General features: G+C 41.1%; 3 protein-coding genes across 9 annotated transcripts; 1 reads left to right on the top strand and 2 right to left on the bottom strand.

The window, feature by feature from the left end:
- Positions 1-1,111: 1,111 nt before the first annotated feature.
- MRPS18B (mitochondrial ribosomal protein S18B) lies at positions 1,112-15,233 on the bottom strand. Of its 2 annotated transcripts, none has more exons than XM_058173988.1 (7): positions 15,078-15,233; positions 9,275-9,422; positions 4,667-4,764; positions 3,512-3,580; positions 3,044-3,110; positions 2,062-2,166; positions 1,112-1,639 (listed from the first exon to the last, which is right to left on the bottom strand). In XM_058173988.1, exons 1-7 carry the CDS (start codon positions 15,195-15,197, stop codon positions 1,425-1,427), a joined length of 822 nt encoding a protein of 273 aa, XP_058029971.1. In that variant the 5' UTR covers positions 15,198-15,233; the 3' UTR covers positions 1,112-1,424. The 2 variants fall into 2 exon arrangements, with proteins under 2 accessions (XP_058029971.1, XP_058029972.1); XM_058173989.1 differs by having other exon boundaries at positions 2,062-2,121.
- Positions 15,234-16,300: 1,067 nt separating this feature from the next.
- On the top strand, positions 16,301-42,802 carry PPP1R10 (protein phosphatase 1 regulatory subunit 10). Of its 5 annotated transcripts, none has more exons than XM_058173978.1 (20): positions 16,302-16,744; positions 25,246-27,541; positions 27,711-27,828; positions 28,218-28,304; positions 28,882-29,017; positions 29,267-29,318; positions 29,442-29,519; positions 29,968-30,141; positions 30,313-30,418; positions 31,680-31,789; positions 32,434-32,534; positions 32,630-32,777; positions 33,239-33,400; positions 34,313-34,559; positions 35,593-35,668; positions 36,108-36,308; positions 36,763-36,877; positions 37,157-37,264; positions 37,419-37,994; positions 38,389-42,802. In XM_058173978.1, the coding sequence occupies exons 3-20, from the start codon at positions 27,722-27,724 to the stop codon at positions 38,496-38,498; spliced, it is 2,694 nt and encodes an 897-aa protein (XP_058029961.1). In that variant the 5' UTR covers positions 16,302-16,744; positions 25,246-27,541; positions 27,711-27,721; the 3' UTR covers positions 38,499-42,802. The 5 variants fall into 5 exon arrangements, with proteins under 5 accessions (XP_058029964.1, XP_058029961.1, XP_058029965.1 ...); XM_058173982.1 differs by having other exon boundaries at positions 16,303-16,744; positions 37,419-37,688; XM_058173979.1 differs by having other exon boundaries at positions 16,344-16,744; positions 25,246-25,943.
- A 4,251-nt stretch (positions 42,803-47,053) lies between these two features.
- On the bottom strand, positions 47,054-114,024 carry ABCF1 (ATP binding cassette subfamily F member 1). 2 transcript variants are annotated; one of them, XM_058168238.1, is made up of 28 exons: positions 113,865-114,024; positions 107,429-107,475; positions 104,425-104,505; positions 104,148-104,289; positions 103,225-103,262; positions 101,813-101,932; positions 99,544-99,606; positions 97,197-97,280; positions 92,364-92,444; positions 90,720-90,797; positions 89,150-89,254; positions 86,888-86,971; positions 85,587-85,709; positions 84,215-84,315; positions 82,826-82,911; positions 81,813-81,952; positions 79,361-79,509; positions 77,616-77,699; positions 76,414-76,538; positions 73,864-73,976; positions 70,839-71,010; positions 68,999-69,073; positions 67,830-67,900; positions 52,960-52,992; positions 51,076-51,244; positions 50,335-50,399; positions 50,108-50,180; positions 47,054-47,580 (listed from the first exon to the last, which is right to left on the bottom strand). In XM_058168238.1, the coding sequence occupies exons 1-28, from the start codon at positions 113,950-113,952 to the stop codon at positions 47,414-47,416; spliced, it is 2,757 nt and encodes a 918-aa protein (XP_058024221.1). In that variant the 5' UTR covers positions 113,953-114,024; the 3' UTR covers positions 47,054-47,413. The 2 variants fall into 2 exon arrangements, with proteins under 2 accessions (XP_058024221.1, XP_058024222.1); XM_058168239.1 differs by having other exon boundaries at positions 104,148-104,286.
- Between the last annotated feature and the right edge of the window lie 2,702 nt (positions 114,025-116,726).

Below are 116,726 nucleotides of genomic sequence, written 5' to 3'. Positions count from 1 at the left end.
TTTAACCAGATCAAATCATCACCACTAGATCGAATATATTTTACTGAGATGAAGGCCCATAAGAACATAAGCATGTCATTCAATCATTTCAGACTTTTAACAATTTGCAGAATATGTACCCTGCCTTTACTGACTTTTCAGATAGTTAGAGAAGCCTTCATATTTTTGAATATATTTCTAAATTGAACAGAGGTCCTATGACTGTTATAAATATTTATCAATCCAGTAACTTCATAATGACATCTTCATCCAAGTGATAAATTCTCCATTTGGAATCCTGAATTTGGGATATTCAGGGATTTCATTCAATCCTTGAATTAAGACTTCTGGCCCATGTAATTCAGGAGTAACCAACTATTCAAGGGAACCCACTAGTCTTCCAGCAGGTGGCCTGCAAGAGGCAATCATACTGCCATCAATGTATGACTTACGTGATTGGGTTCAACCGTTTTTTTGGAGTCAGCCAAGCTAGCAATTCATCTTGTGGCAGTGAATTTCAAAGCTGAATTTTGCTTCGAGTAAAAAATATTTTTTAGTCTGTCCTGATTCTTCCAGGACTCCATCTCATTGGGTGACTGCAGATTCTAGTATTGTCAGAAGGGCAATAGCTTCTCAACTTCAAATGTGTCTCCTCATCCAACTCCTTTCTAGACTAAAAGGGCCACATGTTCTAACCTTTCCTCATCAGGAAGCCACTCCAGCTCTTTGATCATCCTAGCTGCCTTCCTCTGAACTTTGTCTAGCTCCTCTATATCCTTTTTGAGATGAGGAGATGAGAACTGGGCACAATATTCTAGATGTGGTTATACAAATGTTACCTTTAGGCATTAAGATAATTGCATCCATTTTTCAAACACCAATTATTATTCCTAACATGCTATTGGCCTTTTTTTTACAATAGATGCACACAGTCAGCACACCTTCATTGAACCCAGCATTTTTACAAATTGCTAAAATTGCAAATACTTGTTGGATTCAAAACAATTGCCACAGAAAATTGCCTTGAAGGTTCTGTATTCTCTCTAGTTTGGAGACCCCTGTACTAAGCCATAGTATGGTGTGGTGAGTAAATCTGTTTAACTTTTGTATTAATCCATCCAACAGCAGGCAATTTTAACAAAACCATGATTTATTGTAAAATGAAACCCCATCACATTGTAGATACATACATCAAATTGCTTTTTATTGTATTTTTTGTGTTACCATTGCCCTATACTTCCCCCTCTCCATTCCATCAGGTGTTTCCAACAAAGTTCAATCACCAAAATCATCAGTAATCCCATTCAATTTACTGATAGAAGTCCTTCTGGAGGAAATAATAGACAGCAGTCCTCTTAACAGCTGAACTATATACTTTAGAGGATTTTTAAGGATCAGTTACAGGCTTCATTGGGAATGTTATAATTGCTTTTTTTGGGCTTGGTTTATGAAAGGTTGCTCTCTTCTTTCAGGTAATCCTTGTAAATCCTCCTGAAGAGTTTAATTTTTTTCTCTGGAGGCTGCTGCCAGTCATACCAGGGATACCATGATGTCTTGCTACGCAGAGCTGGGGATGGAGGAGTCTTGGAAACAGCTGGATGCTGGTTGCTCCAATCCGCATCTCGGAAAGAAATCAAGGGAATGCTAACTGGTAGAAGTCCTGACAAAGGAGGCACAAGAGAACACATATCAGAAAGAAGACCATGATTGATCTGGTTCACACCTTCTATCTAATGGAAGGTTGGGGGAGGGCCTGGCTTAGCATATCCTATGAACTGAGTGAGCTTATAAACCATGGCATAGGGTGGACAACTTATGGCTTTTGTATGGGTGAGGGAAGACAGGCAGCATTCCTATCTGCAACCTCCAAAGCATTCTAAGACCATGCCGCTGAAATTTGGCAGCAAAATGGCAAAAGGTATGGTGAAAGTAAAGAAATAGTAAAAATGGGTGTGCAAGCCTTCTGTGAGCCACTCCCATCCTCACCCCGATGCTCTGAAAGCTCCAAAATGTATCATACAAGCATTGCCACCTTCCACTGAACTCTGCCTTGTTTTCCAGCCCCAATTTAATGCTACTCACCACTGTCTTGAGCTTGATCAATGGCTTTCTCTAGCTCTTTTTGCTTCTTTCTACACACACCTGTGATGCAAGAGAAAATGTGTTTCCAAGACTTGATAAGAGTTCCTTGTGGTGAAATCAAAACAAAACATTGTGGTGAACACTGTGGTGAATAAAAACAACAACAACCCTGTACCTGAAATAGTCATCGTTTAATAACAGCTCAGTAACTTCCAGTACTGCTGATAAATTCCTGGCCTCTCAGTCTAGCCTGTTTTGTTCACACATGCTCAGATCAACATGATAAGTACATGATATGTCCCAAAGGTTACATAAGTACTGTGTGAATTCTAGACTGGTTTGCATTCAGGGATTTGACTGTGTGTGCTATCTATTCCCACAAGAAAAAAGGCAACACACGTCCTGTGGTTTTGAACTGAGATGTTGCACTAAAATGCTATCGCTCCAAAGCCGTGGCATCTTGCTTGGAGAGTAGCAAACCAACTGGGACAGTTTCTAAAATAAGGTTTGGGAAGATATGGTGGTTGCTGCAAATGAATGCAAATGTGGCCAGCAATAACATTGTGTATGGAATAGTTAGTGGGACAGCAGAAGGAACAAGAATAGTTACATAAATGAGAGGGAGAGGGAGAGAATTACGACAACTCCCCGACCTCCGGACCTTCAGACGTGAACTGAAGACTTTATTATTTCAACGCGCTGGACTAGCCTAAGAATAAAATGTTTTAGCTAAATTTTAACGGGTTTTTAACTGGTTTTGTATTGTTTTTAGTGATTTGGCTATGATAATATTTAGTTTTAATTGGGTTTTAAAGTTTATTTATTATACTGTCTTTTAATATGCCTGTGAACCGCCCTGAGTCCTACGGGAGAAGGTGCGGTATAAAAGTATGATTAATAAATAATAATAAATAAATAAGAAAGAGAATATCTGGGACACGGAATTAAATGGAGCAGGCATGAAATGCAATAGCTGTGTTACCTGTATGGGTTGCATCAAGGATGATATTCGAGTGGGGGCAGATAAACTGTTCAAGAAGCTTCACATTCTGTAAGATGAAAGGCCAATTTTACTCACCGGTTAGAAAAGGAAACATGGCTTTATACAACCAATGCAACTGTTTTTATTTATTAAATTCCTAACTTTTTTGTTACTGCCTGAATACCACTGATGGCAAGATAGACCAGAATTGTTTCTGCACTGGCATCGGTCTTTCAAACAAGTTCATCCAGTTAGCTTTTGGGTGCTGTGGCAATTGTTTTTCATTAGCTTTTCAATACTGCCCTTACAGCTCTTATGTCCAGATGCTCCAGAACTGCCTATATTTTATATTGTTTATAGCCTCTTTTTTCTGTTTCATCTATGGAGCATGTTTGCATCTCTACTCTGGGGACTTTATTACATTTATTTAAACAAAAATATAAGAAAAAAAAATCCCATAATTCTTACCCTATAATCCAAAAAAAGATGTTGATCTCTACAGATGGGACAGGGATTCCCACAGACGTGCCCTCTTCTCTGTAAGTACAGACAGAACAAAACAATTTATTGTGTAAAAAATTAGGAGACGAAAATCCTATAAATGTTCCATTCATAATTACTTAAAATAATGTGCCTAATGTTAGGCACCCTACTCTAAGAAACATTTAGACACCTGGAACAAGTTCAAGGGTCAGAAGGAAACTGGGAATTGTCCCACGAGCAGAAATTGAAGGAACTGTAAATGTTTAGCATAGAAGAGACCAAGGTAAAATGTTAAAATACTGTACTATATAATACCAGATAATCTAAGACTGATCGTCCTTGTCCCAGAATGCAATTGTTTTGTCTTATTATAAAAGAGTCCATAATTCTGCATTCTGGAACAAGTCTCACTGAAACAACAAGTAGCTGGTTTGACAATAATTGGCCTCCCCATGGATTCATCCCGATTGGTTCAAGCAGGAACCAGACGGGATAAATTGATTAGGATTCTCACACTGAAGAGGAATTTGAACTCAACTGTCGTAAGAGCTCCTACAATTTTTATAATAAGAATCTGCCCCTCCCTTCCCAAATACTCAGATTAGCCAATTCAAAGAGAAAAAGATGATACATTCCAGGAACAAACCATGTAATTCTGCATACAGTTAATAAAAATACCTACAATTGTATCCCTTAAGCCTGAAATATCCCTTCAAGTACAAATTACCGATATGCTGCCTCTTATCCAACTGTCCATACAATGTTTACTGTTTTTTACACTACTTAACAAATTAAAGAAAGCCAGTTTGGTGAACACACCAGGCTAGAAACCAGGGCACTGTGAGTTCTAGTCCTGCCTTAGGCATGAAAGCCAGCTGTCAGCCCAACCCACCTCAAAGGATTGTTGGTGTGGAGAAATTAGGAAGGAGTATGCTCACCACCTTGAGTTATTTATAGAAAAGGAAGGAAGGAGAGAAAGGAAAGAAAGGAAGGAAGGAAAGGAAGGAAGGAGAGAGAGAGAAAGAAAGAAAAGAGAAAGAGAGAGAGAAAGAAAGAAAGAAAGAATATTGCTATAAGCATTAGCAAATATTATGCTCAGTTCTTTGGATTCAGTCACTGACATAAACAGACTGTACTCACAATGCACATCTTCCGGGTTCTCTGTGGTGGAACCTGACCCTTGAAATTACGCCTGTATCCAAACCACACGGGATTGTTGCCATATTTAGTTATGTATTCTAAAGGGGAAAGGAGAAAAAAATTATGGCCTTTGCCTAACATTTTACAAATATACTCGGTATACATACAGCAATAAGTTACCAGCTCATATACACTGTCAACCCTTCGAAAGTAGGTCAGGTCAGGAAACGGCTCAAGGATTCCAGGAATGCTATTTTATAGCTGTAGCATATGATAACAGAAATCTTGAAAACCCTCTTATACCAAACAGAATCAAGGCGAGTTATTTTAACTTTCTTTCTCATGCTTCTCCTTTCTCAGGACTAACTAATCCAACTCTCAAACTGTTTAATAATAATTTTTGGTATTACCCCAGACTGTTGATATGAACTATATAGTAATTCAAGCTCATTAAAGGAATGTATCTTAATGGAAACAATAATAAAGAAATGGAGTTTTGCTCATATATAGTCAGACCTGATGTGATTATCTATATGCCTTGAAAAATTGAGAAAGGAATGGCCACAACTGAAAAGACTACGGCTTGAGTATACCAAATGAATTCATTTTATAGGTAATCCTATACATCTAGTTTCTTTGATATTAGGGAATAGGAAACATATGAGAGTAGGCCATTTTCCTGGCTATGTGACTTGCGCCCTATAGCAACGGAAGGAATTATTTTATACTAAACAAAACCACTTGTCCATTTAGAGCTCTGCTGCCTTCTGATTAGAGGTATCCCTTGCCATATTTTGAACTAGGCATAGGTCTTCCCTTTTTCCAGCCTCACCTAGAAGGAAGCCAAGGAGAAATGAATAGGCCCAGCCCAGAAAAGATGAAAGCAATATAGGAAACTGGGAAAGCAAACTAGGACACTAGGAAAATATGCTGAAACAGAACAGGTTTGTGGACCACCTCAAAATTCTTTTAAGTATTGTTCCAGAAAGGAAAAGCAAACTTGCAATGAGTAAAATTGACAGATGTGGAACTTTTGTCCCATAAAGCAAAGACTCTTCATACAAGACCATCTGTATGTCCATCTCCATCTTTCTTGAATACAGCATTCCACAGCAGCAGTTTTCAGCTTATAAACATGTAAACACGAGCAATGAAGCCGCCTGAGGATTTATTACATGACACAACCCTACATTTACCTGTTTACTCATAATTGCTGGGCTTCCTAAGCCAAAAAAAAAAACCAAAAAAAACCCCTCACATCACAGGTAGTCCATGATTTACCACTTTCGGTATAGTGACTGTTCAAAGTTAAAATGGCAGAAATTGATTTATGGCTGTTTTACCACACAACTGCTGGTCACGTGATCAAAATCCGTACACTTGGCAATGGATGTGCATTTGATGGTTGCAGTGTCCCAGGATCATGTAATCACCATTTGTGACCTTCTAACAAGCAAAGACAATGGGGAAGCCAGATTCCCTTAACAATTGGATTATTAATTTACCAGTTGCAATGATTCACTCCATAATTGTGGCAAGAAAGGTCGTAAAATACCTATACTGTAGGGCTGTGCAAAATGTTCTATAGTATGTATGAATTATTCCACGCATGCGATAATTGGCCAGTGATTCATATTCTAATGCATTCTATAAAATCACTCAGGATCCTTCCGGGTTTTGTTTTGCGTAAAACTTAAAATTAACCAAAAGGTACCAGGTTTTGTTTCTCCCACACTAAGCCTCACCCAAAAAGGTTCCAGATGACAATGGGTCATTCAGATTCAAAGTGAAACATATTTTGTATTGTGTGCACAATCTACTTTAACACATTATCTCATCCTAAAAACTAAGAAACATTCTTTAATTTTTTTATATGCCATGTTTCCCCAAAAATAAGACATCCCCTGATAACAAGTCCAATTGGGCTTTTGAGTGCATGGGCTAAAATAAGCCCTCCCCGAAAATATTTAAACACAGAGCTGAAAATCAGGTAAGACGGCAAGAGGAGCCCCATTTTGCTCCATGCGCCCCAAAATAATAAAATCTCCCCGAAAATAAGGCCAAGCGCTTATTTCGGGGTTCAAAAAATATAAGACAGGGTCTTATTTTTGGAGAAACATGGATATGGTTCCCTCCTTTTGCCTCAAGAAAATTAAGGTAGCACGAATGATCCTTTCTCTCACACATTCTTTCTCTCTGGAAGAATGAGTACTGGGGCTCCTACCTCAGGCTAAGTGAGGACTTTCGGTTTAGATGTGAACCAGTTATTTACAGTGCTGCTATTCCAGATTGAAGAGTTCTCAGAAATTACCTCTGATGAGGGCAAAGTTACAATTGCAGTGATCTTTAATTATACTGTCACTAAGTAGAAATGAACATACCGTGTTTCCCTGAAACTAAGACATGTCCCGATAATAAGCCCAATTGGGCTTTTAGGCACATGCTCTAAAAGAAGAAGCTCTCCCCCGCAAAAGAAGCCCCCCTCCAAATGCGCAGGGGGGGAAAGGGAGGGGGAACATCAGAGCTGCTGCTGCCCAAGATCAGCAGGCCAGAATCGGTGAGCCGGATGCACCGCTGCCACTTGGGAGAAGAAGAGAGAGAGGAGGCGCTGCGAGAGTGCCCATTTCTTTTTTTTGTTTGTTTACATTTATATCCCGCCCTTCTCCGAAGACTCAGGGCGGCTTACAGTGTATAAGGCAATAGTCTCATTCTATTTGTATATTTTTTACAAAGTCAACTTATTGCCCCCCCAACAATCTGGGTCCTCATTTTACCTACCTTATAAAGGATGGAAGGCTGAGTCAACCTTGGGCCGGGCTTGAACCTGCAGTAATTGCAGGCTACTGTGTTCTAATAACAGGCTTCTTAACAGCCTGAGCTATCCCAACCCAGTTTCTCACATTCTTCTCCTCCCGGGCGGTGGCAGTGCATTCCGCTCCCCAAATCTGGCTTGCCGATCTCAGCCAATGAGAGGGAGTGGCAGGTGGGGAGGGGTGGGACGGTGGAGAAGTGAAATGCATGGAGCCAGACGGTGCTCTCCTTGCTGTCTCTTTTCCCCACCCCTTGCCGGGCATGGCAGGAGCTGGAAGTCAGGTAAGACACAGCAGAGAAGCTCACACGTCTTACCTGACTTCCAGCTCCTGCCATGCCCAGTCAGCATGTAAAGGAGGAAAGTCCATCCGTCCGTGGGGAAGCGTGGCCGGCCAGAGTCCTGCTGGCATGGCCGGCCACTGAGGGGGAAGAGAGGGTCGCTCGAAACCCAGCAAAGCACCCACTCCCGCTCAGCCCTTGAGTTACTCTGTCTTGAGGCGGCTGAGGCAGGCGCCGGGGCGCCGGACGGTGAGCACAAGCAGCTTGTACTTGTCCCACAGGCCAGCTGAGACAGTCAGTGTCTTACTTGAGGAGGGCCCGCGCATGCACTAGCATTCCCAGGAAGTCGTCATTGAGGCGGCTCTCCTTATGGCTCTCATGCTCAGGGCCCTGCCGAAATTTGTTTTCCAGCTCCCCCAGCAACTTCTCCGAGTTGGACATCTCCAAATAAAGTGAGCCATCGAAATAGCCATGGCACAAGCTGATCGAACAGCTCAGCAGCCACATCAAGAGGAGCCCCATCAGCATTCTGGGGCTGGGGAGGGAAGCTGCCCGGCGCCCTAAATATCCTGAAGTGGAGGAGGGCAAAAGCAACTCTGGTTGCGCCGAGTTTCAAGTCCTCCGTTTGTGACCGCCTTTCTTGCAGGGTTTCATTGAGACCTGCTGGGAAGCCATCGCTTGGCCCTTCTCGCTCCACGCAAAGAGCTCTCCTTTGCACTCGATTTGCCCGTGAGAACTTTGGGGCTGGCAATGTTGCAGGCAAGAACCGGCCACGCCTATCCTGCTTCAGGGATAAGACCCCCGATAATAAGGCCAAGGCCATATTTCAGGGGTCAAAAGAAAATAAGACCTTGTCTTATTTTCGGGAAAACATGGTATGTAGCTATATAATAGTTTGTTTGCTCATTTTTATTTTTTATGAAGGTAGTCCTCAACTTACAACTGTAAAGGAGAGCGCCCATTAGTTGTAGTTCGTGACGGTCATAAAGCAGATCATCACGAGTGACCAAATTTTATCTTTTTTGCAGTGGTCATTAAGTGAATCACTATGGTTGTTAAATAAATCTGCAGTCTTTAAACAAATGCCCTGGCTATTAAGTGAAAAACACCAGTTTTCAGCAAATATGTTATAATCATGGTCATGTACCTCTGGGACATCGCAAAAGGCTATAAATGCCAACTGGCAAGTGTCCAAAATGTGGTCATGTACCGGGACAGGGCACAACTGAGTGACTGGTTATAAGTCAAAGACTACCTGTTATTTTACTATCATATTGTGTGAGTAGATGTCACATATTAAGAAATCTCATTGTCGATCTTTGTTGCTGTAGGCATTTTGTAAACAGAGAAACCCTTATTTCACACACTATGGTAAACCACAGTTATTCAATCATGATTCGTTAAATCATGTAACAAAACTAGCCAAATTTACACAAAAAACACCTACAAATAAATTGCATTTTTTATCAAATTCTAGACCTACAGAAACTGTTCCTTTCTACCTCTATTCATACATACCTTCACTCTCCAAGTATTTCCATGGCATTTCTCTGTAATGTGAATCTATCTCATGACCATCTGGCTTTGTGGGTTCTTCTTGGTTGTCTTCTGTGCAGTACGTACGAAAGGCCAATTGCTCGGGCAGGAGGGAAGTTGTGAGTATATGCTAGGAAACAAGGCAAGGCAAGTAGTAAATAACTGTACCAGCATGGCTAGCAGTGACATATTAGGAGAAAAACCCAAGTTTTTAAAAAAGCATTTTCAATCAGATATTCAGAAATTAAGAGCAGTATCTCAAATGGGTAGGCAACAGCTACCCTCTAGCTATTTGCTGTAAAGGGATTATTGAAAACAAACTCAAAATGCCACGTTATCTCTTCTTATTAGTTTATTGCCTTAAGTCAAAACAAATATACATACATACATACATACATGACAGACACAGACTTCAGAGGATAATTAGAACTGCAGAAAAAACAATTGCTACCAACCTGCCTTCCACTGAGGACCAATGAAAATATTTGCAGACCCCTCACATCCTGGACATAAACTGTTTCAGCTCCTACCCTCAAAACAATGCTATAGAGCACTGCACACCAGAAAAACTAGACAGAAAAACAGTTTTTTCCCGAATGCCATCACTCTGCTAAACAAATAATTCCCCCAACACTGTCAAATTATCTACTAAATCTGCACTACTATTAATCGTCTCATCGTTCCCATCACCCATTTCCTTTCATTTATGACTGTATGACTGTAACTTCGTTGCTTGTATTCTTACAAATTCCTGGTTGTTTATTTGTACCCTATGACTATCATTAAGTGTTGTACCCTATGATTCTTAATGAACATATCTTTTCTTTTATGTAGACTGAGAGAATATGCACCAAGACAAATTCCTTGTGTGTCCAATCACACTTGGTCAATAAAAAATTCTATTCTATTCTATTCTATTCTATTCTATTTATACATATATTTCTTATTCACCTTTAAGAGTGATTTACTTAGCTGTAATTGCTTTATTATCCAGTAAGTATGGAATTCTACAAGTCAGTGTGGCTTAGTAATTACAGTAACGTGCAAGAGAGCACACAACCCACCCCCACATTCACTGAAAGCCAGCCACACTGACTTATGGAAGCAGTATGGGACTAGTGACATCTGTATTAGGAATCATGAGATCCTTGATGCTCTGAACCTGGTTGTTTTCTTTCAGATGTTTCATTACCCAACTAGGTAACATCATCAGTGCTAGAAGGTAGTGGGGTTTGCTCTCTTTTTATTTTCTGGTGCCCTGCCCTGTCTTGGGGGTTCCTTGACAGAGCAAGCCATTGGTAATTAAAGAGAGAGCAAAACCCACTCCCTTCTAGTTACCTAGTTGGGTAATGAAACATTTGCAAGAAAACAACCAAGCTCAGAGAATACCAATGACCCCGCAGTTGAACTCTGAGCTACAAATAGTCTTTTATACAAATAATCACCAGATATACTGTACATACAGTAGTATGATCAGTTTCAGTCAACATTCAAAGTGACTAAGACATAGCTTGAGATCACATATACAAGGAAATTATCTCCAAACCACTCCTTTTCTGCTACCGGTAGATGAAAAAAATGTATTTTTAAAATGAGGATAGCAGCTGGGAATGGAGGCTAAGAAATAAGTGCAGTCAGTTTCTTCAACAGTCTCAGAATCAACTTGCTGGAATCCCCAGGAATCTGGAAGGGAAGCTTTTAAATAAAATGTGTGGTCAGAAATGGCGCTACCAGATTCCTCCTGATTTTTATTTTTGTTTATTATAGGCTGTCCTCCACTGTTTCAGGAAAACTGTCTCTGAAAGACAGATATAGTGTGTGCTTATGCCTTATCTTTTGTTTCTGGTTTTATTCTCTCTGTACAACTTCAATAACTATATTTCTTTTGAATTGGAAACAGATCAGCCCTCTACATTTTTTTCTACTGAATGCTTTGCATGGAATTATTTTAAGCTAAAAGGGATTTGCTCTTTTAAAAATATTTTTTTCTCTCTGAGGAAGTCTTGATTCTATTAGTCACACATCTCAACTCTATCCAGCCTTTCAGTCCTGCAAGGTAGCCCAGAGGAAACAAAATTATGAGTAATAATACTATCCTTAATGTAAAATTACTGTGATAAAATCTTGGAAATCTGAAAGGTCCTCTCCTCTCCTTTGCCTTTACTTTCCAGAGAATTAGGTAGGATCCCTTCTGAGACTCTGACCCCACCCACATTCCTCCTTTTGATTCAGACCATTTATTTATTTATTTATATTTATTTTGTCATAACAGTATATATAAGCATTAACATGAAATAACTATATAATATATAAGCATATATATATGAACATAAGTATGTAATTATATTAATTGGATATAATGAAGAGGAACAATAGGACAGGCACCGGTAGGCAGCCATGTTTGTGCTCTTATGCACGCCCCTTATAGACCTCTTAGGAATGGGGTAAGGTCAATAGTAGATAGTTTTTGATAAACCTTTTTTGACTAATAAAAACTTTTTGAATAAAAAAAAAAAAAAAAGAAAAAAGAAAAGAAAAAAAAAAAATAGTAGATAGTTTTTGGTTGAAGATTTTGGGATTTTGAGAAGAGACCACAGAGTCAGGTAATGTGTTCCAAGCATTAATAACTCTGTTACAGAAGTCATATTTTCTGCAATCAAGACTGAAGCGGTTAACATTAAGTTTAAATCTATTGTTTGCTCTTGTATTGCTGTGATCTAGGTTGATCATTTGTGATCAACCTAGATCATTTGTGATCTAAGTTGACTCCAAAGGTTATTCTCACACCCTATATCCAGACACTATAAAATGTATTCATTTTTTAAATTTGCTAGTAATGGCAGCCTTATCTTTCTCAAATACTAAGGATTAGAGAGGAGGAGGACATGCCAGCTGAGAATTCCCCTAGAAGATACAAGTGAGAATTACCAACAGCAATATTATAAAGAGACAAGAATCCCAGACCCAAAGACCAGTTGAAACAGTCCTCTAAGGATCCCAGCTTCCCAACTTGTCATTTGAAAGATCAATAGACGAAATTTATGCTTGTAACTATGGTACCAAGAGTTCTCTATTACACTGTGGAACACATGTGTATTTAAGAATCTAGTCTAGACAATTTAAAAATGCAGGCTCTGGGAACAATGCAAAACTATTGGTTATGCATAAAGAACTATCTGACAAATTGAAAGACAAAAAGGACAAATATAAAAAGTGGAAAGAGGGGCAAATAACTAAGGCAGAATATCAGCAAATAGCCCGAGCCTGTAAAGATGAAGTGAGGAAAGCTAAGGCTCACAATGAACAAAGGCTAGCGACAAAAGTAAAAAATAATAAAAAAAGCTTCTTCCAACATGTTAAAAACAAGAAAAAAGTCAAGGAAACAATTGGCCCATTGCTGGGAGAAAGTGGCAAGAAGATGACAAGCAACAGGGAGAAAGCAGATCTACTTAACTCATATTTTGCATCTGTCTTTACACAAAAGGAAAAACAATCCAACCTATCAAAAACAGCACTACAAAAACAGATTAGAAACACAAGTTAAAATAGGGAAGAAAATGGTAAGTGAACACCTGTCTACCTAGACGAGTTCAAATCACCAGGACGGATGGATTACACCCCAAGGTTCTGAAGGAACTGGCAGACGTGATCTCAGAACCACTGAACTATATCTTTCAAAGATCCTGGAGCACAGGGAGCTGCCAGAGGACTGGAAAAGAGCTGATGTAGTTCCCATCTTCAAAAAGGAAAAAACAGATCCAGGAAACTACAGACCTATCAGTCTGACCTCAATACCGGGAAGATTCTGGAAAAGATAATCAAGCAACGAATCACGAACACCTAGAAGCAAACAAAGTAATAACCAAAAGCCAACATGGGTTTGTCAAAACAGATCATGCCAGACTAATCTTATCGCATTCTTTGACAAAATGACAAAATTAGTAGACCAGAGGAATGCTGTTGATATAATTTACTTGGACTTCAGTAAAGCATTTGATAAAGTAGACCATAACCTACTACTAGATAAAGTAGAAAATGTGGGTTAGACAGCACCACCACCAGATGGATTCGTAACTGGCTGACCAACCGCACTCAACGTGTAGTCCTCAACGGAACTACATCCACATGGAGGAAGTATGCAGTGGAGTACCCCAAGGCTCTGTTTTAGGCCCAGTACTCTTCAACATCTTCATCAATGACTTGGACGAGGGATAGATGGGGAACTCATCAAATTTGCAGATGACACCAAGCTGGCAGGAATAGCCAACACTCCAGAAGATAGGCTCAAGTTACAGAAAGATCTTGACAGACTTGAACATTGGGCGCTATCTAACAAAATGAAATTCAACAGTGAAAAAGTAAGGTTCTACATTTAGGCCAAAAACAAAATGCACCAGTACCGTATATGTGGTACCTTGCTCAATAGTAGTACCTGTGAGAGGGATCTTGGAGTCCTAGTGGATAACCATCTAGATATGAGCCAGCAGTGTGCAGCAGCTGTTAAAAAGCCAACACAGTTCTGGGCTGCATAAACAGAGGATAGAATCAAGATCACGTGAAGTGCTAGTACCACTTTATAATGCCTTGGTAAGGCCACACTTGGAATATTGCATCCAGTTTTGGTCGCCACGATGTAAAAAGATGTTGAGACTCTAGAAAGAGTGCAGAGAAGAGCAACAAAGATGATTAGGGACTGGAGGATAAAACATATGAAGAACGGTTGCAGGAACTGGGTATGTCTAGTTTAACAAAAAGAAGGACTAGGGGAGACATGATAGCAGTGTTCCAATATCTCAGGGGCTGCCACAGAGAAGTGGGAGTTGGGCTGTTCTCCAGAGCACCTGAGGGTAGAACAAGAAGCAATGGGTGGAAACTGATCAAGGAAAGAAGCAACTTAGAACTAAGGAGAAATTTCCTGACAGTTAGAACAATTAATAAGTGGAACGACTTGCCTTCAGAAGTTGTGAATGCTCCAACACTGGAAATTTTTAAGAAAATGTTGGATAACCATCTGACTGAGATGGTGTAGGGTTTCCTGCCTGGGCAGGGGGTTGGACTAGAAGGCCTCCAAGGTCCCTTCCAACTCTGATGTTATGTTATGTTAATTTCCATAAATATAGCCTAGGAAAAACGCAGGGATTCTCTGGAAAAAATATATTTTTAACAAAACGACAACCCAATATGTTCTAGCATGAAGATTTGTTCTTATTGAACAGAAAACAAGCTATGAACATTACAGCTCTTTTAAAGAAAGAGGAATGACCAATTATGAGAAAAGGGAAGAAAGAAAACCGAGAGGCTTTAGAAATAGCAGAGTGCACAAGGTCTAAACGGGGGTCTCCCAAACTCTTCAGCTCACTGATCCTTCATGAAGTTTCAGATTGTTCATCAGACCTCTAAATATTTATAATCTTAAAGTAATTGGATGAATGCTACTTTAATAGCTAAATTGTTACTTGAATACTTCATTACTAGCGCACTTAACTACGAGTGACAACATCGACCCTCGGTGGTCCATATTGATCATTTTGGGGAATCCTACAACTAAGCCATTATGCAAGACATACAGTTCTATATTTACTACCTTACGAGTAAACTTTAGAGAATACTTCATAAAATTTATACTAGGCGTTAAGCATAGCTAAATCCTCAGGTAAACTAACGATAATGCAAAATAAAAAGACACCGTGGATTTTTTGTAAAACAAAAAACTAGGCTGCTTTTAAAAAAAGTTAATCTACCACATACGACTCTAACTATTAAAAAAACACAAGCGTCCTCTTACCCGTAGCCCGCAAGACCTATTAAAAGCCACGCGGGCGGCTAAAGAGGCCACATTCCCACACAGCAACATGGCTCGACTGGGGGCCGCCATCTTGCGCGGGGCACAAATACCGTTGCGCATGCGCCATTGCGCTTCATTGTTTTTCTCCCCCCCCACCCCCAGGTCACCTTGAGAAAACCTGAGGCATTTCCTCCCGCCCTGATTTCAAGGACAGGTCATTTGACTTAAGATATTATCTCGAATTCACCCCAGGAGAAGTGATCACACATGTATTGCAAACATACCTCACCATCACTTTTAAAAAAAGATTTCTATTTTTTGGCTTCGATACGTTTTCACGATTGATTGACCCCAATTGCCCTTCCCACTCCTACACAATAAAACCTCCACCGGAAGCCATCGAAGCCAACGGCGCTGGGTCTTTACTGCGCATGAGCAAAATTGTTTTAACTCTCGGGTGGAGGCTCGGCGTTCAAGCATCCAAATTACGCGCATGCCCAGTTCCGGAGCCCATCTCGCTTTCTGGTTCCCAGCTTCCAGGGCGGAGAAAACCCGTGGCCGCGCGCGTGCACGCAGCTCTTTACGACGGCAAGCCTGGCGCCCGCTTGCGCATGCGCGTTCCTGATCTCCTAACTGCGTCACGAGCTTCATCCAGGTTATTTTTTCATTCCGAGGAGACCGTTGAACTGCTTTTCAAAATTGAATTCGAACCGTGTGCGTCGATATAAATTTTATCCCGTATTTAGACCAAAGGGAGCTCCAGTGGGGCGGGGCAGGCGGCCAAGGCTTTGTTCTTTGGACGCCGCGCACGACGGTGGGAGGAGGCGTTGAGCGGAGGGAGTGCCGCCATATAAAAGCCTCGGCGCGCGCTCCCTTCGGCCATTCTGGGGTCTGTTTAAAGGTGAGTACTGTGTTTCTGGCAACGTTGTTATGGGAGCGGCTTGGGAGGGGGACAAAAGGGCATTACGGTCTGATAATTTTATTTCCTCTTCCCTCCCCCCCCAATATAGTGTTATTGACATTTGCAAATCCTATGTCTTTCCTTGAAACTTGAACCTTCAAAAAAAGCCCTAAACTCAAGTTCTCCCTAACAAAAAATAAAATAAAATAAATCCCAAGCCACTCAAAAACGAGCCGTCAAAACGTTAAATTAACATTATCCGATAAATTATTTCCTCTGGTTCTTTTAACCCGATAGAAACGTAGATTTACGAAAGGGCAAGTCGTAGCCAAGTGCTATATTTTCTCTGCTTTTAAAGTGTTAAATTTTTTTGAAATTTAATTGTAATTATGTCTTCATTTTATAGGTTTCCTTTGATCTTGAGACACCGTTGAACATCGTGAAACAAAGAAAAATTGCCCCACAGTTGAGCCTCTGAGACGACACAAAAAAGCCATCTACATTTCTGATCGTCTGTATTGGGAAGCTGTTAAAATTCTTTATGATCTGAAGGAGAACAACTGCCACTAAAAACATAAAACCAAAATTAATATTTAGCAACAACTTTCCCTGATGTTTTTTTTATCAAGCAACTTCTTATTGCAAAAAGTTGCTTTTTTCTTTTTTAAAATGAGCAAAACCAAATTCATTTTTTTTCTTTAAAAACACAGCTTAATCCAAAAAAGCTAAACCTTGAGGCGCTGTCGACGAGAAAATTAATTGGATAGTAAGTGTCGCATTTTCAACCAACTGACCAAAAAAAAATTCATCCGTGTCGAAGTGAGCTAATGGCACGAAGAAAAGACAAAAAAAAAATTGTGGGAAAGTGGGTTTTGTTTGAGGTGTTAACCCTTAAGACGCAGGCATTTTGCCACCAAAAATGTATATATAAGGAGAACGATGGTCTCTTAGAAAATCCATCATCTCCAGGACTGTCAAGGGTTAATGAGCTCCCACATAACAGATGGTGGTGACTGAACTATAAAGTGCTGCTTCTTTGTGTGGGAGACAAGAAGTGCTTGAATTAAATAAGCAATCTGTACATAAAGATTGCAGGGCAAGAGTTGAGACAAAGAAAGCAATAACTAGTAGCCAGATCAAGTCTTTTTTTTTTGATGGGTTTATGTGTCAGCACCTATATTTCTAAGGATGTCTGTTAAGGGGCTTGTGTGTTTTTTTTTTAACGAAGGTTTTCTAATGTATATGTAGGCTTGTAATATGAAAAAGCAATCTAGAAATAAAGATTGCAAAATGAGTTTGGAAAATCATTTTAAACTTGATTTTTTTAAAAAAAGACTAATAGAAAAATAGAAACCAATTGGATTCAAATGAGATCTTAACTTGCTTTTAAAATGTTTTCATCTAATTTTCTCACTCCCCTCGCTGCAGTACAGCAGTGTTTACTTTTAATCTTTCTGTCCCTGACGAGCAGCATTACGATTTTCCTTTGCAGGATGTTTCCATTTTTATTTCGTCTACCTCATCTACTGAAAAAACAGGAGGGGGCAGGAGGTACAATGGTGAATAATGAGAGGTTCTTTTGAGTCTCCGGCATTCACCAAACAAGGGATCCCCTTTTTTGAACTGTGTTAAATAGGTTCTAGTTGGTAGAACTGATATAAAATGATAGAATTTGTGCATGTGATGGGGTTGTATTGCTATATGGTTTCCTCTCAATAGATTCTGAAGGCTCTTGCTTTTATTTCCTTAATCGCCTATGCTTCTAAAATGGCGCCTTCTCTCTCCTGTACAAGAACCCACGAGGCTTTCAAGAGCTGATGTAAGCAGCTTGTAGCTAGCTCCTCCCCTTCACTTATGTTTGGAGCCCTGAGCAAGCAGTTGGGGGAGGGCAGAACTGGCTAATGGGTTTTGTCACTTTTCCAAAATGATTTAACAAACTTCCGCTACTGCTTCATCTTTGGGAAATCTCTAGGTACAGCTTGCTAGAAGTGCAAAGTATTATCATAAATCCACTGAGTTTATTTTTTTTTAAGGTTTCAACATCACATGAGAACTTTTGAGTTTTTGTGATATTTACGTGTTTGTGATATTTGTTTTGGGACAGATTTATTAAGTGCTATATTTGTGATAGACCGACAACCTTTTTTGTGTCTTCTTTTTCCCCTTCCTCTTTTTCATCTTGAGATCTCTGATATGGGTCAGGGAAGCATGTTTTCTAGTTTTGTCAGATTTAACAAGAAAGATGAAATGCTACCACTGGATCCCAAATATTTAGTGTTATTGACATTTGCTGGAATTACAAAAAAAGGGAGGGGTGTTGTATTTTCATTTTCTTTGGCCATATGTACACAAAGGAAATGGGGGGGGGTAAGTCTTGTATTAATTTGCCACATTCCACCTTCCTGTACAATGTACTAGGAAAGAAGTGCTCATTAGGAAAAAATGGGAAACCAGCTACTTGTATTACCTCACCAAAGGGAGGGGAACAGCCACAATTCCACCTGGTAAGCAAAATCTTTATGGTATTAATTACATTTCACAACCTTCATTTCTGTTCCAGACCACTTTGGTTTTTATTCATTTATTTTTGCTGCTGTTCTCTTCCATGTCAACACCGTGAAGTGACTCCTGATGCATGCAGGCTGTAATGGGTTTTTAAATGTTTTCAAATCTATTGAGGCTGCTCAAATTCCTCCCTCCCAGCTTGGTTAATTCCGTAAAAGTTTCTTAAATGGGTCTGCATGAGCATCAGATAGCATTTAAGAAATGCTGCCTTTGTGATTTTTCCTCATTTAAGTAATGAGTATTTAATACTGCGGGAAACATTTCACAAAGCTGAAATTAATGCCTCCATCTACAGTTCCGGTGGTAGCATTTCATATGGAAACATCCCTCTCCCCCTTTTTAAATCGCTGACACTGTTCTGGCTATAAAATCTGATAATTGGTGCACCTCATGACATCTCAAGGTGCTCTGCAATACAAAGTCAATGTAAGGTGGGAATAGGTAAGCGCTGCATAAGGAAGGCTTGAGCGTAAACTTGACAGAAAATAATAGTTCCCTCAAGTGTTTTTAGTAAAATTCACATGTGTATTCAAAACACTTGATTATGAAGTTCTTGTCTTAGACTAAACAGCCTACAACAGAATAAGGACAATGTAAATTAGAGCAAAATAGGGCAAAGTTTAATACTACTGTCATACATAGTCTTGAGGGCTAACATAAATATTAATGTTTGTATTGTGAAAGGGGCTATTCTGAATTTAAGATTCAATTTTTATACAATTGGTTTGAATAACAGGACAGCAGCTTGCCAGGAAATTAATTAAAAGATACATAGGGAAATACAAATTTCCCCCCCACAATCCATTATTTAGAGGATTCCCTTATATGGATAAGAAACAATGCTTTTAGAATCTTGGTTTGTTTAGGATTCTTAAATGTTAATTCTGGAAGGTCAATCTGTAGTTTCAACAGAATTGTGATGCCACAGATTTCAGCCTCAACTACTATTGTGCCTTAGCTCCTGTATCAGATACTGAGCTACATTATTATGTCAGTTAGATGAGGCAATGACATGTCATAACACTGAACAATTTAGGTAAAATTCCTTCTGTGATGTAAAAACACATGTGGAAAGCCAGCCCTGTTTGCTTGCTCTTTTTATATAAGACAAAGTTGGTCTTTTTAAACATCTACTGAAGGAAATCAGGACTGAACTAGAACTTGAGCATAAATTTGATAATAGTTCAACATGGCAATATATTCCCCTACTTACTGAGCACTAAGTAAATGGAGAGCTATCTCTTAGGAGAAAATACTCATTTTATATGGACAAGAATATAACCTTCACTCCTGAACATACTTACTGGAAATTTCACGGGCTAATTTCCATGTAAGTATAATTTGGATGGAAACTGAACCCTAAACGAATCCACTTAAGAGGGCTTCAAATGTATGTCCAATTTAATGGGGAATTCTTGGTGTTCAGCAGCATAAAGAGTATTGCCACTTTCCTCCCTAAGCTGATCCTTAAAAGGATATGCTTCTAAGTATGCCTGAAGATGTATTTTAAACATCGTTACTGATTCAAAGACTACTGTAAAAAGGCTCAAGTGGCTCATCTAGCCTCAACGCAGAATATCCTTAGACTGTTTTGATACAAGCTCAGATTTGTGGTTGGAAATGAAAGTAGCTGGTCAATCCAGAAATTCTGACTTCAAATGGAATTGATTTATTTGCTTGTATCTATAGCAAATATCTACAACTGATGGATTGACATGACATTCTTGGAGTAGGGGCTTTTAGTACGGTACAGTAATGAAATGAGTACTTGTAATAGTAAATCAACAGGAATTGTAACTAGTAATTCCCTTGGGAACACATTTTAAAGCACTTTGCTAACAAATTAATAGAATAGTAGGATATAAAAGTGTCTCTTGGATTAAAATCTTGATATTAGTCTCTGGATACAAAATGAATGATTCTCGAGTCAAATCCTGGATAATTAATTTTCAGATGAATTGGTGTACTTTGGAGAGGGAAATGCAACATACATGTTTGTTTCTAGTACCTAATACCTTGCCTCTCCTCCCCTTCAATGTCCTTCGTTTTTCTGTTTTTCATCCAGGCTTTGAGAACTTAAACGTTAACTTGTTTTTGCTCTAGCAAATCCCAGCTCTGAGATTCTTGGAAAGCTGTCTAGGATTTTTTTCATGATAACCAAAAGAGCATAATGGCGAGGACCTGACTGGCTTGCGTCTGACAACAGTTAACAACCTACCTTTCGTTACCTTTTTCATGGGAATATATTGGTGGGATATGCTGGACATCCCTCACATTACAATTCCTATCATTATGTTTTTTAGACATTAGTCATAACTATTAAAAACTATTTTGTTGGATTGTACAGTGTACAAAAATTACAGTATCTGCATTGCAAGTTGGATATAAAGTTACTGTGCAGTTGTCTGACAATTAGAGTGATGGTAACCGCTAAATATTTAGTATTTGCCCGTCTCCTATGTGAAGGTTGATCTTTGGAAAGATGAAAGTACTATTATGTTTTGTTCTATTGCGATTCCTATGTGATCAAGGTAACTTATTTAAACTTATAATGAACTGTCTACCATATTAATCCACCGGATCTGGGTATAAAATGTAGACATATGAAATACTAAGAAATAATAAGACATCAAAAATTTCAAATTAAAGTATAGCTTCTGAAACTTCCGGTTAGAGAAACATTTAAAGACTATTATCACTTGATTAGATAATTATTCAGTTGAGTTTCTGTACTGAACTATATGAACTATAACTGAACTATAAGAAATTTGTAATCTAATAAGTCTGTGAGGCTGAATTTCTTATTTTTAAAGCATTTATCAAATTGAGAATTTCATGAAATAAAGTTACCTTTAATTTTAAGCATCGTTACTGATTCAAAGACTACTGTAAAAAGGCTCAAGTGGCTCATCTAGCCTCAACGCAGAATATCAGACTGTTTTGATACAAGCTCAGATTTGTGGTTGGAAATGAAAGTAGCTGGTCAATCCAGAAATTCTGACTTCAAATGGAATTGATTTATTTGCTTATATCTATAGCAAATATCTACAACTGATGGATTGACATGACATTCTTGGAATAGGGGCTTTTAGTACGGTACAGTAATGAAATGAGTACTTGTAATAGTAAATCAACAGGAATTGTAACTAGTAATTCCCTTGGGAACACATTTTAAAGCACTTTGCTAACAAATTAATAGAATAGTAGGATATAAAAGTGTCTCTTGGATTAAAATCTTGATATTAGTCTCTGGATATAAAATGAATGATTCTCGAGTCAAATCCTGGATAATTAATTTTCAGATGAATTGGTGTACTTTGGAGAGGGAAATGCAACATACATGTTTGTTTCTAGTACCTAATACCTTGCCTCTCCTCCCCTTCAATGTCCTTCGTTTTTCTGTTTTTCATCCAGGCTTCGAGAACTTAAATGTTAATTTGTTTTTGCTCTAGCAAATCCCAGCTCTGAGATTCTTGGAAAGCTGTCTAGGATTTTTTTCATGATAACCAAAAGAGCATAATGGCGAGGACCTGACTGGCTTGCGTCTGACAACAGTTAACAACCTACCTTTCGTTACCTTTTTCATGGGAATATCTTGGTGGGATATGCTGGACATCCCCCACATTACAATTTCTATCATTATGTTTTTTAGACATTAGTCATAACTATTAAAAACTATTTTGTTGCATTGTACAGTGTACAAAAATTACAGTATCTGCATTGCAAGTTGGATATAAAGTTACTGTGCAGTTGTCTGACAATTAGAGTGATGGTAACCGCTAAATATTTAGTATTTGCCCATCTCCTTTGTGAAGGTTGATCTTTGGAAAGATGAAAGTACTATTATGTTTTGTTCTATTGCGATTCCTATGTGATCAAGGTAACTTATTTAAACTTATAATGAACTGTCTACCATATTAATCCACCGGATCTGGGTATAAAATGTAGACATATGAAATACTAAGAAATAATAAGACATCAAAAATTTCAAATTAAAGTATAGCTTCTAAAACTTCAGGTTAGAGAAACATTTAAAGACTATTATCACTTGATTAGATAATTATTCAGTTGAGTTTCTGTACTGAACTATATGAACTATAACTGAACTATAAGAAATTTGTAATTTAATAAGTCTGTGAGGCTGAATTTCTTATTTTTAAAGCATTTATCAAATTGAGAATTTCATGAAATAAAGTTACCTTTAATTTTAAGCATACAGAGTGCAAAGCATCTGGAAACCAACAGTTTAGGATACAAGTAGAATGTATCTAAAATTCATTAGATGCTTGATAGCCCAGCCATGTTGATGGGCTAAAATTAGTTCCATATACATTATTAAAATGAAATTTAAAAATAGAATGAGGACCAAGATGCATTTACTTTTTCGTATATGTACATGTAGGATTAGAGGTTGCTGTGTAAAGCTTAAGCTTACATGTTCCTGTAGATTTTTTTCACATCCATGCTAAACAAATAAAAATAGGATGACAGACACTACTGACGATGCAAAAGTTGTAAAGTTTAACCATTAAGAAATAGAATGGAAACTTTTAACTTCTCAAGCCCTTTTTTCCCCCAACAATGAATTACTTGCATATATTTCACTTGAGATTTAGCTAAATGCAGAATTATTAACAAAGCATGATGTCACCGTTTCCCAACAGTTTCAGATTTGAGCTAAAAAGTTTGGTTTTTTTAATCCAGTCATATTTCAGATATAAAATAGAGAGAAATCAGAGATAAAATAGCATGTGTAATTATGAACATTATCAATGAATCTTACGTTGACCAGTGCTGAACTTCATAGAAAGCCCAGTTCCAAATTGTGATTATGATGAAAAAATAAATGTTTAATTTAGCTGGTACTACAAGTTACATTAGAAAACTATTTACTCTAATATATATATATATATATCTCATTCCTTTTTTACTTAACCTTCCAAGTTTGGACTATTTTCAAAACAGCAAGTAATTCTTGAATTTTAATTTTGTTCAATTTATTGTAGTTTTGCTCACCATTTGTGTACTTGAAAGCAGGTTTAGTGAGAGGTGCTTCCAAGTGAATATATAGTTACTAGCTGGCTTTAGTTATAAGAAAACATGTTTTCAGAGTGCTTCTGAAACGCAACTTGATAAATCTGGAATGAAACTTGTGTTCAGACTTGATAACTATACTTTAAATTAATGGAGGTGTCCTAAAAATGGAATCGGTTGCAGAAAAAAATATTTGCTGCTAATATACTAATCAACCTAATTTGATTAGTATGTCTTAAAACAATATCTTTTTCATGGCTTTATAGTTTTAGAAACTGATTCAAAATGGAGGTTTTAATAGCTAATGGTTTTACAATTTAAATAATTAACTGCCATAAAACTGCCTGTTTAGTCTTGCAGATTTTAAAATATATATATAAGTTTAAAAATGGCAGCTGGGTTGCCACTTCAATTTCTCAAATTAAAATCTAATCTAACTCTTGAAATAGGGACCAAGATGAAAATAACATTTGATTGAAAGAATGAGCAGTTTTGCTGAAATGGTGTATCTGGCCTAAACTACTATCATCCTTTTAGTCCAAATGTTTTTGTATTATAACTCATTTTACTTTTTTTAATGTATAGTTGCCAAAGAAATTGTGTAGTAATATTTCCAAAGTATAGTTCTTGACTTTTTGTTAAATTGCCTTTAATTCCTACAGAAATCTTGATAACAGAAATTTAAGATTTGGTTCTTCAAAAACTTTAAGCCAAACATTCTTTAAGTGAAATTTTGTTTTTCAAAATTTTAACTTTTGATCAGGCAGAAATCTTTTGTGAGAAGATTACATATTATTTCCTGTTTATACACAGGAAAAAAATGAACTCAGAATTTTAGAAGCTCTTGCTTGGGGATGAACATTGTAAAACTAATTAGTTTTGAATTAGTTGATATATTGTGGGCTGCTTGCCTTAAAAAAATTCTTTTAAAAAGAAGGGAAACTAAAAAGCTTATATTCTTGGATATATCCTTTGCTACGTGTCCAATACTATCTCTGAAAGCATATTTGCCTTATTATATTTATTAGTCTTTTCAGGTGCTGCTGGATTCTTTGTTTTCTTAAAAGTGAAGCTTTATCCTTGTATACTTCGATTAAATTCAAGATAGTGGCCACACTGATTTCTTAAGTATTTACTTCTTTAAAAAAACATTTTCTTTATAATGTAAAATTCTCAAATTATGTAGGAGTTCCTTATTAATATTCATAAAGATAAAACTTGTAGTAACATTATAATCATAATCTGTTAGCTAAGGAAGGTTAAGTTTAGAACAGCCTGGAATTACATGATCTGTAATGCACCCATCACTCGGAATGACTTCAGTTATAGAGCTGCAGAGCCTCAATCGTTAATGCCAGTTCAAATGGAGCAGAAATATGAAAGCCTGTCTTGTTCGATCTCAAAAAATAAAATTACAGCATCATTATGTAATAATGTTTTTGAAATGTGGTTTGCAGCTAACCTTCAGTTAGCAGTCAGGACTTCAGTCTTTAATCAGGCAATTGCGATCAAGGACAGAATTGAATGAAAAGAAAGCTTTCCTCTGGTTACTGGAGTAGGTGTCAAAGTACTATTGGCAAAACCACTACAGATGTGGGGGTTTAGAAACTGAAATGGCATAAATTATAAGTAACGATTGTATTTTTTAATTCTCTCCTGGGGTTGTAGTGCTGAAAAAGTGCCAGAATGACAGCTCTGGAGACTGAGGTCCTCTTCACCAAAGCAGGCTGAGCCCAGGTTTCATCAGTGCAAGTTTTCCTCAACAATGTATTGCTGTCTTGCATATGGAAGGCCATGTGGGGTGAAAGGGGAGTTCAGTCTCCAAAGCCCACCTCATTTGGTCTTTCCATTACTGGGTGAACTCATGATACAGACCTTCAATAGCAATTCTTCAAAACTGGACTGAAGCCACACAAGGACTCTACAAGTCACCACAGGCTGGTAACAACTTTACAGTCCCACTCCACTATCATCTGTACCCGGATAATATTTTCCTCCATATGAAAACACAACTGGATATTGATTTCTTCCGGCCGTGGACTTTTTAGAATTACTATATCCAAAACATAGGAGTACACTTGGACCTGGGCCTTCCTGCTTTAAGGGAAAATAATTTCTACACAATACCTAATCTACATGGCTTTGGAAAAGTAGGGTATCTGCTTAGTCCAATTTGCTATATTAAAAGAACTGAAGATTGTGGAAAACAAAGAAGACTATTGGTCATTGTTTCTACCACAGAAGCAGTTACTTAATGCTATAGAAAGTTTAAAAAAATATTTGGCATATTAATAGGGAAGGCCAAAATTTAGCATACTTAATTTTGCAAAAGTGCCCTGCAAGATGACAAAATTTATTTAATTAAGGTACATTTATCATACTTCATTTTGTATTCAAAACAATATTTCTGGACAAATTCATTAAAGTGGACAGTTTTCATTGCATCAGACTTACAAGAATTTAATCAGATGCACCTGATTATGCTGTCTACATACTTCTAAATGCAATCTGAAGCCCAGTAATACAATTGCAAGCCCATTACCGAATATGGCCATATCTAATCCAGCAGAATGAAGATCATTAAAACTACTGGCTACCATAATTTCAACAAGTACACCTTTGGTGTAATGGGGTGGTAATGCTCCATTTACTATGAAATTTATAAACTTATACCACAGTATAGACCTTATTTACACAGCTTAATGAGCTGATGGAAATGCCAGTATATTTCACACCTTAAAAGATTTTTAGATGAGCCACATTAGGAATTAAATGGCTGCTTTAAGATATAGTTAAAATTAAGGGCCAATGCTTTTGAGTAGCTGTTAGCCATGTGGCCCCAATGTTACTGGAGCAGATAAACCTAACTACGTAATTTTACAAATTTAAAATTCTGTTCCTTGAACATATCTATATAAAAATCTGACAAAAGATCAGGAAGTACATTCGCAAATTTATTACACATTTTTTGATACTACCATCTGATGGTTTGTCTTTCAAACAATGCTCTTTAATCAAAGAATTGTGGCAGATTCCTGAACTACATAACAGTCTCTCACAGAAAGCCACATTAAACAACTTTCTGGGCACAAACAACAAACCCTGTGATTAAAACCAGTACTTGGCTATAATTTGCAGATCAGCTAATTTATTCCCACTTTGCACTATGACCTGGGGGCAAATGGAAAATGTGTACTATGTATATCTGGGCATTCACTGAGCAGTTACTGTGTGGATCCAGAATCAAATGAGTTTTATAGAGGCCACCAATATAGGGTAATAGAAATCTAACAGAAACAAAGAACTTTATTAGTATGCTTGATCAATTATATTTCTGACATATGAGACCCTGTAAACTATGAAGTTTCACTGGGATATAGTTCATCATTTGTAATACTTGGGTAGTATCTTACATGTTTTTGGCTGGTACTTGTGGCTACAAGACAAATAGTTGGGGATATTCAACAACTACATTCTGATCTTAAGAAAGAAGAACATAGTCTTGGATACTTTAGAAGGGAATAAATTAAATTGAATTCAGTGAGACTTTGTAAATAACTTGCACTAAGAAATCCATACCTGTTATCTCCCTTGGGCTGGCTTTTTTAAGCTGAAGACACACACGGCAATTCTGGGAATAGGAGAAATGGTATCTTATTTGGAAAATAAGGCAGATGGGCAGTGTTCCGGAATTTGGATTGAATAAATGCTGTGGACTTTAGATATATTGACTTGATTTTAGTTGAACCAACAAAATTAATGCATATTTTACATAGTTTAGAAATGAAATCTACTTTTAAGACCAAGTGAATATGAATTTACATGAAGAAGTAGGGCTCTTTGTTTTTCCTTTACCAAAATATTCATAGATGTTAAAGTGAAATATTATTGGATCCCCAAAACTTCATGAATCCCCATTGGAGGACTTACTGATTAGAAGATACATGATAATACTTTGCACCTAGTAAGAGAGTGACTTTTTCCCAAGTGTTTTTGCATTTTGTTTGCTATGCTACAATGACAAATCTTGCTAACTTTTGGAAAGTTTTATTTTTAAAACATTTCTAAAGTTTTGTTGATTTTTTTTTATCCTCCCAAAAAAATTAATATAATCTCTCTCCTGTTTTTGACAGAATTTGCAAACATGGGTTCTAGACCCATAGATCCAAAAGAGCTCCTCAAGGGACTGGATTGTTTCCTTGGCAAAGATGGAGAAGTCAAAACTCACGAAGGCATCACTAAAATTTTTAAGTAAGTGTCAGTGTCAAGAATCCATTAATGGCTTCAAACTGCAAAATATTGGCATACTGAAATACTGTACTACTTTTAATACTTCGTTAAGACCAAGTTTTGTTTTTCTTTGTATTGATACGAATTGAATAAGGGCACTTAGGTAGAAAATATAAAAGTATATTTGATAGACCTACTTTTTAAAAAGAAAGTTTGTCAGCATTTTGCAATTTCCTATAGTTACGTGATGTTCAAGAATGGAGTAATTTGAATGGATTAATTTCCTCCCACCCCCCCAACTATTTCTCCCAATTTTAACTGGCTTTTACATACTCTGCAGACTAATCCTCCATTCATTTTGTCTGCAACCAAATTGAAATTTTTCATTCTTGGCTTTTTTTTCATTTCAGTTTAATGAAAGATGCGCAGAAGATGGTCAGTCGTTGCATCTACTTGAATATTCTGTTGCAGACCCGAGCACAAGATATACTCTCAAAGTAAGTTCTGCTGAATGTTTGTGGGGAGTGAAGTTAGGTCTGCTAGTTTCAAAAGCAAGATGTTCAGTGTGTTAAAAGCAAGTGGGTTTTTTGTTAATGAATTCTGCTAACAGTACCATTAAGTTATTGTTTTATTTTAATTCGATCTCATGGCCTTTATTATGGCTTTTGGGCATTTTTCTCCACCACTGTTCACCTTGATCTGCTTTCAGTCAGATTCCGACACATTGGTAATTTATTAATGGAATGGAATGAAAGAGTATAAATGTGAATGTAGATGGGAGCAGTGATGATAGTGAGAGAGGAAGACATAATACTCATTCTAATTCCGTATTCCTGGAAATATGCTTATCTACTATTATGATACTTAAATAAAATATAAAGTATGCAAGTTAAGTGTGCGAGTGGATATACACACATGTATAGTATACATTCTTTGCAGCCATTAACAGTAATGTGATTTTTGCTTGACTTAAAGTCTGTATCCAGCTACTTGTAGTTATTTTACAACCTACCTTTAAGCAAGCTGTAATATCATTCTACCTATGAACCACGACTTTGTCTCTTCATTCTACAGATTCATCAAAGTTGGTGGCTATAAGCTCCTTAACACGTGGCTAACAAGCTCAAAAGCATCCAGTAACGTACCCCTTCTCCAGCAGATTCTACTCACACTCCAACACTTACCTCTGACTGTGGATCATCTGAAACAAGTTAGTTAACGGCACAATATTGGAAGTTATCCTTTTAATTTAACCTTTCCAAGATCAAAGCAAAAAAATGTTTTGTCCCAAATTGGAGGGAGGGAAGAGCCCTGTGGGGTTTAACTTTTCTTCAGGTTCATATATTTCAGTACTCAAAACAATACTCCCAGTTTCAGGGGTGATAATTGGCGATGATACACCCTGTAGTTTGTAACAGTCATTTAACAGACTGTTCCTTTTCCTTTTTTTTTTTTTCAGAACAACACTGCCAAATTGGTGAAGCAGCTCAGCAAAACAAGTGATGATGAAGGTAATTGTCACTTGACCATATACAGATCTTTGATACTGGACACCGTTCTGGATTTGTAGGGTCATATTTGAAATAACCTTTTTAAAAATTAATTGAATGCTTCATACATGCTTTCCTTATTAGAACTTCGTCGACTGGCTTCCATACTGGTGAGCGACTGGATGGGTGTGATCCGCTCTCAGAGTAGCTCCCAACCTACAGGTTAGTAGCTTTGTACTTCCACAGAATCATGGACTTTATTGAAGTGAAATAAGATTATTACTATAATAATCTGGGACTGCAGAGTTGCTTAAAAGTATATTATCTACTTTGTATTCCAGGTGTAATGGAATGGGTGGATAGCCTTGGGGATGAGGGAAAAAGATGCTATTTAGGAATCAATCAGACAAGAGAGAGAATATTTTAAACATTCCCTGTTAACTCATAAGCTGTCTCTCCAGTGTATTGCTTACATTTGTTTTACGCTTGATCTAAGCGAAAAGACCAAGAAATATGTATTGCCAGACATTGTAATGTCAGACTTTTAAAGTATCTCTGTAAGGCAAAAATGTGATTGGGTGTTGTGTCATAAAAGGGATGCTTTCAGAAAGACTGAACAGCATTAATCCTTTAGCCCTTCTAAGCCGCTGGCTTCGTTTGTCCTTTGCAGAACGAGAAAAGAAAAAACGAAAGGAAGAAAACAGAAGCAAAGCACCTTCCATACAGGAGAAACCCCAGGAAACCAAATCAGAAGTGAAGCCTGAGGAGGCTCCTGAAAAGAAGAAAGAAAAACCAAAATCTCTCCGCACCACAGCACCTAGCCATGCCAAATTTCGTTCCACAGGTAAGTGCAGTTAGAATAGTTAATAGCTGTACAATTTGGTTAGAATTACCCTAATGCAGCCTAGCTAGAATTTCCTTAGTTTTGGGCAAATGGCTCAATCCATGCTCATAGAACATTCTAGGATTTTTAATTATTCTGCTACTTACTGTTGTTGCTGCTGCTTGCTTGTAGGTTTGGAAATGGAAACGCCATCACTCATTCCTGTGAAAAAGAACATAAATACTGCAGTAGCCCCTGATAAATACAGTTTCAAGCCAATACCACTGAAAAGACAGATGTAAGTAATTTGATCTTAACGGAAAAAAAGTTCTCTTTGTCTATTAATTTATCATATGTGGGACTGAGTCTGGTAATGTCATTGTTCAAATGATGTAGGTCTGCGCCTCTCTAGTTTGTAACCCAAATTTGACGGTTACATTAGTGGGGAGAAGTTTCTTGCTTCTTGAGCATAACAAAAGAAATGTAGCATTTGGAAACTAGAAGTTTGGGAAAGTTTGTTCACTGATAAAGGAGAATATGTAGCTCAGGGTTGAAAGTAGGAGTCCTTGGTGTTCTCTGAGGTTGGTGGTTTTCTTGCAGGCGTCTCATTACTGAAACTAGGTAACATCAGTGCATCCTAGTCAGGGCAGTGAAACATTTACGAGAAAACAAACAAGTTCAGAGAGCACCAAGGACCCCTCGACTTTGTTCAGTTGGCATTTTTATAAATACTTGATCTTCTCCAATTAATATATGAACTGGAATGCAATTACTTTGGTATTCAAACAATTAAAGAACCTAATTTTAAAGTTATAACTGGATGCAAACATTTAAGTATTTAGGAAGTGCTCTGAGAAATCAAATCCGGGCTTTAAAAAAGAAAACAGAAATAGATTGCAGGGAGAACACCAGTTAGGTTACTTTCTTCTTTTTTTTCATTTTGTGCTAAGATTTCATACAAATAAACAAGCTCTTTCCAAACCTTCCCATGACATTCTCTTAAAATTCCAAATATCCTATTGTTATGTCCACGCAGGCGTGAGCAGAGGCTTTTCCTTCTGCCACGCAACTGCGGGACAAATTTTAAAGCTATTGGTTAAAGGCTGACAGTTTTCCTTTAAAAGGGGCTGTCGGCCGGAAACTGTTGTTGGTTTATAATGAGTCCTTATCTTAATAAAACATTGCTGCTGGAAGTTTGGCTCTTCGCCTGTGTTTCAACCCATACATTCCACCTATCATCCCCCCACAAAAATGGAGAATATTTGGTCTGCCTTGGCTGCATCCAGAGAGACCTGTGGAGCTTTAGATAGTTTTAGAATAGATCAAAGGAGTAGAGGACGGGCACAGACAAAAAAGCAACATAGTCATAAAATGGCATACAATGAAGCAACTACCTTTTCTTATACATTGGGGTTTGTTTGTTTGTCTATTTGTTAAAGAGAGTAGATCAAATGTTTACCTGGAAGTGGGAATCTGTTTGACATGAAAGGCATTTCCAACCCTGTGAACTATTCAGCATCTTCTCTTTTGAGTGACTTGAGGACTGTTTTTCTCCATAGCATATCAAACCCAGTGGGAGACAACCCACCTGTTGAGAAGAAATACAAACCCCTCAACACCACGCCCAATGCTACCAAGGAAATTAAAGTGAAGATCATCCCCCCACAACGTAAGGCTTTCTCCTTTTTCATAGCCTTGGAGTTAAGAAGCAACATGGGCTAGGGCAGGGGTCTCCAATCTTGGCCACTTTAAGACTTGTGGACTTTAACTCCCAGAATCTCTCAGGCTGAGGGATTCTGGGAGTTGAAGTCCATAAGTCTTAAAGTGGCCAAGGCTGGAGATCCCTGGGCTAGGGTAAAAGCAGTGAGAACAGAAGTCCAGTGCTTTGATCTTGCTTGTTACTTGATTGCTGAGTTTCCCCAACTGAAATATTTTTGTGTTGAATAGGAATGTGCAAATATTCAGTGCACAAAATGTTCCATGCATATTAGCTGGGTTTTGAACAATTTTACGCTCAGATTGTGCACCTTGGATATGTTTGATCAATAGGCAAAACAGGGCCATCATTTTTCAATATAGCGTAAAAAAACCCAGTTATTTTACACAGAAGTGATTTTGAGTGATGGTTGGGAGCAAGAGTGGGTAAATGCCGGGAATGTTGGTGGCACTGACTGAGGAAGGGCAGGGGAAGGCCACACTGGGACATCAGTAGAGTAGTAGTGGCTCGGGAGAGAAGGAAAGGAAGGCTGTTCGTATCATTAGGAAACTTTTAGTACAGAATGATTCTTAAGCCCTTCTCAATTTACTCTCCAGCTATGGAAGGATTAGGCTTCTTGGATGCCCTAAACTCTGCCCCTGTCCCAGAAATCAAGATTAAAAAGAAAAAGAAAGTCCTGTCTCCAACTGCAGCTAAGGTAGGAAACATGCAGAGCCAACAATCCTACTTTTTACAGAGATGGCTTTAAATTTAGAAATAAACTAAATTTGCTTTGTTTCTCATGGTTCACAGCCAAGTCCTTTTGAAGGGAAGCCAGTTCCAGAAACAGCTGCCGCCAAGCCGTCTTCACCAGAGATGAACCCAGTTTCAGAACCAATGGATGTGGATCGACCTGGTACCCCTGTGCCAGCTGTAGAGGTGCCTGAACCTATGGAGACAAGTAAGTGAAGGGAGAACAATGCCTTCGTTACAAGATGTGCTGTATCTGTAGTGTGATACTTTTCCTACCTTACTTGCCTAAGCTAGCAAACTTTGAGTAAGTAATTAACCAGCCGGTCACTGGTGTTCATTTATGCAAGTAGTATCTGGAATACCATGGCTGCCTAGGGAGCTTTGAGTGACAATGGCTTTTCTTTCTTTTGTTATTCCAAGTACTTGATGCATGTTGCATACTTTAAAGCAGTGGTTCCCAACCTTTTCTTGTTTGAGGCACAACCTTTTCTTGTTTGAGGCACCCTTGGAAAGCCTTTCAAAAGTTCCCGGCACCCTTATAAGGAAATAGATATTTAAAATCTCCGTAGCTCAAAAGTTCCCGGCACCCTCAAAAGATCTCACGGCACCCCTTAGTGCCGCGGCACACTGGTTGGGAACCACTGCTTTAAAGTAATGTTGCTTTTTCAGATTCCTCTGAGCATGGAGGTTTATTGGATTCAAAACCGACTGAGAGCCCAGCTGATTCAACCCAGTTGACAAAGAAGGGCAAAAAGAAGAAAACAGTGAGCTGGCCTGAGGAGAATAAGCTGCGGGAGTATTTCTACTTTGAATTGGATGAGACAGAAAGAGGTGAGTGTTGTTTTCCCTTTTCCAAAAAAGAAAATTGCAAAGATCCTGGGAAGTCTCACAGAACAGAGTTATGTCTGTCATCTATCTAGAGCAGGGACTTTCAACTTTTATTTGCTCATGACTCCCATTTACCTTTCTGATCCCCCTCATAGTTAGCTGTAAAGATCTTTATTGTAAACTCTGAAGCTAATGTAGAGATTGAGATGTGAGGGCTATGACAAATTGGTCAAAGGCCTGACAAATATTTAAGTTTGGGTGTTCCCCTCAGAAGATGTACACATTTCCTACGTTGAGAACAAAGAGTTGATGGCAAAGATCTTTAAAATGTTGTAATCAAAGAGGATGGAATAGGATAAGAATTGAAATCTCCCACTTTGGGTACAGTCTGACAATTAAACAATATTTTGGATGGCTTCATAAAATGGCTGCCATAATGGATGTTGCTTCTCACAAAACATCAATTTTACAGGAAGGCACATGTATCCCACTGCTTCACTTTTTAAGATTTTGCAGCTTTAAAAGTTTACTTATATACTTAACAAAGATATAGTTTTCTGTGTTGTTTCGTAGATATGCTTGTTCAATACTTCTTTATTTAAAATGTTTAAAGCATTTTGTGGCCATAGAAAGTTTTGTCCATTAGCTAATCTTAGGTATTTATTAAGTTCCATGGAACTTTATTAAGTCTTACAGAAGCATTGAGCCCGTTAAATGGTTGTGCTGTGCATGAGTTAAACTTATTTTTCCCTCTCTTTTTTATTATTGTATGGTTGAAGGTTTTAATTGTGTTTTAATTCTGTACACCTCCCAGAGTCACATGCAAATGAGATAGGCGGCTGGATTAAATGAATGAATGAATGAATGAACAAAGAAATAAAATGCTGAATACAATTTCTTTTCAATCTTCTATAGTCAATGTAAATAAGATCAAGGACTTTGGTGAGGCTGCCAAGCGAGAAATAATGTTGGATCGCCATGCCTTTGAGACAGCCCGTCGACTCAGCCATGATGCGATGGAAGAGAAGGTCCCCTGGGTCTACCCAAAGCCTATTGATTTGCCTGCTCCACTGGTTCAACCAGGAAGTGGGAGTCAGGAGAAATTCACTCAAGCTGAGCGCGAGAAAGGCATTTTACAGGAGATCTTTCTCTCAAAAGAGAGGTGAGTAAACTATTGGACATATTTGAAATGTATCTGTATGGGGGATACATAATCAAGATTCTAAGCTATTCCTTAACTGGAAAATACATATTCAAAGTTGACTTAGTAATGAATTAAATACAAAAAGATCAATTCACAAACATACTCGGGAAGAGAGCAACGATGTCTAATTGCTGAGAAATTAAAAAAATGCTGAAAGAAATGATATGGCTAGTCCAATTTTTCTGTATTGTTTAGCATTTGAGCAGTTCTGGCTGTGCTTCTCCCATTGGCATTGTGAGAAAAATAATAATATAGACTTCGGCTCTTTGATGAAGGCTTGCTGACCTGTGCTTTCTGGTCAAGGATATTTGTAAGGCCCAAAGAGCCCAAGATGGATGTAATATTATTGTCTATTGCAATTGTAATCTGCAGTACATGTTTCAGTGTGTGGATCCCCTTTCCCCATCCACATTCTTGGTTCTTTGACAGAATGTGGTGAGGTGGGGTTGTGGGAAATAGGGAACTAAATCCTAACGATACATGCTGAAGTAACAGTGTTGACATACTGTGGTAGAAGGGAAGGGAAACTGCCCCAGTTGTCATGGCAATGTGGCAAAATCCCAAAAGTCATGCGCTTGGGGATTTAAGCTATGTAAAGCAATGTTAGATAGTAATTCGGAGCCAACTGATCTCAAGCTGTCCCTTTTGATTGCTTGTCCGATTGATCCTCATTGCAGTGCGATCATGATGTAAGTTTGCTATGCTCTAAATCCTAATAAGCCTCTGGATCCTAAAGTGAGATGCTTGGTGGTGGGTTGTCTGTTCAATTTCTATTACATGCAGTTTTGTTGCTAATAATTTGGATTTTTCTCCTGTCAGTGTTTCTGTGGGAGAAGGAAGAAGAAAGTTTTTAATTTATATATTGCCCAGAGATTTAAATCACCTACTTTTAACATTCCAGGCTCAGTTATCTCAGCTAATACAAATCGACCTTCCCCCCCCCATCCTTTATTTAACATCAAGCTGATGTTTTTTGTCTTTTTTTCCTCAGTGTTCCTGACAGCCCTCATGAACCAGACCCAGAGACTTATGAGCCAGTGCCACCCAAGCTGATTCCTTTAGATGAGGTAAATATGCTTGGTCCCTTTTTTATTCCGCCCTCTATTTTAAACAGACAAAACTATGTGGGCTATAGTAGAGTGGGAATGAGAGGTCAGAGCTTGCCTTTAAATTTTAAAATAGGACAACTATCCTTTTAGCTCAGGGTATTTAACAGATAAGGCTCCCAAGTTCCATTATATTTAGCAGAGAACTTTCTAAAAGGGTACTGGAAGTCCTATGTGCTGTAACCTATCTCCCTCTCTTTATGTTTCTGTTTCCTTTTGAGCGTAACAGAAACAGAGTGGAGATGGGGAACATTTCTTAATGTAGCTGCTCTGCCCTAGGGTCCTCCAACCACTCCCCCAAGTTCTTGTTGCCAGTCTCACCCACCTTGGGTTTGAGCACCCAGCTCCCCAGCAGCCAATCCCTCCTGACTCCTTGTGTCTCCTCTGTCACCTCTCTCAGGAATGCTCCATGGATGAGGCCACCTACGATGAAAGACTCGACCCATCCACCGCCTCGCAGTCTCCGGACGGAGCTGGGGGCTCCAAGCTCCCCCCGGTCCTGGCCAACCTCATGGGCAGCATGGGGGCAGGCAAGAATCCGCAGGGCCCCAACCCCAGCTCTTCTTCCATCAACATGCAGGAGATTCTCACCTCCATCATGGTAACTAGAAGCGTCGTAGGATTAGTATTTTTTTTAAATAGTGGAAATGATGACTGATTGAGAAGGCGTGAAACGTGGCCTTCGATTCACACGTGTCATCTGCCTTGAGGGTAGCACAGAACCCTAAACGATTCCCCAGCTTGTCTGTCTCATATTGCCCAAACCTTTCCAAAAAATGTAGGTTCCAGAAAATAAGACCAGGATAATTAACAAAATAGGAGAGTATCTAAGTTGTCAGTAAGTGAAGCTGATAAATGGGATTCTTTCTTGAAACCCATTTTCTGCTCCAAGTCCGACTCTTGTGCAAAGGGTGCAAGATTGAATCACTGCTTACTTGTGGCATAGCATTTTTAAGCAGGTTTATATATAGGATCAGGACAGCAATGGGAAGATAGGGCAGGGGGTAAGTTACAACATAGGTTCTAATTTCTTCAATTTCTTTTATTTTCTGCAGGGCGGCTCAAATAATCACAAAACAGAAGAGTTGATGAAGCAGCCAGATTATTCTGACAAGATTAAGCACTTGCTTGGCAATTTGCAGGGCCAGCCTGGACCAGGTCCTTCAGCAGGTAAAAAGAATAGCCGAGATCGATGTGCTGTTTTTCCTTAGCTGTTAACTCGCCTTCAACTGAATTTGTTTCATTTCCATAAGCCCATCTGATGTGTCAGATTTTGTATTCCCCTTTGTATAGATTTGAAAATGGGAACTCAGCTACAAGTCTACTTAGTGCCCTTAAAAGGGAAAAAAGCTATCTGAACCCTGTCTGAGTATTAGTTTAGCTAGTTTTGGGGTTTGTTTTTTTTTAATGATACTGGTTTAATTAACAGCTTCTTTGCTTTTGTTACAGTCCCACATGGGCTGCTTGGACCAGGACCCGGACCAGTCCCCAATGGATTCCCACCAGGGCCCAAAAATATGCAACACTTCCCTCCTGGAGGGCCAGGGCCTATGCCTGGTAAGCAAAGATCTGTTAATAAGGGAAGGGAACAGTTCGAGGTGGGTGACGAGAGAAGAGGGCATGGTCTCTTCTAGAAGGCTGTGAAGATGGCGGCTGGAGGTCTTAACAGGTCTGAAGCTAACTTACCTCATACCTTTCCTCCCTTCCTTAGGACCACATGGAGGCCCAGGCGGTCCTAACATGCCCCCGGGCCCTGGTGTGCCCAATGGACCGCGGATGATGGGCCCACCTCCTCCCCAGTGTAATGATGGATACTGGGATCCTCCCGATGGTGGCATGCGTGGTGGGCCCCACGGAGGCATGAGAGGTGGCAGTCCCGGCCCAGGACCCGGACCCGGCCCTTTTCATCGTGGCCGTGGCGGCAGAGGTGGAGAGCCTCCTTTCCGAGGGCGAGGCGGACGGAGTGGTGGTCCCCCCAATGGTAGGGGGGGCCCTCCCAACAACAGCATGGGCGGTGGCCATGGAGGGGGACACGGCGGCGGTGGCCATGGAGGGGGACACGGCGGTGGTGGCCACGGAGGTCACGGAGGAGGGGGCCACCCAGGGGACCACAGCAGGGGACATCCTGGTGGTCATCCAGGGGACCACAGCCGGGGACATCCAGGCGGTCATCCAGGGGACCACGGCCGGGGATATCCAGGGGACCACAGCAGGGGACATCCAGGGGACCATGGCAGAGGTCACCCAGGGGACCACGGCTGGGGGCACGGAGGCGGCCATGGTGGAGGTAAATATTAATTCCTGCACCCACGGGAGATGGGATTTTTAAGAGGGATTGGCTTTATTATTCTTGAGTTGCATGTGAAAGCAGGCAGCCATAAAAGCAAGTTTTAAAAGTGGCATTTTATTACGAGGATTTGAGGGTGGCGTTGGGAGGGTTCTTCTAGAAAGCAGATACTTCAAAGTGTAGTTACGTCGAGCTAGGTTTCAAAATAAACCTATTTTATTTTAAAGCCATGCGAGTTGCCATTTTAAAATTGTGATCTTAGTGCCGTGCATGTCGGGCTCTGGGTTGGAGTTGTGCTAGATTAGAGGGGCAGTAGGCTTGCTGGGGGAAGCGATACGCCTGAAGTTCCTGCCTCTGCGGCTGACCGTTCTGTTTGTTCCCTTCTGCCCTTCAGATAGGTCAAAGCGTCCTGTATGTCGTCACTTCACCATGAAAGGCAGCTGCAGATATGAGAACAACTGTGCCTTCTACCACCCCGGAGTGAATGGGCCGCCCTTGCCCTAGCATAAGGAGCCTGCGTCCCTCTCACCTAGCCTGACTCTGGCATCTGGCGCACATTCCCATTGACCTTGAACTCTAGCCTCGCGTTCCTGTTTCTGACTGATGCTGCACCTGCTTTTTATGGCTTCTGTGAGGCCCTTTAAATGCTTGGAACAAGGGAATGTGACTACTTCCTCCCTCAGCATCTGCTGCTACTGACGAACTGACACACCCTCAAAAGAGAAACTGTTGAGAGGCATCTTTTCCCCTCCCCATCTGGGGGAGGTGAGGCAACCAATGACTTTGAAAGCACAAGAGACTTGAAAGAGGGTGGTTGTGTGTTTTTGTTTTTGTTTTAAAAGCAATTTATGTAAATATTCCTGTGGAACCAGCAAAAGGAAGGGGATATTCTTGCTCGCAGCCTTGATTTCACTGGGCAGTGTTCTTCAACTTCCCAGGAGCCAGACCGGTACTGATGAATTGCTTTGGTCTGGAGGAAGAGCTGGCATCGGCAGGAAACCCGTCCTTTTTAGGAACGTGTGTGAGGCAGGGGAGAGGGTGCAGCAACTGCTTGTGCATCGTTCTGGGAGATCTGAGGGCCGGAAATCCATTGATCCTACCTAAAAGGCCCAATGGGAGAACGGGGAATTCCAGCAGCCGCCACTTGCACAATAATACCCTCTTGAACCAGGATGCCCCATCCGCCCCTTTGTAAAATACCCCTTTCAGTGCCCTATGTTGAACTGCACAGATGTGGTTTCCCTTGGTGCTAAGTCTGCCATTGGGGGAAACCTACAAACTGTTTTCTGTGAAAACTCAATCTGGAGACTAATGGTTTTAAGGGGTAACTTTTGTTTTCCTGATTTACATGGTTGGTTGTGGGGGTTTTGTTTTTTGTTTTGGTTTTTTTTTAAATGGTCTCATAAGATGTGGACTCTCACAACATCTTTCATCTCCCCTCATCCTGAAGTGGGTGCAGCAACCTCTCTCCTGAGAGGGAACAAAATGTCTCGCTCTAAGTTTTGTATATTTTGTACATTAGTAATAAACATGGAGAAAAAGAAATATCTAATTTAACTATTGATAGTGTGGACGTGTTCATTGTTGAGCTTGGAAATTGCATTCTGTTGGCAAAAATTGAATATAATTTCCTAGGTCTTTAAAATGTACATTAACCAGCCAGTTATGTAGAGATTGAAGATGCTAGCACTATTGAACAATTTTTAGATAAATAATGATATTCTCTGGATGAGAGGAGGGAATGGAATCCACATAGTTCTGAGCTGTTTTCAATTATCCTGAGTATAAAACAAATTGGAATTTGCTTGGATGGGCTCATTTATTGGTCAATAAATTGGCCCCATTTCCCTGGGTTAAAAATCACACCAATAAAACTTCGCTCCTTAGGGGTTGCAGCCTTTCTTTGGAAGTATTCCAGCAAAGATCATACACATTCTTTCAGGCAGTATTCCTAGGACACCTCAAAGGTTCCAATATGTGTATCTTTTACAAAAGGTTTGAAAATGAACCTGAAGAGGAATACAGTCCAAATATCTTATTTCCTCAGTTAGAAATGTAGACCTGGAAAAATAAGAATAATAAATCGTACTGCTAAATCTAAATGATGGCGGCCCACCGTGGTGTTAGTTGGTGGATAATATGAGTTTTCTTTGGAAGATAATACGTACACACAGAGTAAGGACAGTCAAATGGGACCAGTAAGAGGAGTATAACCTTTTGTAAAAGATTACAAGATTTCCAAAGATTTCTAAAAGACTTGACTTGGTATACCAAAACAACTTCCAAGGAAAAATCAAGTGTTTTTTTACAGCATGCAGCAAAGTCATCTTTTCTTGTGTGTAATCCATCCTTCCCAAGTACCAAAAACTAAAATAGTATGTGAAAAATAATTTTGTAATGTAAAATTGAAGCCTTTTCTGCTTGTATTTTTTTTCCTGTTGAACTAATCTGTTCTTGAAAATAATTTGGAGCAAGTTGTGCATTCTCCCTCCACTTTCTGGACATTGCTGAAGCTATAAGGCCAGTTGCTCCCTTTGTGTAGCTTGTTTACTAACGGTAGCTAAGCTTTTCTAGCTTTTTCATGCTATTATGCTTCCGATTATCTCAAGTTTAAGTACTATTCCCCTCAGAACTCTTGCCTTTTATTGAGCTGCCTCCTTAGAGAGGACCTGTTGGGCATAATTTGGTATGGAGAGAACAAGTTAGTTATGTTTATCTCCCATAGCATTGCCCCTTTTTTCACAGGAAAAGTGCCGAGGGCCAAAATAAAGAAACCCAAGAAAAACAAAATACAATACAGAACTTTGACTTGGGATAAAACTAGATGTTTTTAAGGGTGAGATGGGTGGCATATCAAGTTAATACATTTCTAATGAGTTTGTTGAAAACACTACCATGTGTCCAGATCTTAAGCTCAGCTACTCCTCGCACAAGAATTTCCTACAAATTCAAGTTAGATTCTTTGCCCAGCTCTGTTTTAAGTGATCTTGGAATTGATACCATAATGGTGACTTAGAAAGCTTAGAAGACATAAGAATTTTGACAGTTGACTTAACCTTAACCACACAACAATGTAGTACCATTGGCCCTAGCACTTTTAGGTGGGTGGAGATATGATCCTCATGATAGAACAGCCAATTTGGAGGCTCAAACACTCTACGGAATCGCCTAAGGCAGGATAGTTCACGCCACAAAAACAGGGAGGCTAAATATTCTCTTACAATCTGCAAGGAGCAGGTACTGTGTCCATCAATCAAGAGGTAACCAAGGAAATATACCTGGAGTAGGAGGTGTCCTTGTCATGGTTGGCTCTATGGTTTTGGCCATGGTTAATATCTTGATTAATCTTTGGGCAGAATTTTGTTTCCTTCCATATTTCTTCTTACGAGAAATAAAAACGGGATCAAGAATAGGTTCACATAAAGGATCTGGGTCAGCAGTTGTTAAGATGACACCAAACTGGTTTGCTTTTGCCCAGAGTCCATTTATAGACTTCTCTACCAGGAAAGCCATTCTATCTCTACCTTAAAACTACATCCCCCAGCCAGTCACTGTAACAGTGAGATGGGTGACATAAAAATGAATAAATCTACAGGGTGCAAACAAACTGATTTAAAAGGTAGCTACTTCTAAGCATAAAGCTTGCTCAATTATCTCCCCCTGCAGTAAATATAATGTCCTTACTACAGATAGGGTCCTTACAAACGGCAGGGATTCTACACATATTAAATCATGGTTTGTTCCAAAAACCATACCATGAAATCGAGGTTGCTAAAACGACGGTGATTAGGCCCCCTAACAGATTAAGCCCAAATTGAACATTATAACAACATGTTAGGTGAAGTAGGCCAGTATCATAAAACGCATCTTGTATGCAGGATGAATTTGAGGTTGATGACTTCGTGCAGATGGTAGGGTAGCATCTTAGCATGCCCTGGGAATTCTCCAGCAGCCTTGGGATTTGATCTAGAGATGACCGTCTGCAGCATTATTGAAACCTTTATTGAACCAAATAATACTTAGGCGAAGCTCATCTGTATGTCTGCAAAAGAATTAATTCAGGGTCGGTATGTTTTTCTTTCTCGTATGTTTTGATACAAATGGTCAAAAGCTAGAAATTCATCACAGAATTAGGTAAACAGGAAACAAAGGGGGCACATTTTAATTTCAATCAAGGGTAGAAGGAAATGTATGATCTTGATCCTCTTAAGAGAATTTAATTCAATAATAAATCACCCGATTGCAAAGGCTAAAATGAAAATACAAGTCTGAGGTAAAAACATGGTGTATGCATACTCCTTTTTGCACTACGTGTTCTGGTAATGTTGTGGGTTTTTAGAAAGCAATTTATTGATTTTTTAAAGAACAGTAATAGGGGACAGTTCACCCTGATACAGTGCCCTCCAATTAAATCTCTGTTGTGTATCCAGGCACACGCTGAAGGAACATCCTTAGTACATATTGGTATTGATCAAGACCCTGTTGCTCCAGGGGTGGGCAAGCCAACGAATTACAGTACTATGTAATATCAGAAGGCTAAATCCATCCAATTTGCTAATTACTATGTATTAATCAGTCAACAAGGAAGTAAATCTTTATCCTGTAGCAAGTGAGGAAATTTTAAGCAATCTGGGAAAATGTTGTTGGGGATACAAAAACCTGGATATGTTTAATTTTACATTGTGTTCTGTATTATATATTGTTTACTTGTAATTCAAATGGTAACAATGTTAATATCTGTATAACATTGGAGGATGAATTCAGTATGTATAATTTAATAAAAAGAAAACAGAGGATAAGAGCTTGGACACTGGAATTTCAAAGACCTCTCACTGTAAATATTTTTCTCTCCTATAACTACCTAAAAACATCAATTTTCTTTGTGGAAAATGTATTTGATCCAAGCTCACTGCTACGTGGATCACAGCAGGTGTTTTGTACAGAAGACAACTTAAGAAATTGCTTGAACTTCTCTGGGATTTCTAACTCCTGTTTTTAAGATCAAACCAAATTGCAAATGAAAAAGACCTTAAGAAGCATTTCTGCCTTACGTGTAAAAAAAATAAAAGTTTATTTCCTATTGCTATCTAGGAAGCATCTTGAGGATGACTGGGGAAACTGGGTAGCGTGACCCTAATAGAGTATGAAAAAAACCTTGGTTTGAGCCCTATTTAGGTATTCATGGGATTGGAAGAGATGTGATGTAGATACTGAAGTTCAGAAAGATGAAACTGAAAATCAGCAAATAATGAGTGTTGACATACAAAGCGAGTACACCTGTTTAACCTTCTGCAAGATTCAAGATGAGTGTGTAGCTTGAAAAGAAGCAAAGCCACTTAAGGTTCCTGGTTCAATTATGGCTATAGCAGCCCACTACATTTTCCATCCATTTTGCATGAGTCACTGAGATTCCCTTCAGATGTTTGATTTGTTGTTTTTGTTAGTTGCAAAGTCGTGTCCAACCCATTGCGACCCCATAGAGAACTTTCCCCCAGGCCTTCCTGCCCTGTACCATCTCCTGGAGACCATTTAAGCTCACACCGACTACTTCAGTGATTCTATCCAGCCACCTCGTTTTCTGCTGTCCTCTTTTTCTTTTGCCCTCAATCATTCCCAGCATTAGGCTCTTCTCCAGTGAGACTTTCCTTCTCATTATAGGTGGCCAAAATATTTGAGTTTCATCTTCAGGATCTGGCCTTCTGAAGAGCTGTCAGGGTTGATCTCCTCTAGGACTGACTGGTTTGATCGCCTTGCAGTCCAAGAGACTCGCAGGAGTCTTCTCCAGCACCAGAGTTCAAAGGCCTCAATTCTTTGGCGCTCAGCCTTCCTTATGGTCCAACTGTTTGATTACTAATACTTATTTAACCCAAGGCGGTTTAGCCAATAAGGAGGATGTCTATGGAGATTCTCAAGTCATCCAGGTCATGGTTGTCTTTTTCAAGAGGTAACTGGACTTTCCGGTTTTTCCTTAAAGACGTTTCACTTCTCATCCAAGCTTCTTCCTCTGACTGGATGGCGGGGAATGGAAGGATTCCTACATTCCCCAACATTCAGTCAAAGCTGAAGCAGCTTCTTGGATGAGAAGCGAAGTGTCTTCAAAGAAAACACAGGAAGTCCAGTTGCCTCTTGAAAAAGCACCTTTGGGACCAATAAAGAGGAACAATGGGAGTTGTAAAACAGACCCAGAAGGAAGGGACTGCCTATCCTTTGGAACTTAGACTACTGCCAAGTTAGGAATATCTCAAGATAAGGGGTTGAAACAGTTGAAAAGATTGCTATGATCATTTTCCCCCATTGGGTCTTGCTGCCATATAGTGCAGGGTCTCTGTTGTGACCCAGACTCGAGCAGGTAGCAACAAACACAGTCCTTAATGAAAATAAACTTTATTCAAACAGCTAGGAATTGACCCATTCCCAGCGTCGTGAAACCCAAAAGAAAGCAAAGGCTTTTCACACAAAACAGTCTGTCATTATTTCCAACCTGGTCCAATTTAAATAATTGCCAAAGTCCTTTGCAGGTAAGCGTCTCGAGCAGAGAATGGAGAGCTGCCAAGGTCTTCTCGGAGAAACATCCAGAGCAGGGAATGGGACGAGCGCAGCTCCAATGGGCCGCGGTGTGTCTCAGGCTGTAAGACAGCCTGTTATTAAACACAGCTGCTTGCAATTACTGCAGGCTCGAGTCCCACCAGGCCCAAGGTTGACTCAGCCTTCCATCCTTTATAAGGTAGGTAAAATGAGGACCCAGATTGTTGGGGGGGCAATAAGTTGACTTTGTATATAAATATACAAATAGGATGAGACTATTACCTTACACAATGTAAGCCACCCTGAGTCTTCGGAGAAGGGCGGGATATAAATGTAAATAAATTTTTTAAAAAATATTGTTTTCCGGCAAACTGAGACACCGATGCTGGTCTCTTTTTAAACCTTCTGGGAGGGGCCAATTATCTCTTGGCCCTACCCCCGAGATGACCTCTCTGCTTGAGCTGCTCTTGCCTTCTGGCAGCTCTTCTCATTCGGGCATTAGGGACAGGCTCCCCCAGTTCCTCCTCCTCCTCACTACTCTCCGTCTCTGGAGGCTCTGGAGTCCACACCCCATTTCTCAATGGCCCTGGACTCGCCTCCACCTCATCACTGTCCGATTCCACCACCAGCACTGTAGGCTGCTGATGGGCCACAACAGTCTCCAACCTCGACAACTTTAAGACTTGTGGACTTCAACTCCCAGAATTCCTCAGCCAGCTTTGCTGGCTGAGGTATTCTGGGAGTTGAAGTCCACAAGTCTTAAAGTTGCCAAGGTTGGAGACCCCTGATATAGTGGACTCAAAAGAACCAAAGAATCGTGGAGTGGCAAGGGACCACAAGGATCATTTAATCCAACCTTCTGCAATTTACAAGAAAGTGTATTAAACAATTATGGAGAGGGGAGAATTCCTGTCTTCGAAAGCTGCACTGGAAGTGGACAATCCACAATCTCTACAGGCAAATACGTTTTCACTGTCCTCTCAGAGTTTCTCCCAACTGAAGAAAAAAAGCATCCCTTGAGGTAGAGTATTGAATAGTGTGAGCTTTGTTTTGCTTTCTCCGCACATTTATTGTGGGTGTCCTCCAGTGACTGAAAACAATACACACCAAAAAGTGCAATTTGAAGAGGTAGTCCTCAACTTACATCAGTAAGTAAGTGACTTGTGGGTTGGTTTCTGAATGTTTTGTTACCAGGCTAGGGAACGTCTTCAACTGAGTAATTCCCCACCCCCACACACACATCAGTTCACCTCCCCACAACCCTGACCTGAGGTAATCTCATCACAAGACCTGTCACAAGACCCTTACTTGATACACCCACACCTGAAACCCTTATAAACAGAAGAATACTGACACCGACATCCCCTCAACTTCGCTGAAGATGTTACCTAGCTTGGTAATGAAACGTTCGGAAACCCAACCCACAAGCTCAGAGAACAAACCTTCATCCTCATCCTACACCCGAGCAACAGGTAACAACCACTATAGTAAAAGTGACTTATGATCATTTTTCACACTTACGACCGTTAGAGCATCTTCATGGTCAAAATTCAGACGCTTGGCAATTGACTCATATTTATGACTGTCGCCATGTCCTGGGGTCATGGGATCACCATTTGTCACCTTCTGACAAGCAGTCCATTGGGAAGCCAGGTTCAATACAGTAACAAATCGTGTTACTAACTTAAGAATTGTAGCGATTCACTTCAGGGGTGAAATGCTCCCAGTTCGGACCGGATTGCCCGATCCGGTAGTGATGGCGGGTGGTGATTTGGAGAACCTTTAACACAATGTAAGCTGCTCTGAGTCTTTGGAGAAGGGCGGGATATAAATTCAAATTAAAAAAAAAACAGGTAGCAAAAATCCCTGCCCACCCCCATTCCCAGGTGAGCCACGCAATCATCAGAGGTTTTTTTTTACTTTTAAAAGCATTTTTTCTTCGGCCAAAAAAATGCTTTTAAAAGTAAAAAAAAAAAAAAGCCCCTGATGATCATGCGGCTCAGTTGGGTACTAGCCAAAAAATGGGGTGTGGGGGGGGGTTGTTTTTGAGAGAGAAAGAGAAAGAAAGAAAGGCGGGAGGGAGGGAGGCAGGGAATGAATGAAGGAAGGAAGGAAGGAAGGAGGAGAGGAAGGAAGGAGTACAAACCTGGCACTAGATGCGGCTTCAGAGGATAATCCAGGGCTGGAAGGGACCTGGAGTTCATCTAGTCCAATCCTGCTCCAGCAGGACATTGTTAGTGAGTTTCTGTCTTTTGATCCCCCAGTCACATGGTTACATAGCCACGCCCACCTAGTCACATGACACCCCCCAAGCCACACCCCCAAGCCACACCCACAGAACTGGTAGCAAAAAAATTCAGATTTCACCCCTGATTCACTTAACAACTGTGGCAGAAAGGCCATAAAATGGGAGCAAAACTCACTTAACTGTCTTGCTTAGCAACAAAAATGTTGGGCTCCATTGTGGTCGTAGGTCAAGGACTACCTGTATTGACCAAACTATAAAAAAAGTCAGGGAACTCCATCCACAAGAGTGATGGCCATATTTTAATTTATTAAGTTTACATGTTGCGTTCCAACTATTCCTCAAAATAGTGGAAGGAAAGGGGAGAGATTTGTAAAGTGAGAGTGGTCTTCCAAGGTGTCTGCTCAAGGCGAGAGGCAGGATGGGACACCCATCCACCCATCACCTTTTGAGAAGTTCACTTTCCATGCAGGGGGGAGAGAAAGGGAAGAAGAGTTAAAATTGCAACAGTTTTTAATTCCTTGCCTACGTTCAGATCTGTCCCTCTGTGTCACATAAATAAAGCCCTGCTTTTTGAAAGGGTGGAGTTTCCAACGGAAAAATGGAAACCAGGCTGCGCGTGTTCTGGTGACTCCTGCGTCTCACGGCTTCATTCTCTTGGTCGATTGACCAGGACTTCACCCAAGGCTTCCAGCACTTCACGCTTGTAGTCTTCAAAGTCGCCATCGATCTGATTGACTGTCTGGTCCTCCACCACCCACAGATGGCAGTTGGTCTCCGTGATAAGCCGAGCATCGTGGCTGACAATAATCACCGCTGGAAAAGACAGATGAGTTAAGCAAGACCTCCAAATCAGGGGTCTCCAACCTTGGCAACTTTAAGCCTGGAGGACTTTAACTCCCAGAATGCCCCAGCCAGCAAAGCTGGGAATTGAAGTCCTCCAGGCTTAAAGTTGCCAAGGTTGGAGACCCCTGCTCCAAACCCCCATAAAAAAACAATGTTTCTTCCTTGGGTGCACTCGAGCTTTCGAGAGATTGCCATTCGGAACTGAACATGAGCCAACCATCTGCCAAGTGGTTACTAGCAGACGCAGGCAAACGGGTGATTTTTCTCCCAAATAAATTCCCCCAAACTTTGTTTAAATTGTTTAAAAAGCAATTATTTCTTAAGACATCAAATATCCTAGGTTGAGGTTGCAAAAAAAATGCAGCCCATTAACATTTCTTTGGTGGCCACCAGAAAGAGCAAGGCTAAAAATCTGGCTTATCATTACTTTTTTTTTTCCCCTTGGGGGAATGAATGGTTAACGTAAGTACTTGAGGAATCCTCAAAACCTCTCAAAATGTGAAGTCTTGGCCCTGTTTATTTTGGGGGTGCTGCCTTCCAGATCTGCAGCAAAGCCCATAGTGGCTGGGCACTGCTACTTCAATTGTGTTTATGTACAAATTATATAGAATAGAATAGAATAGAATTTTATTGGCCAAGTGTGATTGGACACACAAGGAATTTGTCTTGGTGCATATGCTCTCAGTGTACATAAAAGAAAAGATACGTTCATCAAGGTACAACATAATTATTGAGTTAATCAACCCTGACCTACAAACGTATTAGTTCTGGCATTCATAGTGACTTGACCAGAAACGTATCACTCTTAGGTACTAAGATGTTGCACTTCATTTTCAGCCTTTCCCATCCTGTCAAATGATAGGATAGAGCAAAGTTGATTTACAATAACAAAGGCAAGATATGGGACAGGATAGGACAGTGATAGCTAACCTTTTTTCTCATTGTGTGTTGAAAGCGTGTGTGCCCAACTACCTCATTCCCCCAGCTCATGCATACTTGATCCTTCCGCCCCTCCCATTTTTGGCCTAGCAGGCCTCCCTGCAGCCTCCTGGGCCTAAAAATGGGCCATGGGGGAGCAATCCCATGCTACGCCTCTATGCATGACCTCCACCCCCGCGCATGTGCATGGCCCCCCTGCGCATGCGTATCCCGCTTGCGCCCCACCCCCCGTGCATCCCGAAAATCGGCTGGCCAGCGGGAGGCATGCACACGTGGTGAAACTAAGCTGGGTGCCCGCAGAGAGGGCTGTGTGTGCCAGCTGTGGCACGCATGTCATAGGTTTGCCACCATGGGGATAGGACAAACCCAATGTCACTTTAGGAATGCCTGGTCCCTTCCTTCTACTTTCCGGTACCACCTATCAAATTTGTAAGGACAGCATAGTGTTGAACAGAGGTGTATTTATCACATATTACCACCACTGGAAGTCATCCAGGTCAAGAGATGAAATCTAAAAATTTTCCCTACTGGTTCTGTGGGCGTGGCTTAATTGGTGGGCGTGGCTTGGTGGTCAGATGACTGGGTGGGCGTGGCCAATAACAATAAATAATAAAAATAATAAAGTATAAAAACAAGAGGTATCAAAAACCAACTTTCACACTTTACACACACACAACACAACACAACTGACTCACACACAATGTAAAAGCAGCTGCACTTCACACTTCACACAGCCACAAAAAGCTCAAAAACCAACTTTCACACTTTACACACATACAACTCAAACACACACACACACACAAAATGCCACATACAGCTTTCTGAGATTTTGTGTGTTTGTGTAATTAGAGTGAAACATTACAAACACACCAAATCTCAGAAAGCTGCACAAATATTTTATTTTATTATTTTATTTTATTTTATTTTATTGTGGACTTCAAATCCCAGAGTTCCTCAGCCAGCAAAGCAGGAAGTGAAAGCAAGCTTTTTTTTTTTCCTTCAGTAGCTGAAGAAAGCATGGCATTGCCAGCCCGAAAAGGCAGTAATTATAGGTAAGTGAGGAGGGGGAATTGGCTGGGCATGGGTGGGGGCTCTTGTAAGTGGGGGCTGTTAAAAAGTGAGTTTAAAAGCCTGTGAGGATCAGGAAACTCCTCTGGGATTTCCAGAGGAGGCTTTTAAAACCTCGGTTTTTTTCTTGTTTTTTTCCCCTTTGGCTGAAGAGGGTTTTTTTTTAAAAAAAAACTTTTAAGGGGTTTTGATGATCTCTGCTCAGCCCCGCGATCATCAGAGGTTTTTTTTTTACTTTTAAAGGCATGTTTCGGCTGAAGAAAAACTTTTAAAAGTAAAAAAAACCCTCTGCTGATGGTGCGGCTCAGGGGCCAGGGATTTTTGCTACCGGTCCTCCGAACCAGCAGCTGCTATCGCTACCTAATCGGGCGAGCCGGTGCGAACCGGGAGCATTTCACCCCTGAATTTGTAAGGACAGCATAGTGTTGAGCAGAGGTGTATTTATCACATATTACCACCACTGGAATTCAGAGCCAACAAATTTGCTCACCTCCTTTATAGTCGTTGATAGCATCTCCCAAGGCGTCGATTGATTCAATATCCAGGTTATTCGTAGGTTCATCCTGGGGGGAAAGGGAAGGAAGAGACATTTGAGGACTCTTGGCTTCTCTCCAGCTTCCACAATGGTGCTGATATGCTGGTGCAGAAGGCGAGGATTTGGGTTTGATGGGGGGAAATACCACAGACTTCAATACAGATGATTGTGGATAAACTCACCAGAATAAGGACGTCTGGCTCTCTACAAGCTAATTCGGCAAATACTACGCGAGCTTTTTGTCCCCCTGATAATGGAGGAAAAAAAACAAAAAACAAAGGAGAGAAAGGAGGAATTAGAAGATTAGCAAAAACATGCTTGCTTCCCCAAAATTGATGCAATAGCAATAGCACTTAGACTTATATACCGCTTCATAGTGCTTTTACAGCCCTCTCTAAGCGGTTTAGAGTCAGCATATTGCCCCCAACAATCTGGGTCCTCATTTTACGGGCCTCAGAAGGATGGAAGGCTGTCAACCTTGAGCCTGGTGAGATTTGAACTGCCGAACTGCAGCTAGCAGTCAGCAGAAGTAGCCTGCAGTGCTGCCCTCCAACCACTGCACTACCTCGGCTCTATGCAGACAGCATCTCACCTATCAGAATTTGAAAGGACATCTGGAAGGATAAACAGGGCATCTTCTGAGCTTCTTAAGAACACACCAAGTCCCCTTTGAAGGCTGTTAGCGTTGGCCTATCTTTCTACAGCCTGCATCTGATGTCTTGCTCAAGACACAGATGGACTGTTTAATCACTAAAACTCCAACCCCTAGTGCCCTCCAGGTGTGCTTAGCTACAACGTTTATTATCCAACACATTTGGAACATGCCAAGGTGGAGAAAGCTATGCTACCAGCCCCCGTTCTTCCTTGTGAAGCTCTTGACCCACCATCCACCCTTCCCTTCTCCCAAAAAATGTGTCCCATACCAGACAGCTTGCAAATCTGGATGGTGTGGGCATGACTCTCAAGACCGAACCGCCCCAAACATTTACGGGCATCTTGGTAAGGCAGGTTGAAATTGCGCTGAAGATATTCAGTGGCTGTTTCCTGCATGTTCAGCTGATCAGCGTATTGTTGGTTGAAGAAGCCAACTTTCTACCCGGAGGGGGAAAAAAAGGAAAATTGGGTGAAACCTCACTCAAACGGCTACTGAAGCTTAACTCACATCATTCACTCCTGCCACAGCTGGCATTGCAGGGTGCCTTCTGTGATTCTGCTTCTGAAATCTTCTCCATCTCTCTTTCAACCAATTCATTTTGGCCAAGGTTAAGGCTGTCAGAAGCCTTCCTAATTTCCTGGACTTGAACTTCCCCCAGCCTGTCGTGTCCCACTCCTCCGCTGACGGCCGGGTCAGGGAAATCCGAATCAGGCTTGCCTCTGCAGCTCTGCCCAAAGTCCTAGCAAAGTCCTCAGAGCAGGCAGGAGACCAGAAGTGACTTCAGCAAGATAAGTTCGACTTTGCCTGACTCAGAGACTGCCAGAAAGCAGATCCTTTATATAGGCTATGGGGTGTGGCTCCATGACTCAGCACTCATTAAGGCCTGCCCCTCCCTTCCTTCTGTTGCCTCCGCCTATCCAATCTTCTGATGCGAGGGTCACTCCAATCAGCTGTTGGAAGTAAACCCTCTTCAGGCTCACATGCTGTGGAGGAGGGGGAGGGGTCTAGCTGCTCCGTTTGCCTGGGCATGGAGCCAGGGCTGGGGCCGGGGGATGCTCCCTCCTCTGCAGCCTGCTTGGGCATGGAGCCAGGGCTGGGACCGGGAGGTGCCCCCTCCTCTGCAGCTTGTCTGGGCATGGAGCCAGGACTGGGGCCGGGAGGCATACATTCCTCCGTGTTCGGGAGCAGATAAGCAGACCCCGGCTGCGGTGAGAGCGGACAAGACACAACACAGCCCTTGTCACTGGCTCATGTCGGCTGGGATGACGTGAAATGGAATCTAAACCATCAGGCGGAAAATAACCAGGTTGCCTAATTCTAATTTAATGCATGATGTCCTGAAATCAGTCTCCGAATTGTGTGATGATGTTTTACTCGATGTCTCAACTGCCAAGTTGAGCACAGGAAGAAGCAGCTGCATGCAGACATACTAACGTGTTTCCCTGAAAATAAGGCCCTGTCTTGTATTTTTTTGCCACCAAAAAAGACACCAACTCCTATTTTCAGGGTGTGTGTGTGTGTGTGTGCCACTGACTCACCTCACTTGCGCAAGTCGCCCCTGGCCTTTTTTTCGCTATCAGGGGCCTTCAGGAATTTCTTCATCTGGCAAGGCTAGCAAGGTTTTCCTGAAGGCCTCTGCAGCTGATAACTGTTATCGGCTACAGAGGCCTTCAGGAAAGCCTTGCCAGCTGCAGAAGAAATGGCCCGAGGTGCATGAGGCCTGGCTGCAACTGTCCGAAGGTAAGTAGTAGGGCAGCTCCAACCCCCTCCCCCCAAGTTTAATTTTCACCTGTGCACCCTGGAGTGGGTGGGGTCTTAATTAGGCTTATTTTTTGGAAGGTAGGGCTTATATTGGGCACACTTGTAAAAATCAAGCTAGGACTTACTTTCTGAGTAGGTCGTATTTTCGGGGAAACACGGTAATACGTGAAAGACCAAAAGGTATATTGGATATCCTGCAAGCAAACGATCCCCTCTCCATGCAGAGTACACCAACCCAAAGCTACAACTGCCATGTGTGCACCACTTCCTATGACCAAAGATTTCCTACCCTGACTGCTACCTCTGCTTTCCACTCCAATATAGCCCACCCCCTCCCCCAATAATACACTGCCGTCCCACCACATCCCAATTAAATCTCACCGACACTTACTAGCCTGTGGTTTTTCCTCATTTCTCCTCTGGTCTGGAAAGATGACAAGACAAAAACAAAACAGGAAGTTAATATTGCTTTGGTTCTCTTCCCTTGCAATCAACAATTATTAATTAACAATTAGTTAGTTAGTTAGTTAATTGCAATTAACAACTAATTCCCACAACACTGTCAAATAATTTGCTGAGACTATATTACTATTATTATTCTCTTTCTTACTAGTATCTTCCTTGTGAAGTGGGGCCACCGGAATCAGCTGGGGCTGTTGATCACGTACCTGGCTCCTTGCTACGTGACTACAGCCCTACCTGAACTGCTAGAGGTGCTTGCTGGCGTGGTGGTTGAGATCCCCAGACTATTGGTCTTGGGGGATTTCAACCTGCCATCTGCCGGCTTGTCGTCGACGGTGGTTCAGGAGTTCCAGGCCTCCATGACGGCCTTGGACCTGATTCAAGTAACTGATGGCCCTACACACATTGGGGAGGCGCTAGACTTGATTTTTATCTCTGGTCAGTGGGTAAATGATCTGGATTTAGGAGATCTAGTGAAAGAACCGGTGTCATGGTCAGATCATTTTCTTCTTCGCCTAGACTTTCAGACCGCCGCTCACCACCGCGGGAGGAGCCAATGCGTTGGTTCCGTCCCAGGCGCCTGATGGACCGGAGAGGTTCCTGGCGGAGCTTGGGCGCTTCCTGAGGATCTTACCCGCACGACTGAAGAACTGGTTGCGGCCTGGGAGCGGGCGCGGCTGGGGCTTTGGACCGTGTCGTGCCTTTCTGACCTCTGACCCGGCGTAGATCTCAATTGGCTCCCTGGTTTTCCGAGGCTGAGAGATGAAACACGGAGAACGCCTGGAAAGTATTTGGAGGTCTAGCCGTTCGAGGCTGATCGGACACTAGTGAGGTCCTTTACTAGGACCTACCTAGTGGCAATGAGGAGGCGGCGTTCCTCGTTCCACCCTCATTGCATCGGCAGATAACCGCCCGGCCGCCCTGTTTGGTGACCCGTTCCTCCTCCATCAAGAGGACGGGATGACCCCTGAGGACGAGCTGAGGAGTTTAACGGTTATCTATACGATAAAATCGTTCAGCTTCGGGATAGTTTGGACCAAGATTGCGATGATCCAGCTGAGACGACAGAGACACGTCTTGTTGAGGTTATCTGGGATGAGTTTGATTCTGTGGCTCCCGAGGACATGTTTACTGGACCCGTGCCCTTCCTGGTTAGTGCTGGCTGCTCAGGAAGTGACACGAGGCTGGCTCCAGGGGATTATAAATGCTTCTTTGATGGAAGGGGTTTTCCCCGCCGCCTTGAAGGAGGCGGTGGTGAGACCTCTCCTCAAGAAGCCTTCCCTGGATCCAGCTATTTTGGGAATTATCGTCAGTCTCAACCTTCGCTTTGTGGCGAAGGTTGTAGAAATGGTTGCATGGCAGCTCCCCGGCACCTGGAGGAAACTGTCTATCTGGACCCGTTCCAGTCCGGCTTCGACCGGTTATAGCACGGAGACGGCTTTGGTCGCGTTGGTGGATGACCTCTGGAGGGCCAGGGACAGGGTTGCTCCTCTGCCTTGGTCCTATTAGATCTCTCAGTGGCTTTGATACCATCGACCATGGTATCCTGCTGCGCGGGTGGGAGGGTTTGGGAGGGGGGGGCACCGTTTGTTGGTGGTCCTCCTCCGATCTCTCTGGCGGGCCGCAGACGGTGTTGGCAGGGGGGCAGAGGTCGTCCTCGAGGCGCCTCAGTTGTGGGGTGCCTCAGGGTCGATTCTCTCGCCTACCCTGTTCAACATCTATGTAAACCGCTGGGTGAGGTCATCAGTGGTTTTGGGGTGAGTTATCATCTGTACGCTGATGATACTCAGCTGTACTTTCCACCCGGACCACCCCAGCAGGCGGTCGAAGTGCTGTCCCGGTGCCTGGAAGCTGTACGGGTCTGGATGGGGAGAAACAGACTCAAGCTCAATCCCTCCAAGGCGGAGTGGCTGTGGATGCGGCATCCCGGTACAGTCAGCTGCATCCGCAGCTGACTGTTGAAGCAGTTAGTGGCCCCAAAGGAGGTGGTTCGCAACAGGCGTCCTCCTGGATGGGCGGCTGTCTTTGATGAACACCTGGCGGCCGTCTCCAGGAGGGCCTTTACCAGGTTCGCCTGGTTCGCCAGTTCGTCCCTTCCTTGATCGGGATGCCTTATGCACGGTCACTCACGCTCTGGTTACGTCTAGGCTGGATTATTGCAATGCTCTCTACATGGGGCTGCCCTTGAGGTGCACCGGAGGCTGCAGTTAGTCCAGAATGCAGCTGCGCGGGTAATGAGGGAGCCGCTCGTGGCTCCCACGTGACATCGCTGCTCCGTAGCTTGCACTGGCTTCCTGTGGTCTTTCGGGTGCACTTCAAGATTTTGGTAACTATCTTTAAAGCGCTCCATGGCTTAGGACCCGGGTACTTACGAGACCGCCTGCTGTTACCCTTTGCCTCCCACCGACCCGTACGCTCGCACAGAGAGGGTCTCCTCAGGGTGCCGTCCGCCAAACTGTGTCGGCTGGCGGCCCCCAGGAGTAGGGCCTTCTCTGTGGGGGCAGTGATGCTCTGGAACGAACTTCCCCCCGGCCTGCGTCAAGTGCCTGATCTTCGGACCTTCCATCGTGAGCTCAAAACATATTTATTCATTAAAGCGGGACTGGCGAGGGGCGTGGCCATGACCGTGGTGGGGTAAGGACCTTTCCTTCACTTCACAGGGCTTAATAATGAAGATTTATGAGGATTAATGCTGTTTGGAATGCACCGTTATGGATGAAAGTTAATAAATCATGAAGTGGAAGTGTTAATAGCCCAGCAGACTGAATTTAAAACTGGTAGGTCATTTGAAACTGCTTGAATTAAGGAGTTTTTACTGCGTGGGATGACCGAACTGGCAGACACGATGAGTTTGGAATAAACTGCTGTCTTTTGCTTTCCTTATTATAATTATCGTGTTCTGTGTTAAATGCTGAGGCTAAGGAATATCAAAGACTGAATTTGCTAATGAGAAGAATTTTAATTGAAGAGATCGATCTTTTGTGCTGGACTGACTGGCTGAAGAAGATTTTATTAGGTGGATAATTTTTTTTTTATTATTATTTTTCTTTTGAGAGGAAATTAATAGCTTGTTTATATTACAGAAAACAAAAAAAGGACTTTGTTTTGAAGTTCAAGCTGGTTTTTTTTTTTTCTTCTCTGCCGACGTGGAGAAAAATGGCGCTGATTAAGCTGTGAGGTAATTGTGTTTCTTTGTGGAGTGAATATGACTCATAAGTTACTGATAAGCTACTAACGAGTGCAAATAAGCCGTTTCGCTTCAATTAAAGATTGTCGTCCCTTGATCTTCATCAAGACCCTCTGTAAAATTGGTTTGACTGCTGTCCTTTGATCTTCACTAAGACTCTTTGAAAATTGGAATCCCAGTTTGAGAAATTTTTGGTTTTGTTTTTTCAAAATGACTTAACAACTTTCAGAAACGCAGCAAATTGCTGCAGCTTTAAATAAAATTGGGGAAAAATAGCAGGACTATCAGGCGTATAGATAATTTGACATTTAAACTGACATCCGAAATGCAAAATTTAAAGCAAGAGATGAATGATAACTTTGCTAAACAAAAGAGGAAATGATAATGATTAAAGATGAAATGGAGCAGCTGCATGTGCATGAGGCAAAAGTAGATCGGCAAATTGGCAAAATATTTTATAAAATGAGCAGCAAGATAAGAGAATTTGTCTTTTGGAAGAAGAGATGAGGAAATATAATTTTGTTATTAGAGGAATCTCGGAAGAAAGGAGGATAAATTGAAACAGCGGGTTTTGAAATGGATTAATGATTTGGATACGCAACTTACGTTCACAATAGCAGACCTGGCAAGTGTTTTAGAATTGGATATAGAAGGCAAAATGGTTCTAACAGGAATGTGCTTGTCAGGTTCGCAAATCTTGGTGATAAGTTGGAAGTTATGGCCAAGTTAAGAGAGTTGGGAGATGCTTTGAAGTTTGAAGGGAAGACTATTCAAGTCTTCCCGGATATATCAAGAGAAGAAAGGGCATGGAGATTTTTTTTAAAACCAATTACAAAAGTTTTGAGAGATAATGGAATTAAATACAATTGGAGGCCACCACAACAATTGAAATTTTTTATAAAGGAAGGATCGTACAATCACCCCAGATATAGATGCATTATTATATTTACGGGAGCTTGGACTGATTGAGATGGAGGATTTAATGGAGATAAAAGATCAAATGCTTCAGATGGGTGGAACATACGTGGAAACATCAATCTCAGAAGAAGAAAAAGGGGCTATTGGAGGGCAAGACTCTAAAGGGTTAAAGAGGAAAGAAATATCACCTGTGTTGGTTGAACAGAAGAAGAGTCGTGAGGATACAGTAGGAGAAGAAGCAGATAAGAGTCTTGGAAAATATGAAGCTGAATGCGGGTCATCGCTATCTTTTTTTTTGAGTGATGAATTTAAATAGACAGCCCGAAAGAAGTGCCCCGGGCATTGGCACGTCCCCTCTCCCCCATTCTCTTTATAGAGGCGAAACCGATGAGGATGTGGGGAAGAAGATTGTTTGTATTTTGGAATCCCAGTTTGAGAAATTTTTGGTTTGTTTTTTCAAAATGACTCAACAACTTTCAGAAAGCGCAGCAAATTGCTGCAGCTTTAAATAAAATTGGGGAAAAATAGCAGGACTATCAGGCGTATAGATAATTTGACATTTAAACTGACATCCAGTGCAAAATTTGAAGCAAGAGATGAATGATAACTTTGCTAAACAAAAAGAGGAAATGATAATGATTAAAGATGAAATGGAGCAGCTGCATGTGCATGAGGCAAAAGTAGATCGGCAAATTGGCAAAATATTTTATAAAAATGAGCAGCAAGATAAGAGAATTTGTCTTTTGGAAGAAGAGATGAGGAAATATAATTTTGTTATTAGAGGAATCTCGGAAGAAAGGGAGGATAAATTGAAACAGTGGGTTTTGAAATGGATTAATGATTTGGATACACAACTTACGTTTACAATAGCAGACCTGGCAAGTGTTTTTAGAATTGGATATAGAAGGCAAAATGGTTCTAACAGGAATGTGCTTGTCAGGTTCGCAAATCTTGGTGATAAGTTGGAAGTTATGGCCAAGTTAAGAGAGTTGGGAGATGCTTTGAAGTTTGAAGGGAAGACTATTCAAGTCTTCCCGGATATATCAAGAGAAGAAAGGGCATGGAGATTTTTTTTAAAACCAATTACAAAAGTTTTGAGAGATAATGGAATTAAATACAATTGGAGGCCACCACAACAATTGAAATTTTTTTATAAAGGAAGGATGCGTACAATCACCCCAGATATAGATGCATTATTATATTTACGGGAGCTTGGACTGATTGAGATGGAGGATTTAATGGAGATAAAAGATCAAATGCTTCAGATGGGTGGAACATACGTGGAAACATCAATCTCAGAAGAAGAAAAAGGGGCTATTGGAGGGCAAGACTCTAAAGGGTTAAAGAGGAAAGAAATATCACCTGTGTTGGTTGAACAGAAGAAGAGTCGTGAGGATACAGTAGGAGAAGAAGCAGATAAGAGTCTTGGAAAATATGAAGCTGAATGCGGGTCATCGCTATCTTTTTTTGAGTGATGAATTTAAATAGACAGCCGAAAGAAGTGCCCGGGCATTGGCACGTCCCTCTCCCCATTCTCTTTATAGAGGCGAAACCGATGAGGATGTGGGGAAGAAGATTGTTTGTATTTTATTGTTTGTTTTGTTTTGTTTTGTTTTTTTCTCTGCCGATGTGGAGAAAAATGGCGCTGATTAAGCTGTGAGGTAATTGTGTTTCTTTGTGGAGTGAATATGACTCATAAGTTACTGATAAGCTACTAACGAGTGCAAATAAGCCGTTTCGCTCAATTAAAGATTGTCGTCCCTTGATCTTCATCAAGACCCTCTGTAAAATTGGTTTGACTGCTGTCCTTTGATCTTCACTAAGACTCTTTGAAAAATTGGAATCCCAGTTTGAGAAATTTTTTGGTTTTTGTTTTTTTTTTCAAAATGACTCAACAACTTTCAGAAAAGCAGCAAATTGCTGCAGCTTTAAATAAAATTGGGGAAAAAATAGCAGGACTATCAGGCGTATAGATAATTTGACATTTAAACTGACATCCGAAATGCAAAATTTAAAGCAAGATATGAATGATAACTTTGCTAAACAAAAAGAGGAAATGATAATGATTAAAGATGAAATGGAGCAGCTGCATGTGCATGAGGCAAAAGTAGATCGGCAAATTGGCAAAATATTTTATAAAAATGAGCAGCAAGATAAGAGAATTTGTCTTTTGGAAGAAGAGATGAGGAAATATAATTTTGTTATCAGAGGAATCTCGGAAGAAAGGGAGGATAAATTGAAACAGCGGGTTTTGAAATGGATTAATGATTTGGATACGCAACTTACGTTCACAATAGCAGACCTGGCAAGTGTTTTTAGAATTGGATATAGAAGGCAAAATGGTTCTAACAGGAATGTGCTTGTCAGGTTCGCAAATCTTGGTGATAAGTTGGAAGTTATGGCCAAGTTAAGAGAGTTGGGAGATGCTTTGAAGTTTGAAGGGAAGACTATTCAAGTCTTCCCGGATATATCAAGAGAAGAAAGGGCATGGAGATTTTTTTTAAAACCAATTACAAAAGTTTTGAGAGATAATGGAATTAAATACAATTGGAGGCCACCACAACAATTGAAATTTTTTTATAAAGGAAGGATCGTACAATCACCCCAGATATAGATGCATTATTATATTTACGGGAGCTTGGACTGATTGAGATGGAGGATTTAATGGAGATAAAAGATCAAATGCTTCAGATGGGTGGAACATACGTGAAACATCAATCTCAGAAGAAGAAAAAGGGGCTATTGGAGGCAAGACTCTAAAGGGTTAAAGAGGAAAGAAATATCACCTGTGTTGGTTGAACAGAAGAAGAGTCGTGAGGATACAGTAGGAGAAGAAGCAGATAAGAGTCTTGGAAAATATGAAGCTGAATGCGGGTCATCGCTATCTTTTTTTGAGTGATGAATTTAAATAGACAGCCCGAAAGAAGTGCCCGGGCATTGGCACGTCCCTCTCCCCATTCTCTTTATAGGCGAAACCGATGAGGATGTGGGGAAGAAGATTGTTTGTACTTTATTGTTTGTTTTGTTTTGTTTTTTTCTGTTTTCTTATTGTTGTTTATATGGTAGTTTAATGTCGGGTGGTGGGGGCACAGAAAGGAAGATGCGGGATAGGATTAAAAATTTATATTTTAAATGGGAGTTATAAAAATAATGTCATGGAATGTGAAGGGTACAGGAATCAGATTAAAAGAAGAAGATTGGATCTTAAGATTAAAAGGGATTTACCAGATATTTTATTTTTACAAGAAACCCATCAGAAATCTGATGATTCAAATAGAATGTATATAAAAGGTATGCAAATATATGAAAAAGCATTTGGAACTTCAAAAGCTAGAGGAGTTGCAACACTGATATCAGATAGGGTGTACTGTGAAGAACATAAGGTAATTTTGGATGAGGATGGAAGATATGTAATAATTGTTGGGAATCTTAATGAGGAAAAAGTGACACTTGTTAATGTATATTTACCGAATGAAAAACAAAGAGAATTTCTTGAAAAAATAACAAAAATTTTGGAGAATGAAAGTGTAGGAAAGTAATTGTGGCTGGGGATTTTAATTAATCAGAGATAAAATAGACAGTACTAATCCCACCGCTGTGGAGGAGCAAATAAAATGGGGATTTTAAATATGTGGATGCTTGAAAGCGTGGTTGATGTGTGGAGAGAGGTTAAAGGAATTGAGAGAGTATACACTTTTTTCTCTAAGATATATAATACATATTCTAGAATTGATTATATTTTTCTTTCTAAAGATTTGTTGAATAATGTGGATAAGGTAGATGTGGGAATTTTTAAAGATTCTGATCATGCAGAAGTTATGGTGGACTTAGATTTTAATTTTGAGAAAAAGAAGCTATTGGAGATATGACGAAATTGTATAAAATGAAAAGGATAAAAATGGATACTTAAAAATTGGAGGAAAGTTGGAGATTAAATGATAACGGGAGGTTAAATTTGAAATTGTTTGGGATGCGATGAAAGCGGTGTTTAGAGGAGAGTATTAAATTATCAAGTAGGAAATATAAAAATTATAAAATTAAAATGGAAAGAGATAAAAATCAGATTAAAGAATTGGAAAATCAATTTTGCTTACTAAAGAAAAAAATTCTTCAGGAGCTTAATATGTTAAGAAATAAAATGATAGAAGAAGATACAGAGTTAGTAAAAGAAATTTGAGATTTTAAATAGGAATTTTTGAATTTAGTAATAGAAATTCTAAATTATTGGCAAAGATGGCGAAAGATAAAAGAGAGAAGAGAGAAATTGGAGTTTTGATAGATGATAGAGGTATAAGATGTTATAAAAATTATAAAAATTAAAATGGAAAGAGATAAAAATCAGTAAAAATGTTGGAGATGTGAGATGGAATTGGGGACTTATGAACATATGTGGTATAATTGTGATAAGGTTAAAAGTTTTGGCAACAATTGGAGAAAATGATATTTGAAATGATGGGAAAGTAATAACATTGAGAGTGGAAACTATATTATTGTTGGTAATTAAGGAAATAGAATTAACAAAATATGAAAAGAATTGATTAGAATTATGAGAACTTTATCTATAAGGATTAAAACACATTGAAATATTTGGGTATAGTGCTTTCACTTAAGGTTAAAGAATTGGAAAATCAATTTTGCTTACTAAAGAAAAAAAATTCTTCAGGAGCTTAATATGTTAAGAAATAAAATGATAGAAGAAGATACAGAGTTAGTAAAAAGAAATTTGAGATTTTTAAATAGGAATTTTTTTGAATTTAGTAATAGAAATTCTAAATTATTGGCAAAGATGGCGAAAGATAAAAGAGAGAAGAGAGAAATTGGAGTTTTGATAGATGATAGAGGTATAAGATGTTATAAAAAATTAGAGAAATGTGAAGTGGTTAGAAATTTTTTTCAGAATCTATATTCAAAGAAACCAATTAATCGGGGAAAATTGCAAAGCTATTTAGAAAAGTATGTGGTGAAAATTGATCAAACATATAAGGAATTGATGGAAGAAGATATAACACAAGATGAGATTAATGGAATAATACAAAAATTAAAATTAGGGAAAGCTCCAGGTGAGGATGGATTACCTGTTGAGTTTTATAAAGAATTTAAAGAATTAATAATACCAAGATTGCAAAAATTATTCAATGGTATATTACATGGTGGGTAAGTACGTCCGTCATGGAATAGAACGGTGATATCCCTAATTCCTAAACCAGATAAAGATTTAGAAAGGATTGAGTCCTATCGGCCCATTTCTTTAATTAATCAGGATGCAAAGATATTTACTGCTATTATAAGTAATAGATTAAATAGATTTATAGATAGATATATAAGTTATAATCAAGTAGGTTTTGTGAAGGGTAGATACATGAGTGATATTGTTAGAAGAGTATTAAATATTATAGATGTAGCTGAATATAATGGTGATAAAATTGGTATAGTATCATTGGATATTTTTAAAGCTTTTGATTCTGTACAATGGGAAACAATTAAAGTAATTGTGGAGGCTTTAGGCTTTGGTAATAAGTTTATACATGTTATTTCAAAATTGTACCAAAAGAGCAGTGCAAGAGTGAAGGTGAATGGAATATTAACTGAAGAGATAAAATTAGAAGCTGGTACGAGACAAGGATGTCCCTGTCCCCAACATTATTTTTATTGGCTATGGAAATATTGACAAAATGATAGAAAAGATGAAGAATTAGAAGGATATAAGGGTATAAGATAAATTTGTATGGATGATACTTTAATTATTTTGAAAAATGTAGAGAAAGATCTGAAAAGATATATAAGCATTTGATAGAATTTGAGGAAATGACAGGATTGAAAGTAAATTGGTCAAAGTCAGAATTATTGATGGATAGTAATGGTAATGAGTCTGAGAATATGCAAGAGCAATTTGGGATAAGGATTAAAACACATTGAAATATTTGGGTATAGTGCTTTCACTTAAGGTTAAAGAATTGAAAAAACTTAATTATGATGTGGTGATTAACGAAATTGAGAAGAAGATAGATAAATATAAAATTTTAAAGTTGTCTTGGTTTGGTAGAATTGCAATGTGTAAGATGATGTTGCTGCCCAAGTTCAACTTTTTATTCGAGATGCTACCACTAAATTTGACAGAGAAAGATATTGAAGGATATCAGAAAAAACTGGATAAATTTTGTAATGGTGGCAAAAGACCTAGATTAGTGAAGAAAATGTGGTATCAAAATCAAAAGGAAGGTGGATTAGGAATCCCCAAATTATTTAATTATTACTGTGCGTATGGTATCCGGATAGTGGTAAAAATATATAAAGGTGAAGATAACTATTGGAGAGACTTAGAGTTAAGGATATAGAGAAATTTGGATCAAGGTGGTTTTAGATAAAGCAAATTTAAAATGTGTAAGTAGAAGTTATTGGTTAAAGGATTAAGTAAAATGTGGAATAAATTTGTTAAAATTTTAATTCGGATATAATCTTTTGGGGAGACAATTGGAATTTGGCCAATTAAAATAATATAAAACGAATGAAGTGATTAAAGAGGAAAATATAGAAATTATTAGAGATTGGATAAAAGTTATGGAAATGAAAGGAGAAAAAAAGAGATTATAGAAAAATTAGGGTTAAGTTGGTTTGAAAAAATACAGATAGAAAAATGGACAAAAAAACTAAGGGAAAATTATTCGATAAATAGATGTGAAACTGAATTTGAATATTTAGTATCTCGGATTATGAAAGATGAAATTGGGCTAAAGGGACTCGTTAGTAGGGTTTATAAGATTATAAATTCTGATGAAAAATTACAAAGAGTGATGAGGACAAATTGGGAAAAAGATCTTAATATTGAAATACCAGAATCAGATTGGAATGTGAATTGGAAGAGTAGAATTATGAGAACTTTATCTATAAGGATTAAAGAGCACAATTATAAAGTTGTTTGGAAATGGTATTTGACTCCAGTAAGATTGTCACAAATGGATAAAAAAATTAGTAAAAAATGTTGGAGATGTGAGATGGAATTGGGGACTTATGAACATATGTGGTATAATTGTGATAAGGTTAAAAGTTTTGGCAACAATTGGAGAAAATGATATTTGAAATGATGGGGAAAGTAATAACATTGAGAGTGGAAACTATATTATTGTTGGTAATTAAGGAAATAGAATTAACAAAATATGAAAAGAATTGATTAGAATTATGAGAACTTTATCTATAAGGATTAAAGAGCACAATTATAAAGTTGTTTGGAAATGGTATTTGACTCCAGTAAGATTGTCACAAATGGATAAAAAATTAGTAAAAATGTTGGAGATGTGAGATGGAATTGGGGACTTATGAACATATGTGGTATAATTGTGATAAGGTTAAAAGTTTTGGCAACAATTGGAGAAAATGATATTTGAAATGATGGGGAAAGTAATAACATTGAGAGTGGAAACTATATTATTGTTGGTAATTAAGGAAATAGAATTAACAAAATATGAAAAGAATTGATTAGAATTATGAGAACTTTATCTATAAGGATTAAAGAGCACAATTATAAAGTTGTTTGGAAATGGTATTTGACTCCAGTAAGATTGTCACAAATGGATAAAAAATTAGTAAAAATGTTGGAGATGTGAGATGGAATTGGGGACTTATGAACATATGTGGTATAATTGTGATAAGGTTAAAAGTTTTGGCAACAATTGGAGAAAATGATATTTGAAATGATGGGGAAAGTAATAACATTGAGAGTGGAAACTATATTATTGTTGGTAATTAAGGAAATAGAATTAACAAAATATGAAAAGAATTGATTAGAATTATGATTATAATAGGTAGAATTATAATAGCTAGATATTGGAAACTAGATGTGATTTTAGAATAGAAGAGTGGAATTCTGAAATGTGGAAATTAGCTTTAAATGATAAAATGACATGTGATATTAAAATTAGAAGTGGTGTGTATAAAGAAGATATTTTCTGGAAGACTTGAAACCATTTGTGGACTTTGCGCTTGGAACATTGGACGCTTCAGTACCTGTACCTCGAGAACGTGGATTTTGGCAATCATGAGGATATATCCAAGACCCAAATCTTCCTTTTATGTATAGCACAAGGGTGTAATAATGTATTTTACTCTCCTTATGTACACTGACAGCATATATACCAAAGACAAATTCCTTGTGTGTCCAATCACACTTGACCAATAAAGAATTCAATTCTATCCCATCAGATTAAAAGAAGTCATTTTCATGGACTTATCCTAAAATCTTCCCCAATAATCACTTGCATTGGATATACAGATCCCTCACATCCTGGATATAAACTGTTTCAATTCCTACCCTCAAAACAATGCTATAGAGCACTGCACACCAGAATAACTAGACACAAGAACAATTTTTAGATAAAGCAAATTTAAAATGTGTAAGTAGAAGTTATTGGTTAAAGGATTAAGTAAAATGTGGAATAAATTTGTTAAAATTTTAATTCGGATATAATCTTTTGGGGAGACAATTGGAATTTGGCCAATTAAAAATAATATAAAACGAATGAAGTGATTAAAGAGGAAAATATAGAAATTATTAGAGATTGGATAAAAGTTATGGAAATGAAAGGAGGAATAAAGAAATTATTGAAAAATTAGGGTTAAGTTGGTTTGAAAAAATACAGATAGAAAAATGGACAAAAAACTAAGGAAAATTATTCGATAAATAGATGTGAAACTGAATTTGAATATTTAGTATCTCGGATTATGAAAGATGAAATTGGGCTAAAGGGACTCGTTAGTAGGGTTTATAAGATTATAAATTCTGATGAAAAATTACAAAGAGTGATGAGGACAAATTGGGAAAAAGATCTTAATATTGAAATACCAGAGTCAGATTGGAATGTGAATTGGAAGAGTAGAATTATGAGAACTTTATCTATAAGGATTAAAGAGCACAATTATAAAGTTGTTTGGAAATGGTATTTGACTCCAGTAAGATTGTCACAAATGGATAAAAAATTAGTAAAAATGTTGGAGATGTGAGATGGAATTGGGGACTTATGAACATATGTGGTATAATTGTGATAAGGTTAAAAGTTTTGGCAACAATTGGAGAAAATGATATTTGAAATGATGGGGAAAGTAATAACATTGAGAGTGGAAACTATATTATTGTTGGTAATTAAGGAAATAGAATTAACAAAATATGAAAAAGAATTGATTAGAATTATGATTATAATAGGTAGAATTATAATAGCTAGATATTGGAAACTAGATGTGATTTTTAGAATAGAAGAGTGGAATTCTGAAATGTGGAAATTAGCTTTAAATGATAAAATGACATGTGATATTAAAATTAGAAGTGGTGTGTATAAAGAAGATATTTTTTTGGAAGACTTGGAAACCATTTGTGGACTTTGCGCTTGGAACATTGGACGCTTCAGTACCTGTACCTCGAGAACGTGGATTTTGGCAATCATGAGGATATATCCGAAGACCCAAATCTTCCTTTTATGTATAGCACAAGGGTGTAATAATGTATTTTCTTTTTGTTTGTTTGTTGCAAAAAAAGTAATAAAAATAAAATAAAAAAATAAAATAAAGCGGGACTGGCATAATTGGTGATGTATTTTAATTGGGTTTTTTAATATTTTTAACTTCTTAATTTAAATTTTAATAATCAGCCTTTAAAATTTGCTCTTTTTAATTGTTGTTTTAAATTATATACATCTTTGTTTTTATTTTGGCTGTACACCGCCCTGAGTCCTTCGGGAGAAGGGCGGTATAAAAATTTAATTAATTAATAAATAAATAATAAATAAATAAATAAATAAATATCTATCTCTTCCCACTTATGACTGTAGCCATGTTGCTTGTATCTTTCAATTATATTGTTTTTATTTGTTTCCTAGTACAATTTGATAGATTATTAGTAACCTTGCCTATCCCTAAGTGTTGTATCTTTTTATTCTTGATGAATGTATTTTACTCTCCTTATGTACACTGACAGCATATATACCAAAGACAAATTCCTTGTTTGTCCAATCACACTTGACCAATAAAGAATTCAATTCTATCCCATCAGATTAAAAGAGAAGTCATTTTTCATGGACTTATCCTAAAATCTTCCCCCAATAATCACTTGCATTGGATATACAGATCCCTCACATCCTGGATATAAACTGTTTCAATTCCTACCCTCAAAACAATGCTATAGAGCACTACACACCAGAATAACTAGACACAAGAACAATTTTTCCCCAAACGCTATCACTCTGCTAAACAAATAATTCCCTCAACACTATCAAACTATTTAATAAATCTGCACTACTATTAATCTTCTCATCATATCCATCACCCATCTCCTCCCACTTATGACTGTAACTTTGTTGCTTGTATCCTTATGATTGATATTGATTTGATCGTTTCCGGATTGCTTATTTGTAGCCCATGACTATCATTAAGTGTTGTATCATTGTGTTAAATTTGTACCCCATGACTATCATTAAGTGTTGTAAGTGTTGTACCTTGGCGAAGGTATCTTTTCTTTTATGTACACTGAGAGCATATGCACCAAGACAAATTCCTTGTGTGTCCAATCGCACTTGGCCAATAAAAAATTCTATTCTATTCCATTGCACTCATCTAGCGCTCAATCAAAAAGGGCCCAAAACAGAGAAAAGGAAATCTCAGGACGACAATCCACACCAAGAAAAGCCAAAGTTTGAACAGATGGTACTTACCGGTGTAAGCTTCCCGGTTAACAGCAATAGTAGTGTACTTTTCCCCACTCCATTGGGGCCCACGATACAGACTGAGGGGCAAGAAAAAGGGAAGAGAAGGGATTATCATTAGTAACAAGATGGTGCCAGGGAGACAAAGTTTTTAAGAATCTGACATATTTCCCCCCAACTGCCATCTTTCAATACAGTCCTTGAATTATGACCATTTGTTTCCAGCAGAACTGGAAAAAAAATGGCTTATGGCCATTTTTCACACCTATGACCGTTGAAGCACCCCCATGGTCACGTGATCGAAATTCAGATGCTTGACCGCTGTCTGGTATTTATGATGATTGACATGTCCTGGGTATCACCTGATCCCCCTTTGCGACCTCCTGACAAGCGAATTCAAAGGGGAAGCTAGATTCACTTAACAGCTGGATTACTAACTTAAACAACGGCAGTGATTCACTGTACAATTGTGGGAGGGAAGGTCGTAAAATGGGACAAACTTGCTTAACAACGGTCTTGTTTCCCCATGGAAATTTTGGGCTCACTTGCAGTGGCAAGTTGAGGAACCAGAAGCGACTTTTCCCAGCTGCAGCACTTTTAAATTTTTTATTTTTATTTCTCATAGACCTATTTAAGTGTACAGTCTCTTATCCATCATTAATCATTGATCATTCATCTTATCCTTTAACTTTCATTTTTATTTGTTCGGGGCTGCTCTTTTACCGTTTCCTCTTCTTTGCTTTACCACAACCTTTCCTCTTCTTCTTCCCTCCTTTTCCTTCTTCTGTCCCTTTCTACTTCCTTTGTTTCTCCTCTCCTCCCCTTCTACTTCCCTTCCCCTCCCCTTCCCCGACTCCTTTCTTCTTCCTCCCTTTCTAACCCTCTCTCCTACTCTTCTTTTCCCTCCCTTTTCTTCCTCTCCTTTTCCCTCTCTTCTATCCCTCTCTCTCCTTTCCTCTCTTCTCCCCTCCTTCCCTCTCTCTATTACTCTCTCCTTTCCCACTCCTCTGTGGTGTCCATTTTCAATTTAATCTAGAAAGACCATTCTTTTAAATTTTTTAAAAGGAGAAACTCCCGGTGAGGATTTCCCTCTCAGAAACCAAGAAACACAAACGATACCCGTATACAGAAGTCTGTCAGCATGAAAACTTTACCTTCTCTCCTTCCACATCACTTACTTCGTGATTCCATGTCAATTCCAAAGTCCAAATTTTTGAAAAGGGGCTTCTGTCCTTCGTAACTGAAGTCCACAGCTAAAAGAGAAGCAAAGAGATAAGGATCAAAAGGTGGGGGGAATGTTTTCTTGAGAACACAAAAGTAAAGTTTAGATAGAATAACAGCAAGTAACAGCCAGTCTGAAAAAACAACAACAGTTCTTACTCCAGCTGGTTAAAATAGCAGAGCTTCGATTGAACAATTAGAATTTGAAATGAAGTTATTAGGATTTTTTTTTACCTCACCCTTCTTTCGTCCCATTTTTGATCCTGAGTTCTGGACTGAGAGTCTCAAAGCAAAGGATAGTGATTGGCTTTGAACCGACCCACAGATTGTATACAAGCTGCCCTGGGAGCCCTATCCTTAGCAGATAATGAAATCTTAAAGAGATCAGTACCCTCTGTTCTGAAAAGTGCTGCAAACTTGTTGAAGATGCTGCCAGCTTCCCCTCCCCCCTGAAAATTCTCCTTGCCAAGCAGTGTTTATGTGTTGCAGCCATTTTGAAGGCAGCTACTCCCTCTGGGCAAGGGCTACTAGCTACAAACATGATGGGAAAGCAACATAAAAAGAAATCTTTAGGAATCCTAAACCAGGAGACTACACTGACTGCTTATCCTATAGTGCAGTGATGGCGAACATTTTCGACACCGAGTGCGCAAACTGGAATGCGCATGCATACACGTGCATGTGAGCGCATCGGAGCGCCAGAAACCCAAAGACCAGCTGGCCAGCACGTGCATACCTGTTTTCAGGCTGTTTTTCGGGCTATTTTCAGGGCCGTTTTTGGCAGTTTTTCAGCGCTTGCAAAGACCAGCTGACCACATGCACACCGGAAACCAGAAGAGCAGCTGGCGACGGCGCATGTGCCCACAGAGGCTCTGTGTGCCACCTCTGGCACACGTGCCATAGGTTCACCATCACGGCTACAGTGTCTGATCTCTCATCCCATCATTTCCAATACAACCGAAGTGATAACAGACTCCCACCCCCGAAAGGTACTTACAACCATGCTCTGAAGTTCCGACACCCACCCTCCCCAATCACGTGACCACAGTACAGTTGCTTGGCAACTGGCTTACATTTACGGCTGTTTGCTGTGGCCAGTAGTCAACACTATTTACAACACTTTTGCTGGTATAAACTGGTTTATACTTCAGGTTTTCGGCAAAACTCCAAGCGTGCAATGAATTTGCTTTCTGTAATATCCGCTTAACGACTATCATAAAAACTGTCGAAAAATTAGGTCAGTCATATGGGTGATCCACTTTACAACTGTCATGGCTTGTGACGATAATAAGCAGGCTCCATTACAATCGTAAGTTGGGGAGAAACTATATGCTCATCTTATTGACAGAATCCTTGATACATGCAGACAGTCTTGTTATTGCTCCAGTTTTCTAGCACCGGGGAAGCTAAGAAACAGCATAAATCTCCCCAATTATTTCTCCATTCATTAGCAATCTGTGGGCAAAATCCTGTCCCGGCCATCTGAGATCAGCAAAAACTAAGGCAGGAACTTAAATCACATGGCTGCCAGGTATAAGGGCTCAACTTCCTCTCCCCCGCAGATGCCTCAGTCAGCCTGGTCTGGGACACTGGGAATTGTAGTTTAGCAAAAGCCAGAAATTAAACTTCCCTCTCTCTCCTCTAATGCTTGAAGGAAACAGAGTTCAGAACAATTGATAAGAGGTTTTTTTCTTTTCCCCAAGAAAACCACTCACTCTTCTTCAGGCTCCTAATCCTTCCCCTGTAGTCTCCCCACACCCTTCCTTACAATTTGCCCTGCAAAAGGAGAAACCCTACCATGAAGGCCCAGAATGGGTGGGGCAAGAGGTGGCGGGTCAGGGAAGGTGAATTTCACAGTGTATTCCTTGGGCCGTTTCAGGAGCTCGGGGGCCTCGTTGGATTCCTCGTCCGGGTTCTTCTTGCGACATTTCTGCTGCTTCCGCGTCAGGGCCTCCTTGGTCTGCTTTTCCTGGAGCAAGTAAAGACAGGTTACAGGAGGAACAGGCTGTCCTTCTTTTCTTTGGGGCACGGAGGGGAGACAGAGGGGCGACGGGAACATGTTTTTCAAAAATCAGAATGTTTTCTCTTTAGTGCTGCAAAACCGTGGCAGGGATTCTGATGGCACCAAACGGGCAGGACTCAGGATTTCTGACCGAGTGGGAATGAGCTCTTCTCATGGATGATCTCAAATCTCCCAATCTCCAAACAGGTAGAAACCTGGATGGCCTACATCCAGGATCCGGCCCCCGGGTCTTGACTTTTGACACCCCTGTCCTACAGGTAGTCCTTGACTTGTGACCGGTTGCTTACCAACCTTTTGAAGTGATGACACCTCTCCCTCCCCAAAGGTACTTATGACCCAGAGCACGTCTGATAGGGTCCCCCCACCCCTCTGCAGTCACGTGATCACATTTTGGTGACCACACTCTGCCAACTAGCCTTTGTTTTCAGATCATTTGAAGTTTTCCAGTCACATGACCATAATTTATGACTTTCTAAAATCAAAATAAAGTGTTTACTTCCAGGTTCTGGCAAAATGCCCATTGCAGACAGTGGGTTTGGGTAATGACTAGGGATTCGCTTCACAATCAGAAAATGTAGAAGAAAGAAAAGAAACTTTGAAGTTGTAACAACTAACAGAAAAGTAGAGTTGGAAAGGGCCTCGGAGGTCTCCTAATCCAACCTCCTTGCTCAAGCAGGAAAATCATGGTGATCTGCTTAATGATCACCACAAAAAAAATGTAAATGTTAAGCAAGTCGTCATATGACCAATGAGGTTGGTCATATCACAGCCTGTTTAACAACTGGCATGTTGTTAATTCCGATCATGAAGACTATTTGTATTCTGCTAGTACAGTCAGAAGGGGTTACAGAGTGTATTCCAGATTAAACAGGGCACAGCTGTATTAGTTAGTATTCTCAATTAAGCTAGGACAATGATGGCTAACCTTTCTGCCATTGTGTGCCAGGGTGGGCGGGGTGGGTCGCGTGTGTGTGTGCCCACATCCATAATTCGATGCGCGCGCCCCCGCACATGCGTGCCCGACTCTCCCCTTCTCCCCATCCCCCCCTCCTGACACACAATGGCTCGATAGGCCGGTTCTTCTCTCTCACCTGTGTTGTGTCTTGCCCGCCCTCAGAGCAGCCGGGGCCTTCTTACCTGCTCCCCAATACTGAGGAATGTATGCCTTCCGGCCCAAGTCCTGGCTCCATGCCCCCACAAACTGCAGAAGAAGGAGCATCTCCCTGCCCCAGCCCTGACTCCATGCCCAGGCAAACGGAGCAGCTAGACCCCTCCCCCTCCTCCACAGCAGGTGAGCCTGAGGAGGGTTTACTCCCAAGAACAGCTGATTGGAGTGACCCTCGCATCAGAAGATTGGAGAGGCGGAGGCAACAGAGGGAAGGGAGGGGCAGGCCTTAATGAGTGCTGAGTCATGGAGCCACACCCCATGGCCTATATAAAGGAGCTACTTTCTGGCAGTCTCTGAGTCAGGCAAAAGTCAAACTTATCTTGCTGAAGTCACTTACTGGTCTCCTGCCTGCTCTGAGGACTTTGCTAGGACTTTGGGCAGAGCTGCAGAGGCAAGCCTGATTCGGATTTCCCGGACCCAGCCGTCAGCGGAGGAGTGGGACACGACAACCTGGCTCCAGAGCCTCTCTATGAGTCAGGGGGTGGGGTGGGTGGAAAACGACCTTCTCATCCCCTGGAGGCCCTTCAGAGGCCAGAAACGGCCCATTTACCAACTTCCGGTTGGACAGGAAGTGACCTTTTTTGCTGTCCCCAGCCTCCAGAGACTCCTAGAGAGGCTCAGCAAAAAAGTCACTTCCTATCCAACCGGAAGTTGGTAAACGGGCTGTTTCTGGCCTCCAGAGGGCCTCCAGGGGATGGGAAAAGCGATTTTCGCCCTTCCCAGACTCATAGAGAGGCTCTGGAGCCAGGTGAGAGAGAAAAACGGGCCTTCCCCACCACCAACCAGGCTCTCTGGGGGCAGGAAACAGCCTGTTTTCTTACTTCTGGTGGGCCCAGAAGGCCCGAAAATCAGCTGGCCGGCGCACATGTGCGCCGGAGCTGAGCTCGCATGCCCACTGATATGGCTATGCGTACCACCTGTGGCATGCGTGCCATAGGTTCGCCATCACAGAGCTAGGATGTCAGAATACCAACAAGCATGGATGATGTTACCTAATTAGGTAACTTCTGCAAGCAAACAGCCATGCTTAAAGAGCACTAAGAACTCCTTCGTGTATATATTCTGCCCCTGCGATCAAAATGCTTGCTTTCAAATAAATCCACACAAAATGGCAAATTTACTTATCAGTAAACCTATTCTCAACTTCCCTGCTGGAAGAAGAATATTGGCCTGACCTCCTGAAACTCAAGGTGAGATTTTTATAACCATTACAAATAGTCCCCATTTAGCTAACTGCCTCAGGGGGTAATCATTTGTGATTATGAAAGTAATGGAAAAGTGACTTTGCAGCCAGTCCTTCCATATATGACCTTTGCAGGTCTGTAAAGCCAAAGAAGCTGAAATAAGATCAAAAGCACAGTCGTGGTTTCACCTAGTGACCCCTCGCTTAATGACAGGGTTGCCGGTCCGAATGGTTGTCACTAAGTGAGGACTACCTTTGTTATGGTTTTGTTATCCAGAGAATGGGAGGAAGCAAAATTCTGCCATGTTTAGGACCGCAGATTTAATTCAGCGTAACTGTCCTGCTTCCTCAAAAGTCACTTCAGCTAAGAGGAAACCCAGAGAAAACAGTAACTGCACAACATTTCTCAGCCGGCAAATCCTCTACCTTGGCACAGCTAGACACTTACTGCCTGCTTTGTCGACTTTCCCCCAGCCTTCAGATCTTTGAGCTTCTTCTCTTGCTTCTCGTACTGTTTGAGCAGCTCCTTCTGTTTCTGTTGATACATCTTCTTGAAAGTCACTGCCGGGGAATGTGACAAAATACAATCCTGAGGTAAGCCTATTTCTCCATCCCCACCTTGCTGCACAGCTGGGTATAAGAAGTGCATAAGAGCACCAGCATGTCTACCGTTCCTGTCCTAATGTTCCCTTTGATTGTATCCAATTCGTTTGGTTATTTCATGCTTACACTTATATATACTGTTGTGTTTGACAAATAAATAAAATAATAAAATAAAGGAAAAGGCAGATTTCTCACAAATGAAGGTGAATAGACATGCCCAGGATAATTTTGCAGGATCCAACCTGGGTCAGTCACTGGGACCAGAGGTTTTCCCCTTCTAAGTTTTCGGACTCGGTACTGGAACCCATCTTCAGGGAACTTCTCTCTTGCAGAGCGTGTGCTATTCTGTGTGTGGTATTTATATGGTGTATGTGGCTTTTTAGATGTTGATTGAGATGTTGATGGCTGGCTATTAAGTTGTTGGCTGTTGCTTCCTTGCTCTGCCAAGCCCTCACCGGCTAAGTACTTGATAAGCTGGCGGTAAATCAGCACTCCTGTTGACACTCTGCTATAGAGAAATTCCCTGAGGATGAGCTCCAGCAGGAGTCTGAAAGCTTGGAAGACTAAATTTCTGGCCCCGGTGACTGACCTAGATTGGATCCTCCAGGCAGATTTCTACTTGTTAATTGACAATGGCCCCGATTCTCCAGTAAAACAAGTAAATCTGCCATTAAAAAATAAAATAAGAGCCATCCACCAGAATCAAGGAGAAAAGACAAATGCTTAGAATAAAAGAACAGGATGACGAGGAACATATTTGGTGAACTCCTGCTTAGTTTAGATCTCCCTTCCGTGCAAGATCGCGACTTCAGGCATTTAGAAGATCTGAGGGATCCTTGGTGCTCTCTGACCTTGCTTGTTTTCTTGCAGAAATTTCATTACTAGCACGGATGCTGTTCCCTAGTTTGGGTAATGAAACATCTGCAAGAAAACAAGCAGGCTCAGAGAGCACCAAGGATCTCTCACTTCAACCCTGAGCTACAAATATTATTTATTTAAAGGTCTGAAGATTCCGATGATTATTTCGGCTCCTTAATGTATTTTATTTTTATGATCCAAATCTCAGTTTGTTTCACCCATGACAATTCCCTCTTTTGGAATATCAGTCTATTTGATTAGGACAATCCTTTTCAACGTTGGCAACTTTAAGATGTGCGGACTTCAATTCCTAGAGCATAGCTGGCTGGGGAACTCTGGGATTTGAAGTCCATACATCTTAAAAGTTCCTAAGTTTGAGGAAAAAAATGGATTAAGGACTACAGGTAGTCCTCAACTTACAACCATTTTATGAGCCGCAGTGGCGCAGTGGTTAGAGTGCAGTACTGCTGGTTACTTCTGCTGATTACCGGTTGCCAGCAGTTTGGCAGATTGAATTTCATCAGGCTCAAGGTTGACTCATCCTTCTGAGGTGGGTAAAATGAGGATCCAGATTGTTGGGGGCAATATGCTGACTCCGTAAACTGCTTAAAGAGGCCTGTAAATCACTATGAAATGGTATAAAAGTCTAAGTGCTATTGCTGTTGATTTAATGACTGTTCAAAGCTACAGCAGCATCGAAAAAAGTGACATGACCAATTTTCACACTTACGACGGTTGTAGCATGCCCATGGTCACATGATGAAAATTTGGGCACTTGGCAACTGGCATGTGTTTATGACAGCGGCACCAATCTGTAACCTTCTCAGTCAGCTTCCGATAGGCCAAGTCAACAGGGGAAGCCGGATTCACTTACTGACCACTCGATTCGCTTAACGACTTCAGCGATTCACTCAACAATTGTGACAAGATCATAAAATGGGGCAAACCCCACTTAACAACTGCCTTGCTTAGCAACAGAAGTTTTTGGCTCAGTTGTGGTTGTAAATTGAGGATTACCTGTAATGCGGAGAATTTGGCAAAGGTTTAAAATTTGATGAGCCCATAATGAATTTTTCTTGGGCACCCTTAGGACCTAGAAATAATTCAGAAACCATCTCTTGAGCCTCACCCAGGCCTGAGCCCACCTGAAGCACAGTGGCTTGCAACCCTGGGCATTTTCTCATTCAGCAAAAACACCCAGCAATTCAACACATTTGACATTTCATTAAAAGCGGATGGGCCATTTTAAGATAAATAATTCTTGGGACCATAACCTAGAAAGCTAGATTTGAAATCACGAAGCCTGAACGTTGGATTTTAAAATCATTTCTTTAAAATTGATTTTAAAAACAAACATTCAAACTGTGTGGCTTGAAATGCAGATTTTTCACATTATTAATCCAAGAAGTATATATTTTACATGCTTTGCCAGCTGGGTTCCCTTGTTCTTATATTTTTCACTTTATTTATCTATTTATTTTATTTAGATTTATATGGATATCCATCTCACAAAGTCCCTACCCCTATCACCACTCACTGTAGTTTCCCCGGTAGTAGAAAAGTTTCTGCATGTCCAAGTGGACGATATCCGTACACACATCATCCAAGAATCCCTGGTCATGGGAAACAATGAGCAGGGTTTTCTTCCACGTCTGCAGATAGCTGAAAGAAGAACAGAAGGGAATTAAAATAACAACAGCTACAACTACTACTTCGGCCTCTCCTTTTTCAGCAACCACACTTGGTTGTTAAGTGGAATGGTCACTAACTGAACACTTGCCTGAGAGATGTAAAGATCATTGATTGCTGTTATCTCATTTAGACAAAACATCCCTCACAGTGTCTTGTGCCTAGCCATTTTTTTTCCTCTTTTTGACTCCTCGTAGGGTGGACAAGCCATATCTCTTCAAGAGCTGCATTTTTCCATGGTGCAAGTGGGGCCCTAAAAAGGGCTACGGGTAAATTAAATTAATTTACCTCAGCTCTGTGATCTTAATTCATTAGAACCATCAGCTACTGCCTGAAACTGGCCAGATTTTAATCAGTTTCACATTGAAGGCTTTTTTTGTCAGACACCTTGGTTGAAGAATGTTTTTTTTAAAAATTATGATTTATTACTGTTGCATTTGTAAATGTCACTGAGATAGTCACTAAACAAAGAGTGGGCTGTAGTACGTTAGGATTGACTTCAGGAACTCTTAACTCCTCTCAGCCTGAGTTATGTATATGTGACTGAGAATGTAAATAATGAGAATGGTGTAGGTAGTGTTAAAGAAAAGAGCCCTGAATAATTAAGGGATGCATTTCATTATTTCTGTTTCATTCAGCTAAAGTATTAGCATCTGTATATTTGGCACAATTTTCAAATATATAAATTTGTTTTTAAATACTGTTATCATACTGTGCTGATAGCTGCCCCAAATCTGTTGACAGATGGAAAGGCAGGTTAGAAATCGATTTAATAGAACAAAAGATTGCGTGTAATAATATATTATACATTTTGCATATGTGTACGCAATCTCTTTACGTGCTGCTAGAACCACTGCCAGTGTCATTAAAAGAAACAAAAAGTAAGAATAAAAGAAGTTTTGTTTACAGATCATTTAACATGTGGCCCAGACATACATCATTTTGCCAAGGTATTTATTTGCTCCGTAACAATGTCCCATAACTTGAAGGAGACTTAAAGCCAGAGCAACTGGCCTTCATCTTCCCCAATATGCTTAGCTGGTGACTTACTTATTAAGCCAGATGACTGCATTGAGATCCAAGTGATTGGTAGGTTCATCAAGCATCAGCAATGTGGGCTCCATGAACAGGGCTCTGAAAAAAAAAGAAATGATCAGGTCAGAAGTCCCATTTTACCAGTCCATCATAACTTTGAATGGTCAGTAAGCACTTTGTTGTAATTTGAGGACTACTTGTAACTGAGACTTGAGGAAGGAGACAGAAGCAGTGAGGGAGCAGAGCACAAAGGGTGTTGATGCCTTACTGAGCAGAAGCAACAGAAAAGAAATGCTACAGAATCTCAAGTCTAGCAAACAGCAAAAAAGAAATCCATTTAAGGAGAGTCCCAAAGGTGCCTTTTCAGGAGGCAAATAGACTTTCTTGCTTTTTTCTTTGAAGATGTTTTTGCTTCTCATCCAAGAAGCTTCTTCAGCTCTGACAGGATTGTGAGGAATGGAAGGATTTATATTCTCTACAGATGTCTGTAGAGCTAAAAATCTGTCCAATACAATTTGGGATGAACACCCTTAGGATGGTGTGGGAGTAGGAATGGATTTCCAGAGGAAAAAAATGAAGACTAAAGGAACCAGGAGCACCACTCAGGTGATCTTGAGGACACAGATAAACCTCCAAGTGCTTCAATGACCCTCTAAAAGGATGCAAATGACCAGCTGCCTCCAAGGAATATAAATCCTTCTATCCTGTTAGAGCTGAAGAAGCTTCTTGGATGAGAAGCAAAACGTCTTCAAAAAGAAAAAACAAGACAGTCCAGTTGCCTCCTGAAAAAGCACCTTTGAGACAACCATGACCTGGATGACTGAAAATCTCTACAGACATTTAAGGAGAGGCAGGGATGGGGAAGAAGAAAAGTATTAGAGGCAAGATGAAAAGTAATAGCAATAGAACTTAGACTTTATATACCACTTTACAGTGCTTTGTAGCCCTCTCTAAGTGGTTTACAGAGTCAGCAAATTGCCCCCAATAATCTGGATCCTCATTTTACCGACCTCAGAAGGATGGAAGGCTGAGTAAACCGTGAGCCTGGTGAGGATCGAACTGCCAAATTGCAGTCAGCCGGCAGTCAGCAGAAGTAGCCTGCAGTACTGCATTCTAACCACTGCGTCACCACAGAAACATTAGTTTATCAAATGCATGCTCGGATGCATGAAGAGGAAATTAATGGCAATCCGTTTCAGCTAAGGTACTTTTTAAATTACTATTGTGAATTAACAAAGATTTCTTAAGCTGAGTCTGAATATTTGAGCCAATCAGGGCAATCTAGCTAAAGCAATTATTCTCAAATGGCTACCTATTAACAATCACCACAAACTTACTGACAAAGTTATATTAGGGTCTTTTCTCTCTCTCTCAAAAAATAAATAAATAACTGGAAGTTATAGATTGGATACAAAGCCATAAAATGGCTTCTTTTGTTTTGGATTTGGTTGCCGTGTGAAACCAACTACTGTAAAATAACGCAATATCTCTCCCATTAGTTTTAGAAACCGGGGTTTGGAAGGTGCTTCTTATCAAGCCCAAACATGGGTCTATCTAGAGGAGGTCTTCCCAAACTGGTCTTCCCCAGATGTGTTAAAATGCAGTGTTCATTATCTCCAGACAGCATAACCATCTGGAGAGAACTAGATTAGGATGGACTAACGTAAGGAAAGTGGTGAACCAGATAGATTGCTTTGGAGTAGTTAAGTTGCAATGTTATTTTCCGTCCCTCTGGCTGATATTCAGCTTTCAACAATTACCTGGCCAAAGAGACCCTCATGCGCCAACCTCCTGAGAATTTCTTAGTTTGCCTATTCTGCATCTCAGGGTTGAAACCCAACCCAGCCAGGATCCTCCGAGCTTTGGCCTCCGCTGCTGCTGCTCCCGTAGCCCGAAGTTCCTCATAGACCTGGCAGTGAAGAATAGGAAGGGCATATCAGAACATCAGGCTGTTCCAGATGCTAGAGTTAAGGTCAGGTTTAGGATAGGATGGAGACGGGTTCTTCAATTCTATTAGAGTTTTCTATTCAATTCCCTAAAAACCTTAGAAGATTCTGAGAGTTGTCATCTCAACACATCCGAGGCAACTTGGTTGGAAAAAGACTGGATTACTTAGTCCAGCATTCTTTTCCCTAGAGCCGTTCAACTGATGCCCATAGTATTATGGAAAGAAAAAAACCTGCCCGTTTCATATTTCCTGCAACTGATGTTGAGAGACACCCTGTCTCCTCATCACAGAGGTATCAAACTGGCCCAGCAAGGTTTAAAGCTGCTATTTATTTATTTAGAATAGAACTGAATTAACAGAATTGGAAGGGAACCTGGAGGACTTCTAGTCCAACCCCCTGCTCAGGCAGAAAATCCTATACCATTTCAGACAAATGGTTGTCCAGTCTCTTCTTAAAAGCCTCCAATGTTGGAGCATTCACACCTTCTGGAAGCAACTTGTTCCACTGATTAATTGTTCTAACTGTCATGAAAACTTAATAACCTGCCTATTATTTTTATAAACACCTCAAGGTGGCGAACATATCCAACATATTGTCAGGCTTGGAAGCCATTTCTGTCGTTGTGTTTCACTCACGCCCTTGTCACTTCCCGCCTGGACTACTGTAACGCTCTCTACATGGGGCTCCCCTTGAAGAGCACCCGGAGGCTCCAACTGGTCCAGAATGCGGCTGCGCGGGTAATTGAGGGAGGGATTTGAAGCTCCCACGTAACACCTCTCCTGCGTAAGCTGCACTGGCTTCCAGTGGTCTTCCGGGTGCAATTCAAGGTGTTGGTTACCACCTTTAAAGCGCTCCATGGCATAGGACCGGGTTATCTACGGGACCGCCTGCTGCCACCAATAGCCTCCCAACGACCTGTGCGCTCCCATAGGGAGGGCCTCCTCAGGGTACCATCAGTCAAACAATGTCAACTGGCGACGCCTAGGGGGAGGGCCTTTTCTGTGGGGGCTCCTGCCCTCTGGAATGACCTGCCTCCAGGGATACGTCAACTCCCCAACCTCCGGACCTTTCGACGCAAGCTGAAAACTTCCTTGTTTTATCATGCAGGGCTGGCCTAACGTATTTTAAAGCTGGGTTTTTATTATGGTTTTACTACTTTTTATTTACTTCGGCCTTTAATTGAATATAGATTTTAAATATTTCTTAATTTTTGTAATTCTGCTTTTTATCTGGCTGTAAACCGCCCTGAGTCCTTCGGGAGAAGGGCAGTATAGAAATTGAATAAATAAATAAAATAAATAAATAAGGCTTGCCAAATTTCCTAGTGTTGGAAACTGGGAGGGGGGTGGGATTGTATGGAGCATGGGTGATAACAACATTCCTTTCTCAGAAACTCAAGGGCATCTTGCCCTGCACCTGGGAGGCTGGAACTGGGAGCCCAGTTCAGTTGGGACCAGGCTGTAATTTGACCATGTGATGAACTTGTGAGTATTGGGCAGGGACGTGGACTTTCCTTTGGGTGAGGAAAACCTGGAAGGTTTCAGATTCGGGTTTCCCCAGATGTGCCAATATGACATCTCTAATAAAATATAGCTTTGTGGAAATCCAAGCCTCGGAGTTTCATTTTGTTGGGGGTGTTACTTGGAACACTGACACATATCTTCCTCCTCCTATTATTCCCACAACTGCAATCGTCTGAGGTAAGTTGGGCTGAGAGAGATGGAGTGGCCCAAAGTCACCCAGCTAGCTTTCATGGCTAAGGAGGGACTAAGTGAATTGCCACAGTTGCTATGGGAATCTATTATCCACAATGGGTGTTTTTTTGCTAGAAACCAGAAGTAAATGGTGGTTTCCAGCCAAAAAAAAAGAAAAAGGGGGGTGGTTTATAAATTGTGGTAATGTGACCACAGGATGCTGCAAATGGTCAAAAATGTGGGCTGGTTGCTGAGCTGGGTAGGCGAGCTGCTAGAACCGGGGTGTCAAACTGGCAGGCCAGATGCATCACGCACAGGCCACGCCCACCCCAGCTCCGTTAATGGGGAGAACATCGTGAAACATCATGTGATGGCAACGTGATACTGCGAGTTTGATACCCGTGTACTGGAAGTTCAAATCTGAGTCATAAGCAGACCTGGAGAGGTCCGTTGTCACTTCAAACAATTGCTAAGTGTATTAGTCATAAGTTGAGGACTACCTGCCGAGGAATCATGGGCAACCCCGTTCCCACACCAAGTGTAAAAAGCCCATCGTGGTTCCTGAATACCTTTTCCAGGCGCTCTGCTGCTGCATCGTCCCCTTTCTCCAGTTGTGCCTGCAGATGTTTCTCTTCCTCCAACAGCTTCAGTCGCTTGGTGTCAGCCTTGAGCACAGCTTGGACTGCCGGAGTTTCATCCGCAATAACCTCTGTGAGGAACAAGAAGAAGAGGAGAAAATGGAAAGAAAATAATCTGGATAAACAGGATATCATTAAGTCTAATAAGCATGATTTTAATGGAAAGGCTAAGAATGTTTTAAACAAAGGGAAAGTATCTCTGAATCCTTGCAAACCAAATCCTGGAAATAAAGACAAATAATGTACTTGTCTTCCACATGCAGTGGGTTATTTGTTTATGGACTTTAATGTCATCAAATAATGGGAAACTTGGCAGCCAAGAGGTCTGACAAACCACCAGAACATCTGAGCTTAATGTCACATTTAAACAAAGATGATGGTGCTGGTTCACAAGTTCCAAAAAAGTCATTGGTTTCCTGAATCACAAAGGTCTAAAGCAGGGGCTTCCAACCCTGGCAAAATGAAGACTTGTGGACTTCAATTCCCAGAATTCCTAAGCCAGCCATGCTTTAAGCCAAGTCTTAAAGTTGCCAAGTTTGGAGAGCCCTGTTCTAAAGTAAGAAACAATAAAAAGTTTCCCTACCTAAGATAAACAATACCAGACTGACCGGCATGTTATAACCGGGCACTCTCCAACTGTATTACATTTCAAACCCCATCATCAGCGATGAAATCCAGCCGGATCTATCCGGCTCACACAATCTGGTAGGGCTGGCGGCGGGAGGCTCCACCCACCTGCCAAGATGTCATGATGTCCCATTTTTTACCCTCTGCACATGCGCAGAAGAGGTGCACAGGGTCACCTTTGCGATCTGGTAGTGAAGGTAAGTGCATTTTACCTCTACCCTTCAGCCCAGCAACATAGGAGTTCACCCCCCTCCTAAAAGAAAGGGCCCAATGAGCCCAAGAGTTGCCTAGCTGGTTTCCCCCCGTTGTTCCTTTACCTTGTTCACAGAGAAGCACATCAATGTTGGGAGGGATGCTCAAGGCCCGGTTAGCGATATGTTTCAGCAAAGTGGTTTTGCCCTTCCTAAAAAGAACAATAGAAATCAGATGAAAGAGGCTCCGGAGTTGACCATCAAAGCCTCTCCCAAGTATGGAGAGGATTATGGAAGGGTGTATGAGGAGAAACACAATCTACCCATTTCCCCTTTCAGAGTGGTTTTCCTAGCAAGATATTAGTATCGGACAAATTACAATCAGAACATTTATTTTTCAAATGTTGGGAGTAATCAAATAAAACAGAAGTAACACATTCTTGTATCTAATTTGTGAGCTATTAAATGTTTTAGATGCCTGTTGAAGACCTTTCTCTTCTTCCATGCCTTATCTGTAGAAAAATTGGAAGAATAGTTCAGATTTCTGCTTGTCAAATGTGTTATCTGAGGGACCGTCTCTTGCTTGTCACATCCACCCAACTGATTAGAGCAGGGAAGCAAGAACTGTTGCGAATCCCGTCCTCCAAGGAGGTACATCTGAATGGCCTTCTCCGTGTTGGCTTCCTCCCTCTGTAAAATCAGCCCTCCAGAAATTAGACTGGGCTCCACTCTGACACTCTTTCGGAAGGCCCTGAAGACGTGGCTCTGCTAGTGGGCCTAGGGAACCCAGAGTGGGATGGAGACCATCAATAATAATAATAACCTTTATTGTCACTGCACAACGTATGTACAATGAGATTGGTGGAACTCCCTCAGTGCACCACCACCCCACAACACAATACAACTCACAGTGAATATATAAAATCCCTAACCCAATAAATCATATTAACGAACACCCGGTTCTATTGCACCAGTGTGAACATGTTACACGTTGCGCCGGCCCTGCCAGTCCACCGTAGTACGTACTTATGATGTTATTTCGCATTCAGGAGTCTGACAGCACACGGATAAAAACTGTTCTTCAACCTGTTTATGTGGCTGGCTATGCTTCTATATCTCCTTCCCGATGGTAGGAAGGTAAAGAAGTGCTGACCAGGGTGTGAGTCATCCCTGAGCAAGATATTAAATGGCTGATTTGATTGTGCGTTGTTGTGGGGAGGGTGGGGGTTTATTTATTTTTTCTGTACTGTATATAGTCACTGTGAGCGAGTAGGCAGCTATATAAGTTTTCTAAATAAACGAATAGAAATATTACATAAATGATGAAAATCACTATGGGCTCTGTAACCTCACAGATATTTATTATTGGACACTTAGTCTTCCCAATTAGTCCACTAAAACATGGTCTCGCTATATTGTTAGGGTACACTTTTAAAAATGTCTATCTGTTTCGCAATACTTTTATTCAGGAAGAATTACAAAATTGTTATAATAATAATAATAAAATACACCTACCCGTTCGGGCCTACCAAGCCATATCGACGCCCAGCTACAATATATAAATCCGCATTGACAAACAATTCTTTTCCGTGAGCTGAGATGCTAAACTTCTCCAACTGTAACAGAAAATGAAAAATATTAGAGAGGGTTTCTTTTGGAGTTTTTAAACTTATTTTACCCACTGGATCTGGTTGTTTTTTTTTGTTTTACTCTGGTGGTTCCAAGGTTGCATTTTATTGCTTTAATCATTTTAGGGATCAGCTTGGAAGATATTTGTGACAAAGTACAGAACACCCCCATGCTAAGCAAAGATATCACCATTTATCTGCACTTACTCTTACAGAAACAGACTGAGCAAAATGAGAAATTATTACAGTCAATTTTTAGGAAGTTTTTTAAAATATTTTTTTTTAAAAAGTTCCTTTTAAAAAGGCAAAGCTTATATATTTACAATCCCTTTTTTTGTATGGATTTTTTTATTTTTTTTAAAAAACAAAACAAACGTACACACAAGCAATACATTTTTTCTGAATAGAGTATTGACCGAGTCAAAATTTATGCAGCTTATTTTCCCCAAATTTAATTTATATATTTCAGTTTCTGCCATATTATTCCTTTTCTACTTTTTATTTTCCATTTCTATTTAATATTTAATCAATATTGCCATCCACCCTAACCTCTTACTCTCTTACTTCATTTCATTTTCTTATTTCTCCCTTTATCACATATATTTCTCAATATTACCTTTTTCCTATCGAAACCCTTTAATTTAAACACAATCATTTCCATCCTTAATTTCTAATTTTTAACTTGGTATTTCACAATTATTTCTTAATATCAATTGTTTTCTTGGTTGAACCAATTTATCATATCATCAATTTACCCTTTTCCCAAAAACAATATATTTCTGCAAATTTATTTTCCACACCACCTTTTTAAAATATAAATATCTTATTCCATTTCAATTTCATTTAGATTTCCATTTCTAAATCCCTTCTAAATAGATCATTTTATATTTCACAATTTGTATCCTCATTTCCATTTATCTTCCCCTCTGAATAAATAATTTCAATTATCATTTTGCATTACCTTGTGTTCAGTTTTTACAATACTAATGTTAATACAATCACCAATATTAATGGTACTTATTCCATTTCAATTACATTTAAATTTCTATGTCTTATCCTATATTTACAATCCTGAGTAGGCGAAATTCTACAATTCTTAAAAATATAATGACTGCTTCCCTCTTGAGTCACAATGCCAATGGGAGAAAGGAATAAAAGTGCAGCTGATAATAGAAAGCAAATGAGACCAGCGAAAAAAAAAGAAGACTGAACAGCCAGAGAAGCAAAGAGGAGGGGAGTGTGGTAGAAGACTGGGGTACCTTGATATCCGAGGCATTTTCCAACATGGCTTGTCTCGAGGTCATTTCTGCCTGGGACACTGAGAAATCATTCTCAGCTGCATTGGCGGCTTTCAAGGTTGCCACCTGCCGCTCATACTCCAGCTGGTAGAGCAAAGGAAGGCTCAAATCAGATCATTCAATGGTTTCACGGGATATGCTGCTTTCAGAGATGTGCTGTCTTGAAGCTCAGAAGCTAAAACTGCAATACTTTTATTACTGTGAACAGTTTCACAATACTTTTGGTTCAGGAGGCATTATAGCATTTTTAAAATAATTGTAATAAAAGACACCTACCCATTCAGACCCACCAACCCAGTGGTGGGTTGCTACCTGTTTGCCCCGATTGGATGAACTAGTAGCGGCGGCGGTGGGAGGCTCTGCCCACCCGCCTGGATATCATCAAATACGCTCTGCGCATGTGCAGAAGTGATGCGCACGCGAGTGAACCAGTAGCAAAGTTAAGTGAAACCCACCCCTGCACCAAGCCATATCGGCGCTGAGCTAGTAAGTCTATTTATATAACTGCCTAATTCATATAACTGGGCACCTAATTTTTGGCCAACGTGCATCCGGTATAAGCCAAACAGGGAACAATAAAGTAAAATACCAGACAAAATATAAAAACATGAAGCCTCTAACCCATGGCTGTCCAAACTTTGCAACTTTAAGACTTGTGGACTTCAACTCCCAGAATTCCTAAGCCAGCAAAGCTGCTGGCTGAGGAATTCTGGGAGTTGAAGTCCACAAGTCTTAAAATTGCAAAGTTTGGACACCCCTGCTCTAACCAGTGTAGCAGACAATGAACAGTCAGATACATTCCACCTTCTGGAAGACAAGCTCATCTATTGTCTTGACCCAACATCTGGGCAAAAAACTCATTTTAAAAGCTTTCCTGAAGGCGAAAACGATCAGGAGCATCCAAATCTCGGTGTACGTGTGTGTGTTTCATTCCAAAAAGGAGGCATCACAACAGAAGACACACACCTCCTAAGGCTCCATCCGATGAAGAAATGAAGCTATAGAAATCCATTTTTTCATTTCCTCATCAGATGAGATCTAGGGATTCATGCTTCTACTACAATTTCTAATGTGCTGCAAGCTACTTTGGATAGTTTTCACCACAGAGTTTATTCCCATTCTCAACTGCAGTGAGGTTTATTTCTACCTTCCCTTGTAAAAAGAAGAGAAGAGAGTATACAAAAAGAATGTGTGTTATGACTGCAAGTCAAGCAAAGTGACAAAAAAGTTGGAAGTACTTCCTCTGGAGGACCACATCTAACCTGTTTCTTGAGTTTCTTCTTCTCCTTTTTGCTGAGGTTTGCATAGGGATCATCTTCCTTCTTCTCGTCTTCCTCCTCCGATGCCTACAGAGTTTAGAGGAATCCAGTTCACGGTAGCCAAACATGATCATGTGGGAACCAAAAGAGTTTATGTGAAATCTCTGTGGAACTTGGATGAGGAATTAAGCCCCATCATGTCATCTTACTTCAGTAGGCTGCTTTGACTACTTGGCTGTTTCAACTTCTATTGGGATCAAAAGTGACTCGTCTTAGGTGAGGGAGGAGACATTTCTATGCAATCTTTCCAATCTTACTAGAAAGTGCATTGATTGCTAGGACTCCTGTTTAAATCCCAGGTTCACAGACTGATTCACTTGTACATACAGTAGTGGCCAAAATTGTGGAAACTTTTTAGGAAAAGTGCATTTTTTAGGTTTGATAGCTAATAACACTTTTTTTTGGAGTTTCAAAATAATCATATGCCACTGCTGGCCTGGCCTGGGAATAGCCCAGACCTTAACCCAATTGAAAAATCTATGGAGCCGACTAAAGAAACTTTAGTCAGAAGCGACCCAGCAATAAAAACCAGTTAATAGAAGCAATCATTCAATCTTGGTTTCACATTGTAACAGTTGCAGAACTAAAAGACTTGGTTCACTTCATGGGAAGATGTTGTAAGGCCGTAATTCATGCTAAAGGTTAACCAACTAAGTGGACATGGTGATAATTTTTGTATATCTCATTTTTCTATAGTGATAATTTTTGTATATCTCATTTTTTTCGACGTGTTTCACTTTTCTTCTTTATACTGTAACTGCTATTCTAATAGCAAATCTTCATAAAAGTTATTGCATTACATTCTTGATTAAATTATCTTTCCATTGATATATAATTTTATGGTACTACTGAAAAAAAAGTGCTGTTATTAGCTAATTTTAGAAAAAACACTTTTCCCAAAAGGTTGCCACAATTTTGGTCACTACTGTATATTGCTCTCTTCGGCAGGGAGGAATAACCCCTGGCAAGTGGCGTGGAGGCGCCTTCAGGAATCTAGTGGAGTTCTAGTGCAGTGATGGCTAACCTTTTTGCCGTCTCATGCCAAAAGTGGGCAGAGGGGGGGGGTCACGTGCGTGAGTACCCACATCCATAATTCAATGCTCCCTGTGCAAGCACGTGTGCCCCCCCCTGCGCCCTGTTTTGGGCCTAGCAGGCCTCCCTGAAGCCTCTGGAGGCCAGAAATGGCCCATTTTCAGACTTCCGGTAGGCCCGTTTTCCGCCCTCACAAGGCTCCAGAAGCTTTCCTGGAGCCTGGGGAGGCTAAAAATGGCCTCCCCCCCACCGAATGCAACTCGCATGCCCGCAGATATGGCTCTGCGTGCCACAGGTTTGCCACCACGGTTCTAGTGCCTTCCTGAGATGCAACAAACCGTTTGTCACTGATATTTTATTGTGGCCCAACTCAGTTAAGGCAAGCTTTGGCGCACCCAAGTAGAGTCCTTCTCCAGACGAAAACTCTACCATGCAGAGAGCAAAACCCGGGGGGGGGGGATGGGGACTGAGAGCTTTATGGAGCAATGATTAAACAGGCTATCCTGCTATCTCTGATATCTAGGTGCCCCAGAAACTATTTTTCTGTAACACATTCTGAGTCTGTAATAGAAAGGACTAAAATAGCCCTTTCTTTATTAAAAAAAATTACATTTTGGGGAAATTAGGGACCTTTAAAGAGCAGAAGCTTAAAAAAATGCCTTTTCATTTCTCAATAACCCTCCCCCATTCCTCATCTGATTTTAAGACATTTTCCCCAGTTCATGATTGACGTGGGTGGAGAATGGAGGCAGCAGTGTCAGCACTAGAGCATTCAAACATCTGCAATTCCTCGCAGGTCAGGTTCCTGAGGTCTGCTCTTTCTTCCCAAATACCCCACACTACCCCATCATACGTAAGAAGGGTGGCACAGAGGAAGCCAATGGATTCGTACTTCACCACAGAGCAGAGTTCCCCAACCTTTCTGGGTTGGGGGCTCCCCCCGGAGCGGAGGAGGAGGGGGAGGAAAGAAGGGATGGTTCTGTGGGACTGGCAGACAGGTGCACATGCACACATGTGAGCACCCATTGCTTGTGCGAGTGGGGCCGAAAGCACCTGCGATGCTCACATGTGTGGGACAATGCACATACGCACGCACCAGCCAGCCATTCACACAGCCTGATTGCGAACAGGCCACAGGTTGGGGGCCCCTGCCATAGAGAACTGGATCCTTACCAGCTGGCTGTCCTGTTTGGATTTCTCATTCTCCTCAGTGAAGTCCTCCTCTCCATAATCCTCTTCCTCATCTGTCTCCTCTGCCTCTAGAGCAGCAAACATATTCTGCAACGATGACGAAGCCAACATCAAAGAAAAGAATACATTATACATTACACTGGAAAGGATTTCTCACCTGCTCATTTCCAGCAATTCCACAGGTCACCTCATAAAGACCAGCTCAGATTGCATTCAGGTTTACAGATTGCCTTCCATTGACAATCACAATTGAGCCCAAAATTTCTGTTACTAAGTGAAACAGTTGAACGAGTTTTGCCCTCTTTTACGACCTTCTTTGTCATCGTTGTCAAATCAATCGTCGCAGTTGTTATATTAGCAACGTGGTTGTTAAAAAGTGAATCTGGTTTCCCCCCATTGACTTGGCTTGTGAGAAGCAACTGCAAAGGTCCCAAAAGGTGATCACAGGACCCTGGGACCATGCAACTGTCATAAATACCGTATTTTTCAGACTATAAGACACACCGGAGTGTAAGACGCACCAAGATTTCGAAGTGGTAAATAAGGAAAAAAAATAGTTTTTGCCCACTCCAGCCCCCAGGAGCACTCTGCAGGCCTCCCAAACCGTTTGTGAAAAACGGGCCTGTTTTTGGCAAAAATGGGACACGTGGGGCGGGATTTCGGGAGGCAAAAAATGGCTGTATTCGGTGTATAAGATGCACCAATATTTCCATCCCCTTTTGGGGAGGGAGGAGTGCGTGTTATACTCTGAAAAGTATGGTACATGCCAGTTGCCAAGCATATGAATTTTAATTATGTGACCTTGGGGATGTTGCAGTAGTTATGGGTGTAAAAAACGGTCATATCACTTTTTTTAGTGCTGTTAACTTTGAATGATCACTAAATGAATGGTTGTGATTCAAGGACTACCTGTAGAAGGGCATGATATAAAAGATATTGTTGTCTAGACTGAAAGCCAGGTTGGTCTAATGGTTAAGTAGTTGGAGACCCTTGATCTAGAAGATCTCCAAGGTGGCTTCCGATCCTATAATTCCATCATCGTATGAAATTGCAGTTTTGTTGCTTCTTTTGTCAATATTCTTGCAGCACTAACAATCTCACCCACCTTGCCTGACAATTGCATTCAGCTGCATTCAAAGACCCTGAGGGACACCACGTTGACTTATCTAAGATGGAGACGCCAGTACAAAAGATGAAATATTTTAGGGGGGGAGGCTTATTTTAGCGCATGCGCTCAAAAGCCTGATTGGGCTTATTATCAGGGGATGTCTTATTTTCGGGGAAACAGGGTTAAGTCTAAGTGCTATTGCTATTTGAATTTTGATCATATGACTATGGGATGCTTCAATGGTCGTAAGTGTTACAAATGGTCATGAGTCACTTTTTTCAGTGCTGTTGTAACTTTGAACAGTCACTAAACAAACTGCTGGAAGTCGAGGACTACCTCGACTTACCTCAGCAGACAGAGCGGTAAAGCAATCTCTTGCATTCTCCACACAACCATCAAAATTGGGCATTCTGGCTTCTTCGTTAGATTGTAAACACTACTTACCTTGGCTGGCTGGTTCTTTTTCCCTTTTGTTTTCTTGGTGGTAGTTTCTTCAGACTGAGACGCTTGTTTGGCTCCAACCTAAAACGAAAAGCAAGGAAATAGGCATAAACATTGTTACACAAGAGAAACAAAACGGAAATGCAATAGCAATTCCAACTCTCTCCCAGTTTTGCAAATAATCTAACTGTTGAAATAAACCCATTAAAAACCACCAGCCTTCTGAGAAACTAGGAAGCATCCCTCCTTAAGAGAGGAAACTATTTTTTAAATTCAAAATAATCTGTTTTCTGCTCATCAGGGATGAAAGCACCCCATTATCTGTCCCACTAGATCAGGGAGGAGGAATGATGGCTCTTTTATGGCCCTTTCATTCAGTGCCATCACAATTCGAACAGCCATTGAATGAGAGCTATTTTCCAAGGCACCCGAAGGTTGGACAAGGAATAATGGATGGAAACTGATCAAGGAGAGATTCAACCTGGAAATAAGTAGAAATTTTCTGACAGTGAGAGCAATCCATCAATGGAAGAGCTTTGCCTTCGGAAGCTGTGGGAGCTTCATCACTGGAGGCTTTCAAGGGGAGATTGGACTGCCATTTGTCAGAAATGGTGTAAGATCTCCTGCTTGGGTGGGTGGGAGGTTGGACTAGATGACCTACAAGGTCCCTTCCAACTCTGTTAATCTAATCTAGAAAGATTGGTAAACGAGGACTATCTGTATTCTGGGATAAGACAGAATAATGCCACAGAGATGCAGCCTTCATATTAAATACTTGATTGTCATTGTACATCATGTATACAACGGAATTGGTTTAGTCCATACAAGAATACAAGACAACATGAATAATATAAAGAACAATCCTTAAGCAAGTAGTTAGGGAAATAAAACTAGTCATATGTTTCCATATGTACGTCATATTCTGTGCCACATGTATATTACTCTTATTATTATATTACTCTTATTATATTACTGTTGTTACCCTTGGCGTACTGAATAGGAGAAGACTTAAGAGATCACTCCCTGTTTAGATCAGTGTTTCAATATTTAGGCTCCAGTTTCAGCATCACCTGGAAAAGATGGGGCTCACATCCTGAACTCTACCCAACGGAGCTATTTTGACCATCCAACAAGCAATCCCAATCAGAACTTAGTTAGTGATCTCTCCATTGGCTGCTCTCTGTGGACTTCAACTCACATTTCCACAATCCTCTTCTCCTATACTAATGATGGCAAACATTTTTGGTACTGAGTGCCCAAACCGGAACGCATGTGCACTGGCGTGCGCAGCTGGTCTTTGGGTTCCTGGCACGCGCATGCGAGCTGGCCAACTGGTCTTTGTGCCCGCCGGAGCACCGGAAATCCGAAGACCAGTTGGCCGGCGCACACATGCCTGTTTTTTGGCCAGGTCATTTTTTTGAGCCAAAAACAGCCTGAAAAATGGCCTGGAAATGGCCTGAAAAAACACCCAAAAAATGCCCTATTTTTTGGGCGTTTTTCAGGCTGTTTTCCAGCGCTCTGGCACTCATGAAGATCAGCTGGCTGGTGTGCATGGGCACGCTGGAAATCAGAAGAGCAGCTGGCGACTGTGCGCCTGCCCACAGAGAGGGCTCTGCGTGTCACTGGTTCGCCTTCACGGTCCTATACCTTAGGTTTTTCCTTGGGCTCAGTTTCTTCAGCTTCCTCCTCATCACTCTGAGCCAGGGTTGCAAATGCTGAGCCTCCTCTCTGAATGTTAAAAAAAGGGAGGGAGGAAGAGAGAAATGCATATAGAATAATTCAGCCAAACACAAATTCCACATAATGAGGGGAAAAAAACCCGTCTCTCTGACATTTCTTTCCATGCTCTTCTGGAGGCAAAAGTGATGTCAGAATGTACATCTGTGTTTTTGTTTCTCCTTCCTGATAGGTTCCTGATAGTCTCCCTGGTGATTGTCCTCTTTTCCTGGGCTCTTGTCACAGAAACTGTCTACCATCCAGGCTGTATAATGGCTATGGTCCTTTTGCAATAGTATGCATATGTGTGCTTGTATTCTCATTTATTTATTTTAATATTTATTTAATATTTATTTAATATTTATTTATAATTTAATTTCTATACCGCCCTTCTCCCGAAGGACTCAGGGCGGTTTACAGCCATATGTCGTGCCTTTGTGACCTCTGACCCGGCATAGGTCTCAACCAGCTCCTTGGTTCTCTGAGGAGCTGAGGGAGATGAAACGCCGGAGAAGACGTCTAGAGAGTGTCTGGAGATCCAGCCGTTCGGAAGCTGATCGGACACTAGTTAGGTCTTTTAATAGGACCTACCTAGTGGCAATGAGGGAAGCGAGGCGTTTTTACGTCTCCTCCCTCATTGCGTCGGCAGATAACCGCCCGGCCGCCCTGTTTCGGGTGACTCGCTCCCTACTCCAACAGGGGCTGCGGGATGACCTGTTACAAGGGCGTGCCGAGGAGTTTAGTGGTTATCTATACGATAAATCGCTCAGCTTTGGGACTGTTTGGATCAAAATTGGGTAGATCCAGGTGAGATGTCAGAGACCCGTCTTGACGAGACTGTTTGGGATGGATTTGATCCTGTGGCTCCCGAGGACATGGACGGGTTGCTGGGGAGGTTGACATCTCGCTTGGATTACTGCAATGGTCTCTACATGGGGCTCCCCTTGAAGAGCATCCGGAGGCTTCAGTTGGTTCAGAATGCAGCTGCGCGGGTGATAGAGGGATCCCCTCGTGGCTCCCATGTGACACCACTCCTGCGCAGATTGCACTGGCTACCTGTGGCCTTTTGGGTGCGCTTCAAGGTTTTGGTTACCATCTTTAAAGCGCTCCATGGCATAGGGCCGGGTTACTTATGGGACCGCCTACTGCCACCGACTGCCTCCCACCGACCCGTACACTCTTACAGAGAGGGACTCCTTAGGGTACCGTCCGCCAGGCAGTGCCGACTGGCGACACCCAGGAGAAGGGCTTTCTCTGTGGGGGCCCCCACCCTCTGGAACGAGCTTCCCCCAGGTCTTCGCCAACTTCCGGACCTCCGAACCTTCTGCCGCGAGCTTAAGACACATCTATTTATTTGTGCGGGGCTGGCCTAGAGTTTAGTTTTAAAGTTAGTTTTAAATGGGGTTTGTATTATTTTATTATTTTAACAATAGTTTTAAATTTGGCCTAATGTAATAAGTTTTTTAATTGTTGTTTTAACTTGTATTTATTCTTATGTTCCTCGCCTCTCCTGTTCAACATCTACATGAAGCCGCTGGGTGAGGTTATCCGTGGGTTCGGGGTGGATTATCATCTGTTCGCTGATGATACGCAGCTGTACATTTCCACCCCGAACCACCCCAACGAAGCTGTCGAGGTGATGGGCCGGTGCCTTGAGGCCGTGTGGGTCTGGATGGGGAGGAACAGGCTCCAACTCAACCCTTCCAAGACAGAGTGGCTGTGGGTACCGGCGTCCCGGTACAGTCAGCTTACACCATCGCTGACTGTGGGGGAGGAAGTACTGACCCCCAGGGAGGGAGTGCGCAACTTAGGCGTCCTCCTGGACGATCGGCTGTCTTTAGAGAACCATTTGACAGCCGTCGCCAGGGGAGCATTCTATCAGGTCCATCTGATTCGCCAGTTGCGCCCCTTCCTTGACCGTGACGCCTTGCGCACAGTCACTCACGCCCTCGTCACTTCCCGCCTGGACTATTGCAATGCTCTCTACATGGGGCTCCTTGAAGAGCACCGGAGGCTCAGTTAGTCCAGAATGCGGCCGCGCGGGTGATAGAGGGAGCACCGCGTTGCTCCCATATAACACCTATCCTGCGCGGCCTGCACTGGCTACCGGTAGTCTTTCGGGTGCAATTCAAGGTTTTGGTGACCACCTTTAAAGCGCTCCATGGCTTAGGACCGGGATACCTTCGAGACCGCCTTCTGCCGCCGATTGCCTCCCAACGACCTGTGCGCTCCCACAGGGTGGGCCTCCTCCGGGTGCCGTCGGCCAAACAGTGTGGGTTGGCGGCCCCAGAGGAGCCTTCTCTGTGGCGGCACCAACCCTGTGGAGCAGGCTCCCTCCAGGATTACGACAACTACCCGACCTCCGGACCTTCAGACGGGAACTGAAGACGCTATTGTTTCAGCGTGCAGGACTAGCCTAAGATAAAAGGTTTTAGCATATCTTAATGGGGTTTTTATAGGTTTTTTATTTTTTAGTGATCAGGCCATGATATTATCTAGTTTTAATTGGGTTTTAATGTTTATTTATTGTACTGTTTTAATATGCCTGTGAACCACCCTGAGTCCTACGGGAGATGGTGCGGTATATAAGTTCGATTAATAAATAAATAAAAATAAATAAGGCTGTGAACCGCCCTGAGTCCTTTGGGAGATAGCGCGGTATAAAAATTCGAATAATAAATAAATAATAAATAAATATTAAAACACAGAATATAAATAACAAATTTAAAAAGAATTAAAAACAAATATTTAGTAGGCCAAATTAACTAAAACGGTCATAGACCGACATAAAACCCCTTTAAAATTACAATTAAAATAGGCTAGTCCCACACGATGAAATAATAAAGTCTTCAGTTCATGTTTGAAGGTCCGGAGGTCGGGGAGTTGACGTAACCCCGGAGGCAGCTCATTCGAAAGAGCCGGTGCTGCCACAGAGAAGGCTCTCCCCCTGGGGGCTGCCAACCGACATTGTTTGGTCGACGGCACTCTGAGCAGGCCCACTCTGTGGGAGCGCACATTTGAACTGTTTAAGAGCCAGTGGTTAAGGCACCAGGCTAGAAACTGAGAGACCATGAGTTGTAGTCCCATTGCCAAACTGGGGGACTTTAGGCTAGTCCAATGATGGCAAACATATGGCATGAGTGCCGGAAGTGGCACACAGAGCCACCTCCTTGGCCACTCCAGCCATCGCCCGGTGTTCTTCTCGGTTCCGGCACGCATCTTCGTGTGTGTGTGAATGCTGAAAACCGGAAGAGCAGCTCCCTGGTGTGCATGTGTGCACCAGGAAGCCGCATTCTGGTTTCCAGCATACGCATGTGCGCTGGCCAGCTGGTCTTCGAACACACATGCACACCTGAAACCGGAAGACCAGGTGACTGGAACACATGCGCACGCTGGAAACCGGAAGCTCAGCTTCGCAGCGTGTGCGTGCACAATGGGGGAGCTGCTCTTCTGGTTTCCAGCGCTTCTCCGCGTGCTCTCTCCCGTTTTGGCACTTTGTGCTGAAAAGGTTCACTAACACTTGACTAGTCACGGACAAGCCTTTCCAGAATTTGTCAAGGAAACTGCAGTAACCAGCAGTCAAAACTGATTCAAAAAAAATTGGGGAAAAAAAGAAAAAGATTCACCATGTGATTAAAAAAAAAAGATACTCCAGTCCAAGGGTATTATTTCAGCTCTATGTTCTTCTATGTTTAAACTAGCAAATTTGATCAGTCTCCTTGACAAATATGATGGTGGTTGAAAATTAATTACCATATTTTTCAGAATTTAAGACACACCTTTTTCCCCCAAAAAAGAGAGTGAAAATCTGGATGCATCTTATACAAAAATGCCCCGCCCAGCTTCTCAAATGGAGGTTTCAGAGGCTGAAAAAATGCATCAGAAATGGAGCTTCAGGGGAAAAAAAGCCCCAAATAGAACTACAGCGCTTTAGAGAAGAAGCTCCCAAACAGAGCTTCAGAGGCTTTCAGAGGCAGAAAAAAGTTTTTTCTGAAACAGAGTTTCAGAGGCAGAAAAAAAAAGCAAAAAAAAGCAAGGCACAGAACTCACAACCAAGGAACCTGTTGCTAAAATTCACCCCTGGAAACAGCTGATTGGGGGTATTCCGGGAGGCTGATCCACCTGCCAATTAGCTTTTTTTCTTATTTTCCTCCCCAAAAACTAAGGTGCGTCTTATTCTTTGATGCATCTTATATTCCGAAAAATACAGTAGAAACGGCTTATCAAAGTAATGAGCTCCAGCTTACACAAACTAAGGCACATTGAAAAGGATGTATGACAACTCGCCAGGGCAACTTGCCATGTGACAAGAGTTACACTAATATCAAAGAAATGGTGGAACAGAATCATTAAAGAAAGGATGAAAAAGGAGGAACGGAATGAAATATGAATGATGATTTTTTTAAAAAAAAAACATATGAAATAATTAAATTGAATTGCTGAATTGTCCCATTCCGCATTGAAAGGGAATACTAATAGCAATAGCCCTTAGACTTATATACCGCTTCACAGTGCTTTATAGACCTCTCTAAGCGGTTTACAGAGTCAGCCTTTTGTCCCCCACCAATCTGGGTCCTCCTTTTACCAACCTGGGAAGGATGGAAGGCTGAGTCAACCTTGAGCCAGTGAGATTCGAACTGCCAAATTGCAGGCAGACCGGCAGTCAGCAGAAGTAGCCTGCATCACTATATAGCAATACTAAGCTACAAAATTGACCAATAACATTACATATCAAGGATGAAGGATACAACTGAAGCCACAAACCTGTTGTTTTCCTTTGTTTTTCTCGTTCTTTTTGCTTTTCCACTTTGTGTCTTCCTTATCCTCCTCCTCTTCCTCTTCCTCTTCCTGAGTAAGAGAGGCAGACATTCAATTTCTATTCATTTTTCCAGTGAGGTCAAAAAAAGTTAAGATGGTGATTATGGTTCTATGATTGAAATTCCACTTGGTTTTCATATGCACTGTATGTTTGATGCCCATTAAACAAACCAAGTAGAGTTTTGATCATAGCATTGCAGTCATCAGTTTTAGACCATGCCTTGCAGGCACTTCTGAGTAAGACTTCCCTGCCCGGCCCCTTTTCAGAATGATGAGCTTCCAAGACATGAACAAAGAAAGAGAAATCTTTTCCATATATAACCTGGTTTCTATATATGATATAATTTGTGCAACGGACAAATTTTCAATATCCGGAAAAATTCCCTGGAAAGAATGAAGCAACAACAGAAGTGCTTTGGAACTAATCCATTTTTATTTCCTTCATTGTCTTATAGCTACAAAATGCTCCCACAAATCTAACTTTAAAGGGATAAGTGCTTGGCTTATTTCATTTATATGTATTAGAGTTTGCAGTAGAAATCAAATCCAGAAAGCACACACAGGTAAACTGATTCAGCAGGATTCATTAACTTCTTTATATACATATAATAGATGAAGATAAATGTACAATACCAATATAGATTCTTTTTCAATGTAGTAGCAGTTACAAGCAAAACACAAGGCAGGAGAGAACAGTTAGTTTCATTTCAGCAGAGCAGAAAAGTTTCAGTTTTTCTGCACAGACTCAGAAGCTGCAGGGCTAAGCCACACCCAGACTTCTTCCTTAAGTTTCTGTTTCCAAAACAGCCCTCATTGGCTGACCCAGTTGCTATGCCTATTCATTGGCTGACCTATTCCAGTCTATGAATATTCATACTCTGACAATACGTTTCACTTTAACTGGTAAATATACAATATGTAGAAATCTCTTAGAGCAATGTCTACTATAGCTTGAGCCTTTTTGATACAGTGATCATAGCAAGGTCCTCTTGTCAAGTGCAAGTAACCAGAACCACTCATGAAAAGCCTCAGGTTGAAACTTTATTGTTTGTCTCCTCTGTTACAAGAATCTCACCAGATGCTTGCCTTCCCCTAAGAATGGCCAGATAAGGCTTCCTAGATTCTGAGCGAGGTCATGCTTATGCCATTTATGGCAGTGTAAGAACTCCAAGCTCAATCCTCACTTAACCTCTTCCTCCAGAGTGAATGATCCACTATAGGAACCTTGCAAGTCCTCATTCTCTGCACCAAGTATTGCCTGGCCTCAGTTCACAGGCGGTCCTTGACTGAAGACAATTGGGAACAGAATTTCTGTTGCTCAGTAAGGCAGTTGTTTAAGCAAGCCATGCCTGATTTTATGACTAAGGCTATAAAGGAAATTATTAAGCGAATCCAGTTTTCCCCATTGACTTTGCTTGTCAGAAGCCCCCTGGGAATGGCAATCACATGACCCCAGGACAATGCAAACATCGTAAATACATGCCAAGTATCCCATTTTGGATCACATGACGGGGGAAATGCTGCAGCAGTCAGAAGTGTGATAACCAGTCATATGTCACTTCAGCATCATCATAACTTTGGTCATTAGAACTGCAGAAAAAACAATTGCTACCAACCTGCCTTCCATTGAGGACCTGTATACTGCATGAATCAAAAAGAGGGCTGTGAAAATATTTACAGACCCCTCACATCCTGGACATAAACTGTTTCAACTCCTATCCTCAAAACGATGCCATAGAGCACTGCACACCAGAACAACTAGACACAAGAACAGTTTCTTCCCGAACGTCATCACTTTGCTGAACAAATAATTCCCTCAACACTGTCAAACTATTTACTAAATCTGCACTACTATTAATCTTCTCATCATTCCCATCACCCATCTCCTTCCACTTATGACTGTAACTTTGTTGCTCGTATCCTTATGATTTATACTGATATTGTTTCCTGATTGCTTATTTGTAGCCTATGACTATCATTGTGTTAAATTTGTACCCTATGACTATCATTAAGTGTTGTAAGTGTTGTACCTTGATAAAGGTATCTTTTCTTTAATGTACACTGAGAGCATATGCACCAAGACAAATTCCTTTGTGTGTCCAATCACACTTGGCCAATAAAAATTCTATTCTACTCTATTCTAAACAAATTGTGATATGTTCAGTTCTACCTGTACTGGGACTTTGGAATAGCGTTTTTGAATGTTGTTTTTCTTCTTGATCCACGTAAGCTTTTACCTCAGAAACAAGGTTGTAAGTTGAGACTACCTGTACTTCAGACAACCCAGACTGACCTTTTGTTTGGTTTTAGAGGCTTTTTTTCCTGGTTTCTTTGTTTCTTCATCATCAGAGGCTGCCTAGAGAAATAAAGTTCGATTTTGATTATTTTTGTACTGGTTTTACTTAGAAAAATGCCAGAAAGTCATCCCTAACACTCGTGCTACAGCTTCCAGTATGGTTAACAAAAAGGTCTGCAAGGTTAAAACTTCCAAGATTGGGAAAAAAGAAAAACTGAGGATCACCTACACATCTGCAATTTCTTCTATTAAGAAAAAGAATTATTTTGACTGTTGGGAAAGAGCCTGGGCTTCATTATCACTGCCTAGGAATTTGAAAAAAGATATCTCGTTCCACTGACAACCCTTCTGTCCTTTCCATAAAATGAGACTTTAATGTAAATGCTTTCAAGAAACGGTCAAGACCAAAGAAAACCAGACAGTTGACAAAGTTAAACAGTCCTTGACTTACGACCACAACGGAGCCCAAAATTTCTGCTGTTAAGTGAGTTTTGTCCCATTTTATGATTGTTTTTTTTTTTTTTTTTGCCACAGCAGTTCAGGGAGTCACTACAGCTGTTAAGTTACTAACCCCGTTGCTTCCTCAGGGACTTTGCTTTTCAGAAGGTGGCAAAAGGTGATCACGTGACCTCGGGACAATGCAACCGTCATTGAGCATGAGCCAGTTGCATTTTGATCATGTGACCGAGGGTATGCTGCAATGGTCATTTGAAAGACAGTCATAAGTCATTTTTTCTGTGCTGTTTTTTTTTTTAATTAGAATTTATATCCCGCCCTTCTCCGAAGACTCAGGGTGGCTTACACTGTGTTAAGCAATAGTCTTCATCCATTTGTATATTATATACAAAGTCAACTTATTGCCCCCCCCAACAATCTGGGTCCTCATTTTACCTACCTTATAAAGGATGGAAGGCTGAGTCAACCTTGGGCCTGGTGGGACTTGAACTTGCAGTAATTTCAAGCAGCTGTGTTAATAACAGACTGCTTTAGTCTGTTGAGCCACCAGAGGCCCTAAGTTGTTACTTAGAATGGTCACTAAACAAATGGTTATAAATTGAGGACTTCTTGCTGCGCTCATTAGCAAGAAGAAACTCTAATCAATCACTGTAGCCCTCAGCCTTCACGCTTTTCCCAGGAATTAAAAAAGGTTGTATGCAGGCATTACAGCTAGCTTTAAATCAAGGGGGAAAAATGGAAACATGGGTTGCGCATCTATTGGGCTCATGGACTCCTCCCATTTACTTTTAGATCTGGCAACATACAATCCTAATAATTGAGGGCAAGGGCCACCATATGGGGGAATAAAGCCTCCTTCCCTTCTTCCAATCTAGCATGGGATCCATTACATCAGGGGTCTCCAACCTTGGCAACTTTAAGACTTGTGGACTTCAACTCCCAGAATTCCTCACCCTGCAAAGCAAAGCTGGCTGAGGAATTCTGGGAGTTGAAGTCCACAAGTCTTAAAGTTGCCAAGATTGGAGACCCCTGCATTACATGAATGGCCTCTTTGCTATTTGGCCAGGTAGAAAGCAGTGGTGGGGCTTACATAATGAAGCCAATCAATGCTGCATCTTCTGCATTGTTGGCTGGAATAGAAAAGCGTGCATTTCCTGCTAATCTGCATCCCCACTTCATTGCTACAGTTGATGAAGGATTTGGGGTTTTAACAAGGACGGTTAACCAGGGAGGGTAGCCTGATTTATAACTGCTCTGGCAGAATTTTGAGTTAAAATTATCCGTTCTTTCCACTCTTACAGACTAGAGTCATAAAATATGCAGAACTCTTAGTGATCCTGTTAAGCTTTTTGAACTCAATTGCTATGTGCCTTCGAATGGAGTCCAGGGTACATCCAACTCTTAAAAGATCAGCAAGCATACAGATTTTTTTTTTCCTGTGGCCACATGGCACGGCCCACCCCACCCGTTACACCTTGTTGTTCTTATTCAAGTGTACCCATTATAAGGGTGGGCAATATGTACTACTGAAACCTGCATCACCTTAAGAGTGGCTCCTAGAAGAACCATATAACACAGAAGGAGCTGCCTGTCTTCTCCAAGGCATTTTACCTCAGATAATTATTGTTTTTTGACACAAACCATTTTCTTTTTCTGACCCTTTCCCCACAGAGCAGGGCGAGACAGACAGGACTGCTTGCAACATTTTAAAAATGCAGCTAAAGGCCACATGAAATAAGGCTGCTCACCCTGAATCTGGAAAATTAACCGTCAAATCACTCCCGTTAGATTATTCCCAAATGCAGCTCACCTTGTTGCTCTTATTCCTGTCAAGTTTGATGGGCTTTGATATTTTTTCTTCTTCATCATCGTTGTCCTCCTCCTCTTCTTCACTCTGCTCCTGGTTCAGCGCAGCAAACACATTTCCTCCCTGAAGGTGACAAAGAAAGAAAGAAAGAAAAAAAACTAGGGAGGAGAATGTCAAGAAAAGAACCAGGTAACAGAATCTCCTCATCAAGGCACCAGAGTAAATTAACTCCAATTTTTTTTTCAGACTACAGGGATCTTCTGATCAAGACACAATAGTCTAGCACCATGAGGGTGAACCTAGGGCACGCGTGCCAGAGGTGGCACACACAGCGCCCTCTCTGTTGCCACGTGAGCCGTCGCCCCAGTTCAGCTCCACCGTGCATGCACGAGCGTCTCCCGTCAGCCAGCTGGTCTTCGGGTCTCTGCCATGCATGGACAAGGGGTGGGGGGGCATGTGGGGGCCCGCGTGTGCATATGTGAGGGGCAGGGTGCATGTGGAGCACCACATGCGCATGTGCGGGTCATGTGCGGGGGGCCGCGGATGCATGTGCGGGGGTGGGGCACATGCACGGTGGCACACACGCATCGCATTTTGGGGGTTCGGACGCGTGCACTTTGGCCACTCATTCCAGAAAAGCCATCACTGGTCTAGCAACAGAAATTTAGTTGAATTCCCCTCCTCCCTTTTTTTTCCTCTTAGTTACCCATGAAACACCATCAAGGAACATAGTCTGACAAGGCTCCCATAGTGGCTGCCTAGGCATTGGGTTAGGTCAGGAATATGATCTGAAGCACTTTTCTTTGCCTAAAGATGTAACGAAATCCCGATCATCAAATGGCTCTCAACCTCCAATAAGATCATTATCTTAATGAATTACATGACTTAATAATTTTCAAATGATTAATTTCTTGCCAAATTATTATCTACGCTGTTGCATAGGAAGCAAACCTACTAATCTAAATGAGGGGTTGAGCATCAGCCAGCTGGGGTTGAAGTTCAGCAAAATCTAGAAGGCATGTTCGATTATTTAAATTATATTAACGCCCATCTCCTTAAATTAATTATACCCATCCCAGCTTAAGTTCAGTCATGTTTATTCTGATTATGTATTCATAATTCCTAACCCTCTCCCCAGTTTTTTTTAAAACAGCTTTAAGGGCCATATAAACTGAAGTGTGTCTTAGCAGTAAAATATCTGCTGCTGATGGAGCTCATTCCAGCACCCCTATGTTCACTGGAGGGCATAAGCTTCGAAGCACACCATACTGTATTTTGCATTTCTCAATAGAGAGCGAGAGCGAGAGAGCTAAAGCTTGCAAGCATTGGTTTACTGTGTCCAAATTCTGTTCTCATTCCATTTTCACCTTTCATTCTTGTCCAGCAAAGTGCTTTGAAAGCATCTGGGGACTTACTTTATTTTTCTTGCCTGTTTTGGCGACAGGAATGGGCACTGGAAGAGAAGCAAAAAAAAAAAAGTCATACCAGATTGTGATCTAGAGACCGTAAGCAGGTTCAAACTCACCAACTGAAAGACCTACTCTAACCCAGAGTTCCCAAACCTTTCCGGGTTGGTGGCTGGAGGGGGAAAGAGAGGATGGTTTCGTGGGAGGGGTAAGCGCATGCATGAGTGGGCAAGCACGAGCACCTTTTGCTCACACGAATGGGGCTGAGAGTGCCCGTGATGCTTGCGCATATGAGGATCCGAGCACCCGGATCCGAGGATCCAAGCTTGCGTGACTAAGGCCTTGAGTGCCCGCGACGATCACCTGAGTGGGGATGCGAGCCCGTGACGCTCACGTGAGTGGGGCCATAAGCCCCCATGACGCTTGCACAAGTGTCACACGCCCGCCAGACCCTCACGTGGCCCACTTGTGAATAGGCCGCGGCTTGGTACTGGGCCGTGGCCCACAGGTTAGGGACCCTTGCTGTAGCCTTCCCCAATCAAAGTGCTTTGGATCAGGGGTCTCCAACCTTGGCAACTGGCTGAGGAACTCTGGGAGTTGAAGTCCACAAGTCTTAAAGTTGCCACGGTTGGAGACCCCTGCTTTGGACTGCAATTCCAGTCATACCCCAACTGGCAGAGGATGGTGATCTTGAAGAACGCATCTGCTTCTGGGAAAACGTGACTGAAATTGTGCAAGAAAGCATCCCTCATCCCTGAAACCTTGTGAGAGAGATCTCAGGCAGGAGCCTTGAAGTCTGTCCCTCAGCCTCAGCCATTTGTAAACTTAAATGATAGGAGGTCAACATCAGGTCAAGGAGTGTCGCAAGCGCTCAGGGCCGACCCCCGGTTAACAGGAGTCCGAAAAGCAGAATGAAAACTGCAGCCTCCCACCTTCTTCATCTTCATCACTGGCTTGGGCAGACAGCTTCTTCAGCCTCTCGACCAGCTGGTTCTCCTCCTCATCCTCTTCCGCTGCCAGTTTTTTCTTCTGCTCTTTTTTCTTATCTCGCCTCTTCTTTTGCTGTTGCAGCTGCTGCAGGCAAAAGACACACACACACAAACACCACAGAAAAATAGGTGGTCAAGGGATGGGCAACCTGCTACTCTCAATGGAGTAACGTCTTGACCACAAGGACCTACCCAACGAGACCATTTGGAAATGACTTGCCTGTGGCGGCTCCTTCTTTTCTTTCTCTGCTGCTTGATTCTCGCTGGAGTGTTTCTCCTCTACAGCCAGTTCCTCGAAGAACTTGGGGCACGAGAAAGAAATTTGGGAGAATTAGTGGCAGAAAGATTGAACATAGAGCACAGTAAGGTATTGTTGTGGTCCACCAGCAGCCTGCGAAGCTGGAGTCAGACAGCAATGAGGCTGAGGAAAAACATGGGCCAGTCCTAGAGGCTGGGGAAGGCCCGGATGAGGGCTCTGCGTTGGAGGCTGAGGTGGGGCCAGGCCCATCGGGGAGTGAGGTGCGGACTCCAGAGTCTCCGGGGACTGACAGTGGTGAGGCAGAGGAACAGGATGAGCCTGTTCCTTATGCACACATGAGAGGAGCTGCCAGAAGGCAAGAACAGCTCAAGCAAAGAGGACAACTCGGGAGTAGGGCCAAGAGATGATTGGCCCCTCCCATAAGGCTTAAAAGACCAGCAACGGTGTTTGGGCTCTTTGCTGGAAAACAACATTGATAGCTTTGTCTTCTTGCATTTATTTTGTATCGGCGTCTTCTGAACGTTTGCCAAGAAAGGCGTTTGGCAGTTTGCCTAATTGGACTAAGGTTGGTGATAGGACTGAGGAATTTTTGTTGGGAGGAATTTGCTTTAATTTAGTTGAACTACATTGTGAATGAATTAATTCTCAGCTGTTCTATTAAGTTTGGTTTTTTTTACACTGACTGAGTTTCCTACTACGTACTTGGGCCTGGGTAACAACACGTATTTTGAATCCAGTCACTCCTACTTGCAAGGGTGTTTAACTTTCTGGCCGTTGGGAGCTGTAAGAAGACGGGCGCAGGAACTTTCAGGAATTACAGGAGATTATATACAGCATGAGATTATAAGGTGGATGGAACAATGTTTAGGTGCTGGGGGTTGGTGTCTAAGTTAAAGTACAGAAATGGGGACATTATGTTCCTATTAAAAAAATCTCTAAATAGACAATATAGAATTTGGGATGGAACGGAATTAGGCTTTTAAGTAACAAAAGGGTGCATATTAAATTTCTGCAAGATTTATGGCACTGATTTTATTTTTTAGCTTCATCACCTACAAAAAAACCCTATCATGTACAGGTCGACTTACGACCACAATTGAGCCCCAAAATTTCTATACTAAGTGAGACAGTTGTTAAATGAGTGTTGCCCCATTTTATGACCTTTCTTGCCACAGTTGCTAAGTGAATTACTGCAGTTGTTAAAATGAGTAACACGGTCGTTGAGTGAATCTGCCGTCCCCATTGACTTTGCTTGTCAGAAGGCCGCAAAAGGGGATCACACGACCCTGGGATGCTGCAACCGTCATAAATTCGAGTCAAGTTGCCAAGAAATTTGATCATGTGACCATGGGGATGCTGCAACTGTCATTAAGTGTGGACAATGGTCATAAGTCACTTTTTTCAATGTGACTGTTCAACTTTGAACAGTCGCTAAATGCACTGTTGCAAGTTGAGGATTACCTGAATTTTGACCATGCTCATTCTGGGCTTAGAAAAGGAACTTAAAAGGAATACTGTAGGGAGCAGTGTGGGCCATGCTCCTTAACCTACCAAAAAAATTATGGGATTTATTATTTAAATCAGGGGTCTTCAACCTTGGCAACTTTAAGACTTGTGCACTTAAACTCCCAGAATTCCTCAGCCTGCTTTGCTGGCTGAGGAACTCTGGGAGTTGAAGTCCACAAGTCTTAAAGTTGCCAGTGTTGGAGACCCCTGTTTAAAGGGTGTAGATGGCCTCCTTTCTCACATGCTGATGTCTACCTGATCTTAGGCAGCTCTTAACAAACAATTGCAAAATAATTTGTTTCAGGTCCCTTCCCTATGTCTTTTCTGTGTCTTACTGAAATTACAGGAATCAAAGTTCAGAGTTTAATCTGGATAAAACCATGCAAAAAAAAAATAGCTTTTACCCCCAACTTATAGAATTTTTTTTATTGGCCAAGTGTGATTGGACACACAAGGAATTTGTCTTGGTGTGTTGTGTCTCGCCCAATCTCACCACAGCCGGGGCCTGCTTATCTGCTTCCGAACACGGAGGAATGTTCTAGTATGCCTCCCGGCCCCAGCCCTGGCTCCATGCCCAGACAGGCTGAAGAGGAGGAAATATCTCCAGCCCCCAGCTCTGGCTCCATGCCCAGGCAAACGGAGCAACTAGACCCCTCCCCCTCCTCCACAGCATGTGAGCCTGAGGAAGGTCAATTACCAACAGCTGCCGATTGGAGTGACTCTCGCGTCAGAAGACTTGATAGGCGGAGGCAACAGAAGGAAGGGAGGGGCAGGCCTGGATAAGTGCTGAGTCATGGAGCCACACCCCATGGCCTATATAAAGGATCTGCTTTCTGGCATTCTCTGAGTCAGGCAAAGTCTAAACATATCTTGCTGAAGTCACTTTCTGATCTCCTGCCTGCCCTGAGGACTTTGCTGGGACTTTGGCAGAGCTGCAGAGGCACGCCTGATTCGGATTTCCCTGACCCGGCCGTCGGCGGAGGAGTGGGACACGACATGGTGCATATGCTCTCAGTATATACTCAGTATATACTCAGTATATACCAGATCACTCAGACCCGTATATAAAGAGCTGTGCTAATGGTACTTTTCTTAAGGGATAGAGAGAAGCATTTTAAAGACAGGCTTGATTCTGCTTCACAAATTTTACTTCCAGAAACCCCTAAAGGCTACCACACACTCTTCTATCCTTCCAAGACTGGTAAAACAAGGACCCAGATTGTTGGTGGCAATATGCTGACTCGGTAAGCCACTTCGAGAAGGCTGCAAAGCACTATCATTTATTTATCTTATTTAGAAAATGTATATTGCTGCCTACTTGCAAATGGCAACTCACATGGACATTGAAAATCTATGAAGCGGTATATAAGTCTAAGTGCTACTGTTATTGAGAAATGCTAGTTTCTCTTGACTAAAAAAAGCTATGGTAAAACCTTTAAGCAACAAGGCTAAAACTTACCGATTTTTTCGTCTTTTTATCCTTCTTTCCCTTCTTTACTAGTTTGTCTGAAAGAAACAAAAATAATCAAACCAAGAGTTAACAAGTACCATTGTTCTGAAGAAGCTCCGAGATTTTCACTATGTGGCTCTGGGTCAGGGGTGAAATGCTCCTGGTTCGGACAGGATCGCCTGATCCGGTAGCGACGGTGGCGAGTGGATCGGAGAACCGGTAGCGAAAATCCCTGCTCCCCCCCACATTCCCAGCTGAGCCACACAATCATCAGTGTTGTTGTTTTTTTACTTTTAAAAGCATTTTTTTCTTTGGCCGAAAAAAATGCTTTTAAAAGTAAAAAAAAAAAAAGCCTTGGATGATCATGCGGCTCAGCTGGGATCGTTTGAACCTTTTAAAAGCATTTTTTCTACAACCTCTCCTGCCAAAGAGGTTATAAAAAATATGCTTTTCAAAGGCTCTGATGATCCCAGCTGAGTTGCCTGATCGTCAGAGGCTTTTTTTCTTTTAAAGGCAAAAAAAATGCTTTTAAAACAAAACAAAAGCCTCTGACGATCAGGCAACTCAGCTGGGATCGTCAAGAGCCTTTGAAAAGCATTTTTTTACAACCTCTTCGGCCGAAAAGGTTGTAGAAAAAATGCTTTTAAAAGTAAAAAAAATAAAATTGTCCACGCCCATCCAGTCATATTACCCCCACCACCAAGCCATGCCCACAGTAATAAATTTTACATTTCACCACTGCTCTGGGTCCAACCAAAAACAGACTTCTCTGTGAGAACAGGAAGATGGGAGTACTGGCAAATTGAAAGCCATTTCTCATGCTTGGCAACGTATGAGCCAGTGTGATATAAAGATTAAAGTACTGGATGGGATCTGCAGGCTGAAATCTTTATTTGAATCAAAATTGAAAAGAACCACAGAACCTCAGAGATGTAACATCAACCACAATGACTGTGCCTCCCAGAATCGCTGTCACATGTATAAAATTAGAGGGACTTTCACAAACACTGCTGTCCAAACCAAATTTAAGTACTTTTTAAAAAAAAACACCAAACCAAGTACAGGTAGTCTTTGATTTAGAAAATAAAAATGAGTCCAACATTTCAGTGGCTAAGCAAGCCAGTTAAGTGAATTTTGCTCCGTTTTACAATCTGTCTCGCCACGGTTGTTAAGCAAAACACTGCTGTTTTTAAGTTAGTAACATGGCTGTTAAGTGAATCTGGCTTCCCCATTGACTTTGCTTATCAGGTTACAAAATGTGACCACATGGCCCGAGGACACTGCAACTGTCATAATTACATGCCGACTGACAAGCTTCTGAATTTTGGACACGTGACCATGGAGATGCTCCAATGGTTGTAAGTGAAAACCGGTCATAAGTTGCTATTTTCAATGATGCTATTAACTTCAAATGGTCAGTCAATGAATGGTTAGTTGAGGACTACCCGTAGTTCATGACCCCCATTTCAAAGTCACCTAAGTGCCTAAATTATTACTATAGTATTAAATTCTTACCCCATCTTTTTATATATAACTCAAGGTGGCTAACATGTCTAGTACTCTTGCCTGCTATTTTCTCCCACAACCATAATATTGTGAGAGGAGTTCAATATACAGAAAGTGACTGTTCAAAGTCATTCAGCTGGCTTTCAAGGCCTAAGGGAGGCCTAGTGTTCTAGTTTCTAGGCTGCCATATTCATCACCACTACAACAAAATGGCTCTCCAAGTCTCTGTGATGCCCTCTTTCTTTGGTGCCCTGAGCCCCATGCTTAGTTTGTTTGATGGTTAATCTAGGGCAGGCTTCTCAATTTACATAATTGTAGTGTGTGTCAGAATAGCTGAGGGTGATGGCTTAGGCCCATCCTCTGGAATTGATGTGGCATGTTTCTCCATCTTTGTTTCCATCTTGATGGATTGATGGCTCTTAGCACTACCCCCCCTCCCCATTATCATTGTTACACTTAATTCTAAGCATTTATTTATTTATTTATTTGAATTTATATCCCGCCCTTCTCTGAAGACTCAGGGCGGCTTACACTGTGTTAAGCAATAGTCTTCATCCATTTGTATATTATATACAAAGTCAACTTTATTGCCCCCAACAATCTGGGTCCTCACAAATAGTGCTCAATTTACAACCACGATTCAGCCCAAAATTTCTGTCGTTTAAGTGAGACATTTGTTAAGTGAGTTCTGCCCCATTTTAGGACCTTTCTTACCGCAGTTGCTAAGTGAACGCTGCAGTTGATAAGTAAGTAACCCAGTTGTTAAGTGAATCTGGCCTATCCATTGACTTTGCTTGTCAGAAGGTCACAAAAGGGAATCGCATGATTTTGGGACACAGCAACAGTCATAAAATATGAACCGCTTGCCAAGCATCTGAATTTTGATCACATGATCATGGGAGTCATAACATAGGACCGGGTTATCTATGGGACCGCCTACTGCCACCAGTAGCCTCCCACCGACCAGTGCGCTCCCACAGTGCGCTCCCACAGAGAGGGCCTCCTTCGGCAATGTCGGCTGGCGACCTCCAGGGGGAGGGCCTTCTCTGTGGGGGCCCCTGCCCTATGGAACGAGCTGCCTCCGGGGCTTCGTCAACTCCCCGACCTCTGGACCTTTCTCCGCGAGCTGAAGACGCTTTTGTTTCGGGGTGCAGGGCTAGCTTAAACGTAGTTTTAATTGGGGTTTTTAATTGGGGTTTTTTAAACGGGGTTTTTAATTGTATTCAAATTTTTAGGCCATATATCGAATTAGTTTTTTATACTGTTTTTACCCTGTTTCATATGTATTTTCGGATTTTATTGGCTGTGAACTGCCCTGAGTCCTTCGGGAGAAGGGCGGTATACAAATTTAATAAATAATAATAATAATAATAACAACAACAACAACAACAACTGTGAAAAATGGTCGTAAGTCACTTTTCCCAGTGCTGTTGCAACTTTGAACGGTCACTAAATGAACCGTTGTAAGTCGAGGACTACCTGTAAATCACAGTCACCAAAGGAAGAGCAGTCCAAATTGAACCATGAAAACTAAACACAAGATTGGTAAACAGACAGAAAAGGGTAGTGTCCAAAATGGCCTTTGCTCAGCCTCTCAGGATTGCATTGGTGCTGCCAAGCATACGAAAATGAGGTGCACCATAAACTATTTCCCATCTTCCAGGATTTTTTACAGACAGATTTGTTTGTATCAGCCAAAGTTTGTAACTTGAAAGTTTGCAAGTAGCAGACGATCTATATGTATTTGCTTCCAGGATCTTTTAATAGCTGCATGCAGAAGCGTTGAAACTTTCCCCCCCCCCCCATCCCAGACTTAGGAAAAAGATTAGGACAATGACAGCTGTGAAATCCCCAGGAGCCCAGCTGGAAAATAAATATAATTGCCAGCTCTGTTCCTAGTCAAGTGCCTGGGTGTTGAGCTGAAGATTTGTGAATGTTCTAACAAATTTCCAGGGCAATATTAGGCCATTACAATATGAGCTCAAGATGAAATTAACAAAGGAGATTTCATTGGACCACGCAAAACAGGCATGGCTCTCCAGGGAATCTGCTGAATCTCCAGAAGCTGCTGACAGTCCAATGACAGCTATAATGGCCAGTGGTGAGGAATTTGGGTAGTTGTTCAGTAAACAGGTTTCTGGTTTGCATTAAAAATGCTGAATCAATGGAGTTGATACTTCAGATCTTGTCAAGGACTCTGTCCCTTTCTTCACAACAGGAAGCAATCATAGCAACCTCCCTCATTCGGCACCTCCCAAATGCACTGGACTACAACTCCTATCAGCCATACTACGGATGATGAAACTTGTATCTTGTGCTAAGGATGAGGAAATAACTTTGTATACTAGGCTAGAAAAAGGGGCTCCAGGATTAGAGATGATTAAATGAAGGAAAGACAGAGAAAGGTAAAAAGGGAGATTCTAAGGAAGTTGTGGGTACATATGGAAGAAATTTAACAGCAAAAGAGTATGGGAGGCAACCCAATAAAGCAAACAGAGAGCAGCGAAAAGATTGAGAAAGATACCTTACACAAGAATTAGGATCAGAAGGAACTATGTGGTTTTGGCAAGAAGAGAATAGGAGACAAAAGAGGGAAATTTAGGCTCTATAGAACCAAATCCAAGGAGATTTAAGGGACGCTAGGATGGCCATATGCTGAATTTCAAGTATTTGGGGCTTCAGTAGAAAACTGAAAAGCTGGCTGAGGAATTCTGGGAGTTGAAGTCCATAAGTCTTAAAGTTGCTAAGGTTGGAGACCCCTGTGCTAGTAGGAAGTAGGAAGTTTGGTGTACCAATTCTACCCTCTGGAAGTTCTCATCCTCTCATTATAAATATATACTATTTGGGATGGACTTGTGCAGCCCTCCCAAGTAGGAATGACAATGATAAGAGTTAAAAACAACATATGGAAGATCTTAGCACAAATTGATGAAAGATTATCCTACAAATCGACAAATATCTCTCCAACTGCTATGAACAAAGGATGCGACAAACTGCTATCACAATCCATCCAACTGGGATTAATTCCAACTGGAATTAATCGTACCAACAAAAAATGGGCATGTGAAGCACTCTGATTGTCTACAGTGTAACACAAAATCTCAAAAATGTTACTATACAGCCACATTTGTGAACAAACATAACTTTTTGGTTAGGTCAGCGGTTCTCAACCTGTGGGTCGGGACCCCATTGGGGGTCGAATGACGATTTGCCAGGGGTCGCCTAAGACCATCGGAAATATGGAAGTATACTTGCAAGTCGAAGAATCGCGCTCCAATGGTTGACTCCACAAGCCAGCTGCAGGCTCTTCAAATCGCTAGCCGAATTCGGCTTCAGGCACGATGAATTAAAAAAGAGAGAAATCTTTGCTCTGATGTCTCCCTCTCAAGCCAGCTGCAATCACTCCCAATCGCTAGCCTAATCTGGCTTCAGGCGCGATAAACTTAATAGGGGAGGAGTCTCCGCTTTAATGCCTCCGTCCTCAAGGCAATCGCAAGCAGTTCAGATCACTAGCCAATACAGCTTCAGGCGCGATAAATTCAAAATGAAAATAATTTTACTGTTGGGGTCGCCACATCGTGGGGAGTTGTATTAAAGGGGTTGCCACATCATGGGGAATTGTATTAAAGGGGTCGCAGCACTATAAAGGTTGAGAACCACTGGGTTAGGTGGACTGCAATATTTATTCACTTACAGTACTATGGATATTTATCAGCCTGGCCAAAATAATGTTTGACTCCTTACTCTTTTTTCTTAGGAAAGAAGAAAGTTTAATTAAGTATCAATTAAGTAACATACATTAATTAAGCTCCACTGGTTAAAGGACATACTGTGTAGAATAGAATAGAATAGAATAGAATAGAATAGAATAGAATAGAATAGAATTTTTTATTGGCCAAGTGTGATTGGGCACACGAGTTTGTCTTGGTGCATATGCTCTCAGTGTACATAAAGGAAAAGATACCTTTATCAAGGTAGAACACTTATAACACTTAATGATAGTCATAGGGTGCAAATAAGCAATCAGGAAACAATCAATATCAATATAAATCATAAGGATACAAGCAACAAAGTTACAGTCATAAGTGGAAGGAGATGGGTGATGGGAACGATGAGAAGTGTACTGGCCTTTTCTGCGAAGCAGTTATCCCAGTTTGTTATTTAGGCTACGGTCACTGCAGGTGCATTTCCAACATAACAATACATACAACTCACTTTTAGCCCCTTCAGTGTCTTTCTTGGAAACAGTATAAATGTGCGATTGGTAAAAATATATATACTATCATCTCACTTATCAGGAGCACTCTTAAAATAGTCATATGCCTTGTCTAAGATACCTACATTCAAATCATCCCTTCCCATCCTTGACTAAAACTCATCAGATCAGTGAATATGGTTTCGACAATTGGCATTTACATTCCAAGACATATGCTAGAGAAAACTGAATTAGGTAAGTGAAAAGGAGGACCAAACTAGAGAGAGAGAGAGAGAGAGAGAGAGAGAGAGAGAAAGCTGGTTTAGACATATGGAGAGAAGAAAAATGTCAGGACAATCAAATACATTCATACTTAGATTTACTTAAGTTTCTCCTTAGGCATTCACCCTCTGTCTATATTAGAAATGCTACTGACATTTTAACATTTCCATTCTCTAGGAAGACCTACGGAGGAACTTACTTAACTTCTGAATAAATGTATAATTATTCGAAAGAAGGCTACTTATTTCGGTGTTGTTTTTTTTTAAATTATGGCTGCAAAATTATTTATAAAGCAGGGAGGGGGGAAGGAGAGGGATTGCAGGACAATTATTCTCCCCACTTTTTATTTCCCCAAATTTTCAAACCCTTCCACCCCAAATTCCGAGAAGTTCCCGAGCTCTGCTTCCCAACACTTCCAGGTTATCCTTGTTGAATCCCACCCCCAGCCCCCCAAAATCGCACCTCCAGCTCCTTGCGCGGGGCATGTCTTCTCCTCCCCGTCCCCGATCCATTCCTCCTGGGCGTGGTGTTGCTTTCCTCCTTTAGGCATGGCTCAGCCCTCCGGTTTTCTCCCGCCGCCGCCACTTGGCTCCTGCGCCTCCGACGCCCGGAAAAAGAGGCTTCCCACATGCACGCCTCCTTTCTATTGCGCCTGCGCGAGACCGACCACGCTGAGGAGGAGCGAATAGTATCGCCCTATAAGTGTCGAGCGATAGAGATCGGGACACTTCCTAGAAAGGCCCTTAAGGCCTGCTATCATAGAGAGCAAACAAGTCGTTTTAGACTAGAGCAAGGGCTCCAACCTTGGCAACTAAGACTTGTGGACTTCAACTCCCAGAGTTCCTCAGCCAGCAAATCTGGCTGAGGAACTCTGGGAGTTGAAGTCCACAAGTCTTAAAGTTGCCAAGGTTGGAGACCCCCGTTTTAGAGATAGTCGAAGGGCAGTAAATAAAGTCACCTGGTAAAGAAAAAATGTAGGTTTTCTTTGGACTTAAGGATGGGAGCTTCTTACTCGCCAATAAATTAAGGGCATTTCTTCAACGGTGTACTGTAGTCTTTTACTAACCACTTATAGTTCTTGTCTTTTTTATTGCGTATTAGCACAAGAACTATATTGCATATAGCAGGGGTCTCCAACCTAGGCAACTAAGACTTGTGGACTTCAACTCCCAGAGTCCCTCAGCCAGCAAATCTGGCTGAGGAACTCTGGGAGTTGAAGTCCACAAGTCTTAAAGTTGCCAAGGTTGGAGACCCCCGTTTTAGAGATAGTCGAAGGGCAGTAAATAAAGTCACCTGGTAAAGAAAAAATATAGGTTTTCTTTGGACTTAAGGATGGGAGCTTCTTACTCGCCAATAAACTAAGGGCATTTCTTCAACGGTGTACTGTAGTCTTTTACTAACCACTTATAGTTCTTGTCTTTTTTATTGCGTTTTAGCACAAGAACTATATTGCATATAGCAAGGGTCTCCAACCTTGGCAACTTTAAGCCTGGCGGACTTATGCGTATTAGCACAAGAACTATATTGCATATAGTAGGGGTCTCCAAAGCCGCTGGGGAATTCTGGGAGTTGAAGTCCGCCAGGCTTAAAGTTGCCAAGATTGGAGACTCCAGGTACATAGTGTAGTCTTCATGACTATGTGGGGTGACTTTGGACCAATCACTTTTACCGTGCCGTTTTTGTTGTTGATACACAGATAATCCATGTCTTATGATCCAATCTGGACCCACAATTTCCATTGCTAAGCAAGGCAATGATTTGTGCTTGACTTTACAAACTTTTTTGCCACAGTTAAGTGAATCACTGCAGTTATTAAATGAATCACATGGTTGTTAAGCAAGTCCAGCTTCTCACATTGACTTTGTTGTTGGAAGCTGGCATGAAAGATGATCACATGACTCTAGGATGCTGCAACTATCATAGAGGCATGTTGCCAAGTGCCCAAATTTTGATCATGTGACCATGGGATGCTGCAACAGTCATAAATGTGAAGACTGTTATAAGTTACTTTCTTCAGTCCCCCTGTAACTTTAAATGATCACTAAATAAATAGTGATTATCTGTGGAGGATTATCTGTACAGTTTTTGTTGATTTCTTATTTTAAATGTATAATGTACCTGTCTCTAGGAATTGTTTGTATATTAAAAGGATATAAAAATATTAAGCAAATAAACTATATTCTAGTGATTGTTTGTACTAAAGAAAATTGCAAATGTTTTTTTTTCTTTGAAGAACAAAATATAGCTAATATGGCTTTGGATCAATTCCTGTGTGTTAAAAGATGCTGATAATGCCCTTGGTTGGCATTTGGAATTAACTGATCAAGATATTAATAAGTATACAGTTTTCTGATCCTAAACCTGACTTAAAAATTACTATTTAATACTGGAAAGAAAAATGCATATATGAATTGCCTATATGAATGGATTATTCATATGGTTTGTGGGTCATAACTGATTTCCCTCTTTTTTTAAATAAAGGATCATGGAAGACTTTTAAACAGTATGTTAAAATCTTTTGAAGTTCTATTTGTAATTTTATTGTGATAATTAATCTCATGATATATTTATAGTGTTGTATGTATAATTTTGACATATTTTTAAAAGGCCAATATATGCTTTTAAAAGTTATTAATAATTAAATTCCATCAAACCATGAAAGGTCTTTGATCTTTGGCATCAGGCTGAATTAACCAGCCTGTAAAAATGTAGGTATTCCCAAGGAAAAGTGAGCTTTTCTTCTTTCATAGCTTGACTTGTAGAAATGGATATATATATTAAAGCTAGATGAATGTGCAATAAAGATGGAGAGTCTATTCTTTTATTTCCTATTGATAAAGGGCAGCGCTATTCTGCCTGACAAGGATTTCTGATAAAACCAGATATTACATACACTTTTTCCAAATTTTCTTGATCCTTATTTAAAAAAAAAAAAGCATTGCCAGCTAGATCTCCCCCTCACACCCCTTGTAAATGTTGTACCTTGATGAACGTATCTTTTCTTTTATGTACACTGAGAGCATATGCACCAAGACAAATTCCTTGTGTGTCCAATCACACTTGGCCAATAAAAAATTCTATTCTATTCTATTCTAACGTGCCTGCCCTGTAATGACTTTTTATGCCTTTCTACGTCATGCATACTCCCGGCCCTCCAACAACCCACGAATAGAATAAACGGAACGGTCCAATTTGGTTTAGCCCTTCCTCCCCCGACCGGAATGGTACATTCCGCGGGGGGGGTGAGGAATGATGAACTCAAGGCTTTTTTTGCCTTCGATGGTACAATCCATAATCGTTGCTGTCATTTCTTTTCCAAGCACG

Source organism: Ahaetulla prasina, chromosome 2, assembly GCF_028640845.1.
Source record: "Ahaetulla prasina isolate Xishuangbanna chromosome 2, ASM2864084v1, whole genome shotgun sequence".
Lineage (NCBI taxonomy): Eukaryota > Metazoa > Chordata > Lepidosauria > Squamata > Colubridae > Ahaetulla > Ahaetulla prasina.
This window is presented reverse-complemented; position numbering and strand designations above follow the sequence as displayed.

What these genes read in the sequence shown, in the direction of transcription:
- MRPS18B (XM_058173988.1), bottom strand. Translation starts at nt 15,197, where the DNA reads ATGCGCAACGGTATTTGTGCCCCGCGCAAGATGGCGGCCCCCAGTCGA. An exon ending in GAAATACTTGGAGAGTGAAG is followed by an intron (nt 4,765 to 9,274) that starts GTATGTATGAAT and finishes TTTCCCCTTTAG; the next exon opens with AATACATAACTAAATATGGC. An exon ending in TGATCAAGCTCAAGACAGTG is followed by an intron (nt 1,640 to 2,061) that starts GTGAGTAGCATT and finishes CTCCTTTGTCAG; the next exon opens with GACTTCTACCAGTTAGCATT.
- PPP1R10 (XM_058173978.1), top strand. Translation starts at nt 27,722, where the DNA reads ATGGGTTCTAGACCCATAGATCCAAAAGAGCTCCTCAAGGGACTGGAT. An exon ending in GCCTGAACCTATGGAGACAA is followed by an intron (nt 32,778 to 33,238) that starts GTAAGTGAAGGG and finishes TTGCTTTTTCAG; the next exon opens with ATTCCTCTGAGCATGGAGGT. An exon ending in CGGAGGCGGCCATGGTGGAG is followed by an intron (nt 37,995 to 38,388) that starts GTAAATATTAAT and finishes TCTGCCCTTCAG; the next exon opens with ATAGGTCAAAGCGTCCTGTA.
- ABCF1 (XM_058168238.1), bottom strand. Translation starts at nt 113,952, where the DNA reads ATGCCTAAAGGAGGAAAGCAACACCACGCCCAGGAGGAATGGATCGGG. An exon ending in CCCCGCGCAAGGAGCTGGAG is followed by an intron (nt 107,476 to 113,864) that starts GTGCGATTTTGG and finishes TGTTTCTTTCAG; the next exon opens with ACAAACTAGTAAAGAAGGGA. An exon ending in ATAAAAAGACGAAAAAATCG is followed by an intron (nt 104,506 to 107,428) that starts GTAAGTTTTAGC and finishes TCGTGCCCCAAG; the next exon opens with TTCTTCGAGGAACTGGCTGT.